We start from the raw sequence: 122,037 nt of genomic DNA on the forward strand, positions 1-122,037 counted from the left end.
CATAAATGGCAGCGCAAGATTGGACTTTACTACACTGGAGTCGTTACTCACTCTGTATCAGTGCTTGTCAGATTCTAGTGTGATGCTAATTTACATTGGAAATCCAATATACCGTAAGTGGTCTTTATTTGCTTTAGCTATTTTACATTGGGATTTCCAACATGTCCATATTTGACAACTAATTACCTCTACCAAGCTGACAGCCCAAAGCACAAACGCACCACGGAGGTTATGTTTTAGCCGGCGTTTAGCTGTTTGTCTGTGTTCACAATAACTTGAGAGGTTTTGAGTGGATTGGATGAAATTTTCTGGAATTGATGGAAATCCAATATGGAAAAACTGATTACATTTTGGTTGTAATCCAAAATCCGGAACGCAAAATGCCTTTGATCTAAAGAATTCTATCTACTTCCACATTTCCAACATCAAAACATTCAACTAATAATAATAATAACATTCATGCAAATTCCACATAACAAAAATTCCCACTTTTCTTGACATTCCCATTTTTCGGAATGCCTTCAAACTACTTTCACAATTCTATGCTAATGTTAGCATGTTAGCATTTTTAGCTATTTTCATGGGTAGACATATATAGCACTATCATGCTAGGTGTTATCATGTTAATGTTACCAGGTTAACATTGCTAACTGTTAGCATTGGCATCGTAGCATTTTTAGCAATTTTCATAGGCTTATATAAAGACTTAGTACTATTATGCTCTGTGTTAGCACGTTAGCATTGCTAGCATGCTAACATTAGCCTAGTAGCAATGTCATTAATTTTCATAGCAAGACACATGTACTGTATAAAGAACTATGACTGTTATTACTTAATTATTAGCTATTATGCTATGTGTTTGCATTCAGTAATCAGTCTGGTATTATTTAATGGCGGCTCTCCTTCTCATGTTTGTCATAGTTTTGCTGTTTTTGCTTATAGTGCTAAGGTTTCGCTTTTTGCATTTCTTCTCACAAAATCTTGTATATTTTCTTTTTTCTTTTAATTACTTGTGTTGGTTTTAATTTTATATTTGTTGAATGCATGTTTAGCTCATTGTTCTGGATGATAATTAAATGTGTCGCTGTGCGTTGCTGTGCACTCTGAAATACGGCTCCTGACAAGGCGAGATAAATTACAAGGGAGGATTGCAGATCATAATTGCAGCTTTAACTGCAAGAGGTGCAACTCTATGAGGTGGTTGAATCAAAACATTTGCAGACAGATTCAACAAGATAAAACCAAAGACATAATTGCTGAGAAGTCAAATTGCAAAAAGCCTCTTCGGGCATCTTTTTCCCTCATTTCCATCTAAATGACGTCATTTTTTCAGTGCTTTTGTTTAGACCTTCAAAAAAAAAAAAAAACAATCGCCAGGTTCCCTATTTAAAGGAAGTGTCCGTTGAGCTTCTAATCTTGAAGTCGTTTGACCGCAGGAGCGACAAATTGCCCTGATCACACCCAAAACACATTCAGGCTGTGTGGGTTCAAAAGCTCAAGCTTCCTTTTGTGTGTGTGTGTGTCGATGCTGTGTGTTGTTGAATGACTACCAGCTGCTACATAGAGCATCCCGCCAGGTTAGTCAACCACTAACAGCACACAGAATGAGGTGGACTAGGCCTTAAATTTGGCTAAGATGAGGATATGAGAGGGAAACAAAAAATAAACCTAACCCAAGCATCGAAAGCTAAGGATAATGACAAAAAAGCCATATATAAATAATACAGTACACACTTTCTCATTGTATTGAATGAGGTGTGCCAAACTTATGTCTAGTACTGTATATTAAACTGATTCATCAATATAATAAATGTCATCCAGTTTTCATATTGTAAGATGTTTGTACATGCAAAATGTTTAAATTTCAAACCAAAGCAATACAAGAATTGTTCAGAGATACTGAAAGTAAAATAAAAACGGTCAGCATTTTCCAAAAATCCCTCATCTTGGTCTTTTTGTCCCACAATACTTCAGGTTGGGACACCTGTGAGATGGGTGTGTGTGTGTGTGTGTGTGTGTGTGCGTGTGTGATGCAGCTGCTCGGATGATAACAGTAGTAAGTGATGACAGGGTACTCGGGTCTAATTAGAGAGGTTGTGCAAAAGCGCCGTCGCTGATGTCAGTGACACGGCAGCTGTGAGGGTCACCTACACGTTCATAAAACCAACACATGCCCCTGAAGGGTAAAAAGATTTGTGAATCTGGCGGGAGATTACGTGCTGACTCAGGCGAATAAATGATCCAGAATAGTTATTTTACTGAACGTAGGGCTTCCCCGCTTCTTTGAGGACAGCACCATGAACATAGTCTGTTGCAGGATGCCGCTTTACCTCTGACTGAAAATCCCAAATATAAAAATGTGCTCACTTAGTACATTTTTAAACAGTTAAAATCCTGCATAAAGCAAAATAAAAAATATTAAAAATATTTATCTCCAAGATCCATCCATACATCCATTTTCTATAGCGTTTATCCTCATTAGAGAGACGGGGTACACCTTGGATTGGTCACCAGCCAATGGCAGGCCACATATAGACTTTCAAAAGAATTTCAAAGCCATAATGTGATGTCATTGCATCAGTTGGTCACATGATGGCAGTGTTGCAACAATAGGAAGGTGTTTTCATGTATCATCGCCTGTTTAGCTTTGCTTTGTCTTCCTTTAGCAGTATTAAGGACTTTTTGCTTTTTTTTTTTTTTTTTTGCTCTCACATCCAACACTGTACCCATCTTCTCATTCCCACCGACCAAACCTCAGACTTGGAACGGCATACCCGAGCCACAGCCAAAGTCTTCAAAGATCGGCTTCCTCCGAAAACAACCTAATCTCCTTCCCGCTGCCAATTTACGGGTTAACAACACAAATCGAATGTTTAACCAAAGGTCTTTATCGTTTTGTAGCTGACCCAGGCACCCCCCCACGGGATCTAGTGATGACATCATGAACAAAGCCAAATGTTGCTGGTTGATGAACCCCTCAGATGGAGTATTGTCAGCGATGCTGATTGTGGCTGTGAGAGAGCAGGAAAGAATAAAACATTAATGCTATTGTTGATTCTGGACGGGCTTGAAAGGACTGTTCTGATAGGGGAATATGAGGAATATGCATATTTGACTATCTGTCAAACCACATGGTACAACTTATCAAATGTGTCAACCTAATATGTATTTCATCATCATTATGTCAACTAATACTTGTGTATTTATTACAGCCAATGTAGACAATATTGTTATTGTGTGGGATCTCAACTAAAGATGCATATATAGTGGCGTTTCTTGTTCATAAAATTATGTAAACATATCCTAAGAAGCAGTTGCAAATATGTATGCATGGACCACTGTGTCAATGCTTCTTTTTTAAAAGATGGCTCCTCCAATTATCTGCTGAGTGGGACTCAGAAGGTTTAGCTTTTGCATGATACCCCACTGCCCCCATCAGGTCACACTGTTGGCTGCAGAAGTTGTCACTGTACCGTATTACTTTTGCACCCAATGTACACAAAAGGGAAGAGCAAGATGGCTGACCACACTAGAGACGATCCAGGGACAAGCTTCAGCTCAAAAGGCTTGAAACGTGATAGCACAGAGGCTTGTAAATTAGACAAAATGTCCGTCCAGTCCAATTTGAAACAATGCCCTCTATAACTTGTTACATCTGCTACTTGTTGGCCCTTAGCAGCTATTTGCATATCACAGTGACGCAAACAAAGAGCTAAAACCATCGCCTTTATGACCTTCACTTTTTTTTAAGGTGTTGTATTGGCGATTTGACAAAAGAGTGGAAGCATGATGAAGACTGCTTAGCAATCTTAGCGCTCATAAACATTCCGGCAACATAATGATCCATTAAAAATGCAGTAGCTGCTTACACCCAAATACATGCATTTACATGGGAGTGTGTGTTTTTTTCTATAAAAGTATGCCTGACTGCGGCTAAGCATCTTTTTTACTTTACATTTTCAGCTTTTCCTCAAATGTATTTTTGCCCCATTTGGTCTTAACACTTAATTTACACACTCTCCGTAAATGAGGCTTGTCTTTGATAATTTAGTGATTCTTTGATGCTTGTATTGAAGTCTAACTCTGTGCATTCTGACGTCAAAAGAATGACTGAAGGACTTTTGGCTCTGATATTTCAAGACGCTTTCGAAAACTCCAGACAGTGGGAGAAGGTGATGAGGATAAAAGCGCGTGGAGTATTTGGCATCCGTATGAAAACGGCCCACTGGTGCCCCATTAGGAGCTCAGCACTACACAATGGAGTAAGGAGAGAAGGGTGATGATGAAAAATGGATGTGTGTGTGTGGTGGATGAATTCCATATGCCTCTCTCTTCTCAGACAGGAGGAGGCATAGATCCGATTACTCATCACAAATCAGTCAGAAAACCAAAAATTTGCAAGACCCAGCTTTTGCATAACCTTCCTAGATAATATACACTGCTCAGAAAATGTCAGGGATATTCAGCTTTCGGTGACATTATAGGATGAAGTTAAAATGCGCTATAACCTTTACAGGTGACCTTAATTTAACATTCTCTCCACTTTCAGATGCAGATCAGTTTTTGTTTCAATACTTTTTGCTAAATTTGCTGTTCTATAACAAGGAGCAGAGTGCCAATATTTATACCAGGTGTGATCCATAAATCCACCAATAAATGTCCTGTTAAAATTAGAACCGGTATTTACACAGTCCTATTCTTCATTCATTAGCAGTTTGCGATGAATTGCAATGACTCTCTCACAGCGCTGTGGATGAATGGATGAATTTTTGCCCCAAGATTGGTGATACTGATTTGACCTATGTTTTGAACTGCTGGACCCTCTTCTATTGCATATTATTCATAATAAATTTGCTTTCCCATACCCGACAGGCCGATGATTGGCTGGGAAATGCAGCCATCAGAGTGCTGACTCCAGGCTTTGCGAGGACAACAATAACAGTCAGAGGCAAAAAAAAAAAAAAAATCAAGGCATTGCGGTGAAAGAAAAACTACAAAAAGAAAATTGAAGCAGATAGGCAAGGCTCCAGTTTCTCCTCGCATCATTTATGATCAACATTTTTCCATAAACAGTGACCAGTTTATGCAAATAAAGACCACAAAAAGGGAGCTGGAGATGTGTGATGCCGATAGCAGACCTCAGCAATAATAGGCTTGCAAGCATGACATACAAGCCAATTTAAATAAAAAAAAATACCTCATTTTGCCAGGCAGCCCATTGCACCTAAATACTCTAGATATAATTTTATCATGCAGTTGCACAGCTGATATGGCATTAACAAGCACCTGGAGCAAGTAAAACACTCGCCATTATTTGGGCTTTATTAGCAATATTTTCCTTGGGAAGACCCCATTTTTGTCACGTCATCGCACTGTGGGAATTTTATAGCAGAAGCTGAACCATAGCACTGTTGGCATCCTCTTAACAGGCTGGTGATAAAACAGCTAGCTTAAGAAATATGTTAGGACATACACACTGGGGCAATTTTATTGGAAGAAAATATATAAATATGTGCTGAACTACAACTTTTTAATCCTGTGACATCTCATTTACTACAGAAGTTCCACTAATTGTTTAAATACTGTGCCACTCAATATAACAGTCGGACTCAAGGAACACTAAATTCATCACACAGCAACTTAACAATCAAAGGTTATTGCACGGAATTATACAAACAAGTAACAATACAAGTTGAAAATTAATATATATATATTTTTTTTTTGTTTTCCCATAATGCATTGATGCATTGTCTGAGCAAAGCACTCATTGGTGCCTGCTGGGGCGCTGTAATGCTGTCAGCCTCCCGCTGGGCTCCCTCTAGTGGACAGAGGCTGCACCATCCAGCAATGGATACACAAAAAGAGGCGCTGAGTCATTATTAATAATAGTCTCATTGTGGCCTAAATGACATCAATCAACAAAGAACTCCGCATTGTAGAAATCCGTCATCCACGTGCGTGCTTCCCCCATTTAGCAGCACAACTGGCGTCTAAATTAAATTCTAATTATACTTGAGTAAGTGCAGTCAAATAAGTAAACACACATTTAAATGTGAATATATATTTTTGTAAAATACACGCACATTCAACAGACCATGCAGGTGGCCTACCAGCATAACAAACAGCATAATTAGCAGCAGGTGAACGTCATATGTCACTTAAGTGCTGCAAATATTGCAATAATAATGAGCGCAGAGTAAGAAAGGAAACAAGTATGTTTCAGCGATTATGAATATCATCGAAACAACTTGCCAGATGAAGTAGCGTCTGGCAGACTCGACACAAAGAAAGGTGAGGTCCTCGTGCAATGCAGTGCGGTGCAGTGCAGTGTAGTGTAGGGGGAAATGGGATGTCGAGGGAGCAGGGGAGAAAAACATGAGACCATGAACACATAATTTTGCTGCCTCTGGATCTAGAGCCAACATGAAATACTCTTTTATGAGTTTCCAAAATAAAGCTTCAACGACATGAAATTTTGAACACAGTAATTGGCTAAGCTACCACAACTGTACAAGGTACTGTATGTATTAATAACAAGAGAACAGAAGACAAAATAACAGACATTGTAATGTTAGCCGACAAGTGACCACCAAAACAGTGTACTTAAATTGCACATGTTTAAACTCAAGAGTCAGTAATGTTCCAAATTACATTTTACTACTTATATTGAAAGACAAGTCATGCATATTATTCTGGTAAGTAGGCGTCAGTAATGTTGAGACGTGATAATGTGAACAAAAAGTACTCCTCTCATTCGGTGTGGAAGTGGTAACACTAATGTTGCGACGTGATAATGTGAACAAAAAGTACTCCTCTCATTCGGTGCGGAAGTGGTAACACTAATGTTGCGACGTGATAATGTGAACAAAAAGTACTCCTCTCATTCGGTGTGGAAGCGGTAGAACTACTTTGCTTAGCTTATTTTATTCTTTTTCCACACTCTGTTTGAAACCCTTTCTTAAGTTTAGAATACATCAATTGCAGGCTAACTGGATAACTCACTAGCATATCCGTGGTGTAGCCTCTTGTGTCCCTCCAGTGATACCGTAGCATGTGCATTTGCAAGGTGGTGTAAATATACAGTATATAATAGTAGTGTAAAGGTGACTATAGGGGTGTTATTTCATGGCTACAGAGCTCTAAAATTGGTACGGTACAAAATGTACAGTGGTACCTCAAACGGTTAGCTCATTTTTCAGTTAAACAAAAATATTTTTGCACAAATTTGGCATTTAGCGTGCAATGATGCAGCTCTTCTGTTGGAGTTTATCCGATGCAGTTACGGACAAGTGTACTTAACATTGAAAAAAAAATATTTCCAAACAGGACATACTTGCATTGGGTGACAAAGCATGTCACAATCAACGGCATGTCATGTGGTTCCACTTTTTAACTGCGATTGTATTCCTCTTCGTTATTCATTGACAGATCGCAGCAGCCGCCAGCACTTGGGGCAAAATGTCTTCCATGTGTTCTTAATTGCCTGCGTATAGGTATTTAACACAAGGTGAAGTCATTAACACGTGCACACGCTTGTCAGATGCGAAGTCAGGTGGCCTTTGGTTGATAGAGTAGATGACCAAAGTCAATGTGACAACCAAATAAAGTACAGTGGAAGCTTTTAATTGCATTTTAACCCTAAATTATTGAAATATTTGTGGGATTTCTGTGAAACCTCAAACCAAAATATTAGAAGTAGCAATTCCCTTAGAAATGACGTACAGTATAAAAAAATAACTGCTCATTTTCCAAAAGACCTTACCCCCATTGAAAACAGAGTAAGTGCTATGATCTTCTGATGCTTCCATGACATCATTGCTCAATTATGACGATATTGCAGAAACATACAAATAGTTAGGTTCCAGTAGTCTATAAGTAAGAACTAAATGAACAGAGTGATTCCATTAAAACATGAGGCTGACTAAATGGAAGCCGCATTACCAGTCTATATTGTGCAGGGTCATATCCAAGCCAACAGCGCCACATGGTGGTGGACTTTGAATACTGCAGTTCTCCTTTCCTTGGAGAGGTTTATGATGCAACGTGTAGTTAAATGAGAGCCAAAACAAACATGAAGAACGTTTGAACAATCTTGCTTTTGGTCCCATGACAGTATTTTTCATTTTTACAAGCCTGAACACAACTTTTGCTAACAACAAAGGAGGAGTTATGATGCTAGTTTAAACACAATGGTGACAACTGTGGAGTAGCTATGGTGAATAAAGTAGTATTTGACTGACGAGTCTTGAAAATAGAGGGGGCTGTAGCGGAGTGAAAGCTTTTCAATGATAACAGCGACGGATGTCCCTTTTTTTGGAACTAAAAGTTCACTTTTATTGACGGCCACACTGTACCAACAACGTAAGGCATTGATATTACCTCTCTCTAGTTATCTAACAAAATGGCTAACAGAACATCCTGTTTAGTGCCCTTCAAAATAAGGTACATCCGGTTCACCAAATAAAATACCTTTTGTGTACTCTCAGTTTCTATTCAAATAACATTCCTCACAACAATACAAAAAATGATTTAACATTAGCTGTTGTGTCGTCTTAGTTCAGGACTGTCAATATGGTAATTCATTGGCAATGCATTCAGCATACAGCATACAGTAGTAAGCACACAGTTCCCTTTGTACCGTACTGTATTGTACTGTATGGAGGGGAAGGCTGTGCACGTCACAGGGCTTCCCCTTCAAGTGTATCTGTAGTCAGCACATGGTCATTGTAAACACGTATGGACATCCCACGCCATGCAGCATCCCTGTGCGGGTGCATCGCTTGTGCATGCATCACATACAGTCGGGATGCAGCTTGTGAAGCCATCAATTTGTGGAAAGTAAAATATTTAAAAGACACATCCAAAGCCTTGTGTGTTTAGAACCGTGGAGTTGAGTGGGGGTGTTTGATTAATCACTAACATATACACAAACACAATGTATATAATGGCCTTGACTTTCTGGTTTTCATCAAATCCTGTCATCATTGACCTTTTGGGTGTCTTTTTGACACTGTATCTGACTATAGAGCGTGTCCTGTGTGTTATCTGACAGTATGACCAAGGAGAGTGATTCAATATGGGGGGACCTACAAATGAGTAATGGGCCCCCCAAATGAAGGGATCATCATTCCTTTGTGATCAGATTGGCAATAGCCCAAAGAGACAAAGTTATTGATCAACATGATGATCTTGAGAATTTGATCCCTTTTGTTCCAACTGATTGATTGCAGATCATCGTGGATTAATCCTAAGGGTGGGGGTCATGAGCGTCATGCTTAGTCACTGTCCAAACAAACCTGGGACGAGCAGGGAGGGAGAGGGTCGTTGGGGACAAGATGATGGTGTGTGTGTGTGTGTGTGTGTGTGTCCATGTTTGGGACACGTTAACAATGTGCGTCATGTGCGTCATGGCTCCTGCTCTTCGTTTGCTTTCTTGCAACTGGCTTCACACTGATAACAGACAGATGGCGAGGGAAAAAAGAAATGATGATGGAGAAACTTTACTTTGCTTGAACCGTTGACACCCTTGATGTAAAATACAACTCTCCAAGGGGCGTAGTAAAAATACTACTATATGCCAAGTCCCGATAACACACACTCTATCTGTAATATCTAAATGCATTACAAACTCAATGACAGTTTTGAGTTCATATTACCATGTACATGTATACTATTTTATTATTTGACTTGTTTATGTGTATGTATGGCTAATTCCTTTTCATCACATATTTTATATTTATGTTTTATTTCATCTTAAAAATCCAGTATTTATATTACTATATATGTACAGTACATACTGTATACAGTACTGTATATATATATAGACCAAAAGTTTGGGATCACTTGCAAATTTCTTTGTTTTCAAAAAAAAAAACAAATTTTCATGCATTTCACAAACAATTTTTTCCATTTCACAATTTTTTTTTCCATTTCACAATTTTTTTTTCCATTTCACAACCAATTAAAATTAATCACATGATTCTCAAAGAACTATCTACATTTTTCTACAACTGTCAGTCCTCTGCATCAATCTCCATGAAAAATATGGGTGTATATATGTATGTGTATATATATTAAATATATATATATATACACACACACACACATATAATTGATCATAAGATCATAAGGCTGGTGATAAGAAAAAGAAACAACATACAGTACGAGGGGTGGCCTTCTGCCTCAACTGTGTAAACTTACTTTATTATTATTATTTAGTATATAAACAGCAAAACTATAACAATGTCTAACATTTCATTAACCCAAATGTATAGTTAAGGGGGAAGTTGTTAATTTGTTTATTTATTTTTATTAAGCTCACTTTGGGCTGACTTTCGGCCAATTGTCACCTTTCCTTTGTATTTGAGTGACCCCCCAACCCCCCAACCCCCACCCCCCCATCATCAATCAGTGCCCAATCATGCACTGACGTTAGCCGAACACTCTCAACAAGTCCCGAAGGTCCCATTATCATGCACAGCCCCGCAGGTTGTCGAGCTCAGTCCGCCACTGCAAGCCAAAATGTTAAGAGAGGCTCTGCGCGTCTGGCTCGTCCTCGTCCTCCAGCTGAGGTGCGCCACGGTGCTGCTGGCCGGCCCGGTAGCGACGCACGCAGGCTCGGAGCCCACCAGGAAGTTGACGGAGAAGCTAGGCACTTTGTTCAATTTGAAGGATCTACTCCGAGGCGCAGCAGTGAACCCGCACAAGAAAGCGCCTCAGTTTATGTTGGATCTTTTTAACGCCGTTTCCGTATTGGATGGGACATCTAAAAGTCAGAAGGAAATTCTGGAAGGAAATGTAGTGCGGAGTTTCGAGGATAAAGGTTGGTGGCACATCATTACACTTTATTTATGTTTGTATTTTGGCTAACAAGTGCGCTAAAAATGAGATATTATGGTGCGTAATTTGGCTTCCACAAGCCTCGTTACGACAGACCGGTTGAGGTGCGCAGTGTGTTTGTGTAGTTATCACACAGTACTTAATAAAGCACAATTAATAAGCTATGAAGTATACTTGTACTCATCATATACTTTATGTTCCAGGTCATTCTGGTGAGAGGTTTCACTTTTTCAACCTGTCTTCATTCGGAAGAGAAGAGAGGATGATAAAAGCTGAGTTCCGTTGGTTTAGAAGGAAACAGAAGTTTTTCCTTGGAAAGTCCTTCAGATCCCACTTCTATAAGGTCAAATACATTTTGTCAGTATTCTTATGCAGTATATCTTCTTAATATTTATTAATATCGGTGTTCACTTTGTGGTCATTTATTTTCATTATTTTGAATCTAATAACAACATCTTGCACACCTTTAGGTGGACCTTTATGAGGTGCTGGATAGCCAAGTGAAACCTTGGCGAGGTAACCTCATCACCTCCAGATTGGTTCCTCTTTACACACAAGGATGGGAAGTCTTCAATGTCACACAAACGGTCAGCTTTCCTCCCGTTTAAACGACGTCCACTGACAAATCCAACGATATTAACTGGTCTGCTTTGACTTTTTAGGTGTCCAAGTGGATACGCAACAGCGAAGAGAACAACGGCATCCTGGTGGTGACCACGCTACCATCTGGGACCTGGATGGTGACGGTGGTTTCTCCATCCAAGCAGCCAACAGACACAAATGCGTATTTGGTTATATTCTCTGATGATGGGAGGACAGGAGCATCCAATCAGTCATACCTTGGTAAGGCGGGGAAAAATTTGTGCTTTAAAAATGATTCCAAACTTTATTGATAATGGCCTCTAACCCACACTGATGATTCCCGACTCCAGGACCAGCCCATCCAGCGGCAGCTGCTCCAGACCACCCCACTCGGAGGCGACGTGGAGCCTCATCTTTACCCCGCAGCAGCTACTCCCAGTCCTGCCAGCGTGTCTCCTTATTTGTGGACTTTGAGGAGATCGGCTGGTCAGGGTGGATCATCTCGCCGAGGGGTTACAATGCTTACCACTGCAAGGGCTCCTGCCCCTTCCCGCTGGGTGGGAATCTCCGAGCCACCAACCATGCTACGGTGCGCTCCATCATGCACGCTCTGAAGCTGTCCACGGACGAAGTGGACGCGCCATGCTGCGTGCCCGACAGACTTCAGTCCATCAGTTTGCTGTACTTCGATGACGAGGAGAACGTTGTGTTGAAGCAGTATGACGACATGGTGGCGTTGAGCTGCGGTTGTCACTGACGGTTCACCACAATGAGACAATAGGGATGGGGGGGGGGGGGGGGGGTGTTTAAAGATGCTATCATTTGGAGAAATAAAACAACATATTCATCCATCACATACCTACAGGTAAGTCAGCAGATCATGGTAGTTCCAAGACATCATGCAAACGCCCCCTTGTGGCTGTGGGCAGCATAGGAGCAACAACCAATAAGAATTATATTTATTTTGCTGTATAATAAAATGCATTATGTTGATTATTGATTAAACATGATGCACAATAAGAGTGGCGTGACTGTGGAATCGTGCAATCAAGCAAAAACAACAAGAGCATTTCTTATCTTTATCTGGATGTTAACAATTAAGAGTGTAAGTTTGCAAGGGTGGGGGGGTGGGGGGGCTAACAGCATTCCCTTGAAATGACTACAGTGGTTTTAAATGTATTTCTTACTACTCTCCACCCTTCATTAGGCTTGGCAATGGAAATATTGTCTTTACTCAAGTTCACCAATAGATGGCGACATTTTGACAACACAAATTATTTAAAATATTTTTTTTAAATTGAAAAAAAAAAAACTACCACTCGTTTAAATCTATATATATTTTTAATATTAAAAAAAATGATCAATTCTAAAAACATTTTTAAAGACTGATACAAAATATTTCAATCTCAAACTCAAGGCCTGAGGACCAGATCATTTTATCTGGTCCGTGAAAGCCGAGGTATGCTTTCTATAATAATAATAATGCACTTCACCTTTTCAACTTCTAAATGTATTTGTTCTTTTGACAGAATAATTGTACTGTATGCGGTTCTTCTGAACTTTAATATTATCCGATCATCCAACAAAACTTATATAACATATAATACTTGAATGCCTTCTTCTCACTAAACTTCTCATTTCAAAGCAGGTAAAAAATACAATAATCACACATATGGGCAATTGTGTGATAATACCGCAAGGTTATATTCATATTTATATTCATATTTACTGACAGTAACAAGTTGCAATGCTGCTGTGTTGTTTTTTTTATTGGAATGGATCACATACACAGTTCAGCTCTGGTTTACCCTACATTAAAAAAAAAACACCAATACAACAAATATTGATTTTGCAAAATCATGTCACATTTGTGTTGTGTACTTGTTTGAAAACTCAATAAATTCCACAAATGCTAGCTCGGTGTGTGACGTCTTTGACGGCATGCAAAATAATGACATCCAGGTCAATTCAATGCGGTTTGCCTTATGAAGCTCAGAAGCGATTGGAAACTTCTGCTGCAAATACAACTAAACGCTTCAAAATGCAGAGGTTACTACCGCTAATCACTGCCATTCTTCAACAATGTAATCTCATAGCATTTATAATAAATATTCCACATTTACATTCAGTCTTTTCTTTATCATGGATTATTCACATCCCTTTCCAAAAAATGTCTAATAGAAACCTTTCACCTCACTCAAGTTCATCTCTCTGCAGTGTACATTCAAGTCATCAGGCATAAAGGCAAGTCAATTAAGGAGGTATCTACAGTATCTGTATTTGTAGTTTGACTGTATTTGTGTAGAATAAGTCAAATGTTGTTGTTGATGTTGGCTTTTGGCTTAGTTTCAATGCCAGATGCATAACCCCCTATTTGGGCCTGACACTGGCACTGGACATCTCAACAAAAAAGGCAATTAAATCCATAAATCCATAAACAAATAAAACTGACTTGAATAAAGTTAATCCAGTGAAACAAACGTGAAACAACAGTAGTTGTTATCTTTGTTGCTTTTCAAATTCATTCCTATCAACTCGGACAGTCCACCTCCTCAGTGCCGAGAAAGTCGCCGAGCGTGTGTTCATGTTGCCCATAAACGGGCTCCAAATACGGATGTCCATCCTTACAGTGGATTTGCCTGGACACGTCTAAGTCTTTCTCCACATGAGGTACTTGGAGGTTCTGAGCCATGGGGGACAAAGGCACCGGGACAAAGCCATGGTAAACAACTAGTGGCGGAGACAGCACTTCCATTTGTGATGCCTGAAGAACAGCACCATCTGGTGGCTGCACTGGCAGCTGCACGTAGCTTCCTGTTTCAGGGTCGAAGAATGTTTTGGTTTTGACTTGTACTGGCATGTCCACAAAATAATACTGTCCTGAGTCTGGATCCTGGAGGAGCTTCCGTTGGGTCATGGGGAAGGATTGTGTGACAATGGCGTGTTCGATGCTGGACTGACGAGAGAACTGGCTGGTGTGGCTTGACTGGCGGGAGAAAGTCGGCGGCGGCGGCGGAGGTGGAGGTGGCACGTCGATGCTGTGGCTCCTTCTCAACGGTTTCTCTCTGGTTGCCCTCTCTCTGACTCTGCCTCTCTGCTGCAACTCATCCAGGATGGATCTCTCAATGCGCGTACTTCTCGGGTCGAGTTTCTCGTTGAATGACAAGTCGGCGCTACGCCTGCGATCCACTCTATTCCCCAGGTATCTGTCAATGCTTTGAGAGCGAGGGTTCAATGCCGGTTTCTCGCCAACGTGGGCTTTGTAGACAGGAACATTGCTGATGCCACTGTAGCGTCTTTGTTCTGGTTTACCGGGAATTTCTCTGCTGTGGACATGGCGTTCCGATGCAAGGAGGCGGTCATTGTTAACGTGGTTGCTTTCCGCCGAATGGTGGTTTCTCGTCTTGGTGGATTTTTTCTGCGAATGTTCATCATTAGGCACAACTTTTCTATCACCTTCCCTGTGATGTTTTCTCTCACTCCTCTTTCCGTCTGATTTGTCACTTCTGTCCGTTTTGTGTTTCCCAGTCGACTTGTGCGCTTCTTCCTTCTTCATTCGTCGGTTCGTGAGCTTCATGGCTTTGAGGACGGCACGTTCAGATTTGGGTAAGACAGCCGGAGGTTTGAGCAATCCCAACTGGCTGTCGTTACCACTGCAGGTTGACGCAGAGCGTTCGCTCGGAACTTTCAATACGTCCACCGGTGGTGTTGTTAGATCGTCCACACCTTCAGATATTGGACTCGCCACTTTCTCCTTTGCAGCTGCTAATCCTCCATCATGGACTTTCTCTGTCTGCAGAACAGGAGGTGGAGAAACATTAGACAAAGTCTCTTTAGATTTAACGACTGATCCACTGGGAGCCGGTCCGTTAGCAGATGGGGGTTCATTTAATTGATGCAAGTCCTCCTCTTCCTTGTCTTTATTCAGAAGACCCCTCGTAGTCCAGGGTTGTACGGACTTCTTTGACTTATTGCTCAAAGTGTTGTCTTTGATTTTAAACAACGCAGGGATCCCCAAAGTTGGAGAAAAAGTCTCACACGGTGACACCGGCGTTGGAATAGCGTCATCTTGAGATGAAACCGGACCATCAGCGGTACTTGAGCAACTTTCCTTATGGATCTGTGTGTCTTCTTCACCTTCACCTTCAACCTCACTGAAGGAGTAATACTCTCTCTCTGGGCCCTCAGAATCTTTTTTCAAGTGTCTAAGAACATGCTCGTGTCTGTCCTCAAATCCTACTTCATTCAGGTTCTCCAGAGATTGGTAAAGGTTTGGTTCGGTCATTTTGTGGGGTGGACTCTCCACGGAGAAGTAAGAGGATTTGGAAGACATGCTAGTGTGGTCGTCCACGCTGACGCCATTCAAAAGTAATTCAGGGGAGATTATAGTCCTGGGGTTGGCTTCTGCGTCCATATTGTCGTTTGTCTCAAAGACATGACTGGGTGTGGTTATGTTATCAAGATTTAAAGAGATATCAACAGTATCGCTTGAGGCTTCAATTGTGGTATCTGACTCTATATCGGTTTTTAACTCTGATAACAAAGAATCGTATTTTTCATTTAGTTGGTGTTGGGGAGGAAGTGCATCAGACGCCATATTGGCATGGCTCGTCTCTTCATGAGAGATGAACGGCAAAGTGTCCTTTGTGTTTTTGTGTACATGCTCTTTTGTTGCATTTGTATGGGGATCCTCTTCTGTAATGTCGTTTATCATGCTTCCAAGTTTTCTGTTACCTCCTTTTTTGTTGCGAGGAGGAACAGTTGGTGTTTTTAACCCGTTGGTTTCATGAATCTCAGAGGTTTCATCAGACAACTGCGTTATATTTACATCCTCCGACTTCTCAGAATTGTCGTTTACTCTTTCCTGGGCATGCTTAAAGTCCGATCTTAAGGGTGAATTTAGCGCCATACCAGGTAAAGCCACTCTGCCACCTGATCTGTGAGTCTCACCAGGTCTGGGTTCAGTCTGAGAGAGGATGTGTCTCATGTGCTTGTGGTCTCGTAGATCCCCCAACCTTTCCCGTAGACCGTCCTCTCTTTTGTCCTCTGGAACAGATTCTTTCGTCGTGTTTTTACTTTGCTGTACTTTCGCTCCATAAATTCCATCAGTAACATTCTTTCTCATCTGTCGATCCGATATGATCTCTTCAAGTGCCATTTTAGCTTTGTCATAATTGCTGTTTATCAGTGATTTATTTATCAATACGTCGCCGTCCGTCCTTGCTAGCGCCTCCTGCTTATTCGGCTTCTTCTGTATTTTGGAAAATATTTCCCTCTTAGCAGAAGTGTTTCCTCTCATGGATAGCATTCCCTTCTTGATATTCTTCAGCTCCTTGGAGATCAAATCGTTCTTAGCTCTGGCCTCCTCGTCTATATTGTTTGAAACTCCCGTTTTGTTCTCCCGATCGCAAAGTCGTGCTTTCTCTAGCTCTTTCAAAACATGCAAGTCGTGAATGATATGTTCACTGTCTCTTGCAGCGTCCTTTTCTGTCCTCACGTTCACGTCACCTTCTTCGTCTCGCTGTTCCTCGTCTGTGACAGAGTGCCTCTGATGTTTGATGTAGTTGTTCAGTTTGTCTGAGAAGATGTGCTTCAGATTGTCTTCTCGGGCAGATTCATCTAGTTTGGTTTCGGTGAAATTGCTGTTAAAAAGTTGATCGCTGACATTTGATTTCGTTTGAATGTCTGGTTGGGTGAACTTTTTCTTGGGAACTGGTGGGGGATCTTTCTTGATGATAAGATTCTGTTCAGGTCCAAGTGAATTATTTTCTACTTTCGAGGACATGAACGTCTCATTTGTTTCCTTGTCCTCAGGTTTACTAATGCTTACCGAATGAGCTGCGGACTGGGCTTTATTTTTGGTTGCATTAATGGCGTCCCTTGCAGCTTTGATCACATCCATGATGGTCATGGATGGCCCCAAACTAATACGCTCATCTCCAAAGTCTTTGCGTGAGGGCGCTTGGATGATGTCTGAAGTATTTGGGGAAAGACCTTTATGGGAAATGTTGCTTGGATTCAAAAGTGAAATTTCATTTGACTGATCAGTGGAAACCGTAGGACTGCTTTTCTTGTATAAATTAAGGGAAGGATAGTTTTGCGTTTTAGCAATGTGGCTTTTGTTCTTTTTTGAGTGCATGATTACAGAACTTGGATTCTCCTCACCGAGATTACCGAAAGCCTCCTTTTTGCTTTGTAGCAGGTTGGACAACAAATAATCATCAGATTGGGGCCGATCAGCTTCAGGCTTCGTAAGAGCAGGAATTGGGACGGGGACAGACTCCAAAACTGGACTACATATGTCCTGTCCTTCTCTTGAAACAGCAGGAGTGCTTACGCCAGAGGAGATATTTTGTTGTTTGAGACTATCTGAGCCTGGAGATTTGGTGTCACTTCCAGGAGTGTCTAAAGTTTTAAATTTGGGTGGACTGTACCGACTTTTGACCCTCTTCCTGTTGTCCTTAAGGTTGAAGAGGATGCTCGAAGCCAGAGATTTGTAGCCGTCCCGCTTCAGTGGAAGTTCTGGTGTAAGTTTGGCCTCAGAGTGCGGTCTGCAGGGAAGGTCGAGCACGGAAGGCGAAAGCACAGCTTGGAGGATTTCTGATGTTTCTGTTGGTTGTCTGGAAGGAATGAGGGGGGTCATCAGCTGGCAGATGCTGAACGGAGTCGAGGCGGCAGGGCTGACGTCCTCCATTGCTTTCGCTTCTACGGACATTGTTTCGTTTTGTATCAACAAATCAGTTCCGTCTATTTTTGCCGTCGAACTTTTCCCCTGAGGCGGCATCTCTTGCTTAACAGGAAGTGCGGTCTTAGCCTGCCTCCAGGGAACAGCGCTTCCATCCGTTGCATCTGAGGAGCACCTTTTCTGAGGTTGTCCAGCTGAGGGCTTTGGTAGTACTTTGGGTGGTGAAGGGGGGCTGACGGGTTTAGGAGGAGGAGGGGCGGTTTCACCTGCTTCTTTCAGTATCTCCTCTGTGTGCTCTTTTATATGAGCCTCTGTTAGCTCCTTGTAAAATGGCAGGTCATACCATTTTGGCGTTATAGCAGCTGGGAGAATAGACGTGTCCTCGTGGCCGAAGGAGAACTGCCTCATTCCTCTCCATGTTTGGAAAGGGCTCAACTCACTGTGAAGGAAAAAGTTTTTTATATTAAGCTTCTTTAGCTTGATAGTGGATTTTCCATCTTTGTTCTTGGATGATTTTCCCGATGACAAAGGAGCACCTTTGCCACTTTTGTCACATTGTTTCTCATAATGTCCACCTGTGAGATTAGCTTGATAATCCGAGGAGAATTCCGAAAGTTCTCTTTGGATGCTGCGAAGTGCAGACTTATCCCACGATTCCCCGTTTGAGTCCGCGGTGCCACCGTTTTTGATGAGCAAGCCCTCACAGCTGTCCCCCGTGGCGCTTAAAGCCTGAAGAAAGGATGACATGTTGGATAAGTTCTTCTCTTTCTCCTTTTCATTCTTTCTTTGCTTTTTGGATTCCTTTTGATGAACCTTTTTAAGCGGCTCCCCCGCTAAAGGTTTATGGCAGCTGAAAGGCGAGTACCCGCGAAGGAAGTCATCGTTGTAAACGGCGTCATCTCCGACGCAGAGACTTCGAAAGGCTCTATCGGTGAGCGTGCTGACCTCACGGTCGGTCTCGTCCATGAGCAGGTCGGCGAAGCCGTTAGGGAAGCGGTGGTGGAGCATGTTGCCCGTTCGGTGGCTCCAGTGTCGCTTTTCAACACAGCCAATTATGTCAACTGCTTTCTTCCTGCTTTGTGCCATCAAAGATTCTTCAGCTCAGGTTGACATCAGGCATGGCGTGTCTGGAGAAAAAAAAAAATCCAAAATAATTGTCACTATTTCAAGCAAATGCACGTTTTGGAGAGTTGCACCAGTGACCTTTATAGTACATACATGACATGTGAAGACACTTCTGCTTCAAACCGTGCACTCGTCTATTTAAAGCCTTGTATGATGTCTTTGAGCAACAAGCATGCTGTCATGAGACCATGCTCACGTTATGAGAAGTCCAATTTTCCAGTCCTTTTACGTGTATTATTAAACTTGCATAAAATGTTTACCTTTTCCTGACTTGCAACATGTTAGGTGTCAACATGGAAAACCAGAATGTAGTCATGCCAGCAAGTACACACACCAAACAGGAAGTAAAGAATCACATTTATTGCCGTGCGCCTCAGCAGCAGCTGCTCTACTGTATCTTGCTTTAGCTATCTGGGTGAGGTCTTAGAATAGCTCATTAACCCATTTATATGTCCTGACCTGAGAGGATGGTCACTCCATGGCATAGCGCTGCTTTCTTCAACTGGAGACACATAGCTTTCCTTAAATACAGATAAGGGAGATATTTGTATTTGCACATAAAGGATGTTTTATTTTGAACTTATATGATCTAAATGTCCTGAAATAACAATAAAAGCAACAATAATAATAATACAACTTCATTATTAATGTAATGTTTGGCCTGTCCTTGTTAAGCTCGTGACCAACAAGTGCCCTCATAACCTGAGAGCAGTAGACGGCCACGGTACTTTCCCAGCATCTGCTTGAGTATTTATACCCGAGGAATGATATGCAGCCTGTTTAATTACACTGTATACATGTGTGCACTTTGTGGATATTTATTAATGGAACATCAATGGTATTGATAATTAAGTTTATTTTAAAAATGCTTCACAAAGTTACATTAAAATACATCGCAGTTACATTTTACACAATTCAACATGAAAAGGAAAAGTGTATTTAATTTATGTATATTATGTTCTCAATACTCTGGTATTCACACCCACATGATCCCAACGCCCCCCCCTCACCTTGACAGTGTTGTTTCATGGTTGTTTCACGTTGGGCTCCAATCTGACAAGCAGCGCTTCAAATCCCTGGAGCAGAATCCAAGAATCCAGTTCACATTCACGTCCAGCAGAGAATTAAGAAAAATCCACTCCAGAGCGAGTCAAGCCTTCAGTTCCATGTTCAAATGCACTCAGTGTGGCCCCAACTCCTGATAGCGAGCTGAGAATCTACCAAAATAGACGCTCCAGTCGCTGTGGCCAAAGCGAGCGGCTGGAACACATGGACTCAGCCATAGCTCCTTCATATTGAAATAACCAGCGGGTGTCGAGTGGCAGGGCCAGCAACAGGCCAAGCGGGATGAAATGGACACTGGTCATTGGTTATTTTTGAAACCAAGCAGGACACCGTGGCTGACTCCCACATGGACCTCCTCTCTACTGTCTCAGTAGAAGATGACACAGATGACATCAGTTAGGACAGAGGCCTTTGTGTACAAGAGGCCCTCGCTGAAAACTATTTTACAGTTTAGATTTTTGGTTTTCCTAATATTGAAAAAAAAATCCTCCTACTGTTATGAACTTCTTATAAAATATTTTTTTTCTGTGATATTACAACTTTTTTCTCACAATATCCCAACATTGTGGTCTAAAATTTAGATTATTGTAACTTTATTCCTGGAATATTACAAGATTTTCCGTTTATATTATTGTAAAATGTTCATTTATTTGTAATATTACAACTTTCAACAATATTACAATTCTATTACATAGAATTTGCTTTGTTCTACTAAATTAATTATACTTTAAAACTTTCTTATAATGTCATGACTTTATTCTCATAAAATGAGAATAAAAGTAATAAACTGGATTACTATTAAAAAGTAAAACTAACCTGTTTCACGACATTTTCCTGTAAAATGCCAAGATTTTTTTCTCACAATATCCCTACATTGTGGTCTAAAATTTTGATTATTGTAACTCTATTCCTGGAATATTACACGATTTTCCATTTATATTACAACTTATTGTAAAATGTTTATTTATTTGTAATATTACAACTTTCAACAATATTACAATTCTAATACATAACATTTATATAACATGTTCATAACATGTTATGACTTTAATTCTCATAAAATGAGAATAAAAGTAATAAACTGGATTACTATTAAAAAGTAAAACTAACCTGTTTCCTGAAAAATTATAATTTCAATGTAGATTTTTTTAGTACTTTTTTCTTGTCAGTGTCGCCATCCTACTGTTAACAGAAAGAGATATTTCTCTACCATCAGAGAAGGTCAGCTGGGAAACGTGTCGTCGTTATTTGTGTAGCAAAGACAGATCCAGCGAGATGAGAGAGGGGGAACTTTATTATTTTTATTCTTGGTCAATAAGGAAGTCACATGTTTAACAGAGCCTTTTGCATCACACAAGCCAAGTGAGTAGACATGACATATAAAGCAGAGATGAGCAGATGATGCGTGCTGCTGACTGACGATGCTGTCTCTACAAAGCCATGTTGTAACCGCGATGCTGTGGTCTGGTTTTAGGACACCCACAGCTGTTGTTGTCGCTGTGAGACTAAGCTTTGGATGTAAGGGGGGGATGTTTTGTTGACTTGTTACCCTTCGTGAGCCACTCACAACGAGGGAGGCGATAGATGAGGGCGAGATGATGATGAGAGGGGGGCCGACCATGTGTGTTCCTTAAATGGACACAGTGGAGTGTTTGTTGCTTGTGGTGTTCATGATGTCTCAAGAGGTCAATGGTCTTCAGCACTATTGCGAATTTATTGTCTTTTTACCTGCTGCAAGTCTGAAGAAGAAAAGCAAAAAAATAACTACATGGCCACAGCAGCCACATTGCTGCGCCCCCTCAAAGGTGCCATTTTTAAATCCAGCCTATTCCTGTCATGTTATATCCCACAACTCAGATCATCAGTGCACCTGACACATTGAGATTATACCCACTCTAGGCTATTCGTCCTTTGCTGGACTTGGCATGATCCCCCACCACCATGCTGATGCAACTCCTCACTAATGGATTAAGCTTGAGAGTCGTTTTAATGCCATAAGCACAGCCACTAGATGGCACTAGTGCATCACAAGAGTAGGGGGAAACACATGAGAGGCAAAGGAAGCCCTTGTTTCACACTGATTCCATCACGACTCCGGTCCTTCATTGTATTAGTTTGTATTAGTGTACCTTACGTTATGGTCAGTGGCCTCTTTCCACAAACACTCAACACTACAATGATGTACGTAACTGCATGATGTAATTATAATTAGGATTACAGTACCGCTCATTGACACTGCATCACTATGCTCCATGTGAACTAATAGAAATCAACTGAAGGTATCCAATGGTGGCTCATTAAAGCCACTCTAGAAGTAGGTGAAGAATGCCAAAAGCCTTTGTTTATGCTGCTGTGACTGACAGCCGCATGTGTGAGCCTGGGCAGGCAGCGATAAAGCGGCAGGCTTCATTCCAGGAGGCGAACGTGGACTGAGAGGCAGATGAAGTGGCCTTCACGACTGACGCACGCACAGTGGAAGATATGAGCTGGCACACAACGCATTCACGATGCACACGACTGCTGCGTGGTTTACTTAGCGTGGAGTTTTGTGTGTCAATATCTGGTTGTTTGTTAGCAGGCTGCTTCCTGGTTGATTCCATAGTTCATACATTGATAGTGAAAATGTTTTGTTTTTTTCATCTTTTCCTGTATCTTCATAAAAGAGGTCATTCATGCCCCTTTGACAGTAAATAGTAACAGTTAGGTTAGTTAATTAAAATAATGAACATATTAGATCCATAATACTGACTCACTATGTTGTTAATTGGCGTCTCCAAATTGTCCATACGTATAATACTTTGTTGATATGTGCCCCGTGATTGGCAAGGTGCACTCCACCTCTTGTCAGCCGGGATAGGCTCCAACATACCCCTGCGACCCTAGTGACGTGTGCTGTGAGGTGAACTAGAAAAAATGCGATTTCACAAACCATCGACCCGTCAGAAAATTGGTAATTTTTGCCATCAGACCTTATTCATAATTTTCGCTCACCCATACCACCATAGAAACTGCCGAATACTTGCAACCTTGCACAATGCATGATTTGTTTTATGAATTGATATTAAGAAGGTCGACCTGTCAATAGGAGTCTGGCCAGGGAGGAGTCTGGTCATGCTAGGTCTAAAATAAGCATGTGAACTATTGCTGACCTGTGTTTTTATTTAAATGGGTTGTTGTGTCCGTGTTCATGGTCTTTATAAACACTTGATATTGACAGGAAGTGTAAATAACACTCGGTTTCATAATGTCCTTCCTGTCTGTGTGTGTAGCTACCGGTTTTGTGACCTGGTAACACCAAAGAGAAAGCACAGCAGTTGTAGTTCCACCTTATTTATTGCAAAGATGTACATATTAATATATTATTTACACCCACCACATGTTTTAGCAACCATTGTTATCACATTTTAGTACTTAGCTTATACCTAATGTTGTGACATACGCGTGCGTAGTTGATAACTATTGCTTTGTCAATGTACTGATGTTGCTTGGATGTTCAGGGTTCAAATTTCATCCCCTTTCACAGAAAGTAATGTGAAACTATGTGTCCACTCATAAACACACATTATATTACAACATGACATCAATGATGCAATGTTTATTTGTAAGATGTTGCTTCATGTCTGCGGGTTGTTTTCCTTTCTAGGAATTGCATGAAATTGCATGAAATATATCCGATGATCGATTGGTGTACTTTGGTTAAGTTGTTTGTTTTGTGGTGAACTCCAATTACATTTTTACTATATATTTACTAGGACTGTCAATCGATTAAAATGTTTAATCGCAATTAATTGCATTTTTTTTACCCATAGTCAACTCACAATTAATCACATTGAATTGCAGATGGAAATAAGATTTTATCTATAATTTCTCTTTCATTGAAATACATAGAAATTAATCATTTATTACAGTAAATATTATTTTATTACAATACTCTGACTATTTCCACAGTTTTTGAATGTTTAAACGATTTGTCCTACTTTTTTGATAGTCATTGAATGCACCGATGCACCGTTCTCCGATGCAAAGATGGCTGTATGGATACATTTGGATGTATTTTCTCACTTTTTCTTTCACCTCATACTTACTCCCGAATGCTGATATTATGTGGGAATGCATAAAGGTAAGATTTGATGTCTTGGAGTGCTAATGTGCATGATTGTGGTAGTACGATGCTAAATCGCTAACGCTAGCAAAACACTGGACTTCAGCCCATCAATAGCAGCTGGAACTCCAATTTAGCTGGCAGTTCAATTCCAACATCATCAGAGAGACGTAAAAATGTGAAAACCAATGGTTAGTTGGGCCACTCTTATGCCAAGGTAGCACTGTATATGACAATAAAAACAATACCTGCACTGCTCCAGTCTCTGGCAGGCCACGTAATCCGTGATAAGTGAAACACAGCCACAGTAGATACAAATAACTTTGGTCTTGCTACTAGAGCCATCTACCAGGGCTTTGAAGCTAACTTTACCAATCTAAATACTCTTTTCTTTCTCCATTTTCCATTAATATTTGTTCCAGCTTGTGGCAACAGTGACCGCGCTACGGTGGGGGCCTTGCTCGCCTCTCCAACAACCAAACTACAGCATCCAGTGCCGGAGGTTTCCAATGACATGCAATGTTAAAAAGGTCAGAGCAGCTTGATTGACAGCATGATGTGTACCTGACAAGCGTGGCATCTGAGTCAGAGGTCAACCGGGTCATATTGTTTGCTCACGTTTTGCTGCACATGACACCTCACACCTCATTGCATAACTCCATGATGACTCTCGATGTTTTATTCAATTCTTGAGACACGTTACACGCATGTGCTTAAACGACAAGTCACCAGATATGTTTATTATTCTAAAATCAGAATAAACATGAACCAGAAACCGGCCAGACCAGACCCATGTCTATTTGTGTCTTGCCGTCCAGATGCTCTACTGACACATATACTACACGCTCATGATTTAGCAAGGCAAGGCCCAAGCACTGACAAAAATATTAATATCTCCCACATGGGGGCAGTATTACTCCTGGAAAGCCGTGATGGACTAAAAAGTGATTGCATTTGGACAATCATGGACAATTTAGACTGCTAATGAACCTAAAATGCACGTTTTTGGAATGTGGGAGGAAACCGGAGTACCCGGAGAAAACGAAACTCCACATAAAGATGCCCAGATGGGGAATCGAACAGTGTGGCCAACATGCTAACCCGTCTACCGTGCAGAATAAGAATACAGTATGGAAAAATCAGCAACATTGACAGTTTATTCATTAATAAAAAACATAAATAGCACAAAAATGTGAAACAAAATATATAATATCATATATATGCTATATGATTTTTATTGAACCCTGTTCAATAAAATGTCTGCCAAGACTCCAAAAATGCAGTATAGAGACCCTATTATGATATAGAAACACAATGGAAGATGTAAAGGCTTACATGCACAATATTTAAATTAAATCACCACACCAGTTTAGCTCAGGTTAAGCAACATTTAATGCAGAATTCATCTGTATGAACAGATCTGTATGGCCACACGCAAACACAAACTAATCCACCCCTCGCCACCCACTCCCTTGTCAAAATGTATGTGTGCTTCAATAAAAGCCCTGACTTGAGGTCTCTCCACAGCTGGAAGTGTGATTTTCTCGGCGTCACCCTCCACCACATTGCTGCTTGCCGCCCTCCATCCTAAACGCAGGAACTCACGTTTCCCCACTCATTTGCCAGATGCAAATAGTGTGTGTGTGTGTGTTTGTGTGTCAGTGTGTGAGACACCAAGAGGGAGGGCAAGGGGAGGTTCTTGAAGAAACAGTGTGCAGTGTTTCCTATTACACTGCCCTGTTGGAGGGAGGAAAAGTGGGCAAAGAAGGCGGAGGAAACTTTGGGCTGATTTTGCTCACAACCATTGACTTTATGGAGGCTGCAGTCGTGGAAAATGATCTCCTCTGTGGTCTTTGCTCTCCTCATTCAAGCGCTGTTGGGAGGTAGGAAACAATGATTGTTTTGCTCTATCAGAAAGGATGTCACCAAAGGAAACACATCTGGGGAGGAGGGAGAAATTCAGAATCTTATGACTTCTAAGGTTATTTCTGTACTCCTGCTAGTTGCATCTGTAACAGGAACGTGTGTGTTTGTGATAAACCAAAGTACTTTCCTTTTGTTCCTTCTGTTAAAACTGGTAATGCATGTACTTTGAATGTCATGCAAAGTCTGTATTTTGAAATGTGACATACATAAATCGCTACGGTAGTTATCACATGCAAAGACGTAAGGTTCTTCATTATTGCAAGCCACACTAATAGACATATTGTTTTATTAATACCTTTATTAATGTATAGATAATTTTGTTTACTTAAAAGTCCTATTTTAAAGGGGATCTATTATGCTTATTCTCTGCCCTTTATATTGAACTGTGGACTCCTATAGAGCAGCTACACACAATAACCCGCACAGAAAGCTTTCTAGATCTTCCAGAATCTGCACCTATTCCAGCTGTATTTCCTTGGATTCCCATTTAATTTATTCCACCTACGGCCCACGTCTGGGTACGCCTACTTCACTGTGATTGGTCCCACTCAGTTTGCACAGCTAACACAAACTGGTACAGCTTGTAGCTGAGCACGGCCATATAAGGAAGTCCGGCTCACTATGACATCACAGTGAACCGGTATTAGAAAAAACTCTCTGAGACCGAGTGTTCAGATCCATCCCAAACTTCTTTCAGGGCTTACTTCCAAATGCAGAAACCCCTTTATCTTTAACTTTGGCATCGTTTAACACGAGAAAACAACATTCTAACAACATTTATTGGTCAGAAAAGTGGAAAAAGCATAAAAGATCCCCTTTAAGACAGACGATTGTCACCAAATGTAACTGAAACTAAGTTATCTCTAATATATCGTGTTTCACCTGCTTCCACAGATTTGTGTTCCACCATAAACGTCACCATCACCCCTTCCCCCTTCACAGTGGCCCAGGAGGGTCAAAACATCACACTCAAATGCGTAGTTTCTCAGCGGCGCCGCAATGCCGCGTTACCTGTAGTGAAATGGACTTTCCTACCGGCGGGCACAGACACGGCAGACGACGAACTCCTCATCGCTCGTGTCAACATGAGAAAGGCCCGTTTCTATGGGAACTACACAAAGAGTTTCTCGTGGCCGAAGATGAAGCTGACGGTGGTGAAGCAGGGCAAGATCTTTGACTTGTTGATCTTGAACGTGTCAGAGGGTGACAGAGGTCTTTACATATGTCGAGTTCAGGAGTTTAAAAAGCACCAGGATCGCTGGAAGGCGTCGTCCAACTGTACAGCTACAACTGAACTAAGAGGTGAGTGTAACGGATGCCATCTGGTGTGACTGTGTTGAAAGTACTTGGGTAAACCTAACGCCCTGATGCATTAAGGGCCACGCTGGACGATGAGTTGACAGGTCAGGCTTTTGACTTGATGGCTAGCGGTCTGGGGTGTCGTCCGATGGGCCGTGAGTTGAGTCACAGCTCTGCATTAAACATAAAATATGTATAAGGTAAATTACACGGACTGGTGGGTCACAAGATTAAATGGGATCTATGATAAGTCCACTACTTTTTGTTATTCTTGTCTAAATCAGTGGTCTCGCTACAGTATTTTAAAGTGTAAAACTAATGACATATAAATATGATTGTTTTTCAAATGACTGATGTGGCAGGATGATAGTTCCACTACTATTCATTCTTACAAAGAGAAGCCAGTAGCCGTGGTGAGTTTGGTACAGAATGACTTCACCGTGTTAATTATGCAGGGCGGAGACTTGACAGCTATTTCTGTTACCACAACAGAAGCACTGTCAAATGTTTTGATAAAAGTGAAACCACATTTTTACACAGGTCGGTCTACAGAGATGTTCTATGGACCTGCAGATGTTTTAAACGGCTCCCATATGTGATCAAGCTGTTTGAGGTTTAAGCAGAACACAGTGTTAAATCTGCCCCCATCAGCAAAGAGCCATAAAGATGACTTTGACTATGTGCCATGTGTATTACCGCCTCTACCAAATATTGCTACATCACGCAGACACATGTAGGTAAGTCAACTAAGCAGAAGAGATCTAGTTGCAAGCAAAAACGCAACCCCTCCTTTCTGCAGTGGCAAGCTAAATGCATTTTCCTGCTTTTGATTTGGAGGGAGAAATGTCATTGGTGGCGATCCAGCCTGAGTATAAAAGCATCATCCGTGGCAAGAACTTGCGGCTTAGACCGAGTAGATGAACTTGGTGTATGAGCAGAAGCAGTGTGGGCTTTCTGTGCTCCTTTTCTGACTCACTGGGTGGAATGGATGACACATGTGGGACAGAAACCTCTTTATTTTCATAACAAAGTACTGCAGAAGGCGAACTTTTTGCTGTTTTCTGCTCGGTCTGCTTCTTAGTCTTATGGCAACAAATTTGTTAAATTTTAAAGACATACTGTATTTTTGGTTTCTACTGTATATTATTATTGTCATCGGAAGTCTAAGTGACTTTTGAGCTGGCAACACAAACCTACACACACACACAATACTGAAAGCAATACAGCGAAAAAACACACTACTAAATGAAAACTAGTTAACCGTTGAAAAAGGGTGCAAAAATTCATTCATTTTCTGCCGCTTATCCTCACGAGGGTGGCGGGGGTGCTGGAGCCTATCCCAGCTGTCGTCGGGCGAGAGGCGGGGTACACACTGGACTGGTTGCCAGCCAATCACAGGGCACATATAGACAAACAACCATTCACACTCACATTCAACCTAGCATGTTTTTAGAATGTGAGCGGAAACCAGAGTACCCGGAGAAAAACCACGCATGCACAGGGAGAACATGCAAACTCCACACAGAGATGGCCGAGGGTGGAATTGAACGCAGATTTCCTAGCTGTGAGGCCTACGTGCTAACCACCGTGCAGCCGGGTGCAATAATATTAATAAATGGAAAAGTGTCGTGCAGAATCTTAGATGTGTGAATGCTTGCCAGAATTCACACAATAATTGACTGTTGGAATAATTTAATACAATTTAATAGAACAAATGCTAGTATTTAAATTGTAAATGTAGGTCAGTAGGCCAGCAGAGAAAGCCTTGCTGGCCCTGAGCAGTGTTTCCAGCAATGCATTGTGAACAGGCTGCACATTTTGTTCCTTAAAGTTGAAATTTGTTGAGAAATGATGCAGAATAATCAATAGTAAAAAAACAACACATTTTAATTTTAGTTTAGTATCAGGTAAATCCATAAGTCTGTGGTGCTCGTCAACTCATATTAGAAATAATAAGTCCAGCTTTTTAAAAAAGATTGCATGATAAAATAACACTCTATTACTCAGCCACCACAATTTTCCGTGGACGTGATGGTTTTGGGCTGTAACTCTGTCGGGTGACTTTGTGATCTAGGCCAAGTGTGGGTCGGTCAGACACAAAGACCTGAAGATGAGCTGTTGATGTTGGCCAAGTCAAAGAGTTTCCACCCACTGTAGAGTGCAGAGCGACTCAGCAGAACGGAACAACGAAGAAGAGGACACTTTGAATTATGAAGGGGTGGGGAGTACTCCAGCAGATGTATTTTATATTAAACACAACAGTTCTCAATAGAGAAGCTCAATATTGGCTTTCCTTCTGATAAACCGCCAGCACTTCAGTATAATAAACAAGTGAACGAGGGTCCACAAGTCAGAGTTGGATAGATGAGTGTGTGGGGCAGTGAATCCGTCAGGTCCAGTGACATCAGATGTCCAGGATACCGGGTGTTTCCTCATTCACTCACACAAAAAAATACCTAACTAAGCCAAAAGTAAACATGGCAGATTTAGAAGAAAAAGACAGCAGAGAAAAACTTAGATCAGGTACAGTAATGTAGAAGTGCAGCTTAGCGAGGGCGTTTTCTGGAATGCTTTGGGTACTCTGTTATCAGTCTGAAGGGACAAAAAATGGGAGGAAAATGCATATTTCGGAAGTGGCAAGAAGAGGGACACAAATCACACACAACTGCAGGCTTGTGTTGCTGAAAAGATTGGTTGTATAATTGAGGGTATTGTTAAGTCACACACTTTTGGATTACAGAAAAGAGGATGACAAAAAAAGACTGACTCAGTTGATGATGAATAAACAGAATCCCCATTCACGCCATCCTACATTAGCATACAGATGCTACCAGTGTTTGGTTGGACTTTCATATATGCACCACTTCAACTGCAACTCTGTTCCCCGGTCTTTTGAGTCTGCATCTAAACAGAGGACATGTTCTAGTTGAGCATAACAGTAGTTGTGCTGCAGCTTCATCCCATCATTTAATTGCTTCAGTGTGTTGAGCCTCATGCTGACAAAGCCTTTCGGAACCTGAAAATAAATGATGCACTGACATCATGGCAGTTGTAGAAATTTTGCTCATTAAAGTCACACAAAAACCTCACAGAGTAAAGTAATAGACCCATGTAAACCATGGGGGCATTAGTAGTGGGGGCTATAACTATCCTGCCACACAACTTGCATGCATTTTTGTAGCATTTAAATACTGAAGGCCACATTCAGTACTTAAACTAAAACATTCAAACACCATCTTCATAGATTAACACAGTCATCTTATTTCATGTTTAAAAGACTACAAAAATGTCTGCTATGGAGTGGCTCCGTCATCGGTTGCGGGTGATACACATTCATGCACAATTGGCACCACATGTACATATGCATATGCGTCGAGTTGGTTCCCGTGTCACAGTCTAAACTACACCCCCACACAAACATTTCAATATTGTCAACATTTGCGGACAAGTCTTTTCGATTTTATTCACGACTTCGCCGTCATTCTTCATTGTCACTTTCAAAACCGTCCGTATTCGTTCCATGGAATTCTATGAAAATGTTCTGTGTAATATTGCCGTGTGAAAATGGCATTACGCCCATCGAAATGTTGAATTCTGGGTTTTCAATGACGATGTGATCATTATCCTCACTTTGAACGCTAGTTACATCGCTGTCGCTTTCCTCTGTTGTTGCCTCGCTGTCTTCATTATTGGGATCATTGTCGCTGTCATCAATATTGTCATCAACATTGGCATCATTGTCCTCGATATCGTCATCGTTGTCAACATTGGCATCATTGTCTTCAATGGAGTCATCGTTGTCTTCGACATTTGCATCATTGTCCTCAATATTGTCGTCATTGTCCTCAATATTGTCATCATTCTCCCCAATATTGGCATCGCTGTCATCAATATTTGCGTTTTCTTCATTATCAGAAACACCATCAGCATTATCGCTATCATTGTCTTCAATATTGGCCTCATTGTTTTCACTGTCTTCATTGCTGACGTCAAAGTCCTCGATATTGGCATCGTTGTTTTCACTGTCTTCATTACTGACGTCAGAGTCTTCGATATTTCCATCAGTGTCGTCACTACTGGGATTGTTGTCAATGTCTTCGCTATTACCATCGCTGCCTTCTATGTTGGCAATAATGTTGTTGTCAATGTTTTCATTGTCAGTGTCTTCAGGCTGCCTCGGCACCACCTGAAAGGAAATGGTGATCTCTTGGTTGGAGACACAAACATTGACTCGAAGGGCTCCCACATTTGGTGCTCCACGCCCTAATCGTCGTTGGAATCGGCGGCCTGAAACATAGTTGGAAGTTAGAAACTCATGACGACAGTTTTTGCCTCAATTAGTGGTGGTACTTACGAATTGGACCATTGTGTTGTCCGTCCCCTTGTACTTCCATTCTGCCGAAAAGGAAACTAGTTTCTCCCGATGCTGGCCATTTACTATTCATTCATTGGGTCTGCAAACAAAGCGACACGTAGGGCGTGGAGTCTTCAGCCACAACTCTGTTACATACGTAATGGAAAAGGAAGCCCTGACTGCCCCAGTTGAGTGGTCTAAAAGGTTATCCAGCAACAGAAAGGACATACACTAAAGTTCATTGACAAAAACTGAAGCTTTAGCCCCACCCCAAAACTATTTAATGACATCAGAAAGAATGACATCACATTCCAACACATCATGTGTTTTGTCACTTCTTAAGACTTCACCCAATGTCGGCTATTTTGCACTGGACCTACCTTAAGGTTTCTGGAACTGGTCTACAACATTGTAGTTGATGATGAAATATGTGTTTCTTCTGTGATATTTTAGCCCTTGTCATGTTGGTTATAACAGAAATATCGATATCATATACTTATAATTGCAGTGGCCACTCATGCAACATTGGCTTTATGGCATCACGCACTATTTGTTTGTTATGCTTGGAACAAAGCACTACATGAGATCATCTTATATGATCATATACAAAAGTGATGTCACTGTGAAAGTTTCTACAGCACTGGTCTGAATCTCCATATGGATGAATATACTGTACATGAAATATATTTCAGAAAAGTTGCTGTGGTCTGCATGTTAATACAAATGATTCCAATGAAATTCACATTGGGAAAAAAGGATTGTGTGATTCCTTCTACCATCACTTTCCTGGCATTCTGCATTATTTTGGGTGTTTATTGATATTCTTGATATTGATAGTCATTATTTGACAGGTCCATTAGTGCAGACCTGCCAATATGTATCAATTTGACTCTTGGATGCATTTTCTTGCTGGTTTCAGTTTTAAGTTCAGTCTCTACAGTACCAAATTGCACCAAATTGGGATATATCCCCTAAAGTATCTTTAAAAACAAAACGGTGTATCCAATTTACTCAATCAAGTACATTTGCATAATTGATAATACAGTAATATATGCACTTTTCAACATGAAGATGAGCTGACAAGTAGCTGCGCTGCTAAGTTTAGCTTTGTTTTAACAGTGAATTTAGTCTGGCAGGAGAGGAAGCCACAGTTGCCGCTATAGACTTTACATGTTTCTTTTCTTACTCTGTGTCTTTTTTTATTCTTGTACAGTACATGTGTTTCCGGCTACCAAGGCCAAAAAGGAAAGCCTGTGGAGCTTGTTTGAAGGTAAGTCGTCATATTTATTGTTGGCAACGGTAGGCAAAAATAGCCCAGCCCAAAGGATACGCTATGTCAATGTAAACACAGAAATATATATATATTTTTTTTCTTCCAGATGTTTATCTTTGTGCTGTGCTGATTTGCTCAGTGGGCCTGCTGTGCATGTGTCTGTTCACAATGACGGTAACCTGCCAGTACATACAGAGGAAGCAGCGGTTAAAAGGTCCGACCACACAAATGAAACTCACTATTGACCTGTACCATGTTTTGTCTGTTTCTTTCCTCCTCCTCTTGCATCTTCTTTACCAACTAAAAAAAACTGACTCTTGTCTCTTCACTGTTTCTTTGCAGATAATTACCACCTGGTTAAAAGTTCTCAAAATAGGTAAGACTTAATGCTGATTTATTCACACAATACCATAGAAACAGCAGAATTTGTGCCTTAAATTGTGCAATATTGAATTGCATTTGGTGGAAAATACCTTTGTTGCACAGACAACTGATAAGTAGTTTCTAAATTGCTTGCTTTGCCAAAGTATTGGTATCGGCTATACTAGTTCAGTTTTACTTGGTATGGTTGTATTGGTGTATTGTATTGCTCTAATAACCAGGATATGAACTCTAATATAGTTCTACCCTTAATCCATTTATTCCATATTATGCTCTGATATTTGATTGCAGCTCAGGAGAAACCGTCACCAGTGTGCTCAGCGTATCTCCTGCCCTACCAAAGAAGGAGCGAAGATACAGAAAGAAAAAGAGCAAACATTACCAAGAGGAAATACCACCAGAGATACCTGCAAAAGGTGAGAGCACAGCGATCCTAAAAAAAAGTATTAGTGTTACTCCCACTCCCTCATCGGGGGTGCTGTTAGGACCCAGAAATGCAGACAAACACCACTATTTTGAGGTTTGGATTTTTGGGAAAATGGTAAGGGGTTAGCCTTCCATTTTTTGTTTTTTTTTCAACATTTTTCAAATGCAGTTTTCTGGTGTAGAATGAAGTGGAAACCTCCCACACCCTCTCTGGAGGTCGCGGAAGGACCACAAAAATGCAGAAAATTAGTTTTTTTCCAGGTGTCCATTTTTGGAAAAAACAGTAAGGGGTTAGCCTTCCGTTTTTTTTTTTTTTGGCAACTTTTTTTAAATGCAGTTTTCTGCTGTAGAATGAAGTGGAAACCTCCCACGCCCTCTCTGGAGGTCCCGGCAGGACCACAAAAATGCAGAAAATGAGTTTTTTCCAGGTGTCCATTTTTGGGAAAAACAGTAAGGGGTTAACCTTCCGTTTTGTTTTGTTTTTTACTTTTTTCAACTGCAGTTTTCTGCTCTAGAATTAAGCGAAAACCTCCCACACCCTCATTGGGGGTGCCGTTAGTACCCAGAAATGCAGATAAACACCACTTTTTTGAGGTGTGGATTTTTGGGAAAAATGGTAAGGGGTTAGCCTTCTTTTTTTGTTTTTTTCAACTTTTTTCAAATGCAGTTTTCTGCTGTGGAATGAAGTGGAAACCACCCACACCCTCACTGGGAGTCCCGTCAGGACAAGAAAACTGCAGAAAATTAGTTTTTTTCCAGGTGCCGATTTTTAAGAAAAATGGTAAGGGGTTAGCCTTCCGTTTTTTTGTTTTTTTTTTTTTCAACATTTTTCAACTGCAGTTTTCTGGTGTAGAATGAAGTGGAAACCTCCCACACCCTCTCTGGAGGTCCGGGAAGGACCACAAAAATGCAGAAAATTAGTTTTTTTCCAGGTGTCCATTTTTGGAAAAAACAGTAAGGGGTTAGCCTTCCGTTTTTTGTTTTTTTTCAACATTTTTCAACTGCAGTTTTCTGCTCTTTAATAAAGCGGAAACTCCCACTCCCTCATCGGGGGTGCTGTTAGGACCCAGAAATGCAGACAAACACCACTTTTTTGAGGTTTGGATTTTTGGGAAAATGGTAAGGGGTTAGCCTTCCATTTTTTGTTTTTTTTTCAACATTTTTCAAATGCAGTTTTCTGCTGTGGAATGAAGTGGAAACCACCCACACCCTCACTGGGAGTCCCGTCAGGACAAAAAAACTGCAGAAAATGAGTTTTTTTCCAGGTGCCGATTTTTGAGAAAAACGGTAAGGGGTTAGCCTTGCATTTTTTTTTTTTGTTTTTTTTGGCAACTTTTTTCAAATGCAGTTTTCTGGTGTAGAATGAAGTGGAAACCTCCCACACCCTCTCTGGAGGTCCCGGAAGGACCACAAAAATGCAGAAAATTAGTTTTTTTCCAGGTGTCCATTTTTGGAAAAAACAGTAAGGGGTTAGCCTTCCGTTTTTTTTTTTTTTTTTTTTTCAACATTTTTCAACTGCAGTTTTCTGGTGTAGAATGAAGTGGAAACCTCCCACACCCTCTCTGGAGGTCCGGGAAGGACCACAAAAATGCAGAAAATTAGTTTTTTTCCAGGTGTCCATTTTTGGAAAAAACAGTAAGGGGTTAGCCTTCCGTTTTTTGTTTTTTTTCAACATTTTTCAACTGCAGTTTTCTGCTCTTTAATAAAGCGGAAACTCCCACTCCCTCATCGGGGGTGCTGTTAGGACCCAGAAATGCAGACAAACACCACTTTTTTGAGGTTTGGATTTTTGGGAAAATGGTAAGGGGTTAGCCTTCCATTTTTTGTTTTTTTTTCAACATTTTTCAAATGCAGTTTTCTGCTGTGGAATGAAGTGGAAACCACCCACACCCTCACTGGGAGTCCCGTCAGGACAAAAAAACAGCAGAAAATGAGTTTTTTTCCAGGTGCCAATTTTTGAGAAAAACGGTAAGGGGTTAGCCTTGCATTTTTTTTTTTTGTTTTTTTTGGCAACTTTTTTCAAATGCAGTTTTCTGGTGTAGAATGAAGTGGAAACCTCCCACACCCTCTCTGGAGGTCCCGGAAGGACCACAAAAATGCAGAAAATTAGTTTTTTTCCAGGTGTCCATTTTTGGAAAAAACAGTAAGGGGTTAGCCTTCTGTTTTTTTTTTTTGGCAACTTTTTTCAAATGCAGTTTTCTGCTGTAGAATGAAGTGGAAACCTCCCACGCCCTCTCTGGAGGTCCCGGCAGGACCACAAAAATGCAGAAAATGAGTTTTTTCCAGGTGTCCATTTTTGGGAAAAACAGTAAGGGGTTAACCTTCCGTTTTGTTTTGTTTTTTACTTTTTTCAACTGCAGTTTTCTGCTCTAGAATTAAGCGAAAACCTCCCACACCCTCATTGGGGGTGCCGTTAGTACCCAGAAATGCAGATAAACACCACTTTTTTGAGGTGTGGATTTTTGGGAAAAATGGTAAGGGGTTAGCCTTCTTTTTTTGTTTTTTTCAACTTTTTTCAAATGCAGTTTTCTGGTGTAGAATGAAGTGGAAACCTCCCACACCCTCTCTGGATGTCCCGGCAGGACCACAAAAATGCAGAAAATTAGTTTTTTTCCAGGGGTCCATTTTTGGAAAAAACAGTAAGGGGTTAGCCTTCCGTTTTTTTTTTTTTTCAACATTTTTCAACTGCAGTTTTCTGCTCTTTAATAAAGCGGAAACTCCCACTCCCTCATCGGGGGTGCTGTTAGGACCCAGAAATGCAGACAAACACCACTTTTTTGAGGTTTGGATTTTTGGGAAAATGGTAAGGGGTTAGCCTTCCGTTTTTTTTTTTTTGGCAACTTTTTTCAAATGCAGTTTTCTGCTGTGGAATGAAGTGGAAACCACCCACACCCTCACTGGGAGTCCCGTCAGGACAAGAAAACAGCAGAAAATGAGTTTTTTTCCAGGTGTCCATTTTTGGGAAAAACAGTAAGGGGTTAACCTTCCGTTTTGTTTTGTTTTTTACTTTTTTCAACTGCAGTTTTCTGCTCTAGAATTAAGCGAAAACCTCCCACACCCTCATTGGGGGTGCCGTTAGTACCCAGAAATGCAGATAAACACCACTTTTTTGAGGTGTGGATTTTTGGGAAAAATGGTAAGGGGTTAGCCTTCTTTTTTTGTTTTTTTCAACTTTTTTCAAATGCAGTTTTCTGCTGTGGAATGAAGTGGAAACCACCCACACCCTCACTGGGAGTCCCGTCAGGACAAGAAAACTGCAGAAAATGAGTTTTTTTCCAGGTGCCGATTTTTAAGAAAAATGGTAAGGGGTTAGCCTTCCGTTTTTTTTTTTTTGGCAACTTTTTTCAAATGCAGTTTTCTGGTGTAGAATGAAGTGGAAACCTCCCACACCCTCTCTGGATGTCCCGGCAGGACCACAAAAATGCAGAAAATTAGTTTTTTTCCAGGTGTCCATTTTTGGAAAAAACAGTAAGGGGTTAGCCTTCCGTTTTTTTTTTTGGCAACTTTTTTCAAATGCAGTTTTCTGCTGTAGAATGAAGTGGAAACCTCCCACACCCTCTCTGGAGGTCCCGGAAGGACCACAAAAATGCAGAAAATTAGTTTTTTTCCAGGTGTCCATTTTTGGAAAAAACAGTCAGGGGTTAGCCTTCCGTTTTTTTTTTTTGGCAACTTTTTTCAAATGCAGTTTTCTGCTGTAGAATGAAGTGGAAACCTCCCACGCCCTCTCTGGAGGTCCCGGCAGGACCACAAAAATGCAGAAAATGAGTTTTTTCCAGGTGTCCATTTTTGGGAAAAACAGTAAGGGGTTAACCTTCCGTTTTGTTTTGTTTTTTACGTTTTTCAACTGCAGTTTTCTGCTCTAGAATTAAGTGAAAACCTCCCACACCCTCATCGGGGGTGCTGTTAGGACCCAGAAATGCAGACAAACACCACTTTTTTGAGGTTTGGATTTTTGGGAAAATGGTAAGGGGTTAGCCTTCCGTTTTTTTTTTTTTTTGGCAACTTTTTTCAAATGCAGTTTTCTGCTGTGGAATGAAGTGGAAACCACCCACACCCTCACTGGGAGTCCCGTCAGGACAAGAAAACTGCAGAAAATTAGTTTTTTTCCAGGTGTCCATTTTTGGAAAAAACAGTAAGGGGTTAGCCTTCCGTTTTTTTTTTTGGCAACTTTTTTCAAATGCAGTTTTCTGCTGTAGAATGAAGTGGAAACCTCCCACACCCTCTCTGGAGGTCCCGGCAGGACCACAAAAATGCAGAAAATGAGTTTTTTCCAGGTGTCCATTTTTGGGAAAAATAGTAAGGGGTTAGCCTTTCGTTTTTTGTTTTTTTTCAACATTTTTCAACTGCAGTTTTCTGCTCTTTAATAAAGCGGAAACTCCCACTCCCTCATTGGGGGTGCTGTTAGGACCCAGAAATTCAGATAAACACCACTTTTTTGAGGTGTGGATTTTTGGGAAAAATGGTAAGGGGTTAGCCTTCTGTTTTTGTTTTTTTTTCAACTTTTTTCAAATGCAGTTTTCTGCTGTGGAATGAAGTGGAAACCTCCCACACCCTTTCTGGAGGTCCCGGCAGGACCATAAAAATGCAGAAAATTAGTTTTTTTCCAGGTGCCGATTTTTGAGAAAAACGGTAAGGGGTTAGCCTTCCGTTTTTTTTTGGGCAACTTTTTTCAAATTTCAAATGTTTTCTGCTGTGGAATGAAGCGGAAACCTCCCACACCCTCACTGGGGGTCCTGGCAGGACCGAAAAAATGCAAAAAATGTGTTTTTTCCAGGTGTCCATTTTTGGGAAAAACTCATTTTCCATTTTTTCCCCAACTTTTTTCAACTGCAGTTTTCTGCTCTTTAATAAAGCGGATACCTCCCACACCCTCATTGGGGGTGCCGGCAGGACCCCAAAAATGCAGAAAATTTGGTGTTGATTTTTGGGAAAAACGGTAAGGGGTTAGCTTTTTGTTTATTTTTTTTTTTTTTTACTTTTTCCAACTTCAGTTTTCTGCTCTGGAATGAAAAGGAAACCTACCTTGGGATAACCTTGGGCGATGGCATTGTCCACGGAACATTCTCAATCCGTTCAAACCATATCTCGGTTGTACTTGGTAATTAGCTGCTGGAATGTAATCTATGACTTCTGTCTTTGTGTTGATCCATTCCCACATTTCAAACATTGATCTGAAACTCCATATTAAAAAAAATGAGTTCATGTTTTTCTGAACTACAAATGCTGATTGTTGCTTTTTTGCAAAGCCACATTCTATTGTACTGTGCATACATCATATTTGCTGCTCTGGTTTCTATTTACAAAACCACATTCATCTTTATTTTAACTCTGCAGTTCCCATTGGAGACAAAAGGAAACCAAAACTTTTAAAACCACAACCAAGGAAAGTACTTTTGGTGAGTACACATATTTCCCTTTTTTACTATGATTATATTATGGATGCCAAATGACTGGAACACTGTCAGGTTTGTTTCGTTCAGTAGTTGCCATGCACCTCTAGAAAATGAAACGTTTGGATTTTTTCATACAATTTTATTTGGATCACATCCCTCCATCCTTACCCTTTATTTTTTTCTTCTGTGTCCTCCTCCTCCGTGTTTCCTCTTGCTCTTCTGTCCTCGCAACGCCAGCCGAAGATAGTGGAGGAGAATCTGACCTATGCAGAACTGGATCTGATGAAGCCCATCCCGGAAGCAAAGACATCGCGGAACGGCACAGTGTATGCTCAGATTCTTTTCGGGGAACAGCAGTTATGAAAATTTACAGTATGTAAATATGCTTGTTTATTTATAGTCTTTCATATTTGTATTCTAATGGATGTGATGAAATTGTACATATCATGAACTTTGACTGGTGGTGAAGTGTGGGATTTACTACAAAATAACGTTTTTCCGATTCAAGTTTATTGTCAAGTTAGCTTTTCAGTGAGGCAATAAACACACACAAATGTGACCCAACATAATCTGCCGTGTGATTAGCTTTCAGTGTATTTCCCCGCCTTATCTTGCCTCACAACATCTGTGCTAAGTCTGTTTTTTGAGTGTCAGACTATAATTTACAGTCACCACAACTCAAGAGAGTTGATATTAGAGTAGCGACTTACCCTCAGACCCCCCCTCCCTCCCTCCCTCCCAGCCACCCTATGATCAAGTTTGCAAGACACTTTCATGTCGCGCCAACATCAGCTTAACAGCCAATTTATCAGTGACACATGCACACGCTGATAAATGCATCGGTGCAAGCGTTCAGCTGCGTGTGTGTGTGTGGTAAACAAAATACTGCAAAAGGTTAAAAGTGTTGTACATCTGCAGCCAAACAAACTGCAGTATTTTTTGGGTTATTTCTCAAGTACCTCAAATCATTTGTGATAGTAGCTCAGTGCTGATGTTGACAGCGTAAAGTCTCTTATTTCCATTTCATGGTCGTTGGATCGAGGCATGGAAAAGGAGCACCGCTGAACTTGAAACCTATGCAGCAAATTCCTCCTCCCTCCTCCATCAGTACACTACGTTACACACTACACTACTTCCACTGTATACTGTAATAGTGTGCTCGATGCAGAAAAGGCCTTCCACTTTTATTACCCAATCATAGTTAACAAATTAATAAATTACAAAACCTGTAATTCTGCTTCTTCTGGATGTTTTGGGGATTTCAGGAGTAGTCAAAATAGATATTTTATAGATAGCAAACATTTTGGTTGTAAAAATGGAGGACAAAGTAACAATGGGGACAGATAACATTAACATTTAGTTAAATTTAAAAAAAAATGTTTTAAGTATGCGAACCTTGGTTAGCATACGTCTTAGTTAGCACATTTTTCAATTAACGTCGAAAATTTATGCAAAAATTGACATTTTCCGGTGACATATATTCAATATGCCATGTGTGAGTCCATCTTGGACCATCCTGTTTCGTCCCGTTCCGCTGCAAAATAACCTAAATTGGAGTCAAAGAACATGCCTGCATTTTGATGAAGGAGGAAAAAAAACAAGGAATCACTCTCGGCAAAACACAAAAAGCAGTGCCGGTGTGGATATAAGTGGGATTTCCACACTCCTGTAATATTACTATACTCTATTAGAGCATTTAATCACTTGAGTTGTGTAGGTTGTGTTTAAATGAGCGTGTTGAGCAAATGTGTAGCACTGAATATAATGTGATTTTTATTTTTGTTACGGTTATTTACTTAATTGAAATCTGTTATGACTGTAATCAAAAACACAACAGGCCGAAAAAGGGAAATGTCATTTAAATTCTGTATACTGTATTGTTTGCTAAGGTTTATTTGAGCTCTACGCTGAGTTGTTTTAAAGATGCAATGAATAAAAGTTGAGGGGAGAAACATTTTTTCAAATGTCCTTAAAACTGTGAAATGTAAAGTTTCTTCCATCACCCCAATGCCCTTAACGGGAATCATCTAACAAGAACCATGTGTGTGTGCGATTCGAGCCTCTCTGCTTCTCAGTTTTCCCTCTCAGTGACCTCCAATGACCTTTCAATTCAATAGTGCTCCAATTGCAGTTGCAGTCGTGCATATTTTTTTCAAACAAAATCATCTGGCAATTATCGAGTATTTGCTTGCACATCAAAAGTTAACCGCTGATGGACTGCATAGATACAGTACGATATATTCGTTATGGCGGTCAGCAGGGGGGAAATGCAAGGAGGTCTACAGGAGTAAATGACACGTATTTCATTTATTACCTCGGGGAAAGAGAAAGCCACATATTTTAAAATGTATTTCAGTAAGAGTCATATCCTACCAAGTCTCTGATCACAATCTTAATTATTTTTAATGTTGTTTTCTATTCTGAATGTCATTTTTAACACTGTGATTTCTGTCGTGTTTTACTTTAAAATGTATGTGAAAGTTAAATAAATACATGTTATTGTTATTGTTACAGCGATACAGTATCTGGCCCTCGAGCCACAGGTTCAATAGATTTGATATAGTTCCATGTTGTGAAATCATCAATAAAGCCCATGTTAAGTTGTGTCTGCTATGTATGTTGCTTAATGGCGCCATGGCAACCTCGTACTCTCTCCTCACACCTTTTCATCACTCACATTGTAAAAACATAGCGGTACTCTGATACCTCAAAGTGCCGCAACACTGAAAACACCTCAGTTCCTCCGATTCCCAGAACATTTTTAGCTACGCCATCATATTGCACCTTCTTCATATTATACTATAATTTAATGGCACCCCCTGACAGCAAAATGAGTCCCATGTGTAGGGAATCTCAAATAACTGACTCCAATTTGGTTAAAAGCGGCGCTTCATTGTGATGGAATCCAACCGACTGTGGTCAGGAAATTTAGCACATCGGTAACGCCACACACAAATACTACACACTACTATATATGAAGTATATACAGTATACAGTATAGCAGCAACCTATGGAGCGCTGTCGTTGTGTTTACTTTAAATTGCCGCACGGCCATGTGGTATTAATATATTCTCACAGTTCCTCATAAAATAGCGGAGGGGTGTACTCGGTGATGGACGTGCTGTAATGAGAGGGGAGGACATTTAAGTGTTAGTTAGAAAAGAGAACAAAAAGCAGTAACACACAACAACAACAACATCGGATGCTCGTACTCGGTTTGCTTAGTTTAAGACAGTTAAGTGGAGTTCACTTATATTTTATGAAATATACAAAAGTCAGTCAATGAGTGCGTCAGACAACTTTAAGTCCAGTCTTTATTTGGAATAATGAGGAAGTGGTCGCCGAGGGAAGCTCAATGGACACAACAGCAGACAATGCGGACGTGTCCTCACATAAAAAACAAGTGATGTCACCAGTTTTAAAAAAGTCAAACAAAACCTATTGTTGGAGATGAAACCGCTGCGTGTCTCGTGTCATGTCATCATCTCTTTTCATACACACACACACACACACACACACACACCATGTCCTGTGTGGTTGCATAAATGCAGTGTCAGTGGACAAAACGGAACATAATGAAAGCGTGGAATGAAAATCACAGGATGCCAGAATGAGATACTGGCTTCAAATCTGGCATCCTGTGATTGACACTGGACAATAACTAGTGTCCGGTACGGAATAATCACTTGTTTTGTTTGTTTTTTTTATCCTTGGGAACAACTCCACTTCCTTTTTATCAGGTACTATAATGATGTCAGAAAAAAAGTATGAAACGTCACTGTTATAATTATTATTGCTACCGTTAAAGACGATAACATTGAGATAAAATATAAAATATGACGTCCTTTACTGGACTCTTGCATCACAGTTGGATATTAGAGTGCAGGATTTATTTGTCTGCCATCTCGTATTGCTATGTTCCGCTTTTCCGTGGAACTCAAGGCCAAGTAGACTAAAGAGAACCAGACGGGCTCACTCTTCACTCTTCGGCTTTAGCCAGCAAAAGTCATGACATCATACGTGCACTATGATGTTTATGTGCACTATGATTCAGGAGACTGCAGAGGGTGGATTTAAAGGTCCCCTGTTATGTAAAATAACCGTTTTAATAGTGTTAGGTGAAGTACATACAGATGACTTTTTTTGGCATTTATTATCCCAATGAATTTTTATCCCAATATGCGCTGCCACTCGTAGGATTGCCAACACTCTCGACGCCAATCGATACCAGCGTGGCGAGACACACAAAAACCTTTCCACATATTTTATTGTAAATGGTCTTCCTTCCCAACTGGATCATGACCAAGCATCCGCAAAAGGAATGGCCTTCCTAACGCGGTTGTCCTGAAGCAAAGACAACATACCAGGCGTATAGTTTGAGGACAGGAAAGCCACATCCATTTCCAAGCTTAGACAAACACATGAACGCCACTTCCTCCATGGTGCCGCCTTACTTAAACATTGTCCAGGTAGCCATAACTCTTGCCTGCACTTATAGGGGTACTGCACATTTTTGGGGGAATTTTGTCCATCATTCACAATTCTTATGTGAAACATGAACACACATATTTTCCCTTTTCTGTGCACAATAACGCAAGAAAGTGAGTTAACATGTGCTAGCTAACAATGCACATCATTGGGGCACACCTATTTTGACTATGAAAAAAACAACATTGCATGGTTTGATATACATGCTGTGATCATGCATTAACACATACACTGAGAGGCTTTTATTACATTAATATAATTATTAATATAATATATAATATTAATATAATTATTTTATATTGTGAGTGATGTGATTGTCAATTTTAAAATTAACAAACCGAGTCAAGTTTATTTGTAGTTCTAAACGTAATTCATTTTTTAATGCTTTTTTTCTACAGCATCTGTCACAACAGCATATGAAAATATATGCTAATTAGTCGATGACAGTACAGCCTCACTGAAAAGTTGGCAACACTGTCAACAGCAAACATAACAGTAGATGTCAGTAACTAGCTGATTCTGTTCTTGTTTAATTGTTGTTGTTTGTTATTTCAGTAGCTTCATACGTCCGTTGAATTATTATAAATTAATAATTTGCTACAATTGTTAACTTTTTTGGCCTAGTGACAAAAATGCAGTATTCCTGTGAAGTGTTCACTTAAACTCATTTAGTACAAAACAGTGCCATCTAGTGGTTGATTAGCTACCGTTACTGTGGGGGTTTCCATTGGTGTCAGAAATCACGTTTCCTAGATATCAATGACGTCACACCTGTGCTCCAACTTTGAAACAAATGCACGCCAATCTTACAAATCTTGTTTTGCTGTTTTTTTTAACCCGCGTTTCAAAGACCTGCCCAGCCATTTCTAAAGTGAGATATGGACATATATGAATTGCTGTAAAATAACCTACAACTTTTTCCGAGGGCCTATAAACAAATCTAGGTGAGCGAGCGCAGTGACGTCACCCATATGAAATCGTTCACTTTAAAGACACATAAATAACGTTTACATCAGCCGTGGCTCACTCGTCGTCCGGTCTTTGCTATTTCTCCTTAATATGGTTGGTATGCTGTTTATTTCACCTCATTCTCAAATATTTACGCTCATAGTTGAGCGTAAACAGGTGTTTAACAAGGGGCAGTTTAGCTAGCGCTAGCTACATTACAGTATTTGGAAGTAAAGCGTTGGACGGCACTGTGAGTATGAAATACATGATATAACAATTTTATAAAAAGCACATCAATGCATATTTTTTGCTTAACTGTGAATTGACCAAGGTGTTCTAATTACTTGTGCTATTGAAAGATTTTCAACGTTCCAATTTCCCAGTGCACCTGAACTCAGCTTACGTGCAACTTTAAACACAGCTATCGACACAGCTTGACAATGTAGTACACATTATTGTTGGTGGTGACTGTATTTGTGTAAATGAAAATAAAAAAAAATAAGTAAATCTTATTTCTTGTTAAGAAATGCCTGAGAGCCAGATGCAGTTATCAAAAGAACCATGTGTGGCTCTCGGGCCATAGGTTCCCTGCCTTTGTACAGTACTTTGTAGCTGTTCTGTTCAACGACAGCAGTTGCCTGGAAACACAAGAACACAAATGGTATGTTTGTTCAAGTGAAATCACAGCTGAGTTTATAACAGGCACAAAATAACTGTGACATTCTTGAGTATTTCTTTAAAACCAGCAGTGACTTTTTAATGTAATTTACAGTTTGGCAAATGAGTTTGCAACACTGACCCCTTGAACTTTGGCGGCTATCATTAAAGCAGGTAAGACAGTTTTTTTTAAATTAAAATTTAACAAAAACTTGATTTGTATTATTTATTTTTTTTATCAACACAGTACATCACATTGCAGAAGCATGCCTAAGGAGAAGAAAGGCAAAAAAAGTAAAGCCAAGATATTCGACTTGGAAATGGCCCAGAAGTGTGTCCAGCTGACACCCGATGGCAAACAGCGCCTCAATCTCAGTTTCAAGGAGTTCTCGATAGTGCCGTCTTGCATCGATAAGGTCTGCCAAATCGATGAATTGAACCTGAGCCGGAACCTGATTAGGAGGCTTCCTGACTTTATTACTGTTTTCATCAAAATCCAAATTTTGGACCTGCACAGCAACTATGTGAGTATGCTGGATTTATAACACATTTATACTGAATACCTTTAAGTATACTTTGTGTTACATTATAAGTGATAAGTGTGTATAGGCAAAATAGACCGACAGAATCAAAGTTACTTGAGCCTGTACACCAAGGTGATTTTTTTTTTAATGGGGTCCAGAATTCTTGGCGGTACCCCTGTGGGAAATAATTCAAACCTGCAATAAAAGCCTGTTGTTTCAGCAATCAGGTCCGGTGCTTGTCTCACCAAACATGAAAAGTATCATAGTGACCAGGGTAGAATACTAGAGTCATAAATTGAATCTGTCTTCTTAATGCTTTGTACAGTGAAGAAAATAAGTATTTGAACACCCTGCTATTTTGCCATTTCTCCCACTTAGAAATCATGGAGGGGTCTGAAATTTTCATCGTAGGTGCATGTCCACTGTGAGAGAGATAAACTAAAAAGAAAAATCCAGAAATCACAATGCATGATTTTTTAACAATTTATTTGTGTGATACAGCTGCAAATAAGTATTTGAACACCTGTGTATCATCTAGAATTCTGACCCTGAAAGACCTGTTAGTCTGCCCATTAGAAGTCCACCTGCACTCCATGTATCATCCTGAATCAGATGCACCTGTTTGAGGTCGTTAGCTGCATAAAGACACCTGTCCACCCCATACAATCAGTAAGACTTTAACTTGTAACATGGCGAAGACCAAAGAGCTGTCCAAAGACACCAGAGACAAAATTGTACACCTCCACAAGGCTGGAAAGGGCTACGGAGCAATTACCAAGCAGCTTGGTGAAAAAAGGTCCACTGTTGGAGCTATCATTAGAAAATGGAAGAAGCTAAACATGACGGTCAATCTCAATCGGAGTGGAGCCCCATGCAAGATATCACCTCGTGGGGTCTCAGTGATTCTAAGAAAGGTGAGGAATCAGCCCAGAACTACACGACAGGACTTGGTCAATGACCTGAAAAGAGCTGGGACCACCGTTTCCAAGGTTACTGTAGGTAATACACTAAGACGTCATGATGTGAAATCATGCATGGCACGAAAGGTTCCCCTGCTTAAACCAGCACATGTCAAGGCCCGTCTTAAGTTTGCATATGACCATTTGGATGATACAGAGGAGTCATGGGAGAAAGTTTTATGGTCAGATGAGACCAAAATAGAACTTTTTGGTCATAATTCCAATAAGCGTGTTTGGAGGAAGAAGAATGAAGAGTACAATCCGAAGAACACCATCCCTACTGTGAAGCATGGGGGTGGTAGCATCATGCTTTGGGGGTGTTTTTCTGCACATGGGACAGGACGAGTGCACTGCATTAAAGAGAGGATGACTGGGGCCGTGTATTGTGAGATTTTGGGGAACAACCTCCTTCCCTCTGTCAGAGCATTGAAGATGGGTCGTGGCTGGGTCTTCCAACACGACAACGACCCGAAGCACACAGCCAGGAAAACCAAGGAGTGGCTCCGTAAGAAGCATATCAAGGTTCTAGCATGGCCCAGCCAGTCTCCAGACCTGAACCCAATCGAAAATCTTTGGAGGGAGCTCAAACTCCGTGTTTCTCAGCGACAGCCCAGAAACCTGACTGATCTAGAGAAGATCTGTGTGGAGGAGTGGGCCAAGATCCCTCCTGCAGTGTGTGCAAACCTGGTGAAAAACTACAGGAAACGTTTGACCTCTGTAATAGCAAACAAAGGCTACTGTACCAAATATTAACATTCATTTTCTCAGGTGTTCAAATACTTATTTGCAGCTGTATCACACAAATAAATTGTTAAAAAATCATGCATTGTGATTTCTGGATTTTTCTTTTTAGTTTATCTCTCTCACAGTGGACATGCACCTACGATGAAAATTTCAGACCCCTCCATGATTTCTAAGTGGGAGAAATAGCAAAATAGCAGGGTGTTCAAATACTTATTTTCTTCACTGTATATGTATTTCAGTTTGTTTAGCTGTTTTTATGCTAAAAAATGCTTTTTAAAAATAGCTAAATTTGCTTATTTATGCATTTTTTAAAACGAGTTCAATTACAAATCAACATGATGTTGACTGGTCTGTTTTTTGACTGCAGCTAGAGGTGCTCCCTCCGTCTATCGGCCAACTGAAAAACCTTGTTTTTTTAAATTGCTGCAACAACCGTCTAACACACGTCCCCAAGGAGCTCGGCCAGCTGCAGAATCTCCAAACGCTCCACCTGGGCCTCAACCTGCTTCAAACACTTCCCACCACTATTGGTGAATTGAAGGAGCTCACCTACATCGGTCTCTCTGACAACAAATTCACTCGCGTCCCCAAGTGCCTCGGGGGGCTGCAAAATCTGAAGAAAGCCAACCTGGACAGGAATCCCATTATCCCGCCCACACCCGCTGTGCCACCACCTAAGCCCCCGAAGATGTTTTATCTGGTCAAGGCGTGCAACCTATGTGAGGACTGCCTGGATACGTGTCAAACAGATAAGATGAAGCTCGTGGAGGCATTCAACAGGCCTCCTATAGTGATTCCAACACGTCCGGAAACCGTTCCCTAAGAGCTTGCTGGTAGCTTTCTCGAAGGAGCGATGCAGGCTTGAAAGAAGTTGCAATGCAATCGGGCACAACTGGGGTTTAGGAGTGTACCAGTGCTTCTTTCTCAAAAAATCACACTGCCTGCAACATAAGGGAAGTACCATTTGTGCACTTTAACACAAGAACCGGGTCAGTCAAAAAATTAGATGTAGCCATTAAACATTTTAGCTTTTAATAAATGTTTTTGCTGATGAATTATACCATAGTCTGTGAACTCAAGCACATGCTGGGGTTTACTCCATAGTTGTTTATTATAATGGAGCACACCTCCAACCAATTGAAAGCCTTCTTAATAATCAGAACCTCAAGCACTATAAAAGCTATTGTATTCTATGAGTCTCCACTAGAGGGCAGCAAAGACTGGTGATAATCACCCCGAGTTTTTGCCCTCTCTGATTTCTTAGTTTTTGCACTGAAATGTTCAAGATCATCAAAAAATGTAAATATTAGTCAATGACAACACAACTGAACATAAAATACTGTTTTGAAATGAAACCTTTTTAGCATTATTAAGGGAGGGGGAAATCCCCCTGACTAAATGTTTACATTTAGTCTGAAATGTGACTAAACAGATGTAATTGTAGTTTAGGCGTATCTCTGGCGACCTCTAGTGGATGAATTAAACATGACACGATGCCAACACGTTTCACCACTATGATAGATTAACTAGAACAACACAGTCACGGATAATGCAAGGCATCACAAATATGCAAATACAACAAATCAACGAAAATGTCTGATGATCTGAAACATTTAAGTGTGACAAATAAGAAATCTGAAAATTTTCACAACACTATTGTACATATGCATGTGTATGTTATGGGTGTGGAAAATAATCGATATTGATCCATGCATCGTGCGCGATGAGAGTGCGATGGTGAAATCTAGATTCATCGCGATGCGTTTGTGGGTATCGGTGAAATCCGATGCAAGCGCTGTTTTTTTTTTATTAAGGTTAAACATAGCTCCATATGCTGTTCCCCAGGTGCATTGAATGCACCGTCATTACATCCCACGTGAGGCACATACAACTACTAGTAAAACAGCATGGACGTCGGGAACGACGGGAAGGTTGACAAAACGTCCGTCATTTGCAAAGAATGCCGCGTTAAGAAGCCGTACAACGGCAGCATGAGTCTACCGCCGCCTCCCCGTCAAGTTCCTCGTCAGACACCGGGGGAAAACCAAGCAAATCAGGTCAGAACAAGTGGATCTTCCCCTGCAACAAGTGCACCCCCCCCCCCCCCCCCAACAACAAACAAACATTGATTGCACTGTTGAAAGTGTCACTTTAACTTTGTTGTTGCTGTACTGTATTTTTTACAGCAGTAATTGTTTAATTGTTTTACTCCATCACTGAACCACTGCTATTGGAATTACATAGCTGAAGTGAAAGTGTGAGAAAAGTTGTTTTTTTAAAGTGGTTGCTGTTTTAAGATGGCAAAAAGAATGATCAAGAAGTGATGCGTAGTAAAAAAGACAAACAGCACTTTAGTTGAATTTACTACCAAGTGCTAAAAGGAATAAAGCCAAATCCTTTTTGTAGGACCATACAGAATTCTATTATTTTCCCTTTGCTTATTTGCATCATGTTGAATTGTATCAAATTGCAAGAAATTGCACCATATTTTATTGGATCTCAGTGATTTGAACTAAATGATTATCGCATCGTATCGCCAGAAAATTCCATTTATCGTTAAAGTATCGTATCGCTGGCGGCGCATCGAGATGTGAATAGTGTATATATGTATATTTATACATGCATACATATATACACATAAACCTTGAAAAGTCCTAATAACCCCACAACTCACCAAATAGTTTTTTTTTTTAACACCACTGAGCTGAGGAGTGCTGAGTGGACAGAAATAAGATCTCATCAGACGCACTCATTAGGCATCAAATGGCCTGATATTGACTCAGCCAGCTGTAGTGAAATGTGGCCCAAAGCAATGAGGGCCTAGAGGAAGAAATACGCATTTGATTTCTGCTTTATTTGACCTACAATTCACATTATCAAAGCATCCAACTTGAATATAGAACACACTGATAAACCAAGACCTGGGTTGGCCCTGCAGTCAGCCAGCTTGTTGCAATCTGACGCTCCCAGGTACACGCACACCGCCAATGCAATTGAAAATCAATCCACAGCTCCACACACAACTAGATGTATTGTATTTCTGTTACTCAACTTTTCTTCCCCCCCACTCGGTTATTCCATTAGCTTGTTCTCCATCCCCCGACTCGCTCACTCTGTGTGTCAGTCACGTAAATAGAACCTGGCTGGCAGAATGAATAAAACTGCTGCCGCCGCCATGCCACGTGGCCACAAATAGAATCTAATTAATTTTAATTACATGGCTTTAGTTGCTTTATCGGCTGAGAAAACAACTGAACTATTGACTGGAGACTAGAAACGAAAAATACTACTCTCTCTTAAAAGTTTCATCAGTAATTTGCTTGTTGTGTAGATTATTGCTTAAGAGACATTAAGGAACTTTTTTTCCTACGTATTTTATATAACAGGTTTTTGCTTTGCAAACAGGCCCATAAAAAGTCAGATAATAAGTCAGTCAGTCCAGGAGCTGCTCTTGTCCTCTCAACTCTCTTCATTGCCATTAGTGGATGAAGTCATGGCCATGTGCTAATTGGCAGTGGCAGAAGTCATAAGGCAGAGACACAAATATGGGGGGGGGGTTGGTATAAAAGGGGTTAGAGGGGGCAACACCTGTCTAATTGTGGCCACTCAGTCCATCAGTCCATCAAAGCACTCTCTTAATAAACCATCACTTGGCTTTCTTTGTCTTAATTGCAACGTTAGCGTTGGCTTGTATTAACATAACTATGGTATGCTGTATGTTAAGGACACAATTGGATGGCTTTCTTGTCTTATTACCGCAATAATAAATCAATAAATTCATCACACAATAAATGAAAATTAATGCAAAGCCAAATGCCACATCCCCAGTGTGGGAATATTAATGAGCAAGGTGAGCACATCAACACAAAACGATCCACTATGCCGAATTTATTATTTATTAATTGTTTCTTTAATTAAAGTGGTAGCTACAAAACAAAATTTCCCACCTCCAACATATCCACCCAAACTACACATCGAGATGCCGAACCTTCGCTTTGACAGTCAACACTTACGGAGACGTTTGGTCGCCAAAGTAAATACAAACGTAACAGCGGAAAATGGTGTGCATCACAAAACGTTCGCAAAAGAAAGGCTGCTCATTAATGCATTTGAAAAGCCAAGAAATGCTGCAAACCTTGGACAGACACTATGAATTTCCTGTGAGAAAATATGCCAAAAAGATAAATTCCGCCAGTTTACATAATGAAAGACTATATATTCAATCATTTTCTACCGTTTAGCAGACAGACAGCTGTCTTCGGGCTAGAGGCGGGGTACACCCTGGACTGGTGGCCAGCCAATCACAGGGCACATATAGACAAACAACCATTCACACTCACATTCAATACTGTACTACTGGATACAATATAGCATCGGTGAGTAAAAGCTTGTCTGAAAACGATAGTAGGAAAATGCAGTGGCTGAAAAAGCCAGACATGCTCAATCAATAAATAATGCTAAGTCAACAGTCACACCTTCATCAGCGCAGACCCCCCCATACCGCCCCAGAGGTCCCGTTTTCACACCGCCCCTCCCTCTCAATACAACATTTTCACCAAGCAGTGTTTCAATATTTCAAAAGGTTCTCTCATATTCAGAGTTCAGTGGTGAACACATGAATGGACATGGTCATTTGGTTTCATGCGGACCAAGCTGGCTGAGGACAGCTGTTGCTCAGACCACCTTGATCCTCTTGGCAGTCTGAGAGAGTACCCGTTCACATTTAAGCTCCATATTATCACCAATGTCCTCACTGGAGATTAAAGAACATGGCAATTAAAGTAAAAAAAAAAATAGTGCCACGCCCTGGAGGAGTATAGTGCTTTAAAATACTGTTTTCATTACTAGTTTATCCTCATGTTGTCCTTGTCTTACTACTTTTCTTTTTTTTGCACGTCATGTGACCCCTATCTTGTTTTCAGTTGGGCTCATTGCTGTGTGATCAATGTGCGATCGTGTTTCTTTGCAGGTGCTGCTTCATTTCAGCTGCTGTTGGCTTTTGTGTGTGAGTGCATGTATGTCAAAAAAAGCCCCCCCACCACACACACACACACACACACACACAAAACACTCCACCCTCTCGACATCTCTTTCCATCTTTGCTCTGTAATAAGAGCAGCTGTGGCCGCTCTGATTCAATTGCAGTGTAGGACTTCTGGCTATTATCCCATGTAGACCCAAGCAGGAGGGGGACTGGCTGCTCCTGCAATAACACAACAACTCATACATATAGGCATCATTTGGACTAAACACTTTGAAATACAGTAAACCTCGGATATATCGGATTCAATTGTTCCCACTGGTTTTGTCCGATATAAGCGAAATCCGTTAAATGCGTATACTGGAAAATGTCTGTTTTACGCATATATAGGATTTATATCCGGTATATGCGTAAATCGGATTTTATCCATTATAAAAAGGTACTTCCTTGACTATGTTTCCAATGTACCTGGACGCGCAGGCAACGCTGCAAATGACGTCGTATAGCGGCCTGTCACGATTCGCCGAATCGGAGCGCCACGATGCGGCCATCCGATATATGCGAGGGAAATTTAATGGAAATGCATTGGAACGGGACTGGAGATTTTGTCCGAAATAGGCGAAATCTGTTATAAAAAATCCGATATATGCAATGAATTTTTATTGGAAATGCATTACAGAAAAATTGGTTCTTTTTTATCTGTCCGTTGTGAGCGAATTTCCGATATATCCGAGTCCGATATATCCGAGGTTTACTGTAATTGATATTTTCAACTTTGTTGTCCATCTAGTCCATAATAATCCTTTAGGTTTGTTGTGTGAAATATGGTCGCTACAGCACCAGGGGACAGGATGTTGTCGTTTCCATTCAGAACTGTTTTTCTACGCTGGTTTTTGGCAGTTGTGCCACTGGAATGCTCCGGAGCGAGTAATTACCGACCTATACCGTAGCATCTGGGAATTCCCCACATTTGACTTTGAATTGAAAGGCATGTCATTCCTCAAACCAAAAAGTGGCAGGGACCAAACATTTAAGGAAAGTGGTTAAAATGCAGCGGGAGATTTACAGTAAAACTAGAAGACAATTCTAGTAAGACCAAAAGAGGGAGAATTAGGTGGGGGGTAGGTAGTGATTAAGAGGATGACGGTGGTGACACTTCCACAGCTTAATTAGGTGGGTGGGCGGGGGATGACCCATCCCCCCCTCTTATTCCCACAATGAAACATCCCGATGAAAACCGGTGAAGAGTTTGTGGAAAATCTGGCATGTTAATTGTGGTTCGGTTCATGTTGTTCTAGTGGGCGACCTTCCCCAAAAAAACCTCCATCCATGAAAGCGGATGCACCACTATGAATAATGCAGTAGGGAGGGGTGGAGGCCACTGGGCGTGTGCACGGAAAGATTTTTTTTTTTTTTTTTTTAAATCACACACACAGAGAGGGGTAGTTCCTCCTCCTCCACCCTTTCTCGTTCCATTCCCCTCCCCTGTGCTCCCAACCCCCTAGCTGACGGCCGCACTGCAGAAGGTCATAGAGAGAAGAGGAGAGGAAGAGGAGGCTGAGACGGAGGCAGACAGGGGCGGGGTGCTTGGATGTACAGGAACATGCCGAGAGGAGAGCCTGCTGACAAGCCATGACAACCATGCTGAGTCCCAAGATCAGGCAGGCCAGAAGAGGTAGGACCACATTACCTTATCTGGCAACACAGCTGTTAGTATATGAGTGACATGCATGTTCATACATTCATACATTTACATTGGTGCTTATAGTGTATCCCCGCATTATTGTATATATATACTGCAGCATTTTTCTCAATGCACAAATTAAATATTGCTGTGTGCATTCTGTTAGAACCAATTGCATCTCTAGTTTCATCCCAGCTATCAGCCTACCGTCAGCTGCTGCGTGTGTGTGTGTGTGTGTGTGTGTGTGTGTGTGTGTTTAGCCGGTAGCATGTGTACTCTCATAAATGGATGAGTTAATATACCCATGTGTGCTTATGTGTGATTCCTTCTTTACTACCAATTATTCATCTGGATGTGATTAAGATGTAATGAATAGCTTCCCGAGAATGGAAGTGGGATGCGTAATATCCTCTCCCGGAGTAGCATGAAATTGGTCCTGAAGAGGTTTCAATGTGTATTTGCATATATTATCAGACAATAGGGTACTGGTCATGTGTGTTTTGTGAATTGCTACCTAACTGCTCACATCAGTCTCGAGCCGCATCAAGTCAGATTAGTAGCATTTATATTGTGTAATATTTACGCTTAACATCCAAATCAGATTAAAATAGCACACATCCTTTGCCAAATGCTGTTGAGTAGTTTAAAAAAAGTGACGGACATAGCCATGGTGTCAGTTTTTCTGTCAGATCAGTGTCCCGCTGCACATTTGTTGCGTGAAGCCCGTGAATAAATGAGTATGTGACAGATGTAGCAGTCTGGGACATTCTCAAAAGTTCCAAGCAGGTCATGGAAGGGACATAACACAGTTGATATGTGCTACAGTGCTTTTGGGAATACTGATGTTACTCACAATCCTGTGCTTGTGTTCATGTAGAATATTGACCAGACCGATCTGTGTGTGGGTGTGGTTTGGATAGGAAATGAAAGGGAAACCCTTGAACAGGGGAACACAAAAGATAGATATCATCAGACAAGTGGTCTAATGATTGTGTCTTAGGGGCGATAAGTTGCTAAGTCCTAGCCGTTCCCCTAAAAAGGCGTTTCGTTTGATGATTTTCAACCAACCAATTTTTAACCAAAGGTTAAAGTGGGTTGTTTTGTAGAGCACATTGTTCAGTGTGAGAAATTTCAAGTCCATCCAATCCAGGGGTCAAAATGATGGGCTTCATAACAGCGCCTTCCCTGTGGTACATTTGTCAGAAAAATAATAGCACAGGAAACGCAGCCAAGGTGCATATTTGGCCAAATATTCACCCTTTTGTGTGCTGCGGTTCAGAAGTAGGCGAGATAGCTTACACAAACTTAGACTTAGTTTATGTATATTTGACTCCATTCCACTGATTTCCACCCAACGTTGTGGAGCGACAGCAGATGTATAAAACAAACTGTTATGTGAATACCCTTATTAATCAACAAACGCTTATTTTTATAATTTCTTGTTGAATAATTAATCACATCCAATCATCCATAAGATGTAGAATGTAAAGAAAATCTCTGAAGTGAGAAGAAAAAAATCAAACTGCATTCTGGGTGCCTTTTTCGCACTGGCAACGGAGATGCCGTAGCTGCTTTAATTGCCTGCATATCAGCTGCTTCCCTCTCCTACAGCATCTTTTTGATGTGCGTTACCATGGTTTTATGATCAAAGTGGTGCAACGTGATAAATCGCTGACATCCTGCCTTTCTGCATGAATAACACATTCCCACACCATATCACGCCTACAAACGTGGCCACAAATGCACACATTGCTGCATCCGTTCCGTTCTGCTGCAGCTTCCATGTACAGTATAGATTCTATATAATGTGCCACACCCCCCACTGCCGGGCTTGTTAGTGTGTAGATTTAAAAACACACACACGCCGGTCAAGTCGTTTATCAAATGTGAGAGACAAACCGCAAGTTCTGCGCTGATGCACCTGTAACTCTGTGCAACATAAATCACCGTCCAGTGACTAGATTAATGGTATTAAATTCCACCAGCATGCCTGTGCATCCTTCTGTGTGTGTGTGTGTTAGTACGAGAAATTAAGTGCATGTATATCTTGATGACATATTGTCAGACATATTAAATGCAGTATGGTAGTCCAACTGCATGTATGAGTGATTATAAGAGGAAATGAAAGAAAAGGTTTCTAAATTTTTTTCCCCAGCACCTCTACAAAGACTTAAAAAAAATGACTTAGCATTTTATGTCAAAGGGAGGGGCTGCACGGTGCTCGAGTGGTTAGCGCGCAGGGCTCACAGTTCAGAGACCCTAGTTCAATTCCACCCTCTGCCATCTCTGTGTGGAGTTTGCAACCGGGTACTCCGGTTTCCTCCCACATTCCAAAAACATGCTAGGTTAATTGTCCACTCTAAATTGTCCATGAGTGTGAATGGTTGTTTGTCTATATGTGCCCTGTGATTGGCTGGCCACCAGTCCAGGGTGTACCCCGCCTCTCGCCTGAAGACAGCTGGGATAGGCTCCAGCACCCCCTGCGACCCTCGTGAGGATAAGCGGTAGAAAATGAATGAATGAATGTCAAAGTGGATTTTTACAGATTCCTTACTCTTGTGGTTTAATAATAACCAGGGTATATTTTTATACAGAAATGCTTCCTTTTGTGAAATATGATTTTGGACAGATTAGTAAAGTATAACCATGTCTCTGTTCAAGAAAACTGCAATGCACATTAAGCATGCACAGGCTGTGGTTATGAATGGCCAAGTGACCAGACTGAAGCTCCACTTCAGCCAAGGAAGGTCTGAATCATGCTGATCACAATGTTCAAATTGGAGCTTTGGCACATTTAGTCCAAAAATCAGTGACTCAAGTGTGAATCACAGACCAGTGTGTGTTCCACTCACACACAGCAGAGGTGTTAACCAGTGGAACGCTTTTTGTATGACTGGTGGCAAGGGGAGGAAGCACGGAAATATATAAAGGCATGTGATTTGGAGGATTTTGAAAAAGCGTCTCAATGGGGCAAAATTGCCAAATTTAAAGAAATGGCTTTCGGGGAAACACACAAACTACAGCAAAAATATGTCCCATCGTGTTTAAAGTTTCATTTTAATTAAATTTGCCTGGCTGCAGGATTTCATCTGAATGATATCTCAGTGGTTGCCTGACACCCCCAAAGCTATCGACAGTATATAAAGTACATGAGCACACTGGTGACAACCACCGTGTGTGTTAATGAGGCGCTGATGTCCATCTCAAAGGCTATTAACATCATGACAGACAAGAGAAACGTTGATCTAAAATGACTGTGGCAGCCATTTGGCCTGAGTTGAGTCCATTTCCTGGCTAAAAGCAGCAGAAATGGGGAATTTCACAATCAATCAATCAATCTAGAAAGCCCCCAAATTCAGTTCCATTCATTTGCAGACAATGATGGCGTTTACGGATATGTGTGTGTGGTGAGAAAAATGTGTGTAAAAACAATTTGTGATTTAGTCAGAAGCCACGCCCCATGGCAAGACGAACTAGAGCGCGTCAAAGGAAGACAAATAGAGGGACAAATTATCATTGTGAAATATGACAGAATGTCACAGCATTAAGGATACACATATAGGGGGGCTGTGGGAAAGGGTCAAGAACCACTGATGCCCTTAATAAACCTTAGGTATGAATATAATTATACAGAAAGTAAATCTGGGAATGTTCCAATAGAAGCTATTTGAATGTAAACAAAAGAAAAGAAGAACAAAAGAAGGTCATTGGTTGAATGATCTACCTTGTCAGGTTTTTCAACAGGTGGATGTTGCAGCCAAATGGTAACGGTGCAAGAGCGATGACTGGACATCTGCAAAAAACAAACAAAAAAACATTATAATCTGAGAAAAATCTTGACAAATAGGAAGCTTATTATTCATACCTTAGGGCAGGGTTGGACTCTTTTGTAAAATTTGCCCCATCGTAAGGAATGTTTCAATTCACCAATAACTTCATATCTCGCCCCCCTTGACCATTGACCAGCCTATTAGAGGCTCATTCTGTGCTGCAACACTACCACTGTAGACAGTTCATTTTCTAGTTCTTGGTTTCCATAATGTAATATAAATTCCTGTCTTGTGTGTTGACGCTTTCACTGCCACAGAAGCGTATCAAAACCTTCCACCTTGTAAGCAAGGTCAAAGCCATCGGCTATCTCTGAGGAGCAACCGGCTGTTTTACGTAACCAAGCATGAGGATAAAATTGAACTCTTACACCTTGCCTGAAAAAAGAAAAATGACATTCCATTAGAATCATTGATTTTGGTTCCCAATTTCTCCAGTGTATTATTGCATGTGTGCAGCACGGTGGACGTCTGCACATTTGATTTGTATAAATTATTCATGCTTATTAAATTGCATAGCCCGGTTTGCATGCCAAGCCGTAAGTCCATCGCTGTGTAAATCCATACGGTGCAGGTTGGTGGCGTAGCTCATTGGTACTGACGCCTGCCTTTGTGACTAAAGTAGACATCCCATTAAAAGAGGCTCTTATCTCAGTAGGGAAAATCACATTGAGACACAGCTGTACGACTGCCATTCCCTTTGCATTGAAACTGTCCTTGACTGAGCTCAGGTTTCACACATTTGCTGAGAATGATTCAGTCAGTCAGTCCCATGTGGTCCTATTATCTCAAGCCAAAGCCTCTGCCATCCCACCGCCTTGTGGCAACACAATAAGTCTCTGGCAAGGACCTTCAAAAATGGAAGGCAGGTGAAGGGGTGCGAGGGGGTGCACTCCCCCAGGGTAGGTGTGTGTGTGTGTGTGTGCTGCTCCCCATCACTGTCTGTATATTATCGTATTTGAGCCTGCTGCCTCTGTATCTCATCTTGAGGTGTTGCAGCCTGGGGCAGAAGGTTGTGTGTTCACAAGTGAAGTGTAGCATACACAATGATAGATAACACTATAGAAGGAAAATGGGGGGGGGGAAGAAAAACATGGCATGTGTCCAATGATGATAATTAAACAGCCCCTGCAGTCTAAGCTCGGTCAACTCTATTATCGACTAATATCCAATATGCACATAAATTAAGAGTAAAAGTGTGTGTGTCTGTGTACAGCCAGGTCCAAAAGCATGGTGATGGGCGAGGTGACGCGGGGTTCCTGCCAGCCGGCTTCGCCCAGCCTCCAGGAGGGGGCGCTGAAGGCCGGCTGGTTGAAGAAGCAGCGCAGCATCATGAAGAACTGGCAGCTGAGGTGGTTCGTGCTACGGTCAGATCAACTCTACTTCTACAAAGACGAAGAAGAAACTAAACCACAGGTATTTGGGAAAAAATGGACAAGTTTCTACTCCTTTTCTATAAAAGCACTGGATTAAATTCTGTAAATAATGAAAATTCCCAACCACTGCCGTGGTAAATGATGGCTTGTGACATTCCCAGTGCATTTAAGTGCTTGGGTACAAACAGCAAAATAATGGTTTGCCCCTCTTTTAGTGCATTCATGTAAAAATAGAAGATAGGAGATACCTAATTGATACCGTTTCCTTCCTTCTCTAAGACACCTTTGGTGACGTTGTGCTGACTCATATTTAACCTCTTTAATAACCACTCACTCACTCAAGTAATGGAGTGGGTGGGCCCATCAGAAGGGATGGCAGATGACTGGAATAGGTTGACATTGCTCTAACAAGAGGGGATGATGTAATCCAACAACAAAAAGGCAGCACACACAGCATTTAAAACACAATAATCTTCCCCCGAGCGTTCCTGCCTGAAATCTTGACACTTTTATTGATTTCAGTCTCACCGGATGACGGCTTTTCATTTAATGTAGACCATCTGCTGTCACTCTCTTTTCACTCACACAAACACACAAAATGCATCCACCTAGAATGACGTCTTCGACTCATTGCAGCCCCTATTCTGCGGGGACCGAGATTACCGAGAGCACGGACAGACTCTCTTTAATCAAAGCTCGCCAATACTCATCTGAGCTATATTGATTTGCAACCCCTGATGCATTCAGGTCTGTCCCACACACACACAAGACTAAATGGGCATATGCACACACAGTATACTCGGGGAAATGAACACTTAGACCGAGACGCAAGCTCCCGCTCTGAAGACAGGATGTGTGAGAAAGTGTCATCCTGGCCTTCATTTTCTCTCTCATCTTCTAATCGATGGGATATTTGAAACGGGGAGTGGTGCTCGGGGGAGGGAGGAGGCCGAGGCTTATTGCAGCAATGGATAAGTCCACCCCCTACAAAGATGATAGAAGATACAGCGGTGAAGCTACAGGGTCTCATTTACTTCCTATGTAGGAGTCAGTAAAACATCAATAAATGGTTGCTGGACAAACATCATGAATTCTTAGTTCTTTTGCAAGGTATTGTACTTTGCTGACATTAATGATTTTAAATTAATCTAAATGTAAGATTACTCTTAGTCATTCCCCTCTCTTAATATACGAACAAGTCAAGTTCTCTGATTCTGTTTGTTTCAAAAGAGTTCCGTTCTGAGACTGTGATGTAAGTCTTGGAGGTTTTGGTGTAAGTCAGTTATTAGTATCCCTAATTGAAGGGATACTTCAGATTTTTTAATTGTATGACATCCCCATCAGCAGTGTAGTGCATCAATGGTGACTTACCCCCACTTTGTCCTCCCGTGAGCAGAGTTCTGGTCGTTTTTCGGTGTTGAGGAAAGTAGTTCCGGTGAGTTGTTGGGGTTGCTTATCAATTATTTTCTGTCTGGGGTTAGGAGTTAGGGTTAGCGGTTAGCTTAGGGAAATGCAACACAATGGAGAGCATACAAGCATATTCAAGAGTCAAATTGCATGTTGAGTCCTCTAATTTTGTACATGTTGGCAGGGCTGCACTGAAATGAAAGCCTCTCGCGCCCCTCCTGACAAGTTACTCTTAACTGCTAAATCTTCCACTATTGTGGTTTCGTTTGTAAAAGAAACTTTGGTGCGATCCAAATGTAGCGTGGGTAACGATACACTGGCTATTTTGGCACACTGTGAAAAAAGTGGGAATTAGTCTTGGGGGGGGGGGGCCCGATTGGTTACTGCGTCCAAAACGATGATGGACATTTGTAGGCAAACCTGATGAAGGTGGGTGTGTCTACGTCAGTTTATGGCTAGTTGAAGCGATGCATGTGGCGTCATGGCGACCGAACTCTTTATGGGCTTTTAGTAAAAAGACAATGTAAGATTATTCAATTTTAAAACTTACACGCGTAAAAGTAAATTGTGAGTTACTTTCTATTCAACATTGTCCAATTGTGTTTTGATGCTGTATCCCATGCTCATCTGACTGCATGATTTGTGTCCTCGGGTTACATGTTGCCCTTTGTTAATCATTCATTCCCTACTGCATGTGTTGCCCTGAGCGCGCAGCACCCTAGGGAGCACCCCCACACCCACCAATCCCCCCGATTTCTAACCATTCCCCTGCGCTGCATCCGGCCACAGCTCCCGCCTTCTCCATTTGTTGCCATGGCTACTAATGTTGGCGACGCCTCGCCCACTGGCTGAGGCGATTTGGCAGACTGGGCTGCGTGTTTGAAGGAGGATGGCGGTCAGCAGATTAACATGGCCGGCCTATAGATGCTAGCATCTCTTCACAGCTCACTTGGTCTTAGTTGTCAGAGCGAAATGGGTATTGATCTGGATAATGTATTCTAATCATCTGTGTGGGTCTTTGCGGATCACAATAACGCACACGTATTTGAACTCACTAAAAAAAATATGTCCTGCAAGATGCAAATACGCGTATAATACATGTCCTTCTGTTTTTCAGGGCTGTATACCCCTGCAGGGATGCCAGGTGAATGAACTTACAGCAAACCCGGATGAACCTGGAAGACACCTTTTTGAGATTGTTCCAGGTAAGTTGATCTTCTTGGTCTTTAGCATTTCTGGAGGCTAACAGCAGGGGGCACTGTTACTGTTAACTAGCGTTCAGGAACTCTGCATAACATTCACTCAGAACTTTGATGAAACAATGACCATTTTTACTCCAGATCAATGCGAAACGTCTTAGTTAAAGCGCTACTGATGACTTATTATTGAACCTTGTAAATTCTTGTGGCTCTCTGTGCCACTCTGTTACTCAGGCGAGTGTTTGTTCAGGGATCTCTCCTTGTGTTTAGAGTGGCCCACCGACTTGTGTTGGTCTGTGTGTTTTGTTTATGGCAAGTCAACATTACAAAAGGCTGTGAACTCCGATGATCCTCTCACCACGAGCACATACGCCACAGGAAAGCGATCAGGAAGAGAATATAGTATGTTGTCCCCAAATGACAACCAGAGATGTCTGAACACCTTGAATGTGGCAGTGAAATAAGCTCACTATTTTATAGGAATGTCCTATAATATCAGCCATACAAATACAGTCTGTTAATAACGCACCATATTGTACGCTAACCGCAGAATGCATGCAAACTGAGGCAATTTTGTGGTGTAAATTGGTGACACTAATCAGGACGGACGCTAACTGAGGTTGCACTGTATGCAGTTTTTGGTCATGGTTTATTAATGACTACTGTTGAGACAAAATATATATTTTTTTTAAAGTTCTGGTGTTCGAATTGGGGGGGGGCAAACATTTCAATACACACTCAGTATATTTGTACAATGTTTGGAAGATTAATATGAATAACGGTGAATGCCGTTGAAATGATTTTTGAAATTAATGATTGAAAACAAGGCAAGGAGTGGTGAAAAACGTATCTTCTGCATCAGACATCATCAATGTAGCAGATGAAAATAGTGCTTCTATCAGCGTTCTTATACAAAGTTAGGCTATATTATACTGAAAAAACAATTATTAGCTGATAAAAGTGCATATTTTGGTTAGTTGAACCAGTAACACATTATTATTCTAAACACCATATGGCTACAATGGATAGGTGGTAGCTTTATATTACTGGTATGTCAGCAGTAACTGAACATTGTCTCCCAAAGGAGCCTAAAGACCTTGACATTTTGACCAGGGCGTGTGTGTGTGTGTGTTTTTGTTCACGTGCATGAACTCTGCGCTCTTGTCCTTGTCGGAATACTACTCCCAGAATTAATTTGAATACAGTTTCTAAATGCTGACTGTCTGGGGAACAAAACTGTCAGAGTTTGGCCTGCATGTTGTTTTATTATTTGTGGCGATGCTGACTGCAAACCGGGGGACCCACACAAAGCCGATTCCTTAGTCATGTGCCTAATTTGGAACTTGTATCAAATCCTGCGGACATACGCTAAACTGGCAAATGACTGGAATTTTTCAAATGTAATAACAGCTGACTCGTGCATGAAAGGTTTCTATGGTAGGTTGGATCAGTGAAGCAACCCAGACACACAATATATAAATCTGATGCAAACAATGGAGACAAGAGCGGACAATATTGAGCACACTTGACTTCAAAGTTGTTGTAGTTTTAGGTTAAAATAATCCTTTACCGTCGTCTCTGTTTGGTGACTATCGTGAAGAAAAAAGTGTTTCTCCAGGTAGCTGATGTTGACATACGTGCCCTCATCTCTGCACAGGTAACACTGCATTCCAAATATGGGTTAGTGGGGTGATAAACTTGTGGCTGTAAAAACAAAACATATGTGGGATGTCTTTTTTTCAAGTCAAAATATTGAGTAAAAAAAAAAAGAAAATGGAGTCTTTGCAGACAGTCTCTCGCACAGATTGATTGACATTGTCTGTTTTCTTTAGCGTGCTTACAAGTTTGTTTGGCAAAGATTGGAGGACGACCCATCACCCAGTTCCTGCACACACAGTGACACAGAACCAAAGAGAGAAAGAGAGAGAGAGAGAGCCTTGTCACACTCCTCCTCAGGGATTTACTTCTCTCCAGGGGGGCTGAGGGAAAGAACCTGCTGCCCACACCACTCAATGAGAGGCAGGAAGAAAGAGGGCAATGAAAGGACAGTACACACGGGTTCTAGAAGCGGGACTCATTTGATGGGATTCTGTTGGCGTTGGCGCCGAGCATGCCTCACTGGCAGCTTCTGGCCATCGGTGCTACCTGGGTACTGAGACGCCGCTCCATGCTGCAAGGCTTAGGGCCGAAAGAGCCCCTGAGAGTTGGTACCAGCTGCGGCCTGAACCACTCGCTCAGACATGGGGCCGGTCTGCTGCAAGCCGGACAGACTGAAGAAGCTACATCTCCAAGGTAACAGGAAACAGATGCTGGAGCTTTTTAACTAGAGTAGTAAAGAGCCATGTGAGGGGTCGGGGGGGTAACGCAGACTTTGTCACTTCGTATTGAGGCGCTAGATAATGAGCCAAAGAAAAGAATGGAGACTGCGTTATTTACAAAATGTATTGTACTGCATACCGTTCGGTAACTGGCTTAGCTAAAATAAGTTTGTCTGATAGCAATAGTTAAAGAGTTTTTCCTGCAGAACCTCCACGGTATATACAGTAGAATATCGTTGAGGGTCTTTGTCCTCTGTGTCACATTTATAGCACAAATATTGGGTCGGGAATTTCTTGTGTTCTGTTTAACCAGGAAAGTCCCACTGAGATTAAGAACCTTTTTTGCAAGGGACTCTAGTGGGGATAAGCAGCATAGAAAACTGATGGTTTTTAAAGGGAGTCCTGGCAGGCGAACCTCACATTAATAATGTAACATTAAAAAACAAGTACAGGTTATTGAGGTCATCTCTTGTATTTTCAGTTTGGATTTAAAATCCTTCAGTCCTTTGGTAACATATTCCATGTAGGAACACTTGGAAGCTGTTTCACCAAGTTCTCCGAGGGCATATTGAACAGACAGAAGCAGCCGATCATTTGGCCGAAGAGAGTAAGAAACCCGGCACTCACAATCGTAATTATTGCACACTACATGTTTTTTTAGTTATCTATACATAATTGAATGTCTTTAAATGAGGGATCCCTCCAGATCCCCTTTATCCCGTCCCATACCTTCCATCCCTTTATTGCAGCATATTGATGTATAAGTCTTTATAAGGCCCTCATCGCAGTATCATCTTTGATGGCAAACACTAAATGTCCACATGACTAGTTAGTTAACAACTTACAAGTTGGGATGTACCATTTTTAACTTGTTTGACGATATCGTCACACTCACTAGTTCCGATTCCGATGTGTAACATCACATGTATTTTTATGCAGCAGTGTTTCTCAATTATTTTCTGTCATGCCCCCCCCCCCCCAAAGGACAGACATTTTTTTTTATCACCACCCCGACTTGTGATAGTATTTAATCATGTATTTATTTATCATTTACAGTACAGACTGAACTTGAAACTGAAACCAGGAAAATGCAAATGGAATTCTGAAATTTGTATTGTTTATCGCGATACAGTCCAAAAATATTGTAATTATATGCTATGTCCACCCTAATAGAATACATTCTATATACTATAGATTAGTATATACATTATATATACTAATACTGCTGGTTGCTGCTGATTCCCTCAGTAAATAAGACTGGAAACACAGTCAGTAGTGGATGCAGTACTAGTGTATACATCAAGGGCTGAAAGACAAGAAATACTGACATTATGTAACGCAGACAAGCTCCTTTTTAAGGCTAGCGGTCAAATACAAAATGTGGCATAATCATCCATGTTGTCTTATATCTGGGGTTCCCAGTATATGTATGTGTTTCTGGCAAATCTTGAAAAGTGCTATTATCCGAGATTGGAAAAGGATTATCAACCCTGAAGGACAAAGTAGGAACTTGGATGGAATTCTTTCAGATTAGTGATCTTTGTTAAGCTTTTTGTTCAAGGGTTATTGGATATTAACCCCTTTCACTTTCATGTTTATGGGCTGATTTATGTGACTCATTAACACATCACAATAAACACTAACCCACGAGCGCCGCCAATACACGTCTGGCATGAATAACGTAAAATTATAAGATAAAACTGATGTTGCTTGTACTCACTTGAAATATTGTTTGTAATTTATTATATTGTCTGGTACTTTTCATCAGTACTTTCATATCAGGCTATAATGAACCAGTGGGTTTTGTTCTGTGTTTTATCAGGTAATGATTGTGTGGAGAGGAAGTGTCCAGGCACCTTAATGTTTATGTCTTGGTATACACAACAGTATCCACATGCTGTTTATCCATATTTCTGATACTGTATGCTTCCATTGTGTTGTTTGGAACAAATATACATGTTCACCATTTCAAGTGCACATCCACATTGGCTTGACCACACAGTGTTCATCATGATGGTGTGACTTTGCAAAGCTGGGTGACGATGGCTTTTAGCTTTATGGCTCCACTGTTTATCTTTGGACTCCCGTCTGACGGCTAAATGACGCCCACGCTTAGAATTAAAATACACTTTAGAACAAAAAGCTGAATGGATCTGCTTTTGGTCTGGGTGTCACTGTCCTTGTATTTTTTTACACATTTTACACAAAGATGTGCAGCACTATTGCTACTTATTGGTAGTTATGGAGATTTTTTTATACAAGTATTAATTGTGCTCACTGATAGACTCTCAAAACAAAGCTGTTGTGCCATCTAGTGGTTAGAAATATTAACAGCACATTGATTTTAGGACAGTATTTATGTGTGTTATTTTCCCACTATTGTTTTACCAAGCAAGTAATACAAACGAAAATATATTAATATCTAACTGCAAGGCATTTAACACCACATTCCAAGGCTGACCAAGTGAAATATTCCTACAATATTCCTACAATATTGTCCTTGGTATGAAACACACTCAACTATCTTCATGCGTGACAAGTGACCAATGTTTGCAGTTTTAAAAAGTGAATACTACCACCTAACGGGAGTATGACATAATTATTGAGAACCGCCGAATACTACTGATCTCTGGAGGTGAACTAACCTGTGGTTTGTGTTCACAGGTGGAACAGGGGAGAAGGACCGTGCTCCGATCAGCCATGAGTCCTTCCTTCTCATGGCCAACTCCCAGACCGACATGGACGACTGGGTCAAGGCCATACGACGGGTCATCTGGGCACCGTTTGGCGGAGGTAAAACTAAAGTTTGAATGGAAAGATCATAGAAAATACTGCATGTCAAACCATCGATATGAATTAAAATATCCATTATATTCATTAATCCATGTCGGTACATGACTCACCTTTTGTGTCTGCAAAGCAAATAGTCGTTCTTATCTCGCTGGCTCACGAGTGTGCTTGATAGTGTTCCAGAAATAAAACGAGTCTTCAGAGCATGAACTAGAACAGTTGGGGCAGCTGAACAGCAAAGAGTTGGGTTACAGTGACATGGAGAATAAAACATACAGACCCGCCAACATGTATGTACACATTTTTACACGTGTTGAGCTGCAGTGATGTGGAAAGTTAAAGTTGTGGAACGGATTTAAACTGTAGTCATATTCCCCACAGTTGTGAGTGTGAATGGTGGTCTGTATGTGCCCCGTGATTGACTGACTGGTTACCGCCATGGCGTACCCCACCTCTCAACTAGGATAGACTCCAGCTCATGCACGAGCCTGATTAATAGTACTCCACAGTTATGCCATGTTTTGGCTATAGAATAGATCTGTCGCCGACCTCTGCGCCCCCCCCCCCCCCCCCCTCTCCAGCACCTAAAATTCTACACACATTCCCTGAGTGTCGTCAGCTGCCTCCTCCGTCTGTCAGCAGGACGTACAAGTCTATAGGCTGCAGGCAACGACGTGCATTAGGAATTACTCAAATGCCAGAAGCGGAATGCATGAACTTGGTCAAATGTGGAGTTGGGGTGTATGAGAAACGCTACTCACTGCTGTCGTGCAGACGTCGTTCCGCCGAGCATGATTATTGCGAGCCGGTGGCCGCTTCCGCAGACGGGCAACAGGTAACACGTGTGTGTCTTTGGTTTCACATATGATGGATTTTCTTACTTAGTGATGGCTTAAGTCAGTTTCTATGTGGGTACAAATAGATTATATGTCAATATAAATATTGACTGTATAGTTGTTCATTCATGTGTCTAATGTTGTATAAAAATGCTTGAACACGAGTAAAATGCAAATGATCTTACCTGGATTCGCCATCTTCTATGTCTCGTTTCCACAGGAATATTTGGCCAGCGATTAGAGGACACGGTGCAGTACGAGAAGAAGTTTGGCCCCCGGTTGGCCCCCCTGCTGGTGGAGCAGTGTGTGGACTTCATCAGGGATAGGGGCTTGGATGAGGAGGGTCTTTTCCGGATGCCCGGGCAGGCCAACCTGGTCAAAGAGCTGCAGGAGGCCTTTGACTGTGGTGACAAGCCTCTTTTTGACAGGTGGACGCCTCGACAGATTGAGAGTACGCATTAAAAACGACATATCCTGATATATTCCGATGCATTTTTCTCTGCAGTAACACAGACGTTCACACCGTGGCTTCCTTACTGAAGTTGTACCTACGAGAGCTGCCTGAACCCGTCATTCCCTTCTGCAAATATGAAGACTTCCTAACGTGTGCACAGCTTTTGGCCAAAAATGAAGAGGAGGCAAGTGAATATTGTATTATTTGTTCTTAAAGGTGATGTTGTTGGTCTAAAAGTGGGGTCATTTTGCTTCTCATCAGGGGGTTCAGGAGCTCGGAAAGCAAGTTAACACACTACCTCTACCTAACTACAATCTCCTCAAGTACATATGCAAGTAAGAACATCGCTTTTTTTCTCTACCTGTGATAAATTAGTGTATTTTCTCCATAGTATAGTAGTGTTTTCATTCTAGTCAGGTGTGACTTATATCTGAATATATATATAATATATAGTAATATCTTTATTGTAGGAAGTCCGGCTCCCTGTGATGTCATAGGGAGCCAATATAAGAAAAAAAATCCCCCCAACCTTCTTTCAGGGCTCACTTCAAATTGCACAAACGTCATCATGTGAACTGTGGCGTCCATCCGTATAGACCACATTCTGGCTCGCCACATTCTTAAAGAAACAGCACCGTTTGTCTCCTAGATTCCTTGATGAAGTCCAATCTCATTGTAATGAAAACAAGATGAGTGTTCAGAACCTGGCCACAGTGTTTGGACCGAATATCCTTCGACCCAAGATGGAAGATCCAGTCACCATCATGGAAGGTACGATGCGGGTCAGGATAACAATAATAATAATAATAATAATAATAATAGTATGTGGTATTGTCTACACAGCACTTGTCTTAATGTGGACCATATTCCCTAGGTACCTCTTTAGTCCAGCACCTAATGACGGTTCTCATCAGGGAACACAACCGCTTGTACTCAGGGAGGGATCAGGAGGGCCTTACCGTACCCCAAGTGGAGCAGCCCATCCAGGGCCATCAGCTCCACAACCGTAGCCTCGGTGCCTGGATCTCCGAAGAGGACCTGCAGAGCTGCCCCGTCTCCAACCCGGAACAAGAACTGCACAGCAGCATCTCGTCACTTGATGCCAAACTGTGTGCTGCCGTCACGCCCACGCAGCCCCCGAACTCTGTTCCGAAACTCGGGTCTTCAGCGAAAGGAGACACGGTGGTCAGCCCGAGTAAACAAGCCAAGAGCTTACCTTCTTGGAAATACTCCTTCAAAAGCTCCTCCACGCCTCGTTCTCAGCCGCAGGCTAAGCAGAGCGGCTCTGTGGCGGATCCAAGCAGCGTCCCCTCAGGGGGAGGAAGTAGTAACTGGCTGATGAATGGCTTGTCCTCTTTGAGGGGACACAGACGCACCTCCTCAGGTGAAAGGTCTACCCGCGACCGGGATTCCACGGGTTCCTCACAAAGACTTTCCACCTACGACAACGTCACCTCGTCGTCCAGTATGAGCAGTGTCCAGAGTGTCAACAGCACACCCTGGTCTACGTCCTCCTGCGAGATCTCGGTGCCGGACTCTGGTGGCAGCGAACAGAACTGTGGAGAAGGTGGAGATAAAGCGGAGTGGACGGAAGCTCAGAGAGAGGTCGAGCGAGGACAGGATGGGGAAATGACCACGGATCCCAGCTCCGAGCAGGACAGCTGTGAGGCTATGGAGCTCTGCAGCAGTAGCGCCGCCTGCAGCGAGAACGGCAACGCCGGCATGGCCGCCGGAGTTCCTTCCATCATTATGTCGGAAGATGGAGACGGGAGTAACGTCTCACTGGGGAGTCTGGTCGAAAGCCTGAAGGAGGAGCTTCGGAAACAGAAGGCTGCTTATGAGGCCAGGATCCAAAAGTGAGTACCTTGATGTCCGTTACTTCATCGTCATTTGAATCTCACATCATCAACTCAAATACAAGACCGAGATTCAGTGATTGTTCATGTGTTCATCTGCAACAGGTTGGAGGAGTCCAGTGCTGCTCTTTGTGCACACATGGAGCGTCTGGAACAGGAGATGGAGCAGGAGAAGAAGAGGCAGCGCATGCTGGAGATCAAACTACGGAACTCGGAGCGAGCGCGAGAGGATGCCGAGAATCGCAACAAGCTCATGGAGAAGGAGATGGAGGACTTCTTCGACACTCTCGGAGATCTAACCGCCACGACGAGGACCAGCGACATTTGAAGGAACAGGCCGAGAACCCGGGGTTTGTTTTAAAGGGCTCCCACCTTCCTCAGAGTTCCTTTTGGAAGAAGAGAACAAGGAAGTGAAGGTGAGCTTACCTCGTCGTGCGGTGTCCTGTCTGCTATCACGACAAACGTTGCTTCTCACTGCTGGCTGAAGACACCGTAAATACGACCAAACTGTAGCAAGTCAATGATTTATTACTGCAATATTTGTCTCTGTTCAAGGACTTTTTGGATAAGGTGATGTCTGTATGCTCCATAGAAACCCACACGCAGCCTTTTTATGACAATGTTACCAATAAGGTGCATGCATATATTCCATAAACGTGTCTTCTTCGTTCATTCTCAATTGAGCAGATTAAGAGCGGAGGTAGGAAAAAAAAAAAAAAAAGCTGCTGCATGGTTTTGCTCCAAGTTTAACGCTTTACCTGCACACGTCTCTCCGTTGTCTACCTGGAACTCTCTGCTGTGTCCCTCAGGCTCTTCCAGTGCCTCTCGAGTCACATGACTTCCACGTCAAAGCCGTGCACTCCCTCAAGTGTCTTTGCGACCTGGCAGCCATGTTGACTTGTGGCACATGACGCTTAACACTGCCCTTAAAAAGAAACGTCAACTCTTCCTGGTTGTGCCTTCAGGGAAGTCCTAAAGAACAAAGTAGCGTTGCAAAGTAAAAAAAAAACCTCCCGAAGAACACATGTTTTGGTGTACGTTGACAAAAGTGCAGATGACCAAGAACGTAGAAGGTGCCAATTCTTGTGTATAGTGCTTTTGAATGGAAGTGTCCAATGACGAATGTATCCTTGTAGTGAATGTACTCGGTGTGTTCAATGATGAAGCAATGTTAATGGTCGGCCATTGTGTCTAAACGAACACTGATAGAAGTGTCCTCTGATTAAAAAGGCTTGCACATATGTTTGTAAAGCACTGCATGCTGTTAAAAAAAAATCACAAAGGACCCAACAAATGACGGACGTAGTAAGAATCACTTTTAAATATACATTTTAGAAATACTTCTTGCTTTTGACAACGAGCAACCACCCTAAAAAGTTATCACAGCAGTTCAATAGAATTTATTTTGTGTGTGTGTAAAGTATGTGTCACAACTCACAATGGTGCTTTTTTAAAAATGTATTTGGATATACATTATTGCGAGCGATGAATGGACGTGTATGGGAATAAACATGACAATGTACACTTTGTCTTTTTGTTTAGGATTGTCTAGGAAACAGAGTAGCAGATGGACGTATGGATGCCAGGGTTCTTACTTACACTGTCAGGTGTGTCCAAAGTGCGGCCCGGGGGCCATTCGGGGGATGCGGCATTCTAAAAATATATTTTAATAACTAAAAAAAAAAAGAGTTTCTTCACCAAACACATTCTTAGCATATCTTTACAAAACAATGCTTTCATTTTTCACAACGTGGCCCCACTACGAGTCCCTTTGGCCTTGTATCATCCATCATAAGGCTTTCGTACATTTGGGTATTCGTCTGACCTTTTGGAACAAATTGACCAAGAAAAAAAAGAAAAAGAAAAAGGCATAACTCTAATGCAAAGTGTATTCTTTTATTTCTAGTACACATTGTTTGATTTTGTTCTCATGTATTTGACTGTAAGAGGAGACATCGTGTTTTCTAGTAGTGCACAAACCAGCACCATACAGTATGATATGACTTCTTGTGGCTATGTTATTATTATTATGATTATTAACATGATTGGTCTTACCACAGCCTAGAAATCTGTCAGCCAAGTTGACACGTTGGCGGACCGACTCTACAGAAATATAGGACAAGAAACATAAAAAGTGATTTATTCACTAATGAATGAAAAAAAAAAAGGAAAAAGGATTGACAGTACCAACACTTTGATTACCTTCAGGAGACGCTGACAGAGCACACTTTGCTGAAGGTATTGCACATTTCAAGTTGGAAAACAACAACAAAAAAAAAAACATTGACAGATTCTTCTCTCGCTTCTAGTGAACTTTGCGTTATGTACAAAACCAGTCCCGTTGAAAAGCCACCAATAGTACATGTTTCTCCTTTTTTTTTTCTTCTTATTCTTGTTCAAATAAATAAATAACGGCATCTGATATTCACATGTCTCGTCATGACAGCTAACCAATCATGTGGCAGAAATTCAAGTGAGGTAGTTCATCAAAGCTGACTGGAAATCGCAATGACGTTGTTTTTCCAATAATTACAAATCCGTGATGTTTACGTTTAAAAGCTGCAAAATTAAGAGCACTTTAAAGAAAAAAAAATAAGGTTTGAGTTCATATAAGCGGGATCGCTGCCCTGCAACAGCATTGGTTAGCGATTGGAAATGTGAACAATACTACCTTATATTCGGCTGCATTACGCACACTTAAATATGCCATAACTAGGAGGGGTATGCTACCTAGCCTGCAACTATATTACATAACCTTTCGCATATGGTATGTCTTTTTTTCCCAACAACAAATGCAGAAATCGCTACTTTTCATTTGAATAATTTTCATTTTTCCAATCAAAATTTGGAGATACCGGCCATTAAGTTGTTAAGTTTACTTTGCACCACCCCTCCGAATAATCTCTATATTTAGATTGAGTTATTAGTATTATTATGGCAATGTCAATTCTAGCTCCAGCTACTTTTAATGGTACGGGATTGAGGTAATTTTATTGTTTTGATGCAAGGGACTTCCAATAATCAATAATAAAAAAATAATGTTTGCTGGTGCAACCCAATTTAAAGAGCGCGTCTTCACAGTACAGTAGTTGTTGAAGATTTAAGTGAAGATTTGAGACGTGAATCCCAGGCTACAGCTACAATGCCGGCTCGTTTGCTGCAAGATTGAAAAGAATTAAGAATCATGAAACTACAAACTGCAGTAGGCAGACAAAGCAACAAAAACTATCTTGACTAATATGACAGAATGTCATTAACGCCACGTTAGATGCCGCTTGGCTTGTCACGACCTGCTTTGTTTGAATCCGACTACACAAACACGCTGTCAGCTTGCTCCCTCATGCGTTCGTGATCATCTAGTGTCGTATCAGCGAAAAAACTCAATATATATATATAATGCTGATTTAGTCGAGCTTAGAAATGGATATTCATAACTTTGATGAACGACCTTGATGAAACTGCCTGGTGTCATACACGGATGGTGTCCCTCAGGGGTCAAACTGAAGTAGAAAAGGAGGCGGCGTCGTGCCACAGTCGCGGTTGTCTAAATCCACCCGTTAAAAACAACATGAATGACTTGTTACAGTACAACAGGCACTTTTTCTCTTGGATACAAAAACTCAAAAGGACATTATTGCATATGATTTTTTTTTTTATCTTTTTGTGCTGCTGTTTTAGTTTACATGCGGCTTCTTTTCAACTGCAGGCAACAAAACTAAAAGGCTGTGGCCTATTTTTTTTGTGTGTTTTTTTTTTTAAGAGGACACCGTGAACACACAGTGTTAAGTTACTAATAACAGGATGTCCCCCCCCCCCCCTTACGTTCTCATACACAGTCAAATATCACTTGCGTTTTTTTCCTCTCAAACCTCCCAAAGCTTGCACAAAAGCATCCTTAAACCAAGCACTGAAACATGCAACACTTGCACATGTTAGGTCCACCTGGTCCTTATATTGTCTAAACATGTCAATGAAAGGATCCGACTAGTGTAAAATGTGTAGAAAGTCACATGACATTTACATGACAGCTCATCAAAGCTTTACGCATACTTAGGTTGGAAAACGCTCTTACCTTGGAGACGCCACAAAATGATTGTGTTCAAAAGTCTTTTACAGAGTGAAAGGTGGGATTCCAGGAAGGGGGGGGAGGCGGTGGTCATCTGCAGCGGCCCAGCTCCCCTCCGCCCCCCACGCCACCGCCGCCTGTTTCTAGGCTGCCGTCCGTGTCGGCGAGGGCGGGGTCTGCGACACCGGGGGGGAGCGTGCGGAAGAGGGGTGCTGGCGGTGCTGCTGCAGGGGGTCGCTGATCACTGTTGCACCTGTGCTATGAGATACAGAACCGTGGGTCACAACCTGCAGAAACCTCTTTAGATTTTGACATTAAAAAAAAAACTTTTAAACTCAAATGCCTTGTTTATCGCTGTTACTTGGTTCCACACCAGATTACGAATAACTTTTTATAAAGCCAATATTTTTTCATAGTTACAGTATAGAAAACCCGTTTATAACTTTCTAAACACCATTTTTACCATTATTAGAGCCCTCTAGACATGACGTAACACCCCTATAGTCAACTTTATACCCCATTACTCAATAAAGTAAACAAAATATGAGTAAATAAGACATATATGACATAACAGACACACGCACATCAGTGTTGCTAGGTCCACTTTTTTTTTCACTTGCAAATTCTCACGTTCCCCACTGCTATTTTGGCCTTGTTTGGAGAGAGCTGCTCACTTGTTTCGCTCACGATACCTGGCAACACTGACACGCATTACCCTCACCTACGCGTTGCTTCATTTGTAGTAAGTATTTGTGTACTTCTGTAGTAGCGATACAAAAGCAGCGTCTGTTGACTCTAATGTACCACAGCAAAACAAACACAAGAACATGAACTAACCTATGGATGCCGGCTGTCCTTTGATGACGCCATTCTTTGTCCTTTCTTCCCAGTCCAAGACTTCTTTGTATATCAACTCTGGGAAATAAACAACACAGAATTAAAAAGGTTTGGACAGTAAAGGGGGTTAGCGCGCAGACCTAGGAGACCAGGGTTCAATTCCACCCTCGGCCATCTCTGTGTGGAGTTTGCATGTTCTCCCCGTGCATGCGTGGGTTTTCTCCGGGTACTCCGGTTTGCTCCCACATTCCAAAAACATGCTAGGTTAATTAGCGACTCCAAATTGTCCATAGGTATGAATGTGAGTGTGAATGGTTGTTTGTCTATATGTGCCCTGTGATTGGCTGGCCACCAGTCCAGGGTGTACCCAGCCTCTCGCCCGGAGACAGCTGGGATAGGCTCCGACAAACCCCAAGACCGCTGGGATAGGCTCCAGCAAACCCCAAGACAGCCGGGATAGGCTCCGGCAAACCCCAAAGGCAGCCGGGATAGGCTCCAGCAACCCCCAAAGGCAGCCGGGATAGGCTCCAGCAACCCCCAAAGGCAGCCGGGATAGGCTCCAGCAACCCCAATATATATTGTATTGTACAATCAACTAAGAAAAAATAGTGTTTGAGCATTAAACACTATGAGGGTAAAGTACTGTGTTTTGATACACTAGACATATTGCTGCTACCATCAAACTGCAGTATTTAGACTCAACTAATTTGGTGAACTAAACTATAAACTATGACGCCACAAAAAATCTCTACATCGTTTGATCCATAAACCATCTGTTATTGTGTATGAACCCCAACCATCCACTTTACGTGATACTCAAAGTAACATTCTAAATATGTTTTTGTGTGGAACATGGGGCTTTTTTTCTCGCTACATTTTAGCATAATCCCCCACAGGCAACAGTTGGGGGATAACGCCGTGAAAACGCTCTTATATAAGCAACACAGTGCCAACGGCTAAGCCTCCAAGACAGCAAATCAAAGATCAGAGAGGACGCTGACAGACGAGGGACGTCTCCTACCTTTCCACTCATCCACCGTGTGCTCCCGCTCGTCCAGCTGCTTGTCTGTGATGGCGGGTGGCGGCTGCGACGAGACAATATTTCACCGGCGTCACTCATTACCTCGATTGCAGCGTTTCAATTCATGTTTTGAAAGTCATTCCGTCCTTACCGCCTCCACTTCCGTGGGGTCATACCAGACGTTGATGTAAGGATGTTGAAGAGCCTCGTCCACAGAGATCCTCTTGGACGCATCTATGACCAGCATCTTTGACAGCAGATCTCTGGCTTGACTTGCTGAAAGGAAGAAAACGAGAAATGATATTGCTGATGCATGTTCTTCACCTCATATCAATTTTGTAAACATTGTATTTATTTGATTTTTTTTATATCACATTACATCACATGACTTTTTTTTTTTTTTTAAATATACCGTATATAAGTCGCACTTTTTTTTCATAGGTTGGCTGTTCCTGCGACTTATACTCCAGAGCGACTTATAAATGAAAAAAGTGTTTAAGTTCCATAAACTGGACACCTTTTCTGTTCATGTTTATTTTTGGTGTAGCTAAATAAGCATTGTGTTAGCATATCTTACACCTATTCATCCTGTTCTCTATTCTTTTATTGTTAGAACTTGCCTTCCGAGATGACGTAATGTCTGTTTTGGTCAAGTAGTTTGGAAAATAAATTACCTGCAAAAAATGCGACTTATACTCAAGTGCGACTTATGTATGTTTTTTTTCTACCTAATTATGCATTTTTGGCCTTGTGTGACTTATAGTCCGTTCACACGCTTACTTTTAACACAATGCCTTACGGAAGTAATAACCAATGGGAGACAAGTATAAACGGTCCTGACAAGAAGCACATCTGTCAAATCAAATCCCCCCCCCCAGCCATGAATCAGGACACTGCAAAGGCTCAATGGTGCTTACTGTGAACGTTCCTGTCATATTCTCCCTTCCACATGAAGACACGCTGGAGGTTAAATGGCTTCTCAGTAAACAACTTGGCACAGAAGTGTCAGCTTCCACAATAAAAGCTTATTCCGAAGCAACAGCTTGTCACATTTGCTTTACTTCTAGGCGGGAGTTTGCGAGGTAGAGGAAAAAAAAAAAAACTTTCTTGCTTTGGTGGGTTCAGAAGCTTCTTCGCTATAGTGCCCCGGGTCAAAGTTCACCACATCAAATTGTCTTTTAAGAAGTGATTGTTACATACTCTTACTTTTTTATACACGCCAACATGTGATTTACTGAATGTTACATACCTTTAAGTTTGTTGTGTTCGGAATCAGCGGGAAACAGAACATCTGGGAAGAGCTTCTCAAAGCTGTAGCCGGCGTAGCGAGGTCGATTCTCCACGTACGTCCTCACTGATTGGTTGAGTTTCATCAGGAACTCCTGAGACGGCGTCCCCAACTGCTCTATCACCTTATTCCACTGATCAATATCTTCAGGACACAATATTAAGAAAAGGACTGGGACAGAAGGAGCTGATAAAAGTGAGGAAAGCAGCTTTTGGTGGTTTTTTTTACATATAATAATCTATTGTTTTAGCTAACTCCCCTTTTTTCTCTTTTATTTTATTTATTAATTTTTTTATACCTTTATTTACCCAGGCAAGCAATTTAAGAACAAATTCTTATTTACAAATGCAGCCTGAACAAAGAGCAAAAGCACTTTGACGGGAGAGGGGAGTGATGAAAATAAGAACAAAGTTATATAAAATTACAAATGGGAAGTAATGTTACTTTATGAGAGTTAAAAAATATATATACTTTATTTACTTTAAAAAAAAATTAAAATAATTTTAATTTTAAAAATAAAATTACTTAATGGGAAGTAATGTTCTCAATTGTATGAGTAGAGGTGTACATGAATTTACTGGGGTGCACATTTTAAAGGAAAAAACATTTAGAACATTTGGAAGCCTGCATAAGTGAGGCAAGTGATGCTCACTTAAGCTGTCCACATGTTGAAAATGTAAAGACAAAAACATGAAAAACATTGTGGATACACAGTATCCACCTGAGAGGTCCTGTTTGTTAATTACCGTATTTTCCGCACTATACGGCGCACCGTGTTATAAGGCGCACCTTCAATGAATGATATATTTTAAAACTTTTTCCATACATAAGGCGCACCGCATTATAAGGCGCTACAGTAGAGGCTGTAGTTACGTTATGCAACCATTAGATGGTGCCGCGCTAAAGGGAATGTCAACAAAACAGTCAGATAGGTCAGTCAAACTTTATTAATAGATACTTGCTGCTCTTTGTTCAACAACCCACTGTTCAAGTGTGTCCTCTAACTGTGGCCATGTTGCTTTATTGCCACGGAAACTTTGTTTAGTCTTCTTTACTTGGCGCAGCTCATCCTCATGCTTCCTCCACTTCCGCACCATCGATTAATTAATGTTAAACTCTCTTGCTGCTGCTCTATTTCCGTGTTCTACTGCGTGACTGATCGCCTTGAGTTTAAACTCTGCGTTGTAAGCGTGTCTCTTCATAGGAGCCATTTCAGGGTCTTTATACAAACGCACAAATGAAAGTGAATCGTTGTTTAATATTTCCCAGTATGCACAGCGCACTTCTTCTTCTACGGGAAAAATGGAGTCGGTGGATGCTTACCGTAAATTGCGAGACCTGTCGCGGCTCAATATTGATCCATATATAAGGCGCACCGGATTATAAGGCGCATAGTCAGCTTTTTTTTAAAAAATCAGATTTTAGGTGCGCCTTATAGTGCGGAAAATACGGTACTAGTTAATTACGTCATCAACAAGTCAACTGTCCGGTGGCTGATGCTTTGAGCATCTAGCAAATGCCTGGGCCAAAACACTCAAACCTATGATTTGATGCAGGAAAAAAAACAGAAAAAAGGGATAAATCTCTCTTTCTAAGCGCATCACTAACATGTTTCCTAATGGAATAAAGGACCTCTCATTGTGTGCAACTCCTTGTTCACATATTTGAACAAATAGTTGGACTAAAAGATGAGAGCGGGGTGGACTGGGATGGATGTTCAAATTAAGGATACGATCAGTGCCTGGAAACAACACACTACCTCGGACCATTTCAGCCATGATGCAGCCAACAGACCAGACATCAACTGAAAAATGAAATGACAACCACCAAATTAGCATGCAGGACAGAAATGAAAAAGAACCCAAAAAGACAAAAAAAAAACAATGAAACAATGAGAACGTGGAACATTATGTGATGTGCGGTGAGACCAAAAAATGAAATACATGCAAGTGGAAGAAAATAAAAAATGGTATCCATCAGGGGTCAACGCTACAAATGTTGCCGGGCGGTTAAAAATCAAGGCACCAGGCAAAAAAAAAAAAAAAAAAAAAAACACTTTTTGTTTCACAAGTAAATTCAGCCAAGAACATTAAGGATACAATCCCTTCCTGGAAAAAGGATTTTGTGGCGGACCATTTCTGCCATAATGCATCCCACAGCCCAAATATCCACTACATGTGTGCAGCATTAAAAAGGGGGGGAAAGAGAATAAGCAATACAAATGTCAGCAGGAGGGGAATAAAATGCCAGATGATGCCAGTGAAGGTTAATAAAAGAAGAACCTTAACCTTATATTGATATTTAGAGTGAGTATTGTTCTTAACAGCATGTTATGAGAACGATGGCTGTAATTCGTTTTAGCCAAGCCGCGTCCCAATCAGGGACAGGCTTCATAAAACATCAAACACATTCAGAAGCAAACAGGAAGTTGCCCCACAGACTAAAGATGTTCATCATGCCGACATCCCCGCTGAGCTTGACCTTTTGGAAGAACAAGGACCAAGGCAACGGGCCGAGCCGTGCAGCAGACCGGAGGTCCTCACTGACCAGCAGTCGCAACAAAAAGCACTCACCGTTAGCCTGGTAGCCCATGCCCAGGATAACTTCAGGGGCACGGTAGTAGCGTGTGACCACGTAGGGCGTCATGAGGAGGCCAGTGGCAGCTGTCCTGGCCAGGCCAAAGTCCAGGATCTTCAGTGTGCAGTCAGATTTGACGACTATGTTACTTGGCTTCAGGTCCTGTAACATAAACATTTAGGGGAAAACCGTTTGGATCCAGGAAAATGTACACAAGAAGAATAACACAGTACAGTTTGAATGAATATTAACAATATATGTTGCAGGCCGCACGGTGGTCGAGTGGTTAGCATGTAGGCCGCACAGTCAGGAGATTGTGAAGACTTGGGTTGGATGAGGTTGTAGTATGACATCCCCATCAGCAGTGTACTAGAGCAACAGATTGATGCCCCAACTATGCCTTGAATTGAATGGAATGGATAAAAATATGATATGTTTTGCTAACATTGAAACATGACAAGTATTGCTATGGGCACACAAAACATTGCAAGAAATATACATCCCGAAATCTTTCATAAGAAATATGAATATACAGTACAAGAATTGTGATTTTTTTTTTGCAATAATTTAATCAAATAATTACATGCGGGCTGCACGGCGGTCGAGTGGTTAGCGCGCAGACCTCACAGCTAGGAGACCAGGGTTCAATTCCACCCTCGGCCATCTCTGTGTGGAGTTTGCATGTTCTCCTCCCATGTTCTCCTCCCCATGTTTTCCTCCCACATTCCAAAAACATGCTAGGTTAATTAATTAGCGACTCCAAATTGTCCATAGGTATGAATGTGAGTGTGAATGGTTGTTTGTCTACATGTGCCCTGTGATTGGCTGGCCACCAGTCCAGGGTTTACCCCGCCTCTCGCCCGAAGACAGCTGGGATAGGCTCCAGCACCCATCGCGACCCTCGTGAGGATAAGCGGTAGAAAATGAATGAATGAATTTAATCAAATCATTACATCCTCAGAAGACTTATCGAGACAATCCACCCCGCCACAAAAGTCAAATGTGAGGCCACGAGTCACATTGCATCTGTTCACCTACTGAAAGCTTTGCGTGCCAAGACGTGCCAGTGTGAGTGCTGCTGGTTTTCTCTGCCTGTGGCTCAATTAGTTCTGCTTGGCAGAACAAGAGGCTTTCTGCTCCTGATTCAATGCTGGTGATTGACAGGCCGCTATGTGTAAGTGTGCACAAGTGTCTCACAAGGGGATGATTTTTGAATGTGTGTATGTTTGCTCTAAGGTGCACACGAGTGTGTGACTGCAACTTGTAGATGTCAACTCCTGAGGCTGGGCATTTTTTTTTCTTACCTAAATGCCAATAAATCCAATATATGTGTGTGAGTGAACTGACCCTATGTATGATTCCAGCAGCATGCAGGTGCTTGATTCCACACAGCATCTGGTAAAGCAAGTAGGACAACCTCTCGTGGTCCAGTTCCATCTGAATCACCTGGCAGAGGTTGGCATCCATCAACTCCATCACGAGATATCTGACAAAGACACACAGATGGGTAAATGGAAGCAATAGACGCAAAACGCAGTCCCACTTCAATTTAAACCTGAATATATTTATGTAGTCTTTCCACTTAGTCGTTAGTAATACCATGCATAAAGTATCCAATCAAAATAGAGGGATTTTCCTTTTTTGTCATCATCATAATTAACATCAAAAACAGCAAAAAATGCATAAATAAATCCCATTTTGGGTTTATTTATGCATGGCAGAACACACAAACAATCAAATCTCTCAATGTATTATAAAGTGGAATCACAGCTAGCGTCAAAACGGCCAAATTGTTGCCAAAATGTTCCCTCAGTTTGTTTACATTTTCCGGTTAGCATACAATATGCAATACGCATCTTGTCGTTTTATTAAAACAGTATACTGCATGAGTGCAACATAGTTCTTAATGTATTTTTTTAAACACAAAACGTCCTACTACATGAAAACGGGAACCAGAAGTCAGATCCGTCACCCATCCATGATGTCATCATCAGGCTCTGGAGTTCTAACACTGTTACGCCACTAGTTCTTATAGTTCTACAGTTATAGTTTATATGCATAAAACTATTCTAAATGCATATAAATGATGAGTTTAAATTATTTAATACATTTGCCAAAAAAATTTTAAATATTTTTCACATTGTCAAATGTATTCAATTTTGGAATAAGGCTATCACATTATAAAAAAAAAAAAGAGTGAAGTGGTGTTTACGTTTGGTATACACTGTCACACTTGCATCCCAGACAGCTAGAATTTCTCTAGGAGACGAATAAAGTATCTATCTTTCCATAACTGATGATATAATATTATCTGACAGCAGTTACATCACCGCCTCTGAAATGTAGTCAGGAACTTTTAGATTTCTAATTAACAGACAACAACGTCTCTCGCTTCAAGTCTCGTTATGTATGTCCAGAAGAGTAACACACTGAAATAATTTGCTCATTCGACAGTCAAGACAGTGAAAATATGCAAACATGCATGATGGAAAAACATACACAATGCAATAAAAAATTGCCACACACACACAAACCCAAATGAAGGGTTCTCTTCCATCCTGGATCTTTGGGTTTATTCTGCAACCCTCCAGCTATGAGTTGTCCAGCTTCCTTTTGAGCTCCAATCAGGCAGAAGCACACACACACACAAAGAAACACACACTGTTCTACTTCAACGGGTTGATACTAAATCATGACTCCTCTTCATTCCCTTCCACTTCTCGGTAGTTTAAATGTCAATACTGATTTTTAGGCACATTTGTCTTTCTGTGAAACGAAACTTATGGCACATTAGTCGTATTAATGACTTCATTTAAAAACATCAGCGTACTCCGACGTTGGAATTACAAGTAAATCCTGAACCACGCGAGTCTTACACACTAACCAGAGATACAGCTGCACTGTTTGAGCATTTAAATGTCAAAGAAGATAATCCAAGACCCCTGCGCGGTACATCCTGCATTAATTGACAAACACACCAAGCGGCGTGAGCTTTTCGCTGGGATGGACTACTCACACATCTTGGAACTCCTCCAGTGTCTTCTGTGGCGTGAATACATTTAATAGGCCGATTATCTGCCAAAATAAAAAGCAGGTTAGTACTCTGCAGTGGATAAAGTGTTACGACATCTGAAAAGTCTGCACAAGCCTGAGAATTTCAGTTATTTCATTCCAAACACGGTGAGCAGCAGCGTGTACAATACTCTTTCGTGGACGTCTGCCACCAAAAACTATGATGGCATTGTCAATACGGTATGATATTCCTTGAGTACATACATATACAGTATATACATATATGTACATATATAGTGGAACCACAGGCCAGTTTTGTCAAAAATAATTGCCAAAGACTAAATGAACTACCTAGTTGAGTACCAAACAAAGCATCCGTGCATTGGTTAGTCAGTATCAATGAAGAATGGTTTGTGGTTTCTTAGGGTTGGGACACTATAGACAGATTCCAGCCAGGGTTATTATGTGTCTGGTTTATTTGTTCATAGAACACACGCTGAGTGATGAGCCCTGAGCCCTTTCAAGCTTTGCACTATAAACTGATGGAGCATTCAAGTGCATTACGGATTTCTGAGTGTTACAGGAATCTGCGCTTTTTTAAGTTTAACCTAAAAAAAAAAAGTCAGAACTTTGATTGACATCATTGAAACAGTATTCAAGAAAGGTGTCATAGTAAAGTACAAAGGTAGGCTCTTTTACAATAGGATTGTAAGGTAAAGGTTCCTTTACACATCAAAAGCATGCCAACCACGTGTTAGCTGGGGTTCCACTGTACATATACACATCACACACACAATAACAAACGGAAAATAAAATGGAAACAAAACTTACATTCTTGTGGTTGACACATTTCATGAGCACCAGCTCCCTGTAGGCTCGTTTTGCATGAGTTTGATTCTGAAAGGGTCGGCTCAGCTTCTTGATGGCGACGTTCCTCTCCAAGTTGTGGTCGTACGCTGAACTGAGGTGGAAGCACAAATCCAAAGATTCAAACACAAGGTTCGAACACACGGTGCAGCCAAACTCCTGGGAAAGTCATATGCAGAGTTTTTGTGGGCTCGACGTTTACAAATCATATTTCTTCATGTTTTTATTGGATTTTGTGTATCATTTGTGTATCAACACAAGAGTAGTTCTGTTTTTTTTAGAAATGCAGCCAGATAATGGTTGGCTTTCCCAACGGTTCAACCTTGTTTCCTCCCGAATAATAATATAAAATGTCAAGAACAGAACTGACTCACCAGACAATTCCCTGTGCTCCTGATCCAATGGGTCTGAGGTTCTGGTAGCGCTTTAAAACCATAAAAGTTGAGTCGCCCACATCTATACTGTAGTACTCTTTCTCACGCTTGTTTCGGTTCATGGTTTAACCTTGGACAAACTCGGGGACGGTGCATCCAAGTGGGGGTTTATGCTCAACACCTGCAGAGAGGGAACATGAAAAAAAACTGTGGTGTGATTGAATCTTTACATAAGTGTTGAAAACAGAATTGACGTGAATCTATGTTTATGCAAGACAGGCTGATTGACAAACCATTTATCTTTATCTTCAATGTTAAAATGTCAACATTTCTATGCTTCTTATTGATCCTCCTACATTGGCAGTTATCCCAACAGAGTATTGTGCCTTGCACCACCAAAGTAAGTCTGCTGAATCATCGTCCAAGTGATATCCAACAAACTGGCTCAGGTTTTTATTTCCCATTAAATACTTGTAAAGTCAATGATGGTTATTACTCCATTTAGCAGTTTCACCTTCAATTGTAAATCGACTTATTAAACCAATTTAGCATCTCAAACTGGCACAGAGGTTTAGTTATAGCCTCGGAATGAGATATGGATATAGAGACCATTAAAAGTGTTGTGCATGCGTACATGTAAAGGGTAAAGGTCAACGCAATGGTGCAATGAGCTGGGATGAGTGGAGGCTGGCTCTAATGTATGCGTCCGGAGAGGAAGGGTCATTAGAGAGATTTGGAACATCGTGCTAGATGAGAGTTAGGCTTGGCTATGATAGCTGGATGTTTTTCGGACCATGAATTGACCGGATCATCGTTTCTCTATGACTACTGCTTGGACCAAGCCTTCAAACATTCCTTTTACATGTCTGCTACCATTGTATACTGTTATATATGCACCAATATACACCAATTGGTTTAATTCTATCAATAATCAAGCATTTATTTCTTCAATTGACATTGTGCATGTAACTGCTTTTTTTTATATATATATTTCTTTCAGTCATCTTGTTGTTATGCATCGCCTGGTTATGCTTGCATTTAGAGGTTGAATTTGCATATCCGGTGTTTTGGTCCGTGGATGCTGTGTTCACTCAGAACTAGAGTCCTCCAACAGGTGGACCAAGATCCATCTTTCGGGTGGACCAAGATCCATCTTTCGGGTGGACCAAGATCCATCTTTCGGGTGGACCAAGATCCATCTTTCGGGTGGACCAAGATCCATCTTTCGGGTGGACCAAGATCCATCTTTCAGGTGGTCCCCCCCTACACTTGACCAAACAGAGCAACGTTTTAACCGGATCAAAAATGACAAGTGTGAACGCACCCTTAAGGTGAGGAAGGACAATGCTCGTTTATACGTTTATATCAAGGATTACAAACTATCCTGATCTGATAAGCTTCCACCAAGCAGCATTAAATTGCTACAACAAAAGAACCAAGCTGTTATGCAACTGTCAAAGGCGGATATTCCCATTTAAATTTGCAGGACTGCAAAAACTATACCACTACCACTACATACCGGAGACAATTTACATATGAATCCGCTTTCAACAACTTAACAAGTTGAAAATATCAAGTAGATAATTTATATTTTATTTTAAAAAGTCAACAATGTGTAATTTCTGCTGTGTTCTGAACAGGTTTTACAATTCAAGAGTTCAGAGATGACTAGTTTGTTCATATTACATGCAGGTTAAGCATGCCACTCAACCATGAAAACACAAGTATGTTTCAGTGTAGCTGCTGAGCCTGGTTGCCATGTACCAGTTAGGCCAGACCTGCCGTGCCCGCAGTAGAACACCTATTTACAGTTCCAAACGTGACCCAAATTTGGCAGTACCCATCCCCCCCAACTGTTGACAATAACAGCACTAAGACGATCTGACAGAGGTGAAAAAGAGCCATACATCGAGCTTACCCCTCTCCGGATAATTCCAACAGTTTCCACCCGCAGACGCCGTCCGCTGCAAGCCTGAGACAAAAACAGCGTTTAATTCCTTCTTCGGACACACTAACGTGGCCCCTAATCTAACAGGCGGGGGTCCCCGCAAAATCCATGTGTGTTTCTAGCGAAGCCTAATCGTTGAGCTTCCGTGACACGGGCAGTTTCTGCCATTTCATACCGTCGTCGGCGAAACCTTGCTACGCTTCCTAGGCTGCACAATGAGGACCAAGGGGACGTTCAAGACATCCTGCTCGTTCCCGGCCGCGGCGACGAGCGGAAACCGGAAGCACTTCGGTTTCGCAACGTTTTGAAACGATGCTGTATTCAAGAGGACAATGTTGTCTACAAGCTACATGGTGTTATAGCATATACCTTTTTTTATTAAATATATATATTATAACAAACGTCAATTACAAAACAGTATAAGCAGAATTACAGGAACATAAAAGTGCAATTGTACAGAACAATATCAACATAAATAAGAAAAAGCAAATAACAAAGAAAGGAATGTGCGAGGGATATTGCTTGAAAATCAGAACAACAAAATAAAAACAATAAAAAACATGTCACTTAACCTGGTTCTTCATACGAATTTATGTATTTCTTTAGCGTCCTTGGTGTAAAATATTTGCTATAGACCAGAGTTATGCAACCATTTTTCACAGTGAAATAACATATTTTTTTCAGCTAAGTACTCCCTAATCAGAAAGCATTTTGGGGGCTACAAAAAGTGCTTAAACCACATTTTTTTTGGTTGAAACATTTGGAAATAAAAATAACACAAAATAATTACAAAAGTAAACAATGAAATAATACATTGAAAAAAAATTATAAATTATATTTCAAAATATTCATAAATAAATACATTGGAATAAAGCTTTGTGCACATAAAATAAGTGGATCATAACAGAATTGTGTGTTCCCAAATCCAAATTAAGTTATGCACTTTTTTGGACAATTACAGTCGCCAATTAGCCTAAGGCATATTTTTGGAAAGTTGGAGAAAGCCTTCATAACTAGAGAAAACCCATATGCACATGAGGAGACCATGCAAACTCCAACTGATCAAATAGGTAGTTGCATAATTGTATTTGTTTTGTTTTGTTTGCAAATAAAATGTAGAACTATATATATTTTTAAATATAATATGGAGTGAAAGTGAGCTAATTACCAGACACAGTTGAAGTGTCTCTTGTGGTTGGAAAGGCTCATTAGCACGGTGCTGCCTACATTGGATCGTTCCCTTACTGCCATGAGCTTGTCCAGCAAATCCACTTATGTGCTTATGTCCCCGGTCTAAAAATAGTAGAAAATGACGGAAAACACAGAATCAACACGTCATTAGTTGTGAGCGCGTGGGAAATTGTTCTTCGGTCTCTGCAGAGACAATTCATTTGTCATGAGGAAATGATGAAGACGATGATGGGTTACAAGCTGCCATGACGGACAGAGGCCCGGCATTGACGGAGAGTTGGGTGAGATGGCAGCAGCGGACGCATAAGAGGAAGGATTAGCGTAACAAGGCGGATGTTGGAAGGAAATTAAAGGGAATTTCCTCACTTAGCGGATGAAATAAGGTAAGCCATGTTGCATGTTAAAAAATAGTTATTATATTTAAATATGATTTTAAATATTTGGCATCAAACTACTACTGATGCAGTACAAATCATAGTTCCTAACAGGACACAAGAAGGCAAACATGCTTTATAGATTTTAACTGACGGTACAATTATTCAATATTATAATAAGAATTATGCTCTGTGTGAAGTCAGTGATGCAAAAACAGTTTCAGGACAACATGCTCCATTTTAGGGTTGGATCCTTTCCAACTTGGCATATAGGACAAGAGGCGGGATAAACCCAATACAGGTCACCGGTCAATCACATAGGGAAAGACAACTATTCCCGCTGAAACGTTTTGTTCCTTATCAATATTGCACATAATACAATATAGTCTACTTTGTTTTCCATTAGGATGGGGACTTTTGTGACCCTGGCAGAGGTGCTAGAGGCCCGGGGATCACCGCTAGATGAGGATGAGGTCTGGTGTCTGCTGCTCGTCACCACTGAGGCCTTACTGGGTGTTTCCAAGAAAGGTAATCATCTTCCCACTAACTCCTGTTAACTTGCTGTTCCACTTGTTATCTTAGCTGTTTGTGTTCTACCGTATGGTAGGAGGCGGCACCGTATGCAGTGTGCTCAGCCCAGGCTCGGTGCTACTGTCCTCTCATGGGAGTCTTGCCTTTAAGAGCTGTGGACGATATGATGATGTGGCCTCCTTTGTGGCTCCTGAAGTCCTTCAGGGGCATAATGCATCTGCAAGAAATACAGCGGAAAAGGTTGTAAAGACAAAGTAGTGACCGAAGTAGCTAAAACCCAAAGTCAGTCTGAGTGTTTTGCAAGAAGTATTTCTCTTCAGTAATTATTTTTGTTTTGTCCCCCCTCCAGACACTAGTGTACTCACTGGGCATGACTTTTTATTGGTGCGTGGATTATCAGCTACCTCAAAACCAGGTACTTATCTCCTTCTCTTAACCTAACAAACAGTTAAATTCATCCAAACTTATCTCAGCAAATGTTCCTTTTTGCCCGCCAGCCGGTCCAGCTTAGTGCGGAGCTGGAGGGTTTACTCCTGAGCATGTGCGAGGACACAGTGGCGAGACGGACGGACCTGCTGACGGTCCTAGAGACCTGCGAGCTTCACCACAAAACCTTCATGCTGCCTCCAGCCGAGAGGCTTGTCAGGCAGCTGGTGGAGGACATTTACAGAAACACGGTTAGTGGCCGACAAACATCACATGAAGCGTTGACTTGAACTGATATTCACATGTAGCACCAACTTCCTTCTGACAGGGTGAACCTAATCTTATGGCAGAAAACGGATCCCTGCTGACTGATCGCAGTCAAATTGTCAGAGACAAGCTTCACAGTAAGACAATAGATTTGACTTAGTCACACTAAAAATATGTGACATAGATACCATACCCCATATTCAGAGGTGAAATGTATTTCAGGGCGGTCTTTTTGTAATTCAACATGGGTGATGAAAACCAAGATCTCCAGAACTTTCTCAGGAGCATCCTATCCACCTGAGCCCACAAGGTATGAAATGATGAAATGATGATATTTCAAACAAAAGTGATATATTTGCGGAGTGGATGAAATGAGTGACAAATTTCAATACCCGTTCCCGCCTGTGATCCCTTTGAGGCGTCGGCACACGGAGACGAACGGGAGCTGGCAGCAGTTGAATCGGACTGCCTGTAGCCCATACATGGACGGCGGTCGACATGCTAACTCCAGATTCCTCACACAGTTTGAATCCTCAATGAGTTTGAATGAGAAAAAAAACAAGGTAAGGTAAGGTAATGTGACGATGAGTACATGATGAGTACATGAGAATATGAAATATCTTGTGTCATAGGACATGGGTCCAGAGTTCCTAAGAATGTCAGATGAGCCGGTAGTTGTCTTGGAGCTCCCCGGATCAATTGTGGTAAGTGCAAAAGACTCAGGAATTGATTGTTTTGGTGAACGTCATGTTTACATCCATCTCAGAAAAAGTTGAAACAATCAGGAAAGGGCTGACGGGCTTGCGGTACACCACACTGCCCGTCCCAGCCAGGGCCCCAACACTCATCCATTGGCGATGTTCAGTTCCGGTCCCAAACCCGGATAAATGTGACGGTTGCATCAGGAAGTGCATCCAGTGTAAAAACTAAGCCAATGCATACACTTTAGGGGGGACCTAAGGGGGACCTCAGGGGGACCTATTTACCTTCCTGGGGTTGCCAAATCCAAGCATATTCATCGCTACATGTCATCACTCTATAGCAGGGGTCTCAAACTCAATTTACTTGGGGGCCACTGGAGCTAGGGTCTGGGTGAGACTGGGCCACATAAGGTTTTCCAACGCATTTATTAAAACTTGTGTCGTCCGGGCCACATTTGGCCCACGGGCCGCGTGTTTGAGACCCCTGCTCTATAGTCATCGCTTGCATTGTATCCTCCATTGTCTGTTGCAGTCAAAAAAGACCTAAACGGTAGCCTCCAAGTTATTTCCTTTAAACTTAAATGGCCAAAAACTTACCACTTCCACACGAATAGGGAGGATAACTATTAACAGTTATTTAACCTTTAACATGAACATTAATCAAACGTAATAATTTTTTCTGGGTACATGATACCATACAGCATCCATATCATAACATTAAACTTTCATATCAAGGCGGGGGACTCAAACTAGTGTCCTGCGGGCCACATTTGGCCCGCGGGCCGCGTGTTTGAGACCCCTGCTCTATGGTCATCGCTTTCATTGTATCCTCCATTGTCTGTTGCAGTCAAAGAAAGGGAAGTCCCCCGTCACGCAAAGAGAGCTGACGGTGGTAATGCCCAATGGTCAAAACATAGTCGTCAAATGTGACGTGAAATCCAGAGGCGGGGACGTGTTTGACATGATTGTCGCTCACGCCAACCTGGTGGAACACTTTTACTTCGGCCTTGCTTACATCGATGGTAATTATGCAGTCGGATAAGCGGATAATACAATTCAATTGTCTTGTCATCCAAATCAACAATCCCATCTTCTCTTCTGTGGTCAGATAATGAGTTCTTCTTTGTGGACAATGGCTGCAAGATTTCCAAAGTTGCTCCAGATAGCTGGAAGAAAGTGCCTTCAATCACCTTTGTCCTTTTCTTCAGAGTCAAATTCTTCGTCAATGACATTTCTTTTATTTTGTGAGTATTTTACTTCCTAGTTACCACAACATTAATTACGAATGATACATTATTCAAATGATGTTTCCACCAGGCACAAACAAACACACCACCAGTACTACCTCCAACTCAGAAAAGACGTCCTGGAGGACAGAATGTCCTGCCATGAAGAAACTGCTCTTTACCTCGGCGCTTTGGCCTTGCAGACAGAGTACGGGGACTGCATGCCTGAGGTTTGGAGAAATTTGTTTTGAAAATGAAAATACCTACATGCAATTTTATGAATCAGATATGTTTTTGTTTTTTTTCAGGTGTATGGTAGAAACTACTGTCGCCCCGATCAATACGTCCCCAAGAGTGTGATGGAAAAACGTGCCTTGCCTTATATTATTGGAGAGCTGCAACGGCTTCATAGCAACAACGCCCAAATGCTCACCGACGAATCAGAACTGGAGTTCCTCAAAGTAACATATTTTCATATTTCATATGTTATGTTTGTACACAGATAGATCGATTCACATCAACAACATACTTTCTTTTACTCATGCAGGTTTGTCTGCAGTTGCCTGAATACGGAGTCTTGTTCCATCGAGTGACACGGGAAAAAAAACCTGCAGGAGAAATTATACTTGGAGTTTGTGCAAAAGGGGTTATCGTTTATGAGGTGAAAAATGGCTGCCGGTGTACCAGTCAGACTTTCTACTGGAGGGAGACCGCCACTATTTCTTCCAACGTGAGTGGATTGATTCACCTGAAATATCAAATTGCTGCTTAGAATACAAACATGTTTGTCATGTTTTATCCGATGGTATTGGTCCAGAGGCGGAGATTCGTCATAGAGTGTCGCGTCAGTAAGAAGAAGTACACGTTCATCACAGAGACATCCAAGATAGCCAAATACCTGTGTAACCTCTGTTCATCGCAGCATAAGTTCAACAATGAAATGAATTCTCGTCAGCTCAGCCACAGCCTGACCTCAGGTACGTTAACGCACTTCGCCCAAGTGTTTAGCGCTGCAGAGAAAGCGTCCCGCACAGGACAAATTGAGACCCTACGCATAATTACAAACAATGATCACAAACAAAACCAGGGCACTGCCAAAAAATCATGGTCACATAAAAATTCCCACCCGGAAGTTCTGGTAATTCTTAAAAGGACCAAAAACCAAAATACTGTAATTATCAACAAATGCATGGATATAAAACAAGTATGTCGTTTTTTCTCAAAAATCACCAAATCAAAATCTGGCATTTTATGCCATTTTTGGATGCTTCGGGGTCCCCTGTTGAGTGTGTGTGAGGTTTCCACTTTTAGTTTTGACAGAAAAGTGCTTTAGAAGCAAGTTGAAAAAAATGACAAAAAACGACATACTAACCCCTTACGGTTTTTCTCAAAAATCACCAAATCAAAATCTGGCATTTTATGCCATTTTTGGATGCTTAGGGTTAGGGTTAGGTGTACAATTACATGCGGTAATGAGCTGTCTCTTTTCATCTGATTTTATATCTTTAGAACGCACAGAGTAGAGAAATCGAACAATATATGAAAATGAAAACCAATCATTTATATATTTGTATATTGCCACATTTGTTTTTCTCATTTCCCGCATCTCATTCACCCTGCATTAGTTCATTAGTTTCGGCCCATTGGTATGTTTGTTCCATAAAACAATGGCATAAACGGAGTGAGACCTTTACGCATAAACACAGACTGCAGAACCGTGTAATGTAGTAGAGATTAAATTAGCAGAAAGTGGCTAGGATCAAGCCCATGAAAAGGCAGCAGCTGTACCATTACACCACCAGGGCCTGACAGGTGAGAGGATGAATTCTGCTATTTTTGCTGTGTACTATCAATCATTTTGGCAACAAGCATGGTGTCAGATTACTTGACTCTTTTGCCTTGGGGTGACTTAGTGTTCTATGTCTCATGGCAGCGATATGTATCCTTTGCACATTATGGGGCCCCCCATGGAGTGGGGCCCTTCACATAGTGCGTGTGCTCAGGAAGGGGCGGCCCTGGTCTGACAGTTTCACACAGTCAAAATGTACAGATTTAGTTTGTATATGTCTCCAGACGAGAACATCTCCCATTACGCAGCAACGTGCCGAACACAAAGCAGTCGGCTCAAGTCCATCATAGGTTCTGAGACACCGCAAGATGACAGCGGTCTGACCACTCCTCAAGATGAGTCTCTGACGCGGCTGTGTGAGGATGTCGCTGCAAGGATCGAAGCCCGCTTTAAACAGAAGCGTCAGAGTCTTTATGAACAAAGGTGCGTTACTTTTGCTTCTTATTCAAATCCCCCAACCCCACATCACATCACATCAGCTTTATGTCAAGCTATAATAACCAAGGAATTTGTGATTGACTGGAATTATTGTGGCGTTTATCACTTTTAGCACCTGTTCCAGCAGTCAGCGCAGCAGCACTGGCATGCGTTCCCCGGCCTGTTCCCAGAGGAGTGGCTCTGAAGCCCCCTTTAGCTCTCCAGCAGCCGGAGGTACAACCAAGCGTTCAGCTTTCCTTCTTTCCAGACACATACAATGAAAGAATAATAAGAATAATATGACTCCACTTGGCGGCATGGTGATCAAGTGGTTAGCGCGCAGACCTCACAGCTAGGAGACCAGGGTTCAATTCCACCCTCGGCCATCTCTTTGTGGAGTTTGCATGTTCTCCCCGTTCTCCAGTTTCCTCCCACATTCCAAAAACATGCTAGGTTAATTGGCCACTCCAAATTGTCCATAGGTATGAATGTGAGTGTGAATGGTTGTTTGTCTATATGTGCCCTGTGATTGGCTGGCCACCAGTCCAGGGTGTACCCCGCCTCTCGCCCGAAGACAGCTGGGATAGGCTCCAGCACCCCCGCAACCCTCGTGAAGAAAAGCGGTAGAAAATGAATGAATGAATAAATGACTCCACATTGCACATTTCCACATGAGATTAAATGTTTCCGGTACCGCATCCTTGTTCCCAAAATGTAGATAAATTAACTTCATCAGACTGCTTTGTCCTACAGTTGTGTGTTGTGTATTTCATTTAAACACAACAATGTTTTTCCACATTTTTGCATGCACACATCCACTGTCTGAAGGTCACAAGCGGTCATATGATCTCCCACGGCAAGAAATGCACGGAGGGCACACTCCTATGTGTGTTGTGTGCTACCGGTCATGGTCACCACAGCTACGTTCTGCATGGACAAAAAAACTAAAGACAAACAGCAAAAGAGAGAGAAATAGAGAGAAATACTTTGGCAAAGAGATGCCAAAGTATTTTTTTTTAAGTGTAATGTTTAATGCCTTGAGTGAGTCTACATTAGTTAGTACTAAATAAATGTGTGTGTGTTTATATGTCCCACAGAAACTCCAACTAAGCTGGTGTCAGCATCAGAAAGAGAAGTTATATGCATCTCTCTTAAAAAAGATCCAAAGCTCGGCCTGGGTATGATTTTACTGTACACTCAATATTTCCTGAAAAAACTTTAATTGCAAGTGGCAACTGGTTAACATGATTGACAATTAAGTACAGTTCAAGATGATGAAGTGAAGATTTTTCACTAAATTGTGGTTTGTATTCCTGCAGGTATAGTGATAGTGGGAGAGGACACAGCGGGCCGTTATGACCTGGGCATTTTTATTGCATCTGTCGTACCCGGGGGACCTGCTGATAGGGACGGACGTATACGACCAGGTACAGAAACCATTCTAAAACATTGCTAGCTGTTGGTCTGTCTCTTATGTGTGATCATGTTTGGTTATGAAAACAAAACAGTTATATTAAGCACGGTACTTTGCTTGAGGTGGAAAATAGCATTATGGTGACCTTTGTCCTTAGGTGGTCGCCTGATCTCTCTGAACCACATCAGCTTGGAGGGCGCCACCTTCAGCGAGGCAGCCGAGGTCATGCAGAGCAGCCCGGAGGAGGTGCAGCTCATTATCTCCCAGCCAAAAGGTGCTTTGTGTCCTGTTAGTCTTCCTGACAGTCATCCTTTGTCATATGGCGGTGCTAATACCGCTCTCCCACGATAAAGCGTTTTCTTCTAAATAATGAATGAATAATTCCATTCCACATTCCAAAAACATGCTAGGTAATTAGCGACTCCAAATTGTCCATAGGTATGAATGTGAGTGTGAATGGTTGTTTGTCTATATGTGCCCTGTGATTGGCTGGCCACCAGTCCTAGCAAGCATTTCATGACATACAAAAGCAAACTTCATTTGCCGCTATTTAAATGCATCTTGACAGTATCATAAACTCTACTTTTTTACGGACTTCTAAATATGTTTTTTAACACTATTAGAGCCCTCCAGACATGAAATAACAGCCCTACAGTCACCTTGACACTTGTAGTATTATTCATTCATTCATTTATTCATTTTCTACCGCTTATCCTCACGAGGGCCGTGGGGGTTGCTGGAGCCTATCCCAGCTGTCTTCGGGGCGAGAGGCGAGGTACACCCTGGACTGGTGGCCAGCCAATCACAGGGCACATATAGACAAACAACCATTCACACTCACATTCATACCTATGGACAATTTGGAGTCGCTAATTAACCTAGCATGTTTTTGGAATGTGGTAGGAAACCGGAGAAAACCCACGCATGCACGGGGAGAACATGCAAACTCCACACAGAGATGGCCCATAGTGGAATTGAACTCGGGTGTCCTTGCTGTGAGGCCTGCGTGCTAACCACTCTCCGCCGTGCAGCCTGTATATGAATTGTTTATGTAAATTTAGTTGTACCCAGCAACCACCTGAAATGAACATAAATATGTAGTACAGTGAATGTCAATCATTTTTATTCTCAGCTCCCCAGACACCCAACACTCTGCGACCTTCTGCACTGAGGAACTACGAGTCGCAAACCACACTGATGGCATACGGACCATCAGGAGAGGACAGCCTGGATGAGATCGTCTCAGTCATGATGGAGCCAAAGACCGGCAATCGGCTCCACATCCCCCAAGAAGTCCGTGTTCTTAACGCGCAGGTAGAACCAACATTTCATTGTTTTTTTAAAAAACGGTGCATGGATGATAAGAACTGTTGTTTGTTAATTAAGGATGGCTGCTCCTTATCTTCCTCGATGAACTGCGAGAGGCTAGAGGAGATCACCGTGAAGCTCAAGAAGCTATCGGGAAGTCTGGGAATCAGCATCTCTGTGAGTTTGGTACTGTTTGTCAACCATGGAACAATAACATACTGTATATGTCAGGTTTAAGATGATCAACCATGGAACAATAACATACTGTACATGTCAGGTTTAAGATGACCAACCATGGAACGATAACGTACTGTACATGTCAGGTTTAAGATGATCAACCATGGAACAATAACATACTGTATATGTCAGGTTTAAGATGATCAACCATGGAACAATAACATACTGTACATGTCAGGTTTAAGATGATCAACCATGGAACAATAACATACTGTATATGTCAGGTTTAAGATGATCAACCATGGAACAATAACATACTGTACATGTCAGGTTTAAGATGATCAACCATGGAACAATAACATACTGTACATGTCAGATTTAAGATGATCAACATACACAAAATCAACAAACACAAAATATTTGTATGAAATTAATGCAAGGAAACACAATGTCATTCAGGATGGCGTCAACGCTAGCTATCCCAATGGAGGAATGTACATCAAGAGCCTGGTTCCAGGGGGGTCTGCTGATAAAGATGGACGCATACATGCGGGTATATCTGAGAACGAAGTGTACTGTTCCCTACCCTTGAAATTAGAATCATCTACTCTGTTCTCATTGGCAGGTGACAGACTTGTAGAAGTTGACGGAATCAGTTTTCAGAGCGTTACCTACGAGCAGGCAGTGGAGTGCCTGAGCAACACCGGGGAGGTAAATGTGACAGATCGTTCAGAGTTCCGAGAGCAGTGATTCCCAAACCTATCAAAAGTACTGATTTGTTCACATAACGCGCACAGAACAATTACTTTGTTTTGGGTCTACTTTCTTCTCCACTGTTCGTACTGTGTTCGAGCCAACTGAGGTGAAATCAGTCTTCTCCTATGATCCAGGTGGTGACTTTGGTTGTGGAGAGGCAGCCCATGAAGGTGCCCAGGGTCTCTTTGAGTGCCTACACTGACAGCAGCAGTGTATCTGCTCACAACATTGACGTAGTCACCAAGCAGCACAGGACCAACAGCTTCTCGTCCATTAGCACCCCATCTTCACATGCATTCTGTGACCGACCCAGGGACTATAATGTCGTCGCTGATGGTAAGAATCCCTAAAACCTCAGGGTCAGGTCCTTACCCTGTAAGGCACTTGTAATACAGTTTACCAACAGACGGGTCTGTAGAACAGTCTTGCTTAAGATAGACCTCCGTGAGAGAGCCAGCAGTTGTCTCTAAGTAGTAAACTCGTTGAGAGCGTGAAGATGAACTTTCACACACTTCCTCCTCCTGATCTTCTGTTCTGACCCTGACCTTCCTCTTCTTATCCCTCTGGTCGCCCTTATCCTCCGGTCTGTCCACCTATCTGCCATCATCGCCCCTGCTTCCCACGTACGACCGTGGAGTAGATTGTTCTCAAATCATGTTTGTAGTCAAGTCAGGCCAATTTAGTTCATAATCTGTTACCGATTTATTGACTGAGTTATGATTTGTTTATTCTTTGCTTTCACTGTGTCTCCAAAAGCTGGAAGGACATGCAAGTAATGATTTTTCTATTTGGAATTGTGTAATATTGTATGTACCTGAAATATGAATTATGTGAGCCCTAATATAGTGGGCTTATTATATCTTTTCAAATATAAATATATCCTAATTTCTAGTGTATAAGCCACTAGTTTTTTCTTGAACTTTGAACCCTGCAGCTTTAATTTATGACAAAGTTGTAATCTCGCCAATAGCGAGTTAGTAAGGATGTAGTAGCTCTTTCTTTGGCAGCTATCAGTGTACTCACAACAAGCTTATCAACCCATATATCATATCTCGGGAAGTCATTACTCAATATAACATATTACAAAGAATGCTAAACCGCAAACACTCAAAAAGTGTACCGAATATATAAACATGTACTAATACGAGTTTAAAATACACGTCTTTTAACATTTTCTCATAATACACTGCATCCGAGCAAAGCATTCCTCAGTGCCTGATGATGGGCACTCCAATGATGTCAGCCTCCCTCTGGGCTCTGAGGTCCTCTAGTTCCCTCTGGTGGACAGAGGCAGCTTTGCAGCATCATCCATTTTCTATGCAGCTTTTCCTCCAATGAAATGCTTTGCTAAGATTAAATGCATGATGGGAAAACGTTAAAGTAGTTGTATTTCTTTGACTCGCATTGATGCTTGTTTGTATATTTCTTAGGTATACCTTCTGTGTGTTAAGCTGCTGTGTGCTGAGCTTAGTGTTCTGTGTAAGATGCCACAGTGTGACTGTCCAATGGTTTTTTCATAGCTCGTGATTGGTCCACACGGACTCATTCAAGCCACGATATGACATTTTATGATGTGGACATAAGCGGTTTATAAACAGGAAATTACGGCAGTATGATTACATGTTTTTGACTGCAGAACTTTTCTTTTTCAGAGAACATTTTGGAGGTTAAATTTAAGTGTGTTTAGCAAAAGAGAGTAGAAGAAATTCTTCAAATTTTGGGCTAGAGTTTGATACCTGTGATGGACTAAGATTGAGAACTGTCTGTCATTTTTCTTTAGGCCACACACAGGAAGTGACCCTGACTAAAAGCGGCACCGGTCTGGGCTTTAGCTTCATTATGTGTGAGCTGGACCCGCCCATTCCGGACTTTGGCAGTCTGATCCGAATAAAACAGCTTTTCCCCGGCCAACCGGCCCAGCTGAGTGGCAGGATCAACGAGGGAGATGTACTCTTAGCCATCAACGGCCAGTCACTCAAGGAGTTGTCTTATCCAGTATGTGGATTAAGTTTTACTTCCTGTGGATATTTTCGAGGCGGTTTAGTTGACCTTTACGCTAAAATAATCAATCAAACCTGCCGTCTGAGCAGAGGTTTTCAAAGTGTGAGAGTGGGACCCCGAGGAGTTGGGGACGTGTTGTATTAGGCTCACTGTGCCACACTTTGAAAACCCCTACCAAAGAGTGTTTGTTTGATATTCTGATCACACATAAATACTACCAATGGTATATATGTAGTATTATTCAAGTTAACAATGTACTTTTCCTGTTTCTGCTACGGTAGAAAGTGCTAAAGCTGTTCAAGACGTCACCCCCAGTGGTTCGACTCACGCTCTGTCGGCCTTCACCAGGTAGACCCACGCATTTCCTCACAAAATGTTTGCACCCACTGCATTTTCACCCGATTCCTTTTCCTCAGGGACCCTTCCATCCATCCATCAATTTACAGGAACATGAGCGAGTCATAGTGTCACACAGCACCAACAAGACAAACCTCGGAGGCAGTGTTTTGCTTCCTGGCAAGACAGGACACGCTAACAGAGACAAAGAACCTTCTGCTCCATGACTGCAGGTCAGTGATGCTCACATCATAACCAAACAGCTGCGGTTGGGGGATAGCAGGATTAGAGGATGTTTTGTTTTGATTGATAGCATTTGGAAATAAATGTAAACAAGCATGGAAGCATGTACTGTATGGCCTGATTCAGTATACTTCAGGTATTTCTGCATTTGTGTTTCCAGTGTACTAAAGAAGCAAAGCTGAATATGTGACTGCAGACGGACTGTGGATGTTAGTGGTGGGTTTGTGGAGACAAAAACACAAATTAAGGTGAGAAAATCTTAATTCAATATGCTTGTTTTGTAACAAAATGTTAGTAATCCAAAATAACAAAACAAAGTGTTCATTTCAGGATGCATTTTTTTCTACTGCAACTTTTCATTGTTAGAGCTACTTGAACAAAAAGAATGGAGAAGTGGCCCCAAACCGGAAAATGTGGACTTCCCTACTCTTGGATTTTCACCAACCTTGGGTGGGTACAGAACCGAACACCAGTAAAAAGCAGAGAAGCCTCTTTAAGGGTTCTGGCCTAAGAGATAGCATTTGGAAACATAATTAAAACATCTTCATTCTAATACAGTAATTCCAATACTTGCAGCTCATCCTGTGGCCACAAGGTGGCAGCATCGTGTTGCTAAAATTGTGTTCCTACTGTATATAGTGTTATATTTTTGTCTTTTCCATGGGAAACCAGAATATACACCAAACCAAAGACCACACTATATTGGACCGCGGCCGTGTTTTCATCATGATATTAAACATATGTTTAATGTTTTGCCTGAGGAAGCATCGTATTTTCTCACTCAAATAAAAGCCTCTAAAATGAGTCTGACTTCAATATGGATGATTAAAAGAGACACCAGTTTGAATATCAAGGACAAAGTGGGCAACAGAGACACCAGTGCGCACCTCCCTGGGTGAAGAGGAGCCAGTAATAGTCCCTTGTAAATAAGGGTTCCTGTATTTCGGTGAAAAACCCAGTAGTGCATCTGGATCCCATCAGAACTTTGCAAATGATCCCAAATGTTTCTAATTATGCCAGTGGAGACGGCCCAAGGCTGTGTGAGAGTGTGCGCTTGTGTGTGTGTTTGTGTGTGTGTGTGTGTGTGTGTGTGTGTGTGTGTGTGTGGAATCGCCCTGCAGGACATGCAGAGTCAAACACTGGCCTCTGTTTATTCGTGAGCAGAGAAACAGAAACGGACAGCGCGGTATTGACCTCTGAAGAATCTGCTTAGGTCACCGCACGTGGCGATGACTGATGGAGGGATGATGGAGTATGGATGGATATCCCTTCCCAGTCTTCCTTGTGACATCATTGTACACAGTACACAAGGCTGTGTACTGATTGTTAGTTGATTACATGTAACTTTTTGGAGGGGCTCCAATGGGAAGAGCAGATACAATATTACACACAAATACCCTAAAATCAAAAGGGTATTGTCGGTATATGGTACCCTGCCATTCTAGTTTGCATACTACAATTTGGCATAAATCTGAATTGCATCAAGCTCCATCCTTTCACTTACTATTAAAGCAAGTTGCTGTGCTTGATGCCAATCCGTGCGGTTTTACATTTCTGAGGTCATTTTCAAAGTTTCCTTGAGCATTTGTTTCTAAATGTCAATGAACGTAATAAAATAGAGGCCGACACAGTTAAATGATGTGCCTGCGAAAGGCAGCGTGACATTCGTGTGTGTTAAATGTACTCATAGCTCGTGCCCACTTCACTTGCCGGTCATCAAAGCCTCATTATTAGACCTATAGAGCAAGTGACTTATGGAAATGTTAAACAAGTAATACAGACTCATTCATAACTTGCTTGGAAAAGTCCGATTTGTATCTTTATAATGACTTTTTCTATTAAAAAACACAAGAAAGAAGTAGTACAGTAATACCTCGTTTGTTATTTGGTTGCAGACATGACCGTGATGAGTGAATATTACATATAAATAAAACATAACATACAGCAGACTCACACATTAGCACTGGGAGAGGTCTTTGTTTTTGACAGCGTACTTCCTGCATGGCTCCTGTCTCATCAATGTAAAGTTTTGGCGGCTGAACGTCACCACTTCGAGAGCACACTTTGTAGGTGTGTCTCCTTTCTCCTTCTACAGACTTATTTCCTAAAAGCCATGTAACCCAGCATGCAGACCATTACTGCCCTCTACAGCCCACAATCGAAACAGCAGCTCACAAATACACAATACAACCGTCGCTGCAGTACAGTACAATTTGCTTCAGTATAATTGCATGCATATTTTTTATATGCTAATGGTGATGTGCGACCCATTATTCCCAGCTACAATTGATGGATGGCTACTGCACCAAGGAATATTTACACACACACCAAAGCAAGATCAACGTCTGTGTGGCCTAGCGTTGTCCCTAGCGTGATGTAAGTAAGAACTCCCAAACTATAAAAGTTTATATTTCAGACTCCCAACCCCAGCGCATGGAAGTGGGTGCTTTTGGTAAATGCCGGAGCCGTGTGAAACACCACCCAGACAAATGGGCACAATGATGCAGTTTGGCAGGCCTCAAAGGCCTTTCTCTGCATTACAGGACATCGTGAACGAGTCACATTTTCCACTGGGGTGCGTTACTGTGACGCACGCTTATGTCCAGAGACAGCCATGGATGCTGGAGGATTGCATTCGCCCGCAGATGTATATATGTCAACTTCTCATTCGGCCATTTCTTTATTCAAAGGCATAATGCTAATGTGTTAAATTGACCGCCATTATTTCAAATTACCATGTTGTTCTTTAAAAGGACTGCAGTGCCAAGCATCGCCTGAAGGGAGGGGGAAAAGTACTCAAATTCTATTCTCAAATATCCTATTAGTAGTGACTGTAAACGGATATCCCAATAATAATTACACCCTGACCAGAAGCATCTAGTAATGAAAACAACCGTAATTGAGCATTCTAAGGGAGCAGACAGCTAAGGAATTCCACCTTTCAAAATGGAGCCAGTGATGCAGCGGAGCTTGAAAAGGAAATTGAAAGGACGTCAATGAAAAAAGGAAGCAGTCAGAAGGTAATAAAAGTTCAAAATGTCAAACGAATGACTGGAGGTTGAATGGTCATTCATATACACGCTCACGGCAAAGCCGTAATGTGTCAACAAAGTTCCGTGTGGGAGGTCGTCCCCAAGAGGAAGCTGCTCGACACACACGAGGCACGAATTCTGCAGCTCTTTCAACGGAAATGATCATCATATGTCTCCACTGCATTAGGAAAGCAAAACAACCTGATGAGATGACCGAGGAGCCCCCCCCCCGGGCGAGGACTTGAGATGGAAATGAGGGTAAAAAGCTTTACTCGCTTTGACAACTAGAACATGAAACCTCATTTAATAAAACAGAGGAGAGCAATAGCATCAACATGAACCGGATTTAAACATCATTAAAAGGTTAGCGTGGCATGTATTTACATAACAACTGCACAAAATCCCCAAGTATGTAATAACACAAGTCATTACGTCTGTGCTTCCAGCTGATCATTTTACTAGCGGTGACTAGCTTAGCATTAAATAATATTTGGCATTTAAAGGCACATATAAACACACAGTGGAAAGACAGTATGTGTGATGCATTCACAATTAGTGAGTAAACGACACCATTAAAATGTTTTTTTTTGCCACCCAGTAATGTAAACTGTACATGCTAAACAAAAAAAAAACATAGAAATGTATAATCCGCAAGGCATTCTGGGTAGCTTCTGGTTGGAAAGTGTGTGTGTGGGCTTCCCAGCATGCCTTGCGGGTTATAAGTTAATATAAAATTGTATTGTTTTTTTTCATTTATATTACTGTATACATGTCTAGTGACCCACAGACATGACTACTTTCTCTGCAACAACTGGCCTGATTATGGAGATTGTATGCAAAAAATTGTGTTTTTTTTCCATCTATCTGTTTTCTATGCCGCTTATCATCATTAGGTTCGCGGGTATGCTGGAGCATATAGCAGCTGTTTTTGGGCAAGAGGCAGGGTACGTTCATGGGGAGAACATACAAAATCACACAGATGTCCAAGTGGAGAATGGAACCCAGGTCTTCCCATCTCCTGACTGGGTTTTCCCAACACAAAAAGGGTATACCGTATAGCCACAGAGATCCACAATCCTAATCCTGATACTCATTAATCATTAAGTGCAATAGAAGTTGGAGCAATAGAAGTTGCATTTGCTAAATGCTGATGGACTCTGTGTGATGTGAGGATGTGCAATATGGATGTCTCTTTTTCTTTTTATATTTCTCTACTGTCCTTGGGTTTGTCCTACTGTGTTTAGTCTACATAGTGTCTTGTATGTATACCTTACCATAAACATTTACATTTGTATAAATGTTCATGAATATGTTCTGTTCCCTCTTTAAATCAATCAATCAATAAATGAATAATCACTGTGCTCTACCGAGTGACACTAGTTAAATATGGCAATGCACGAACAAAAATGATTTCATGCACATTGTCTTCAAATCGTAGTTTCCTTTTATGCAGTACAAAGCAAAAGACAAATATAATAATTTAAACCTCCACCACCAGTTTTAGCTCTTAAACAGGACTTTTTCCCCATCTGTGGAAAGAATCAAACAAGAAAAAAATGTCCCGGTCCCAACAGCAAAGTTTAGGCCCGAGACGTACAGTACATAGTTCAACACAGAGATTTTCAGTGATGAAGGAGGAATAATATTTGTAGCAGATGCAGACATGAGCAATGAGGGACTTTAAAAATGATAATAAGAGCAGAAGGATCAAGATGATTTTTCTTTAAAGACTGTGAATGGTTGTTTGTTTATATGTGGCCTGTGATTGGCTGGCGACCAGTCCAGGGTGTGACCCGCCTCTTGCGTGAAGTCAGCTGGGATAGGCTCTAGCATACCCCCTAATGAGGACAAGCGGCCCAGTAGTCCACAGTATAAATGTATGATTTCCTCACCCTCATTTTTCATTGTAGGAATGCATCCAAATAATGAAAATAATTCATAAAGTCAGAAAAAATATTACAATATAATGAAGTGACGGCGGACACATGTCAGAGAGAGGCGGAATCACTCCCACGGTCCAGTGGGAGTACGGCGTTAGTCCGGTCCGGTCCATCATCATCATCATCCAGGTGTGTTAGTTCCACTAGCAGCCATTTTCTTCTGCTTATCCACAGAAGCCCAGACTCGTTTGTCTCTGTGAATTTCTGCAGTTTCACAGGGAGGACATATTTGATCTCCATCCTGAGGCCTTCTCAGATACTACCACCATAACTGGCTCCTCTCAGCGTGGAGAACCACAAGTGGGAGTAGGGGGGCATAAATCAACTGGTACTTTTTCCTTCTGGATCTTCATCACAACGACCTTACACAGCTTCTTAGCGTCAAATTAGGGACTTCAGGAAAGGAGCGAGTCTACATGGATGTTGATGGGTAAAACATAGTCCATTGATGCTGAGCGCTAAACATATTAGCATGAGAAAACGGTTTGAAGAAATAAATCAAACGGTGCAAGCTGTTATTTTACAGTAAGAACTCCATCTGCACCGTGAACAAAGCAGGCAGAAGATACTTAAGAATATTCCGCCGAGGGATCCATGTTGGAGGTTGCGGGTCTCTGAGCTGGCCAAGATGAAGAAAACATGTACGGTCTGTGAGAATGAATTGTGGAGGCAATAATCAACTTGTCATTCTCCTCCTCGCGGCAGGAGTATCCGACGCACGCATGATGTAGAGCTCACGCATGTTATAAATCCAACCTGTCTGCACCGTGAGGATGGATGATCCAAATTTATCTCTTCCCCTTTTCAGGAGACCCAATGTAAACACACCGAGCTTCAGACCCTCCACCTTGTGAGAGCAGTTAACATCAGTCGGTGTGAAAAACGCTTTTTACAAGACCTACACTTTCTGTCATGCCCTCAATCAGTCCGTGTTTTCCCCTGATAGGTGCCGTTTCCTCCCCTAAACCGCCCCCTGAAGACCCATTAGTACGCAAACTGTTCACAGAAAATAGACCCAGTCTAAGGAAACGTCCAGATAAAGGCGTAATACTGAAAGAATTCCAAGGGGGTTCTTCGCTTGTCTCTGTCCGGTCGTTTTCACTTTTACACTCCCTTCGCCCTTCCTCCTCTTCATGGTTTACTTGTCCTCCTTATTCATCTGTTCATCCCGTGTCTGAGCAAATGACTCTCCGAGGGTGAGCAGGTAAAACCTCACCTATAAATCTCAGCGCTGTGTCTGTCCATCATTTCTCATAAAAGCCCCTTTGCTTTTTGGAGTAGCACTAACAAGATTGGGAGTGACCAGGATGGATAGGATCAGGAATGAGTGCATCAGAGGTAAATTTCATGTTTTGAGGCCTTGGAGATAAAGTCAGAGAGGCCAGACTGAGATGGTTGGGACATGTCCAGAAAAGAGATAGTGAATATATTGGTAGAAGGATGCTGCCAGGTCGGAGGAGTAGACGAGGCCCAAAGAGGACGTTTATGGATGTAGTGAAGGAGGACATTCGGGTAGTAGGTGTGAGGGGAAACAGATGCAGAAGACATGGTTGGATGGAGAAGATTGATGAAGCCCAAAGAGAAAGAAAAAGCAGCTAACATGAAAAATTATTTTTATCTGGCACACTAGCACGCTAATCGCTAATTGTCCATATGAAAAAGTCAAAGGATGCAGGGATTTTTATCCTTTTTATTTCCTGTTTATTAATACTACGAGGGTCGAGTGGTTCGCACGCAGACCTCACAGCTAGGAGACCAGGGTTCAATTCCACCCTCGGCCATCTCTGTGTGGAGTTTGCATGTTCTCCCCGTGCATGCGTGGGTTTTCTCCGGGTACTCCGGTTTCCTCCCACATTCCAAAAACATGCTAGGTTAATTGTCCATAGGTATGAATGTGAGTGTGAAAGGTTGTTTGTCTATATGTGCCCTGTGATTGGCTGGCCACCAGTCCAGGGTGTACCCCGTGAGGATAAGCGGTAGAAAATGAATGAATGAATAATACTACAAGTGTCAAGGTGACTGTAGGGCTGTTATTTCATGTCTGGAGGGCTCTAATAGTGTTAAAAACCATATTTAGAAGTCCATAAAAAGTACTGTCAAGATGCTTTTAAATAGTGGCAATTAAAGTATGCTTTTATATGTCATTGAAATGCTTGCTAGGTTATGTAGCGTGACATTGATGAATGTGCCATGCCAGAAGATGGCAGTACAGAGCTGAGGGTGTCAATATATCACTTGCAATAGATCACTCTAATTTTTCATAGATCATTGCTTGTCTCAACCTGAATGCACACTACTTAAAAAAAAAAGTCCAATAAAAAAAACATGCAACCTGTTCCAACGTATTCTCATCCAAACAAACAGCTCCCCTAAATGTTTTTCAACCACATAACTCCAGCGTAACACACCATAAATCAACATGCAATTTGGATATCATTTCAATTGGCTGGGAAGACCGTACAGACTACAGTGGGACATTTATTTTCATTCGCAACTGCACATTTTCCTTTTGCCAAGACTGTAAAAGGTGACCATAAATGTTTACAGCACTTTCCAAACACTTAGAAAGTTGTATTTTATGACATGAAAAGTAGATGCCTTCAGTCTTTTATTAGGCCAAAAGTGCATAGTCACTTATGAAGAAATATTCATGCAATCCATCCTCTTACTTCAGCACACGTGTCATCTTCATCCTATAATGTATATTACATTACATTATATTATCTTTCCATGCATCCCCCGGGGGGCACGCGTGGGCGTGTCTGACTGTTTCTTCACTTACTGTATTCACGCCATCATTTCATCTACCACATTAGATATTATTATTTTTCCTGTCAAAAAAAAAAAATAGACAGCTGACACATGATCTTTGTTTCAGACATCACTTTGATTTCCGCCAACATTTTTTGCTCTGCTGGACAGCGAAAGACATACATGCTCAATTATGTTATGTTGTCTTCTCACCTACCTATTTTTTGCATTTATTAAAAACAAAAACAAAAACAAAAAAATTAAAAAAAACTTCGCTTTGGTTCCAATTTTCTACAATAAAAGGGGTTGAGACACATGCTAACTCGCAAACTAGAGAGCTAGCGACCTAAACGGTAGCCTTCAAGTTATTTCCTTTCAACTTAAATCGCCCAAAACTTACCACTTCCACACGGATAGGGAGGATAACTATTAACAGTTATTTAACCTTTAACATGAACATTAATCAAACGTAATAATCTTTTCTGTTCAGCATCCATATCAAACCTGCGCGGGCCGCACTAACATTAAACTTTCATATCAAGGCGGGGGCCTCAAAGTAGTGTCCTGCGGGCCACATTTGGCCCGCGGGCCACATGTTTGAGACCCCTGGTGTATATAATACCAAAATAACAATTCCATCTAGTGGAAGTTGACATAATTTGTCTGTCACTATAAATCACTAGCATAAATAGATGAACAAAGATACATTAATTGTTCTAAATATATCATCATTTTCAGAATACATATATAGTGGAACCCCTGACTCGGCAGATGTTTTCAATACACTTTTTATCTTGATTTTCTATTCAGTTTTACAAATGTTAATCTAAGGTTCTTGATGTTTTTAATAGTGTGTTACATTTCAGTAAGAAAGTAGGTTCTCACTGTTGACTTGACTGAAATGTCATAAAGATGGATGCATGAAGGCAAGACAGGGCCCACAATAGTTCCTAGTGTGTGCTGAATGGTGCATGTATGTGCCGTGTGTATTTTCGGCACCACTAAATGCCTCCATATAGAAAAACTCGGAAGGGTTCTGATGTGTTTTGTGTTGCTGTTGATTCAAGCTGTGTTTCTCTGAGGCCCCCACAAGCATCATGGGTGGCCACTTGGGCACACAGCCGAAAACACACAAATGCATATAAACTTAAAGAGAGGTGTATACAATTATCAGTGCACTGCATGTACACACACACACACACACACACACACACAGTAGACTGGCACATATACATTCTTCATCCGTCTACACTTGAGCCTGTCACAAGCATTAATGCACACAAACATAAAGTAAACACGTGTAACTTCTGCACAAATTCATTTCGACACAAGCGCACACAGAACAGCAATCACACACCACTGCTGGGTCGTAAAAACAAACTCGTCCAAAATATGGCATTTGTCCTCTGATTAAACACTCACATTCCAGGGGCCTGTGTTTGGCCAAGCCGGGCAACAGGCATCACAGTGACAGTCGGACGTGGGGTTTGTCCCTGTGATCGCTCATGAAGGGAAGCTTTATAGCACAGCCAAGTCCATAGAATCTGCTTTAAATGCCCCCCCCCCCGTTTGCTAACAAGAATGGCGGCACCCACTCTACTTCCTCACCTGCTCGTCACAACCCCACAGAGTCGGGAAAGACAAAGACAAAGGACCCAGAGGTCAATGAGGCTTGAAGGGTGGAGGGACCAAAGAGCACTAAAAGTCACATCCACTAAGGTAACATTGATGGGGTTTGACCTACTTTGGTTCTTCCTGTTCCTTTCTTCCGTCAACAAATTACACTCATTCCTAATTAGTTACTTTTACTTGAAAAACTTCACTCATAAACTAATGATGATGATTTTACATTTTTTTTGTTTTCCTTTTAATGTTTTTGAAAATGATCTATTATTTTGTATAGTTTTATGCATTTAATACATTCTTTTTATTTTTTATTTCATAAAAACAAAAAAGAAGAACAATGATTTCATAAAAGAAATTAAAAATTGTAAAAAAAACTATTTTTTTAATAATTTAAATAGAAAGAAGGTTTGACGGCGCTATCTGCAGAGAAGACTGAATGCCAAAGCTAACGATCCAGCAGAGGGCGCTGTCTCTCATGTCAATTTGCTCAACATTTTCCAGCAAGAAGATGTTACAACAAGACATAATGTTGTGTAACTGCATGATTTGTAAGTGCAATACTGACACTGTATACTTGCAACTGTATATTAATGTGTAAAATAGAATTTAAAATGCATATAAGAGGCTTATTATAGCGTTTAAAAGATAAAAAATATGATTTTTTTAAAGGGTTTTATTGTCCATTATATTATTGAGCTACCTTTCAATGGCATATATATATATACAGATATTTTTTAATGTATTTTTATGTCAATTTCCAGGTATTTCACATCACATTTGAAGCTTAAATTCCAGACCTGCACCTGAATTTTAAGCTGTTTTATTGATAAACGCAGCATGAAGAAAAAAGAAGGCAGGGGGAACTGGGAGCTGTGGTGCGTGTAGGTCTCCAGTGATGTGAAACAATCCCATACTGGCCATCTCGCTGTTTGTTGACTTCATGTTCAGCCATGCAAATCTTATTAAAGGAGCAAAGCTACTCCGGTCAAAAAAAATGGGCTGCAGTTAACAAGTTAGAGAGTATGTGGTAAAAGTAACAAGCTCCAGACACACACAAACACACACACACACACACACACACACACACACACACACAGACGTATTATCCCCAGATACGACAAGGACAACTTTATGGGACAGCTGTGTAACCCAGGGAACTGCAAGGGGAATTTTGCGGAGAAATGTAACAACAAAACTAAAAAAAAGTTCAAATAATACTCAAATTTGGTCTATAGCAGGGGTCTCAAACTCAATTTACCTGGGGGCCACTGGAGCTAGGGTCTGGGTGAGACTGGGCCGCATCAGGTTTTCCAAAAAAAAAAAAAAACGCATTTATTAAAAACAGAAAAATGAATAAACTTTGCTTTGGTTTCGATTTTCTACAATAAAAGCTCTGATAAAACATTACACTGTTCTCAAATATCTTACTTTTTATTTTTCTACACAAAATAAGCTGAAAAATAAATAAACAAATCAAGAATAAAGAAAATCAATCAATCAGTAATAAATAAATATAATAATAACAATAAAACGGCAAATAATAAAAACTTAAGAAACCACATACAGTTGGTGGGTAGACAAATTATTTTTTTCAGATTAAAATGAACAAAGCATTATTAGAGCCCTGTAGACATGACAAAACACGACTATAGTCACATTTATACTTTTTTTATTTACAACATATTGCGCAACTGCAGGGTCTTGAGACACATGCTAACTCGCAAACTAGAGAGCTAGCGACCTAAACGGTAGCCTTCAAGTTATTTCCTTTAAACTTAAATAGCCAAAAACTTACCACTTCCACACGGACAGGGAGGATAACTATTAACAGTTATTTAACCTTTAACATGAACATTAATCAAACGTAATAATTTTTTCTGGGTACATGATACCATACAGCATCCATATCAAACTTGCGCGGGCCGCACTAACATTAAACTTTCATATCAAGGCGGGGGCCTCAAACTAGTGTCCTGCGGGCCACATTTGGCCCGCGGGCCGCATGTTTGAGACCCCTGATCTAGATATTGCATAGCTATTGAATACAATGAATCACATACTGATGTTTGAGACCCCTGGTCTATAGTTTATTTGAACTGAACCAAACATGACGTGTGAACGCAACCCCAAATGGGAGAAATTGGAGAAAAACAATACTGCTGAATTAGAACTTTGCAGTGTCATGGATCTACCTGGATGGTCTGGTAATGCTGACTGCAACCCAATCCACCAAATTATAGATTTATGACTATTTCGAGACTTGCAGCCACTTTCTGCAGCCAATAGCTCTTTGGCGAAATCCTACTTCAAATTCTAACGTACCAGAATTTCTCTCTGTTAAGTCCAGTTCTGTGAAAATGTGTGCAAGCTTGAAGAAGCCCACTGAGGAAGAAAACACTGGACTCCAACACAGAAGACTAAAGCTGTATCCCAGATGTATGCTATGCATCAAGCACTTTCATTGCCGTCTATTGGAATTGGCGTCCAAATGGCTGTGGATCCAAAGGTCTTTGAGTGGCTTTATGACTGGAGATCTTAATAAAGTGTCTGAGTCGTGTCCCCTTCTGGGTGCCGAGAGGATGTGCCTCCAAAAGCTTTGCAGGCCTTTTTGAAGGATCAGTCGGGAAGAGATTTCCTGACTTCAATCCATCACCGTCTTTGTGTCTCAGTCTCTTTAAACATTGTTTTAAGAGGTGAGAACGTAGATTACCTCCTGAATCTCCTCCGCATGCACGTTCCCAAAGGTCTCGGCACATCATCACGCACTGGACCACCGTAACTTTTCATGAGCGCCGGGTCTCTCTCTTCATTCTGAGATGAGCTCATGCTTGGAACATGGACCGCATCATGTTAATGAACGGCTTTGATGAGCTGGTGAAAGACACCGTTGGGAGCACAAAACAGAGCGAGATGGAAAGTGAACATTTATTAGCAGCGCTAAGCACAAAGTAAAAACATTAAGTATTGATTGATGTTGCCGGGTTGCTTGCTTGGTTTGTTAGCAGGATTGTGCAAACAAACTGCTCAAACTGCTCAAGGGTCAAAGTTGCAACGTTGTCCATCTAGAAAACAAAACGTCTCCCTCCAATTATGTCATCAATCATCAACTAGAAATTGGCTATAACGGCCATTTTTGATGATTTTGACAGAGCCCTGTAGACATGAAATAACTCCCCTATATTCATCCTTATACTCCCATTGTGCTTTGTTTACAACACATTGTTCAACTGTAATGCACGGGCTACGGGATCACCGCAGGGACATAAGAGACGGCTAGACACAAGCTACTTAGCTAACTAGTTAGCCTTTCCAATGTACTTATTCCAAATTTAAGAAAGTGTTTCAAATGGAGCGGGGAAGAAAGACAAATTGAGAAGCCCAAACCTTACCACTTCCACACAGAATGTGAGGAGGCATAGTGAAGGTAATGTAGTATAATTTAATGTGTCATCACTGTTACATTGTGTAACAGTGTGTAACTGTGTAACTTTATCAATGTAGCGAGGGACGACAATACAGTGGTAGCTCGGTTTTTGTTGGACAAAAAACAAAAAAAATGCATGAAAACTGAGGTAATTTTTCCCGGTCAGTAATACAAAGTCAATGAATCCGTTTCCAGACACCCAGAAATATTAACAAAAAACAAAAACCATGCAAAACATAATGCAAATTATACATAAATGGATGAACATGAATGCATGGAACATATTCTTGATGTGTTTGGACTACATGGACTAAAGTGTTTATCACCTTCTTTAACAAATTGTTGGCACTCCCAACTTTCTTTAGCACCTTCGCGGGAGTCATTAGGAGTCACACTCAATCCAGCGCAGAGCAAAGCGACTAATTTGTTAAGTGCAATATTGTATAACAGTGTGCAACAACAGAGGCAACTCTTGTTCCTAGAATATCTCCTTATGACTGATGTGTTCAATGTGACTTGGTTTTTGTATGATCCTGTGTGTGCAAGATAGCTAAAATTGTATTTAAGTTATGGTATTTTATAATGAATGGGGACGCAATTGTGGTGTGGTGTTTATAGCGTTCACATCAGACGGTAAGAAGGAGTACTGTAGTTTTCCTGGTATATGCAGCCGCTGTTTTTTTTTCATATAAATTGGCTTATCTATACCTCTGGCAACCCCCTGCAGCATAGCATTACCAGATGAAAGCCTATGGGATAATGAAAGGGATCCAGTTAATTTCTTGCAATGTATTTCTTACATGCAGATACACGACAGGCATCCCACAGTCGTAGAAAAGTGGTTGATTCGCATTCAGACACACCTTCCTTCATTCCCTCCATTCCTGGCAGTCAGTAACGGGTCGACATGCATCCCTCATTAAGTTGTGGGAAAAGCCCCCCCCTTCCTCCTCCTTCCCCGCTCATTAAACATTCATAAGACAGAGACTACCCCACCCTGAGTATGTCTGCCATGAGGCCGGCGCCCTGTCGTGATCACTCGGGGAGGGCATTTTGTGTTTGCTGACAAAGAAGCAGTGTTTACCGTGTTACAGTAGCCAACTGGGTGGTAAAGGAGTATACGTACTTCAACATGGTCGCAAGCTGGAGAATCGAACCAGGAACCCTGACCTGAGCCGAGCCACCCTATTGTTGTATAATGATTCAGTATGACGAATAAAAAGAAAAGTTTTCCCATGGAAAGCCAGACACCCTGTTTTTTTTTTTTTTCTTAATTGTCCCCACCTTTCCCGTCTTGTCATTGCTCTGCTTTTTAACCTGCAAACACCCTGTGACACGAGGCGCTGTGTTGTCAGTTCAAAGCCCGAGGAGAGGTCAGCGAGGGAGCGCGTCAGTCAGACCACTTGTCACCTAAATGATGACAAATTGTCCGTCTTTCCACTCGCCTCCCAATCAAGTCCAGACCTGCACCCTTCCAGTCCCCCCAACCCCCTGGTACATGCACACTTCCTGTAAATGGAGATTGATGAATGTCACCTTGGACGACATTACTTTTATCCTTACTTAATTCTAGTTTGGTGAGCATATGAATGATTTTTCTATCATTTATTTTCATTTCGTTAAAAAAAAGGTCATTAAGCACAGCAGGGAAGTTTGCGGGTGTTAAAGCCAAACTTTAGAAGCTAACATAAAAATGTGCACAATAGAACCCTGACTTTCTTTTCTTGACCACAAATTCTCTTTAAGCGGCGACTCTGCCAAGTCGCAAATTCACCTTGATTTTCAAAACAACAGACGCCTTTTGTCTCCCAGGTCTGGGTTGTTTTTTTTTTCTACATTTTTTTTTTTTTTGTCCTCTTTTTTGGCCCATTCGGCTCCACGTCTTGTTATTTTTCCACACGTAAAAGTTTCATGATGAAATAAAGCAGGCATCTTGCTGAGTCTCTGGCTGCTGTCAGTCAAGAGGCAGTCCAACTCGTGGAGAGCAGATGGATGTCTCCTCGGTTGTGTTGTATTCATTCATTTCTCTTTGTTTCGAGATGTAAAACAGAGCAACGGAAAATCAGCTCAGGGTTGAACAAAGCGAGTTATGTTGCAGCCGTGATCAATAAGAAAAGATGAGACTTGTGGCGTCACTGTGTTAGAAAGCAAAGAACTACAGTCAACTGCTGATGATGTCAGAGCTGGGGGACAGTGACTTCCGGTTCTGGTTTCGAGCATGCTAAAGTTTTGGCAGTTGGACTCACACAGTGCACTGATTACAAAAAAAAGTTGTATGCCACATTGTACGCTAACCGGGAAATGTATGTGAACGCTAACCAGAGCGTACTTTAACCGAGGCTCCACTGTACTGTGCAGTTGCTGATTCCGAGACAGCAAGTCCACAAATAGCACAGATGCGACCCTAAGGGCCCTGAACCAGACTCCCTCGACACCTCAACAGAAGTTCTGTCCATGAAAATCGTGAACAGAATCTGCCTTGGCGGAGGCCAACGTTCACCGGAAACAGGTTCGACTTCTGTTGGCAATGCGAAGCAAACTCCTGCTCCATTTGGACGAGGACCGAATGGCACGTAGTAGCGTGCCACCAATCCCGTACTCCTGGAGCACCCCCCAAAGGGTGCCGCAAGGGACACAATCGATTACACAATCGATGTAGACCACTTGGGTAAACTCCCATGCACCCTGCAGCACCTTCATGAGGGTGTAGAGCTGGTCCAGTGTTCCCGGAAAACCACATTGGACCTCTTGTAGCAGAGGTTTGACCAATGGCGGTACCCTTCGATCCAGCACCCTGGAATGGACTTTCAACCTATAGTCAACCTATAGTTGACTTCCATGTGAGGACAGAATCATGTAGACCTGCAGCCTAGGGTGTCCTGGTACCAAGTGCACTCATGGACATCCCTATGTTCCAACATGGTGTTAATTATGGACAGTTATGGTCCTAGCATCCTTTCATTTTTCAGTATGTGGCCTTTGGTGGACACCGCTGGTCTAAAGGATTAACTCCACAGTTATATCGTTAGTTTTTAGGATTTGTTTTGTCAGGCGGTCTAGTGGTTAGCGCAGACCTCACAGCTAGGAGACCAGGGTTCAATTCCACCCTCGGCCAACTCTGTGTGGAGTTTGCATGTTCTCCCCGTGCATGCGTGGGTTTTCTCCGGGTACTCCGGTTTCCTCCCACATTCCAAAAACATGCTAGGTTAATTGGCCACTCCAAATTGTCCATAGGTATGAATGTGAGTGTGAATGGTTGTTTGTCTATATGTGCCCTGTGATTGGCTGGCCACCAGTCCAGGGTGTACCCCGCCTCTCGCCCGAAGACAGCTGGGATAGGCTCCAGTACCCCTGCGACCCTTGTGAGGAAAAGCGGTAGAAAATGAATGAATGAACTTTCCCATTCACCTCATATTTCCTTCCAGACAAACTTTGGGATTTATTTCAATGACTTGTGATGAAGATGTAATATCCTCGGTCACACATCAGATCTACACAAAACCCTATTGTACATTTTGTGAAGTTTTAAAGTGCAGACATGAGAAAAGAAGAAAGGCAACGTGGACATCTGCAATCTTCATAGAGTTGCAGCTCTTGTTTGCAAACAGCCGATTATTCACTTTCCTATTTGGCCTCACTTTTAAATCCCGAGGGGACTCTTTAACTCTTCACCTTGCACGATGCCGCTCATGTGGCGTCTGTTTGATACTGTGTGTGTGTGTGTGTGTGTGTATGCACTTTATCTGGCACTTCCTGGTAAAGTCGCTCGCTCCATCTGGAAACATGGCGGATAAGATCTGTGAAAGTGAGCCAAAGGGTACATTTACGGGCCATAAAAAGCAAAACAATGACTTGAAAGAAAGAGTGGCAGCTCTGTGCGCGTTTATCACTTAAGGTGACATCGCTCACATTGACGTCGCGTAACTGAAAACGATTGCTGATGTGAGCGTATTTATTGTTACAATGCCTCGGATTTGAATGGAACAATCATTTGGAGCTCAACGGGACTAATGAGGAACACATTCGAGGAAATTACGGTTATACGAGAAACAAATGTGGCATGACTTTCTAAGAACTTATGCTTTAAAATAACTCCATATATTGACCCCAATACCTTCATATGATATTAACAATTGCTATATTATAACCTGTTCCCATTGGTTAACAATTGACCTGTCGAATAAGAAATAAATTCATAATAATAAGTATAATAAATATGATAATAATTTAATTTAATTTAAATAATAATAAAATAATAAAAATAATTTATGATTATAATAAAAAATATATTAACATACAATTTAAAAAAAAATCTATAATAATAATATGATATAATATATAAAATATATAATAATATAATATATATTATATATATAATAATATAATATATATATAGAATATAATAATAATATAAATAATAAAAAATCTCCTATTGTGCAAAATTGTTTAATTGTTCAAATCTTTTAATTGTTTTGTAACAATCATGTTATATTCTAACATTAGATCTTGTTAAAATCCTTGATATGAGCACTCGTGGCTTTAATAATCAATAGAAAAAGGCATCAAAAGTCGTTTCCGTTTAAAGACCTTCCCGCTCACTTGCAATACGTTTTATTCCAATCACATGTTTTCATTTAGCGTCACATTAGGGGAAATCAAATTTATTCCAAAGTCAATGTTACGGGACATTACGTAAATGTGATCATATGCAAGAGATTTAAAAGGTTTCAACTCCAACTATCACCACCTTGACCAATTCAAATGTGATTTATTTAGCGCAAGAGGTTCTCATTTACCAGGGTATCATGTTTTAGAACAGTTGGCAGGGTACTTTCTTCAGAGTTATTTTTTACTGCCGCTTGGGAAAATGTGTTTAATTCCCCGTCAGATCTTAGCCTTGCTCAACATGACACTGGATGTCTTGTGTCATAAAGTTCATTGTGATGCCACACATTAAACCGAGTCCGTATGGAAATAGGAAGAATCACGTCTGGCTGAGATGGGGAGAACACAGAGACGGACTTGAACGTTAAAAAAACAACAGAATGACAGGAAGTGTGAAAGAAAAGTAAGTGGTTCTGTGCGTTGGGACTTCCTGCGTGTCACTTCATGAAGGCTTTCTTGGCGGGGGGGTTCGGTGTAGTGTGGTTTGAGTGGACATTTAACAATCATGTGGCACTACATCTGGAATATCTGATGTCAGGGATTTGGGGGTTGGGTCTTGGGATGGTTTGGAGCAACATGAGTGTGTGATTTGTGACTATTATTACAGAAATAATTGAGTCAGGACTACAAAGGGGGTTGCTGGTTTGAGGACAGTAAGTGGGGTTGCTTACCCAGAGAAAGGCTCCATGACACAATTAGAAAGAGTAAACAATCAAAAGAGTAAACATGTCCCATTTTTTGCCGATATTTACATTCATATTCATATTTTCATTTACATGATGTGGCGAGCTCCACTTACAAGACTAGTTATTTTCATCACTACGTGTCAGTAATGACACAAAACATTGATGAGACGTGATTATATTACATTACCTTATCTTAACACAATGAAAAAAGGTCTCCTCCTGTTCAGTGTGGAAGTGGTAAGTTTTTTCCCCACTCCTTTTGAAACCCTTTCTTAAGGTTTGCATGAATACATTGGAGGTTAACTGGTTAGCTCACTAGCATGCTATGCTAAGCCGTGGCTGTCTCTTGTGTCCCTGCAGCAATCCTGTAGCTAGCGCAATAGCAATATGGTGTAAACAAAGAATAGCAGGAGCTTAAATGTGACTATAGAGGAGTTATTTCATAGTAGAAATTGTATTCATAAAGTCATAGAAAGGTTTTCTATGCTGTAAGTATGAAAATATTTGCCCAAGACGTTAGTTAGGGCAAGACAGTACCCTGCATACATGGATCACTGCAGGCTGCAATAGTACTAGCCACATTCCTAGCCATATGATTGGCTTTTGCGAAGGCACTTATCAGCATATGGCGATCACATGATAAGCCGATACTATTCGGTGGCTGATCGATCGGAGCGTTCCGACTTCCACGGATATAATTTACATTTTTAATTTCTAATTCTGGTAAGTTTCCCAAGTTTTTGTTTGACTTTTGAGACATATTTTCCCAGAGAGTTTTGACTGATCTCCAAAGTGTGTTTTTTTTTTAGTGTTTTTACTGCATTTGTTTCAGACCAACTTCACAACTCCAACAACTCCTCTTGGCTTCTGCATGCTACTGGAATGTCGACCAGCTCCATTGTGGTTCATATGTCTCCCACGGGGAGTATTGTGGTGCTTAAATTGCCGAATAAAACAAATGAACACAATACACCAAGCAGTCTAGACAATAAATGCTTGAATCCAGGGATGACAAAATGTGGAAAGCGTGGAATTACATTCTCTTAAATGCTCTCCAAACCTGAATTTGACCTTCAGGGGTTGCAGCTAGGTCAAAATTCAAAAGTCAAATTTATAGCAAAACAGACCGTATGTAAAGCACTTGACTATTACAGTAGAGTACACTCATTTTGTAGTACCTCGCCATGCTGCCTCGTCGTTCCCTTCTTTCATTAGCAGTACAACTGTCATCATCTCTCCAGTTGTTTTCAGGTCTATGGTTAAAATACTCAATAAACAGCATGACAACTGCTTTGCATTAGTCCTGCTGTTTCCTATCAGACTAAATGTATCAGCGTGTATAAATGTGCAGCATAAATCTCCGACCCCTGACTCTATCCTCTTAAATTCACCACCTAGTGCGAGCGTTCAGTCAAAGAGTCCATTTATAGACATAAAAAAGGAGGGGGGGGGGCCTGTTTCAGCAGACTTATATAGCGAGGCAGCCAATGAAAACAATGGCCCTGGCCAGAAGAACTGAGAGTCTGTAATGCACTTTAATTCCATTCTTTTTAAAAAGTTCAGGGCTGTCTGGAAAACTGGTTTGAAATTGTGTGTGAGCGACAGAGTCACTGACAGACAAAGTATCCTCCTGCACGGAAAGTAACACGCTGAGATGACATGTAATTCACGAGGAAGGATAAAGAAAGTATACAAAGGCACGGCAATAAAAGGACATTGTGTCAGTCATTGAGTTTATTTAGTCGATTAAGGTAGAAAGTAACTGTGGGACATTACAGGGAATGTAATGGTGGATGGTTTTAGAGCTCCAGCACCCGACTGCACAGAATCTAGATCAGGGGTCTCAAACTCAATTTACCTGGGGGCCACTGGAGCTAGGGTCTGGGCAAGGCTAGGCCGCATCAGGTTTTCAAAAAAAAAAAAAAAAACGCATTTATGAAAAACAGAAAATAGAAACTTTTTCAGTGCTTTGGTTCCGATTTTCTACAATAAAAGCTCTGATAAAACATTCCCCTGTTCTCAAATATCTTAATTTTTATTTTTCTGCACAAAATAAGATGAAAAATAAATAAACAAATTAAGAATAAAGAAAATCAATCAATCAGTAATAAATAAATAAATATAATAATAATAATAAAACGGCAAATAATAAAAACTTAAGAAACCACATATAGTTGGTGGGTAGACAAATTATTTTTTTCAGATTAAAATGAACAAAGCATTATTAGAGCCCTGTAGACATGACAAAACACGACTATAGTCACATTTATACTATTTTTATTTACAACATATTGCTCAACTGCAGGGTCTTGAGACACATGCTAACTCGCAAACTAGAGAGCTAGCGGCCTAAACGGTAGCCTTCAAGTTATTTCCTTTAAACTTAAATAGCCCAAAACTTACCACTTCCACACGGATAGGGAGGATAACTATTAACAGTTATTTAACCTTTAACATGAACATTAATCAAACGTAATAATTTTTTCTGGGTACATGATACCATACAGCATCCATATCAAACTTGTGTCCTGCGGGCCACGTTTGGCCCACGGGCCGCATGTTTGAGACCCCTGATCTAGATATTGCATAGCTATTGAATACTATGAACTGTAGATTTGTTGCAGGCCCGTTTTACGTTACAGTCTTTGCATCATGTAATTGAAGGACTTTCCCCTAACGTGGTGCAGAATGTTCCAGTAGGAAAACATTTAATTTTGATGCATTATCCAGAGTGAACAATGGAGGACGGTGTGCGAGGGTGAGTGTGAAATCAACACGAGCATCTGGTGCCGTCAACGCTACGCAAAACACATGCACTCCTCCGCTGGCTTTTTTCAAATATTTTCCAGCAGCCTGAAATGTGAATAGTAAGTGCAATTTGAAATTGTTGTCAATTTTTCAAATAACTGACAAACATGTATAGTGGATGATTGTTCTCAGGCAGGGGCCCTCCGAGGATAAACGGTCCGGAGGGCCCCCTTTGGGGTAGACTGGGGGGGAAATTGCACTACACCAAAACGCTCAAGGAGAGCCATCACCAGTAACTGATGAAAGCTGTTCACATGGGAGACATTCCGACTCATCCGTCACACAGTCACGCATATTGACAGTCGCTTCTCGTGTGTGTGTGTGTGTGTGTGTGTGTGTGTGTGGGCTTCAGCTTTAAAAAAAAAAAAACTCATAAATTCTTTTTGACTTTTGACAACCCGTCAAACTAAGTCTGTTGCTAGACAGAACAGCAAAGTCAGACATGCTAGTCTGTTTTGTAGTTTTTGTGTATTTGTTTGTGTATGAAAATGCAATATGCATCCTAAAGAAGAATGGAGCTAAGAACATCACACCAACAGTAAAATACAGTGGCGGTAGTGTGACGGTCTGAACATGAACCATGAATTCTGCTGAAGGCGAATGTTCAGCCATCTGTTTGTGACCTCTAGCTGAAACCCACTAAAGTTCTGCAGCAGGACAATGATCCAAAACACACCAGCAAGTCCAAAAACCAAATGAAGACTTTGAAGCGGCCTACCGGCATGACGTTAAAAAGGTGCACATATGTCAAAATGCAGTGATTTGCAATCATATTTTAGTCGTATTTGCCACGGACAAGTCCTTTTTCACGATGTGTGCCTTGCACGACCTTTGACATCCTATCTTTTATTAGGTGGACATTAATTTTCATGGAGCTGGTCCACCAAAAATGCTCAGATCCATTAGACTGTGTGTGTGTGTTCCTTGGCATGCATCATATGAAAGGATGTCATGGCCCTCCATATCCAACAGCAGCAAGCATGAATGGTCATTCAGCCCCAGCCAGCAGTATGAAAACAAATCAAAAGGGGGACGAAGGGGCGGGGGGGGGCGGACGATGAAGGATCGGGTACTGGGCCAAAAGAAACATGGTGGGTTCGTCTGTCCTTCTGATGAGCACCCCAGGCAAATAGTCATCGTGGAGAAGAAGAAGGTGGAGATATGACTCATCTATGATGTCATATAAGCTGAAAATGTGTAAATGAGTCTCTAAATAATGACATCGAGAACGTCTCGAAATGTTACTTCTATGAGACGACTTCATGCTCCGGTGATCCCTTGAAATGAAGTTTGAAGGAAATACAGCCTTTCAACCATCCAAATAACTCCCGTAGTAAGATAAGATCAGACGTTTTCTTCAGTATGCTTTGCAATGGCCAGCTGCCCAGCAAAAGGCAAAG

At 41.4% G+C, this 122,037-nt stretch overlaps 7 protein-coding genes across 17 annotated transcripts; 5 read left to right on the top strand and 2 right to left on the bottom strand.

Annotated features, from left to right (window-relative positions):
* The first annotated feature begins 10,468 nt into the window (after positions 1–10,468).
* On the top strand, positions 10,469–12,196 carry LOC131109736 (bone morphogenetic protein 2-like). The gene is made up of 5 exons (XM_058062017.1): positions 10,469–10,822; positions 11,043–11,182; positions 11,310–11,426; positions 11,502–11,682; positions 11,772–12,196. Exons 1-5 carry the CDS (start codon positions 10,522–10,524, stop codon positions 12,176–12,178), a joined length of 1,146 nt encoding a protein of 381 aa, XP_057918000.1. The 5' UTR covers positions 10,469–10,521; the 3' UTR covers positions 12,179–12,196.
* A 695-nt stretch (positions 12,197–12,891) lies between these two features.
* Positions 12,892–21,470, bottom strand: LOC131110032 (uncharacterized). Of its 2 annotated transcripts, XM_058062674.1 has the most exons (4): positions 21,407–21,470; positions 20,242–20,658; positions 19,691–19,752; positions 12,892–19,233 (listed from the first exon to the last, which is right to left on the bottom strand). In XM_058062674.1, exon 4 carries the CDS (start codon positions 19,190–19,192, stop codon positions 13,952–13,954), a length of 5,241 nt encoding a protein of 1,746 aa, XP_057918657.1. In that variant the 5' UTR covers positions 19,193–19,233; positions 19,691–19,752; positions 20,242–20,658; positions 21,407–21,470; the 3' UTR covers positions 12,892–13,951. The 2 variants fall into 2 exon arrangements, with proteins under 2 accessions (XP_057918657.1, XP_057918658.1); XM_058062675.1 differs by lacking the exon at positions 19,691–19,752.
* Positions 21,471–24,306: 2,836 nt separating this feature from the next.
* vstm4b (V-set and transmembrane domain containing 4b) lies at positions 24,307–42,028 on the top strand. The gene is made up of 10 exons (XM_058061691.1): positions 24,307–24,416; positions 24,821–24,928; positions 25,926–26,281; positions 27,219–27,626; positions 33,191–33,247; positions 33,357–33,464; positions 33,593–33,626; positions 33,923–34,047; positions 39,392–39,453; positions 39,688–42,028. Exons 3-10 carry the CDS (start codon positions 26,233–26,235, stop codon positions 39,811–39,813), a joined length of 969 nt encoding a protein of 322 aa, XP_057917674.1. The 5' UTR covers positions 24,307–24,416; positions 24,821–24,928; positions 25,926–26,232; the 3' UTR covers positions 39,814–42,028.
* Positions 42,029–44,640: 2,612 nt separating this feature from the next.
* Positions 44,641–48,607, top strand: lrrc18b (leucine rich repeat containing 18b). 4 transcript variants are annotated; one of them, XM_058061428.1, is made up of 5 exons: positions 44,641–45,136; positions 45,411–45,547; positions 45,659–45,717; positions 45,791–46,067; positions 48,138–48,607. In XM_058061428.1, the coding sequence occupies exons 4-5, from the start codon at positions 45,810–45,812 to the stop codon at positions 48,591–48,593; spliced, it is 714 nt and encodes a 237-aa protein (XP_057917411.1). In that variant the 5' UTR covers positions 44,641–45,136; positions 45,411–45,547; positions 45,659–45,717; positions 45,791–45,809; the 3' UTR covers positions 48,594–48,607. The 4 variants fall into 4 exon arrangements, with proteins under 4 accessions (XP_057917411.1, XP_057917412.1, XP_057917409.1 ...); XM_058061426.1 differs by having other exon boundaries at positions 44,642–45,136; positions 45,806–46,067; XM_058061427.1 differs by having other exon boundaries at positions 44,642–45,000; positions 45,806–46,067.
* Positions 48,608–49,663: 1,056 nt separating this feature from the next.
* On the top strand, positions 49,664–73,168 carry si:dkey-191m6.4 (rho GTPase-activating protein 22). 4 transcript variants are annotated; one of them, XM_058061420.1, is made up of 12 exons: positions 49,664–49,827; positions 52,740–52,775; positions 54,257–54,426; positions 59,479–59,617; positions 62,181–62,250; positions 67,227–67,355; positions 68,409–68,616; positions 68,694–68,826; positions 68,904–68,977; positions 69,292–69,413; positions 69,517–70,498; positions 70,604–73,168. In XM_058061420.1, exons 1-12 carry the CDS (start codon positions 49,678–49,680, stop codon positions 70,824–70,826), a joined length of 2,436 nt encoding a protein of 811 aa, XP_057917403.1. In that variant the 5' UTR covers positions 49,664–49,677; the 3' UTR covers positions 70,827–73,168. The 4 variants fall into 4 exon arrangements, with proteins under 4 accessions (XP_057917403.1, XP_057917404.1, XP_057917406.1 ...); XM_058061421.1 differs by having other exon boundaries at positions 49,715–49,827; positions 52,740–54,426; positions 59,479–59,678; positions 62,163–62,250; XM_058061422.1 differs by lacking the exons at positions 49,664–49,827; positions 52,740–52,775; positions 54,257–54,426; positions 59,479–59,617; positions 62,181–62,250 and adding an exon at positions 64,144–64,536.
* Positions 72,381–86,738, bottom strand: mapk8b (mitogen-activated protein kinase 8b). Its single transcript, XM_058061425.1, is given in 13 exon segments — positions 72,381–74,744; positions 74,747–74,817; positions 75,402–75,479; positions 76,423–76,486; positions 76,574–76,698; positions 77,672–77,854; positions 79,443–79,514; positions 80,284–80,449; positions 81,635–81,773; positions 83,304–83,362; positions 84,131–84,260; positions 84,541–84,721; positions 86,459–86,738. Coding segments are annotated over 12 exon segments (1,299 nt in total). The 5' UTR covers positions 84,663–84,721; positions 86,459–86,738; the 3' UTR covers positions 72,381–74,654.
* A 1,009-nt stretch (positions 86,739–87,747) lies between these two features.
* Positions 87,748–100,506, top strand: frmpd2 (FERM and PDZ domain containing 2). 4 transcript variants are annotated; one of them, XM_058062605.1, is made up of 31 exons: positions 87,751–88,062; positions 88,460–88,581; positions 88,661–88,824; positions 88,934–88,999; positions 89,082–89,261; positions 89,339–89,414; positions 89,500–89,587; positions 89,696–89,840; positions 89,910–89,981; positions 90,826–91,000; positions 91,087–91,222; positions 91,296–91,434; positions 91,513–91,665; positions 91,752–91,934; positions 92,022–92,181; positions 93,278–93,476; positions 93,604–93,704; positions 94,568–94,648; positions 94,790–94,897; positions 95,042–95,158; positions 96,017–96,198; positions 96,271–96,369; positions 96,829–96,922; positions 96,995–97,080; positions 97,260–97,461; positions 98,906–99,120; positions 99,408–99,474; positions 99,543–99,695; positions 99,866–99,953; positions 100,072–100,155; positions 100,378–100,506. In XM_058062605.1, the coding sequence occupies exons 2-28, from the start codon at positions 88,461–88,463 to the stop codon at positions 99,578–99,580; spliced, it is 3,447 nt and encodes a 1,148-aa protein (XP_057918588.1). In that variant the 5' UTR covers positions 87,751–88,062; position 88,460; the 3' UTR covers positions 99,581–99,695; positions 99,866–99,953; positions 100,072–100,155; positions 100,378–100,506. The 4 variants fall into 4 exon arrangements, with proteins under 4 accessions (XP_057918590.1, XP_057918588.1, XP_057918589.1 ...); XM_058062606.1 differs by having other exon boundaries at positions 100,036–100,506; XM_058062604.1 differs by having other exon boundaries at positions 100,072–100,506.
* The last annotated feature ends 21,531 nt before the right edge of the window (positions 100,507–122,037 follow it).

This window comes from Doryrhamphus excisus, chromosome 22 (genome assembly GCF_030265055.1).
Source record: "Doryrhamphus excisus isolate RoL2022-K1 chromosome 22, RoL_Dexc_1.0, whole genome shotgun sequence".
Taxonomy (NCBI): Eukaryota; Metazoa; Chordata; class Actinopteri; order Syngnathiformes; family Syngnathidae; genus Doryrhamphus; species Doryrhamphus excisus.

Excerpts from the sequence above, each read along its gene's own strand:
- si:dkey-191m6.4 (XM_058061420.1), top strand. The coding sequence starts at position 49,678 with ATGGACGTCGGGAACGACGGGAAGGTTGACAAAACGTCCGTCATTTGC. Across the intron at positions 52,776-54,256 it reads GCTGCTGTTGGCTTTTGTGT|CTGACGGCCGCACTGCAGAA; the intron begins GTGAGTGCATGT and ends CCAACCCCCTAG. Across the intron at positions 62,251-67,226 it reads CCTTTTTGAGATTGTTCCAG|GTGGAACAGGGGAGAAGGAC; the intron begins GTAAGTTGATCT and ends TTGTGTTCACAG.
- frmpd2 (XM_058062606.1), top strand. The coding sequence starts at position 88,461 with ATGGGGACTTTTGTGACCCTGGCAGAGGTGCTAGAGGCCCGGGGATCA. Across the intron at positions 92,182-93,277 it reads CAGCCACAGCCTGACCTCAG|ACGAGAACATCTCCCATTAC; the intron begins GTACGTTAACGC and ends ATATGTCTCCAG. Across the intron at positions 93,477-93,603 it reads CAGAGTCTTTATGAACAAAG|CACCTGTTCCAGCAGTCAGC; the intron begins GTGCGTTACTTT and ends TATCACTTTTAG.
- vstm4b (XM_058061691.1), top strand. The coding sequence starts at position 26,233 with ATGATCTCCTCTGTGGTCTTTGCTCTCCTCATTCAAGCGCTGTTGGGA. Across the intron at positions 27,627-33,190 it reads AGCTACAACTGAACTAAGAG|TACATGTGTTTCCGGCTACC; the intron begins GTGAGTGTAACG and ends ATTCTTGTACAG. Across the intron at positions 33,627-33,922 it reads GTTAAAAGTTCTCAAAATAG|CTCAGGAGAAACCGTCACCA; the intron begins GTAAGACTTAAT and ends ATTTGATTGCAG.
- LOC131110032 (XM_058062675.1), bottom strand. The coding sequence starts at position 19,192 with ATGGCACAAAGCAGGAAGAAAGCAGTTGACATAATTGGCTGTGTTGAA.
- LOC131109736 (XM_058062017.1), top strand. The coding sequence starts at position 10,522 with ATGTTAAGAGAGGCTCTGCGCGTCTGGCTCGTCCTCGTCCTCCAGCTG. Across the intron at positions 10,823-11,042 it reads GCGGAGTTTCGAGGATAAAG|GTCATTCTGGTGAGAGGTTT; the intron begins GTTGGTGGCACA and ends TTTATGTTCCAG. Across the intron at positions 11,183-11,309 it reads TCAGATCCCACTTCTATAAG|GTGGACCTTTATGAGGTGCT; the intron begins GTCAAATACATT and ends GCACACCTTTAG.
- lrrc18b (XM_058061428.1), top strand. The coding sequence starts at position 45,810 with ATGCCTAAGGAGAAGAAAGGCAAAAAAAGTAAAGCCAAGATATTCGAC. Across the intron at positions 46,068-48,137 it reads TGGACCTGCACAGCAACTAT|CTAGAGGTGCTCCCTCCGTC; the intron begins GTGAGTATGCTG and ends TTTTGACTGCAG.